This window comes from Lontra canadensis, unplaced genomic scaffold, assembly GCF_010015895.1.
Source record: "Lontra canadensis isolate GAN:19392208 unplaced genomic scaffold, GSC_riverotter_1.0 scaffold167, whole genome shotgun sequence".
NCBI lineage: Eukaryota > Metazoa > Chordata > Mammalia > Carnivora > Mustelidae > Lontra > Lontra canadensis.
This window is the reverse complement of record NW_022631161.1, coordinates 499,354-621,249: the sequence shown is the minus strand read 5'-3', so window position 1 is coordinate 621,249 and position 121,896 is coordinate 499,354. Positions and strand designations below refer to the sequence as shown.

The window sequence follows — 121,896 nt, the reverse complement described above, 5'->3', positions numbered from 1 at the left end:
CCTCAGATAACTTAAAAACCGCATTTAAGAAACATTTGGAACACTGAGAAAATACAATTAAAAAAAAAATTGGTGTCTAGTGTAAAATCTATGCTTGATGGCGAGGAGGAATGCCAAGATATAAAAGACACAGGACTGATCTACCTGCCTGTCCAGAGAAGAGTCTGCATGAAACGGACCAGCTGCGAATCCAGCTGTCAGTCCGTACAGGCTCTCCTTTACTGGCCTTTAGCGATCAACCGCATCGCTGCTCCAACTGTGGTATGCACGGAACCAGTTTAATTCTCAAAAGTGCAGTCCTAAGGTGGAAAATGCAGAATTCCATTTAACTTTCACTTTTAAAGGGGAGACATTAAGGGCGGCGCATTCGGGTTTGCTCCTGAGAGGTCCGCTGAGGGGCTTTCTATTTTCTGTCCCTGAGAAGCTTACCTATTGGCATCTGCTCCCCGGGACCACCCACACTTCCCTTCCTGGTTCCCAGATGTAATGGCCCACCGAGCACCGACCAATAGGCTCGTCCCAATTCCGCAGCGGGGCGGGACCTCGAGCCTGGGCTTCGGGGACCCGCCCCCCCGTACGTGGCCTGCGTGCGTGACGCCGCGCGGCGCGAGGCGGTTTCTCCAGCGTGTGGCGCCCCCCTGCGGCAGCGAGGGCTCAATGTGACAGCAGGACCTGGGCGCCGGCCATGGAGCCGCAAAAAGAGGCGCGAACACCCGGGGACCCCGTCGCGCGGTCGTCGGGGCCCTCAAGGTCTCGGACGCCTAAAGACGAGGAGCGGCGGGAGGGCGACACAGCGCCGGCGGAGGCTTCCCTGGACGCGGAGGCGGACGGCGCCTTCGCTGACAGCGCCTTTGCCGACGCACTGTGGGAGCTGCCGGTGGAGCCCGCCGAGCGGAGGCCCGAGTGCCGCCGCTGCAGGTGACCGCGGAACTGGGGGGCGGGGACTAAGGCCGGGGCCGCCTTCGGAGGAGGCTGCAGCGCCCCCTGCCGAGAAGGCGCCGGCTCCGCCGAGGGGAAAGCTGCCTCTAGGGTCGTGGACCTTGGGTTGGCTGGTGACCTTGGGATTACTCTGTGGAAATTGCTGTCACAGCCCTTTAGTAAGATGCCGTTGATCCAGGTTCATGAGTATTTAGCCTGACTTCCTGCGAGACCCCGAGCGTGTCGCGGGATGAGCAGGCACGCGTTCGCTGTCAGGAATCTTGAGTCTGAAAGGGGAAGCCAGGTTTAATGACAATAATACTTAAAGTAACGAATACTATTATGCCCAAGTGACGTTGTCATCGTAAAGTTTAAAAAAAAAAAAAGTAAAAGTAATTAGAGAACAGAGATAACCAGTATTATTTCTGTTACGATTGCCTTTTGAATTCTGACTTCGTTTGGATTTATTGAGCACCTACATTGTGCCAGACATCTGTATGGTGCTGGGAACGCAGGCATGGATCAAACACAAGGTCTCTGACCTCACGGGGGCACTTAGAGTCTGGTGAAGAGACAGTCTGTTAAACAGGCAACCACAGCTAACACTGAATGCTCGCAGTATGCCCAGTTGTTGCAGTGACTTTCAGGATGACCTCATGGTGCTGGGGTACTTCAGGATGTGGAGGATTGTTTTCCCTGGCTGTTTGCATCTCATACTGTTTAGATAAACTGTTCTCTTTACCTTGTGGGTGTTCAGGAGTTACTGAATGTCTCCATCTATCACCCATCTTTCTGTTGCCTTCCACAGTTTTAACCCTTAGATAGTGACTCTGCTTCCTCATCTGGGCATAGTTCTGCTGTTTGTCATCCCATCCCACACTCCTCTGACAGGGCTGTCTTGAGAGTCACCAGTAACCTCCCTGCAATGAAACCCAGTGGATCCTTTTCTGTTCACTTTTCACTAGACCTCTTGGCGGCATTCTGCATTTGAATACTGACTTTTTTTAAAAAAGATTTTATTTATTTATTTGACAGAGAGATCACAAGTAGGCAGAGAGAGAGGCAGAGAGAGAGGGGGAGGCAGGCTCCCTGCTGAGCAGAGAGCCCTATGTGGGGCTTGATCCCAGGATCCTGGGATCATGACCTGAGCTGAAGGCAGAGGCTTAACCCACTGAGTCACCCAGGTGCCCCTGAATACTGACTTCTTTTTTAAAAAATGTATTCTTTTTTTTTTTAAGATTTTTTTAAGATTTTGTTTATTTGATTTGATTTTGTTTATTTATTTGTTATAAGATTTGTTTATTTTGTTTATTTGAGAGAGAATGTGAGCGAGCGAGAGCACAAACTGGGAGAGGCAGAAAGGGAGAAGCAGACTCCCTGCTGAGCAGGGAGCCCAACAAGGTGTTCAATCCTAGGGCCCTGGGATCATGACCTGAGCCAAAGGCAGAGGTTTAAACAACCCCAGCCCCCCCCCCGCCCCCCCCCCACCCTTTTTAGAAGATTTTACTTATCTGACCAAGAGAGTAAGAGAACACAAGCAGGGGAATACTAAGTTCTTGGAACACTGTGTATCTCCGGCTTCCTGGTGGTTTATCTGACTAGTCTGTCCTAGTCTTTGCCTGTTCTACTCAAACTCTGAATGTTTGGGCTTCCTCAGTTCTTGATTCTAGATTCTCTTCTCTTAGAACCCCACACATTTTCGACAGGCGATCTTACCAGTTTTCATGGGTAAATTATCATCTCTACCCCAGTACTTCTAGCCCAGCCCTTTGTCCCGAGCCCCAGACCTGTGCATTCATTTAACCAGTGTTTATTGAATGCTTTGCAAATTCTTGGTAATGCAGTGGAGTGTGCGCCTGCCTGGGATATTCAGTCTGTTACTGGCTGCAGATTATAAACCAGCAACCAAATATGCAATTACAGAATGGAAAACGAACAACAAACCAGCAGTGAAGCAAAGGAGTGGGACGTTGTGACAGAAAATCACAGGATGGTGTCCGGAAATATTTCTGAGGTGGTAGCATTTATACTGAGATTTGAAAGATGAGAAGGATCCAGTCAGGAGAAAGGCATTCTGTGAAGGAAAAGACGGACAGCCTGGTTTCGTGTGTTTACCACTTGACTACTTGGAGTATCCTTCCTTGGACGTTTTGATCTTTTCCCAGGATTGGATTGTAAGATCTCAGAGGAAGGGATCTTGAGTGTAAGAATCTTTTTATATCTCCCAAATGTCCTATTGAGAGTAGACACTCCGTTTAGACTTTTGAGGAGGATAAGTAATTTGTGTCTGTAAGGGACTGCATATATGAACAGAAGGGGTGTGTGAGTACATTTTATTTAAACACACTCCCTAGAGGTGTTAGGAGATAACACTTAACAATGCTGCAAAGAGGTCTCAATAGGGTGCTGATAAATCCAAGGCTGAATTATCGTGCTAGCTTTGTCATGTAGTTTCTAGTTGATTCAGACCGGCTAATTATAAATGCTCTATACAGTTTTGTTTTTTTTTTTAAAGAAAATGAGTCTACTACATTTAGCAACGATTTGTAGTTTTTCTGATCTGCTCCCCCCTCCACTTAATAGACTTTATTTTTTAGAGAAGTCTTAGATTCATGGCAAAATTGAGTGGAAGGAGAGGAGACCTCCTCTGTATCCTCTGCCCCCACCTGCTTCCCCCGCTTATCAGCATCCCCTGCCAGAGTAGTACATTTGCTATATTAGATGAACATCATCATAATTCGGTGTCCACAGTTTTACATTAGGGGTTTACTCTTGGTGTTGTATATGTTTTGCTTTTGGATTACTTTATAATAATATATATCTCCACTATTATAGTATATCATGGAGTACTTTCACTGCCATAAAAATTCTCTTTGCTCTGTCTTTTTATCCCTCTTTACACCCTAATCTAATCTGCTTTCTAAAAATAAAAATGACTTGGATTTTAGCTTGTTTTCAATTATATTTAGTTAATATTTTAGGATTATGATTCATTCCAGGGTTTCTGCACTTTGCATTTTCTTTTTTTTTTTTTTAAAGATTATTTATTTATTTATTTGAAAGACAGAGATCACAAGTGGGCAGAGAGGCAGGCGGGTGAGGGGGGGAGCAGGATCCCAGCTGAGCAGAGAGCCCAATGTGGGGCTCGATCCCAGGACTCTGGGATCGTGACCTGAGCTGAAGGCAGAGGCTTTAACCCACTGAGCCACCCAGGCGCCCCTGCACTTTGCATTTTCTAGTGAAATTTTGTACCTTTAAAGCTGTTCTCACCCTTGGCATAGTATGCATTTTATTTATTCTAATAGGTTATATTACAGTTCTAGAAATATGGAGAGTATTTAGGTGTTATTAGTAATATATAAGCTAGTTGATACATCTTTATATTCTATTTCATTAAGCTTTTGGAGTTTTACTAGTTCCGTGGGTGAATATCTACATTTAGGCTTGTAATAGTTATACATTAAATTTTTTTTTAAGATTTTTATTTCTTTATTTGACAGAGATCACAAGTAGGCAGACAGGAAGGCAGAGAGAGAGAGGAGGAAGCAGGCTCCCCGCCAAGCAGAGAGCCCGATGCGGGGCTCGATCTCACGACCCTGAGATCATGACCTGAGCCAAGGCAGAGGCTCAACCCACTGAGCCACCCAGGCGCCCTAATAGTTATTAAAACAAAAATGCATTCATTGAGTTGAGTGATCAGCAAGTTATAATTATTTGGCCATTTACTTAAAACCATATTCGTTTCTCTAAACATACTACTATAATTGTCATAGCCTAGTGAGTTCCAAAAATTGGTTTTATTTAGGCAGTACAAACTCAGGTTAACTTCAGAACAGACTCTTACTAGTTGGAAATACAAGCTCTCATAAACATGAACAGGATATTTTTTAAAAGATCCCAAACTGATTTGTTGTTATTAATGTATACCTATTTCATTAGCAGTGTGTTCTGTTGAGAGAACAGGATGTACAGAGGCACAGGGTAGAGAGAGGAGTGTGTTTGGAGAATGTGGTGGAAAGGAGGGAGAGGAGAGAGCTGTAGAGGAGGAATTCAGCCTAATGTACTTGGATCCAACACACCAAGCACTGGAATATTTTTTTATTTGGGTGGTTGCCATAAGTGTGACTTCACTAGGTAACTTTTAGCTGTAATAATTTATATTCTGTTTTATTAAAAATTGCAGATGATTGGTGATACAATGTTAAAAGTCTTGACTGGGAAGACTTGGAACCTCATTCTGGTAAAGATGCTAGGATCTTAATTATATTCTCATATCTTCTAGAGATGCTGCCATGAGCCTGAGGGTGAGTCAGAAACCACTGAGAAATCACTGGTCCTTAGAATAATGGAATAATGTCAAAACATGCAGTATTTTTTAATTGAGGGAGGGAACAGCAGCAGGGGCATGTACACAGACTGACACAGATAAGCTCTGAGATAGAATTTTTTTCTCTTCAATGCTTTCTTCCCCCCAAAGTACAAAATTGTAAGGATTATTAACCACACCAGTATATTTAGCACACATTTATTAAGCACTGACCATGTGCAGGTTACCTACCAGGCCTAGGTATTTTGTCTGCAAGATTTTATTTATTTCTCCAAACAACAATTCTAGAGTTACAGTGTTAGCTTTATTTTATTTTTTATTTAAAAATATTTTTTTAAGTTTTTTATTTATTTATCTAATCTCTGCACCTCATGTGAGACTTGAACTCATGACCCTGAGATCAAGAGTTACACACTCCTCTGACTGAGCCAGCCAGGTGCCCCTATATTGTTAGGTATTAAACAATGTGGCAATGCAACACCCAAAAAACAAATAATTATATTAAAATGGGCAGAGGACCTAAATAGATATTTTTCACACAAGACTTACAAATGGCCAACACACACATGAAAAGATGATCAAACACTCATCATCAGGGAAATACAAATAAAAAACCACAATAAGATATCACTTTACAGCCTTCAGAAGGGCTAGAATCAAAAAGTCAAGAAATAGCAAGTAGGGTGAGGATATGGAGAAAAGGAACACTTGTACACTGCTGGTAGGCATGTAAATTGATGTAGGCGCTGTGGAAAACAGTATGGAAGTGCCTCAAAAAATTAAAAATAGAAATATCATGTGATCCAGTAATTCCACTACTGGATTTTTACCCAAAGGAAATGAAAACACTAATCTGAAAATATATAAGCACCCCTGTGTCTATTGCAACATTATTTCCAATAGTCAAGTTATGGAAACAATTCAAGGGTCTATCTGTAGATAAATGGACAGAGGATGTGTTTATATATATATATATATATATATATATATATATATATATAATAGAGTATTATTTGACCAAAAAAAGTGTGAGATCTTGCCATTTGCAACTGTGTGCATGGACCTAAAGGATATAATGTGAAGTGAAATAAATCAGACAAATACCACATGATGTCACTTATATGTGATATTTAAGAAACAAAACTAGTGGACAAAAAGACAAACCAAAAAACATACTCTCGATTATGGAGAACAAACTGGCAGTTGCTGGTGGTGTGGGATGGGTGAAATAGGTGAAGGGGATTAAGAAGTACAAACTTCCAGTTGTAAAATAAGTAAGTCATAGGGTTGAAAAGTACAGCATAGAAAATACAGTCAGTAATATTATGGTAATGTTGCATGGTGACAGGTGGTGATTACATTTAACGGTAGTGAGCACAGAGTCATGTATAGAACTGTTGGATCATTATGTTGCACACCTGAAACCAGTATAACACTGTATGTTAATTATACTTCATTAAAACAAGAAAATAAAAGATGAGGAGGTAGAGGTAGCAAGTAAGTAGCCGAGTTTGGTCTCTAGCTCCAGTCCACCTGGCTCCTGAGCTCAGCAGGCACTTGACCTGGCTCTGTGTTTGCTGAAGAAGCCTTATGATTTTGATGGCAGAGTAGGTCACTAGTGGAAGTGGGGCCATCCAGGCTGCAAAAGGAGCTCCGATTTTCCTACTTTTAATTAGTTAATTAATTTTTAAAGTAGGCTCCACATGCAACGTGGGGCTTGAACTTCGCAACCTTGAGATTGGGAGTCCCATGCCGTACTGACCGAGTTAGCCAGGTTTCCTGATTTCCATATTTTCAAAGCTGAAGTATGTTTACTTCAAGCTTAGTAACAAGATGCCCCAGCTTTAGTATTCTCTAGCTCCTTTTCTTTTTTTTTCTTTTTTTTTTTTTTTTAAAGATTTTATTTATTTATTTGACAGAGAGAGATCACAAGTAGATGTAGAGGCAGGCAGAGAGAGAGAGAGAGAGAGAGGGAAGCAGGCTCCCTGCTGAGCAGAAAGCCCGATGCGGGACTTGATCCCAGGACCCTGAGATCATGACCTGAGCCGAAGGCAGCGGCTTAACCCACTGAGCCACCCAGGCTCCCTCTAGCTCCTTTTCTTAAAAAAAAAAAAAAAAAAGAGAGAGAGAGAGAGAGATGTAATTTACATATAACATTATGTAGGTTTAAGCTATACAATGTGTGGATTTAATACATTTAGAAAATGTAGTACAATTAACACTGGCAGCTTGGGATGCGTAATTATTCTATCTTTTTTTCTGGTGAGAAGATTTAAGATCTAGTCTCTTAGAAAATTTGAAGTGTTCCAGGTTTCTATCTTTTAACAACATCTAGTTCCTTTGTTCCATGGCTTAACCTTTCTTTATTCTTTAGGTTTGCATATTTTAGAGAAACAACTGGTGGGGATAAAAATCAGGAGAGAGGGAAGGTGGGAAACTACGGGTGTTTAAGAAGAATGCAAGAGCCACACATCGGCAGCCAACAGATGTTTGTTTTGAACTAGTATTTTGTGTTTTTAAATTAGTTCTAACAGGTAAAAGTCCAGATGTTTTATTTAAAAAAAATGCAGATTTCTGGCTTTTGTCAGGATAGGAAGACCTAGCAGCTCAGGGACCACCTTTTGGAGCAGTAGCTGGTTGATCTGAGCACTGATCATGACGTTGGGTTGGGTGTGATCTGTTCAGGGCACCACAGCTCCTAGCTCCATTGCTTTTTCATTCTAGGTCTCATGTACAGCATTATGGCTGGTCTGCTTAAACAGCAGGGTAAATCAGCCTACAAGTATGGTAGGTACAAGTGAAAATGGTGATTCCCAAGGCAGTTAGTTTAGAATATATTAAGGGCGCCTGCGTGGCTCTGTTGGTTAACAAACTTCCTTCGGCTCAGGTCATGATCTTGGGGTCCCAGGACCAAGTCCCACATTGGGCTCCCTGCTCAGTGAGGAGTATGTTTCTCCCTCTGACCTCTCCCATCTCATGCTTTCTCTCTCTAAAATAAAATCTTTAAAAAAGTAGAATATATTAAAAATGTTGAATTGGTATCAACCCTTAGGTTTAGAAAACAGACTACTTTGGTAAATTTAAAATCAACTAGATTCTTCATGATGATCTTTAGAGTAAAAATGTAGATAATTTGAAAATTTAATTCTTTGTTTGTATCAAAAGTATCATGTTCCCAAGAGAAAAGTATTAAGTTAATTTGTTCTTTCCTGTTGGTATAGAAAATATGTTTATTCTTTGAAGTCGTTCATTTGTAATAAAAGTGGAAAGCTAACTGATTTACAAATTACTGTGCTGGCTAATCTTGTGTTCAAAGTTGAACAAAAATGATATATGTCAAGAGGGAATTTTTTTTCTTAATCTTAATTAAGTCTCCAAAGAGGAGTGACCAATTTTAAAAAAGCACATTAGAGCTTTCTAAATGTTTGATTTATTTTCCCCAAGAAAGAAAAATAAGAATTATATCATTACCCTCTGATGGATAGAAGTTTTCTTCAAAGAACATCAAAGCACATTAATTTTTAAAGTACATTTGCCCAAAATTAATAATTCATTGTTCTGTTCATGCTTATATAGAGAGAGGAAATATTCAGAAATAGTCTCTAAAATTTGGTATTATTTAAAAAGGGCCCACAGGTTACAAAGTGCTTTTACGTGTGCATTTTTATTTAATACACGACAGACAACTTTGTGATTTAAATAGTTATTCCTTTTTTATAGACTCTGAAGGTGGGGGGACTAGTGAGAGGCAGACTGCGTTAGCTTTCATACTTCTGTTACTATACCACATAATAAAGGATTGTATGACTACTGTTGTTTTCCTGCTACATATAAAAATACTTCCAGGGAGGTGTTTCTTTTTGGGTTTCGAATCCATAGATTCTGTTCTTTTCCCTTTTTCTTGGCTATTGTTAGTTATTCTGGGATGAGGGCTTTTTAATTCCTGTCTTTTTTAAGGTCGAGCTTTTATTTCTTGAATCCTTTACCTGGCTAAGTTCAGCTTCTTACTTCTGTCGGGAAGTCCTCATTTTTCAGTCACAAAGACAAATTTGAAGATGTTACTGATAGGAATTTATTTTGTTTTCCCCTGTTGAGTTTTTTGTTTGTTTACTTGTCTTCTGGTTTTCTCTACTGGAAGCCTCATGGGAAGGCTGTGGGGAAAAAGGCATCAGTGAAGTAACAAGTCTTCTAGTGTTACTCAGGGGAGAAAAATAAAAAGATAGAGAATGAGTCTCAGGACTTTGCAAAGGTTAAGAGGGATTATCCTGTGGATAAGGAATATCTGACTTGTTGCCTATGTAGACATGTTACTTGGCAGGCTGTCTTTCTTTCTTTCCTTTTTTAAAAAAATACTTGTGCTAATATAGACATAATATTTAAAATTTTAATGGTTTTTAACTGTATAACTCAGAGTCATGACATATATTCAAAATGTTGTGTAACCATCACTGCTATCTAGACACCAGACTCTTTCATCATCTTTGGCATTAACTGTATACCCACTAAATAACCACTTCCCATCTCCCATCCCCCACTGCCCAGCTCCTGGTAACCTCTCTTCTAATCTCTATTTTTATGACTTTGCTTATTTGCTTATTTCAGATCCTTCATAGAACATACAATATTTATCCTTCTGTTTCTAACATTTTACTTAGAATAATGTTTTCAAGTTCCATCCATATTGTAGCCTATTAAAATTTCTTCCCTTTCTATGGCTGAATTGTATGTGTATATCACTTTTGTTTATCCATTACTCATTTTCTTTGCTTCTCTATTACCCACTCACTTGTTGATGGACACTTGTGAATAGTACCGCTATGAACATTGCTACACCAGTATCTGTTCTAGTTACTGTTTTTAATTTTGGGGGGTATATATTCCTAAGAGTGGAATTTCTGGGTCATATGGTAGTTCTCTGTTTACCATTCTGAGGAATTTCCAAATTGTTTTCTAACTTCTTTTCAACAGAGGTCATGCGATTTCTGACATCTGGGTGTGCTCCTGATATTCCTTTCCTGGAGACCTTCCATGCTCGTATTTCAGGTAGAGAACGGAGTCCCGGCTCCAGTGTGGTTTCCAAAGCCTGGTGTATCTCTTCCTCCACTATACCCATCCCATACCCTCTTCTCCAGCTACCTGGAACTAGTCCCCTTAAAACAGGTGCTTTTTATGTTCTGCTTTATGCCTTTGTTCTGTTATTCCCTTTGTATTAAATGTTCTTCCCTCATGCCTGCTATCTGAGATGCTACTCTGTTTCAGGGTCCAGCTCAGATACTGTCTTGCCTGTCTTTAAAGTTTGAATTGTTTGTTCTTTTGACTTAAGTCTGTTTCTCCATGGTTCTACTAGCTTCTTGTGGCTTGGCCTTTTCCTGCTCCTTGTGTCTAACCATATATCCTTAATTACTGTAGACATTTTGGACTGGAGAATTTAAAAAAATGTTTTGGTTTTTACCTTTTGCTTCTTGGTCATCTCTTTCAGACTCTTAGGTTTATTTGTTTATCACCAAGTGTCTTAATGCTAGTGCTAGGCCTTCTGGGGCTAGGGAAGCTAGGTCAAATTATGTAGTATAACTTCATTAATCATTAAATGCTTATATGGGATCCACAAAAACGGATTGCTTGAAGAGTATGCATTTTGGAATTAGAACTCTGTTTTCTTAAGAAAGCTACTTAACCTTTCTAAGCCTTGCTTTCACCACCTGTAAATTAGAACAATAATACTACGAATCTTTGACAGGTTTTTGAGATTGAATGAAGGTATTTAGCATAGTGCTTGTAACTTAAAAGTGTGCAATTAACAACAAATTCTTCCTCCTTAGGGGGTGCCAGGGTGGTTCAGTCAGAGAGTCCAACTCTTGATTTCAGCTCAGGTCATGGTCTCAGGGTCCTGAGATTGAGCCTGAGGTTGTGCTCTGTGCTCAGTGTGCAGTCTGCTTGAGATTCCCCACTCTCGGCCCACCCACCCCCTACTTACGTGCATGCGCTCTTGCACTCTCTCTCAAATTACAAATCTTTAAGAAATAATTCTTCCTCTCTGCTTTTCTCATTTGTTCTTTTATTTCTTTTTCCTCCTTTCTCCTCATCTCATTTCTCCTTTCCCCTTTTCCCTATTCCCCTCTTTTTTTTCTTTTCCTCCTCCATGAAATAATCATTATTATTTATGAAATTGGTCTCTTTTGCTTTAGTTAACTTTTTCCAGGTTAGAGTAGTTTTTCTAGATTCAGAGATTAAGGGGAAGTAAATAATTTTACATGTATTGTGCTGTAGGTCACCATAAATAAATTGCCTCATGATGGAGATTTTGTCATCCTGATGCTTTCAAAAGTATTCATTTTCCAGCTACAGATAAATGTTACATTGATGACAAACACTTTTTGAATTATATCAAAATCAATGGCTTATTCCATAACATTATTATATTCTCTTAAATATTTAAGTATTGAGTATTTAAGTAAATATTTAAGTTAAACCTGATATTTTCTCTTTCATATCAAAGCAAATTCTCTGGGGTACCTGGGTGGCTCAGTTGTTAAGCATCTGCCTTCGGCTCAGGTATTGATCCCAGGGTCCTGGGATCGAGCTCCGCATCGGGCTCCCTGCTTGGTGGGGATCCTGCTTCTCTCTCTCCCTCTGCTGCTCCCCACTGTTCTCTCTTTTTTTTCTCTCTCTCTCTCAAATAAATAAATAAAATCTTAAAAAAAAAAAATCTCAGGTCTCTTGAGAATTTATACAAGATTTTTATTTGTATAAAATTTTGAGGAATACTTCCTTATTGAATCAGCTACATAAAAATTTGTATTTTAAAATACGGTTTTTAGGAATGGAAAGGAAAGGAAAGAATAAACAAAATGAAAATGTTTCCTAGTAAAATGGGCTCTTAAGTCTATGCTATGCTTTGTAAAATTTCTCTAATGAGGATAGCTGGTCCTTGGGACCACTTTAGTGTTTGATTCCTTGCTTGTCAGGATGGACATTCATGCAATTCTCTTTCCTTCGTTAGTGGATAAGAAACAGGATTCTGATACACACAGACTTTGAGGCTTACTTTGATAAATCATGTGGATATTCTTTGTTCATTAAGTTATTATTTGTTCAATACCCCATTTCCAATAAATGCATAGCTTGGGCCATAGGAAATGATTGAGAGATTGTTTCCTCTAAAATTTCTAGTGAACTGAGTGTGAGAGCAAATTTATCTAACTAATATTTAAGACAGATTATGAAAGTATAAAATAAAAGTTTGCAGAGGCAAGAGTGACTTAATTTGCTACTAAGAAAGATGTTTTGCTATTTTTTGGTAACAATTTATATTTCTGTAGGACAGGAGAAAGTGGAAAGTAAATAGTAGGACAATTGAATATAGATGATTACTTTATGATTACTGTAAGGGCCTATCAGCCAGAGCAGCCCCACCCCTGTCGAACTGCCATTTTACTTAAATTGACCTTGTTCCCCCCCCCCCCCCCCCCCCCGGGACTTATTTAAAATCAAGTCCGGGAAACCAGTCCCAGGTAACAAAGTCCAAGTACAAGGGTGGGGCAGGCCAGGTGGAGGTAGTCAATCAGTGGGGGCTCATACTGTCTCCTAGTTACCAAGGAGTAGGGGCCTTGCCTTTTGGGCACCTTTTGGGCGCCAATTCTGACCTAGGTGATAGGCTGGTTCAAATGTCTACTAGGGTAAATTGTAATTCAGTTGGTCACCTAGCATCACTGTGGAGTTTCCTGTGTGTGTTACAATCTCATTGGCCATCTGTGTGTGGCCAGGCCCAGCCACATGGCCTTTGCTCTATAAAAGTTAGTCTGGAAAGCAGGGAGGGGTCATCCTCTCTGGAGGGGTGCCCCGACCGGTCTGTTTGACGGTCGGTCTGATTCCTGATGCTTGGTGTGAAATAAAGCTTTGCTTGACCTTCGCTTTGTATCAGTCTCACTCCTTTAATCACGGACCCATTATTGGGGTACCCAATTTGGGGGGACCCAACAATTACTTAAGATTCTCAGTCTTAGTTGATCTGTCACTTTGCATTGCAATTTTAGTAGGGGCTTTATATAGCTGATGTATATAGTCCTTTCTCTGAGTGTAAGGCTTTGTTGTCCTGACATCTGGCTCCTCTTAAGCCTTCTTTAATTGTAATGAAATTTACTAACAATTTTTTTGATTATAGTTCCTATCGTTGGAACAGGCCATTGATTCCTGAATTAGTTTGATTATGTACCACAGTTAGTTAAAAAATTTAGGATGAAATTCTAGTAGCCAGACACATTTATCTATGTTTATTTGTACTTATTACATAATAATGTATGGGTTGCCCCATAAAACACACACACAGAAAAAGATTTTAAAAAGGAAGAGGCAATCATGAATTAAACCACTTAAAAATGTTTCGCTTACTGTGATGAAGTCATGCTACCATTATCCATTAGTTTGAGGCATAAGGCATGTGTTTGGTGAAGTTCATTGTTAAAGATAGTAAGATGTGAATCCACAGTTCAGCTAATCTTTATACTGTTTTTTAAAGTTACTTAGTTGTAAACTAAGAAAACAGTAGAACAGATCAATGAAACCAGGAGCTGCTTCTTTGAAAAGAACCCACAATCAAGTGGGAAGTATTTCCAGGTTGTTCCACTGTGGCTCAGTATTTGGAAATCAATCAATGTGATATAGCACATCAATAAGAGAAAGGATAAAAATCATATGATCATGTTATTAAATGAGGAAAAAGCATGTGACAAAGTACAACATCCATTCATGATAAAACCCCTCAACAAAGTAGGCTGAGAAGGAACATAACTAACAAAGGCCTTATATAAAAAACCCACAGCTAACACACTCAGTGGGGAAAGACTGAGAGCTTTTCCCCTGAGGTGAGGAACAGGTCAAGGATGTGCATTTTTACCACTGTTATTCAGCAAGTACAGGACATCCTAGCTACAACAGTCAGACAGGAGAAAGAAATTAAAGGCATCCACATTTGTGAGGAAGAAGTAAAACTTTCACTCTTTGCAGATGACATGATATTATATATAAAAAACCCCAAACACTTCACCAAAAACCTCTAGAACTGATAAATGAATTAAGTAAAGTCATAGGATACAAAATCAATGTGCAGAAATGTTGAATTTCTATATACTAATAATAAAGTGGCAGAAAGAGAAATTAAGAAAACAATCCCACTTACAATAGCACCAAAGATAATAAAATGCCTAGGAGTAAACTTAACTAAGGGGGTGAAAGACCTGTACTCTGAAAACTATAAAACATTGATGAAAGAAATTGAAGATAACAATGAAGAAATGGATTCCTTGCTCAAGAATTTGTGGGTGCCACTGTTAACACTTCATGTTAAGAGGAAGGCCTCTTTTTCGATCAGGATGTCATGTATCCTAACATATTACCATATGACATATCAGCCCAAGGAGGAAGCGTTATTCCATATAATAAATATTAGTAACGCTTAATTCAAAGTAAAGTGGTAATGACCCATTGGATCGTTTTATTTAATCCACTTTGGAAATCACAGCTGTAGACATTCCCTCTGGGGCACAGGTTTCTGGAAGGTCTCATCTAAAGAGATTCTCTTACAGAGTTACTTTCTCTCTCTCTCTTTTTTAAAAAAAATTTTTATTAACATATAATGCATTATTAGCCCCAGGGGTATAGATCTGGGAATCGCCAGGGTTACACACTTCACAGCACTCACCATAGCACATACCCTCCCCAATGTCCATAACCCCACCCCCCTCTCCCTGCCCCGACAACCCTCAGTTTGTTTTGTGAGATTAAGAGTCTCTTATGGTTTGTCTCCCTCCCGATACCATCTTGTTTCATTTATTTACTTTCTCTCTTCTAGCAGTGATTTTCTTTTCTTTCTAAGCTTAGCCTTCCTCTACTCCTAGAAGAAGTTATAAAACAAGGTAGTGATAAAAGCGACCCTCGTGGACATGAGAGTATATTTTTATATATACTTGAAGTAGTCAGACATGGTAGATGTTACCTGTTTTTATTCCCTTTAGGATGTGAAAATTTATTTAACATTGTATTTATTATATAAAAATCTAATTATAATATACATATATTTTTAAATTTTTATTTTTAATTTCTTTTCAGAAATTAATAATGAAGAGCCGTTTCTTCTTTCATTGGTTATATTGAATGTAGTTTAAGAAATTTGAAAACTGGCTTATTTTATAGAGTAAGTTTTTTAAAGTGACAGTAGAGGGCACTGTGGTATTTAGTTTTTCAAAGCTTATTTTAAAATTAGAAAGTTGTTGGCATTTTTTTGTGGCATTTTTTTGTGTAATGCAGTGTATCTATTCAACTAATCTATTGAAAAGCTATGAAACTCTTTGTTCTTTGCTTTTTCACTCCATTGGGACTATAAAAATTTTGTTGAGTACTCGGAAATTTGAGGTACACTATTTTTCTGGGTTCTACATTTGCCTTTGTATAGTGGATGAAAGAAATCTTTTAAAAATAGTAATTCTTGGGGCGCCTGGGTGGCTCAGTGGGTTAAGCCACTGCCTTCGGCTCAGGTCATGGTCTCAGGGTCCTGGGATCGAGCCCCACATCGGGCTCTCTGCTCCGCAGGGAGCCTGCTTCCCCCTCACTCTCTGCCTGCTCCTCTGCCTACTTGTGATCTCTCACTCTCTCTGTGTCAAATAAATAAATAAAATATTAAAAAAAATAAAAATAGTAATTCTTGTAAACCTACTCACTAATTTTTAAAGTTTGGCTGTGTGAGATTTTCTTGATTAAAATCAGTACTATGAGAAAAATAGCTTTCAGTGAATATAAGAGTTTAATTAAACTTCTGGAAGGTGTTTTTTGTAAGTCCTAGCATCTCTACTTCTATCATATATAATTTTATTTGCCTACAGCCTGTCAGAGATAGCATGCCCAGAGTGACAGATTACTCTCGTATTACAGCATTCACCGAGGATGCCAGTAAGTCTTAGTCTGACAGGAAACCTACATATTTATTCCTACATCCTTAACGAGAAAAGAAGAAAAAGGTTATTTGATTACATTTTCTCAGGGAAATTATTTGAAAATTCCATTTATATTTTAAGAATGTAATTAACCTTAATTGGGTTGCATAGATTTTATTTATTTATTTTTTTGGGGGGTTGTATAGATTTCAGAGAAGATAAATCCCAATGATGGAAAACAGTATTTATAGTACATTTGCAATGCATTGTAAATTTTTCTCTCTTCTACTCTTACAAAGCATTGCAAAGATAGAAGGGAGAAAAATCTCAACTCTTACTTAGGTCGTTCTATTATAAATTAGCTGAAAACTACTAGGCTTCAATGATTATATTTTTATAACCTTTGCCTCCAAATCAGGAGTTACTCCCCAGAACCTACATGAAAACCTGTGATGTGCTCAAGATCACATAGCAAGATAATGAATGACCTTGTCAGTGACATGTCTTCATAGTTATTCCCTATACCTGTACCCAACTGACCAGTTGATAGTTCTTCAGATATTAATATTTGTTCTTCAGAGCTACATAAATTCTAGAAGTAGCTTGGCTTTTATTTATTTATTTTTTTTTTAAGATTTTACCTAAAGTAATCTCTCTACCCAATGTGGGGCTTGAACTCATAACCCAGAGATAGAGTTGCATGCTTTACTGACTGAGTCAGACAGGTGCCCCTTGATTTTTTTCTTTTTTCTTCTTTTTTTTTTTTTTAAGATTTCATTTATTTGTTTATTTGGCGGAGAGAGCGAGAGAGAGAGTGAGAGAGAGCACAGGAGTGGTAGGGAGGGGCAGAGGGAGAGGGAGAAGCAGACTCCCTGCTGAGCAGGGAGTCTAAGGACACTGGGGCTCATCCCAGAACCCTGAGATCATGACCTGAGCTAAAGGCAGATGCTTAACCAGCTGAGCCAACCAGGAGCCCCAGGCACCCCATGATTTTTATTTCAAAATGAATGTTTACTATTATAAATAATCAGTTTTGATGTGTAGTTATTTGGTATCTATTTTCCTGTCGACCACAGTAGTTCATGGGAAGCAAGGAACTTCTAAATTCTTTCTGGCACAGACAGAACAAATAAGCTCCATGAGGGCAGGAATTTTTGTCTGTTTCATTGTCCCAAGCGCCTAATGTCTGGCACATAGTTAGTGTACAGTAAACATTTGAATACAGATTTGTTGAATTTATAAATTATTTAATCCATTATCAATTTAAAATATTTAAAGCTTCTGGAGTTAAATTTGGTTGTAGGGAGACTTTGTTGTTCTTTGGAAAGGGTTTTAGAAGGAGGAGAACAGGTACTCTGCTACCTACCCAGTAGTTTGGTAAAGATGATTTAACACTTGGACAGCGAGGCACCAGTGCAGTGTTGGAGACCATGACGAAAGAGGAGATTATGAGCCAAATGGCTGTTAAAGTAACAAATAAGCACACATGTATATTGTAAAGTAACTCACTAAACATAAAGTTGATCAATTGGAATGCAAAGTGTTTTAAAGAACTGTACTTTTATTAGTTTGAGCTAATTGGAATTAGAATTAGGTTAATAAAGGGGACATGCTTTAAAATAAATAGGTAATGATGTTTTATGAGCCTGTCAAAGTAGAAGCCAAAACAATTAGTTTTAGCTTAAATCATAGTTATGGTATGTACACATAAAATGTTCTTTTCTTTTTTTTAAGTAATTATTTTCTTCAGTAAATATTTTTGCTGCTTATGTGCTACCGCTTACCAGAATGATCACAAATTACAGCGAAGGGAGATATGAGATTCTGAATTTCATTTATAATATAAACTAGTCGTTCAAGTACTAGAGAAGAAATGAAGGAGAGATCAATATTTGATATGTTAAAAAGTGAAGGTATAGGATAAGAAATTGTGTGGGAGGAGGAAGGCATCCCCGAGGTAGAGACAAGAGGGAATGCAAAGTTTGCTTCCTGTATTCAGCAGTCTTTACTGATAGCTTACTGTGCTGGGTGCTGCTGTGAAAATTGAAAAGGCCAAGTCTTTGCCCTCCTGCAGCTTCCATTGTAGGAAAGGAAGGCCGCCTTCAGATAACATAATGCCGATAGTACCAGAACACCTCTCTCTTACTGATTAGGTTGAACATTCTTTTCTACTGCATTTTTACATTTTTAAAAGTAACAGCTGTATTAAGATATGATTCACATACCATGACATTCATTCTTTTGAGGTATACAAGTCAGAGGTTTTTGTTACATTAGCTGAGTCGTGCAGACATCACCAGTATCACAAAGATTTTAGCAGGGTTCTCTTTGAAGGTCTCTTTTCCAGATCTTTCTCTCAAGCTGACATCTTCTTTTAGTATCACATCCTGCTTGTTAGGCTCCACTAATTACCAGCTGATTGTCCTATTCTTTCTTTTTTTTTTTTTTAAGATTTTATTTATTTATTTGATGGAGATCACAAGTAGGCAGAGAGGCAGGCAGAGAGAGAGGGGGAAGCAGGCTCCCTGCTGAGCAGAGAGCCTGACGCAGGGCTCCATCCCAGGACCCTGAGATCACGACCTGAGCCAAAGGCAGAGGCTCAACCCACTGAGCCGCCCAAGTGCCCCTGTCCTATTATTTCTATACAGTACCCTAGCCTATACATTTCTCAACAGTCTGATCCAATTACATTCAGGCAGGGATGGTTTTTGAGGTCACCCTTTGAGGTTTGCTCTGACGGTGGCTGTTCTCCTCTTAGCTCTTTTCCTTGGTTCTTTTTGCTGATCTAGCTGGTTTATCATATAGCTTGCTGGTCTTCATTATCGGAGGAGTTATTATCGGGGTGCCTGGGCGGCTCAGTCGGTTAGGTGTCTGCCTTCAGTCAGGCCATGATCCCAGGGATCAAGCCCTGGGATCGAGCCCCACATTGGACTCCCTTCTCAGCGGGAAGCGTGCTTCTCCCTCTCTGCCAGCTACTCCTCCTGCTGTGCTCTCTCTCTCTCTCTCTCTCCCCCTCTCTCTGTTGCAAATAAATAAATAAAATCTTTTTTAAAAGGGGGCAGAGTTGTTATCTTTGAGAGCACCCTTAAACTTGAACCTGCTCATGCTCTGTTTCAAATGAATTGGGTTCCTTTGGGAAGAGCTTCAGAGCTCTCTTTTCTTAGAGTCTGCCTCCCTTGGGCAAACTCTCCTAGCTACTGTTCTGGGCACAGAGCTGAGCACTAGCTTCTGGCATGCTGCTTCTGGTGTAGAACTTCTGTCCCATGAACAATCTAGGTTGACCACTCTTGGAGCTCCAGTGTCGCCAGCCAGCCTCCTGCATGGTGGTTAAACTTCTGTTTTATAGCTGGAGGCTGTGTGGAGGAAGGCCACTGCTGTTCTCTGGGCCACCCTCACCAGGAATATAGCCTCCTCTGCTTGGAGTTGGAGGGGATGAGAAATGCTGGTGGCCTGCCTTTTTTGTGACATATGGGCTAAGCCTTATTAAGAGCTGAGAGGGAGCTCTGTTCTCTTGGCCACACCTACCTGGAGGGGAGTTTGTCGACTTGAGCCCGGGCAAGGTAGGAAATTGGTTATGGCTCTGATGCCAACAAACTGTACCAATACCAAGTTTTAGTAGATTTTCTTGAATAATGTTTCTTCCTTTGAATATATCCCTAGGACAGTTTCCAGAGACTTTCAGTGATTTTTTTGTTTGTTTTAAACTTTTAATTTTCATTCTAGTTAGCTAACATTGAGTATTCTATTAGTTTCAGGTGTTTGATACAGTGATTCAAGAATTCCATATATCACCTGGTCTTGTCATGCTTATCATAAGTGTCCTCTTTCATCCCCATCACCTATTTCCCCCATTCCCCCTACTCCACTCCTCTCTGGCAACCATTTGTCTTCTATAGTTAAGTCTGTTTCCTGGTTTGCCTCCCTCTCTCTTTTTCCCGCCTTTATTTTGTTTCTTAAATTCCACATAATAGTGAAATCACATGGTATTTTTCTTTCTCTGACTGACCTACTTTCTTTAGCATTATACTCTCTCGCTCCATCCGTGTTGTAGCAAATGGCAAGATTTCATTCTTTCTACTGCTGAGTAACATTCCGTTGTATATTCATACCACCTCTTCTTTATGCACTCACCAGTCCATGGACACTTGGGCCGCTTTCATAATTTGGCTATTGTAAATGATGCTGCTACAAACATGCGGGTGAGTGTATCCCTACGAAGTAGGTTTTTTTGTATTCCTTGGATAAATACCTAGTAGTGCGATTGGTGGGTCATAGGGTGCTTCTATTTTTCAGTGATTGTTTTTTAAAAATGCTTTTGTCAGCTTTGCTTATTTCACTGGACTTTGGGTTTGTGAAGCACTTTCCCTTCATCCTAGAAGTGGAACTCTCCAAACTACTTAATTCTAAATCTTCCTAAAGTTCAAAGATGTGTTCCCAGGAAGGAAACTATGATTCTGGGTAATTGCAATTTATTAGTTTTTTCTTTTTTGAGTAACAGTTTGGGTCAGACATGAAAACCAGAGCTACCAAAATCTGAGCAGTTCTTTGCACTATCTCAAGTATCATACTGAGGACTTTTGTACTCACTATATAGGTGAGGAACTAAAGATGTTATTTTCAGGGTTTTTTTTACCTAGTGGTTTTCTGCCTGCAGAAATCTGCAGTGTCTACATGGCTTGTTTACTTGATTGGATTTTGCAGTTCTTTGACTTTTCTGATATGTGGATGTTTCCTTCATGGGATAGTTGATATTTTTTGCATTCTTTCATAGCCTGTCATACAGCTTACAGACATTTAAGGTAATATCCATTCTTAATATATATATTTTAAAGTTTATTTATGTAATCTTTACACCCAACGTGAGGCTTGAACTCATGACTCTGAGATCAAGAGCTGCATGCTTTACTGACTGAGCCAGCCAGGTGCCCTGGTGATACTCATTTTAATTCTGAATTTTTAAATTGGCTTCATCTGTTATTAAATTACATTTTATAAGAAAAGTTTAATGACATCTGATTGTGCATTTCAGTCATATGGGGTTTCAAATACAAAATCCAAATCTTTGTACTTCATCTTCTTCATCTTTATACTCAGTGAGTTATCTTTTTTTTCTAATTGCAGCCCTTGATCTCTTTGTCAGTATACATAGTTCCATCAACCACTCTCTGCTCCTCTCTGTATTTACTTGTGTTTAGTCTTCTCGTGACCCCTGAAAGATGCTCTTCATTTCTCTTAATCTGCTTGCATTCCTGAATCGGAATCCATTGTACGGCAGAGTAATCATACTGAATCATTTCAGACGTCAATGGGAAGGGAGCATGTTGGTTTTCCTTGGGGTAACCATCTATTCTAGGTTCAGTGGTGGAAAGGGGAGATGGGATCATCTTGTATGGTATATTTCTATTCTAAGATATCATTTAGATAATTTCTTCAGCAGGAACATAGGTTTGACAGTTTCTTACAGAATGAGGTGGTAGATACAGTTGAACCAATTTACTCCCACTCTGTGGTTTATTAATGTAATAATTTCTTACCTTGGGGTATAACTCTACATAAGTTAAACTGAGAAAGGAATTGATAGCAGTCAGTTTTGTAGTAGTAACAGTATGCTGTTGGGAATTCCCTTTAATACAACATTCATTTGTGTGCTGTTGTAATGGGAGGTAACGTCTGCCTGTAATAGTGATCTGTCATGAAAATTTACTCCCATGATGTCTGGCTGCTTGATGAATTTCATATTACAAACACATATCAAATATGGGATTCAATGGTAGAAGATTCTTGTATATTTCTCTAATACATTTGGAAGGACACACAAGGAACTGGTCATTGGTTGCCGCTAGGGAAGAGAATCCCCTAGTTTGGAGGACTGAGGTGGAAATACATACTTTATTCCATTTGAATTTTGTAATGTCATTAAGTGTTACTGAAACAATAGTAAAGCACTAAGAAGTAAGTAAAACAAAAACAAATAATAGGGAAAATAAATGGATAAGACATTCTGTAGATATAATTTCTGCTAAATATAATCTGGTGGCCCATTAGGGTTTCTTTTTATGTTGGTAAGCTCTTTGTGTTGATTAATTGGCAAGTTTGATTAGAACTCTCTTCTAGGTGGTAATTATATTCTTATATTTTATCATCATTTTATTCCTTCTGATATCAGATGATTTAGAAGAGTTGCCAGGTTTCTCTTTGATATTGGATCTATTCTTGATTTGGAATGCCAGTTAGTAGAAGTGTTGCTTCAAGAATAAAAAGACCATGATGAGTATTCTTCACTTATGATAACTAAGACAGGATTTTTTGAGGTACTTTGATTTATATAGATGGTGCAGAATTTACTTGAATCTTTTTCCAAATTCACATTTCTAAAGTCTAATTGATTAAATTCATTCTTGGTGTTTCATTTAAAAGAATGCAGCTTTAGCAAATCTCTTTACATAAAGAAGAGGGATTATGTTCAAGTTTTAGGTTATTGTTTTATCACTGTATTTTAAACATTTACAGGTTTTCTTTTTTTTTTTTCCTGCCCTGTAGCCGGCCTCAGAAAGTATGTTTATGTCCATTTCTACCATTGCATCCTCTGCACATCTCTACTCATTTATACATAATTCAGCATCCAGCAGAGGTAAGATTTGTAAAATATATAATTTCAAATAGAATATTAGTATGTAAGAGGAAACACACTGATGAACATATTTATACCTTCCAGCTCTTTAACATTTCTGAAAATAAATTGATGATAAATGCTTTGTCTTTGAGAAAAAGTTTCTTTTATATATTATAGTGTCATGTCATATGCTTTAGAGACCTAAAAACTGTTATCTCATAAAACCGTATTATTTCATAAAAATGGTAATTGAATAGTATAGAAATTTAGAACACCAATGATTCTGTGTGAAGAAAAAATGAAATTTTGTGAGTGAAGAACTAAGAAAATCATTGCTTTTTAAATTTTAATCATAGCTTGTATTTCTTAATGTTTCTTGTTAAAGTAGAAATGCCAGTATTTTAGTATTATGAAATGAATGTATAAAATAAAATTTTATTCCTGTAATGAGTAGAGCAGATATGTATATATTAAGTATATATGTTGTAGATGAGGATTTTTTAATTAGTACTTTCCTGTATAGGTGAAAATTGTTCATGTACTGGTGTGTATGTATGTTTGTAATTCATGATTAACTGCAGTAATGAAAGAAGGGAGGGAAGGATTTCATTGAGAACCATAAATGATAATCATTATAAAACTACTTGATGCATGGTACAGAATGGGTTTAGATTAACTGAAGTTAAAATTCTTCTAGCATTTGGGAACTCAGGATATAATCTACTGAGTCAGACTTTTGGAGAAGGAATAATTTTTTTCTTAAATTTCTGAAGCTTTTGCCACTTTGAAATCCTTAATAAGGATTTGAAAGGTATCAGTCTGTCTTCTTCCTTTTCCAAATGATGAAACACTTATTCTTTTACTGCAAATTGTCGAATATTCCATTTGTTGGGCAGCGTTTGTTTTTTTTTTTTTTTTTTTTTTTTTTTTTTAGTGTTACATCATGCTTTTGTCAGGATTTGAACAATTGAACAATTTGGTCACTAGCATTATTTTGCTGTATTTAAATTTGCAACGCTCTGCAGCTCAGAGTTGTAAAAAATGATAGTTTATGGACCATAATAGTTTTGGATAAAACTCGACTTTTGATGATGATGAATGTTTTTTTCATTTTGCAGTATATGTGTGGCAACATCTTTGTGAATATGTCTCCTCAAGCAAGGGAAACAAAAGCAAAAAAATAGTGTAATAGTGGTTATTATTTTGTGGTTCCAGACATAAGATAGTATTTAAAATACAGGTTTTTTAAAAATTTGTGGCAATTTTAATGTTTTCAAGGGCCTCTACATTGGTAGTAGAGAAGTAAAACTGTCATTATTTGAGGTGACATGGAATTACATAAAACCTTAAATGCCTCTACCAAAAACTATAAGAACCAATAATAGAATTCAGTAAAGTTGCATGATACAAAAATAAAATACAGAAATCTGTTGTGTTTTTATACCCTAACAATGAAGTAGCAGAGGAGAAATTAAGAAAACAATCTCAGTTACAGTTACACCATAAAGAGTAAAATACCTAGTAACAAATTTAACCAAAGAAGTGAAAGACCTCTAGTATGAAAACTATAAGACATTGATGAAAGAAATTGATGGTACAAATAGAAAGATATACCATGCTCATGGATTGGAAGATTTAATGTTATTAAAATATGTATATTTGCTCAAGGCGTTCTACCAATTCAGTGCAATACCCTTTAAAATACCACTAGCATTTTTCACAGAACTAGAGCAAGTAATCCCAATATTTGTATGTTACCACCAAAGACACTGAATAGATAAAGCACTCTTGAGAAAGAAGAGCAAAAATAGAGGTATCACAATCTCACATTTCAAGATATACTTCAAAGCTGTAGTAATCAAAACAGTATTATGGTACTGGCACAGGAGTAGACATATAGATCAATAGAACAGGATAGAGAGCCCAGAAGGAAACCTATACTTATATTAATTAATTAATTTACAAACAAAGGAGGCAAGAATATACAACCGGGAAAAGAAGGTCTCTTCTGTAAATGGTGCTGGGAAAACTGGTCACCTACATTCAGAATAGTGGAATTGGACCACTTGTTTATACTATACACAGAATAAACCCAAAATGGATTAAAGTCCTAAAAGTGATATCTGAAACCACAAAGCTCCTAAAAGAACAGATAGGCAGTAAGGTCTTGGGCACTGGCCTTAGCAACGTCTTTATGAATATGTCTCCTCAAGCAAGGGAAACAAAAGCAAAAAATAGTGTAATAGTGTTGTTAGTACACCAAAATTAAAGACTTCTGTACAGTGAGAGAAACCATCAATAAAATGAAAATGCAATCTATGGAATAGGAGAAGGTATTTGTAAATGATAGATCTTATTGTTGGTTAATAAGGTTAATATGCAAAATATATAAGGAACTTACACAAGTCAACATCAAAAAACAAATAATCCAGTTGAAAATGGTCATAAGACCTGAAAGAAGACATACAGATGACCAACAGACATGAAAAGATGCTCAATGTCAGTTATCATCAGGAAAATGCAAATCAAAGCCACAATGAAATATCTCCTCCTCAAGCCTGTCAGAATGACAAGTATCAAGAAGACAAGAAATAGCAAGTGGAGAAGATGGCACCCTTGTGTACTTTTGGTGGGAATGTAAACTGGTATAACCACTATGGAAAATTATGGAGTGTCCTCAAAAAATTAAAAATAGAAATACCATTTCACCATTAATTCCATCAGAGGGTATTTACCCACAGAAAATGGAAACACTAATTTGAAAAGATACATGCATCACTATGTTTATTGCAGCATTATTTACAATAGCCAAGATATGGAAGCAGCCTAAGTGTCCATCGATAGATGAATGGATAAAGAAGAGGTGGTACACACACACACACACACACACACACACACACACGAGTATTACTCAGCCATAAAAAGAATGAGATCTTGTCATTTGTACAACATGGGTGGACCTGGAGAGTGTATTATGCTAAGTGTAATAAGGCAGAGAGAGAAGGACAAATACCATATGATTTCACTTATACGTTGAATCTGAAAAACAAAACAAATGAGCAAATAAAAAAAAAAAAAACGGAAACATACTTATAAATACAGAGAACAAACTGGTGGTTGCCAGAGGAGAAGGTGGTAGGGGGATGGGTGAAACAGCTAAAGAGGGTTAGGAGGTACACATTTCCAGTTGTAAAGTAAATAAGTCATGGGGATAAAAAGTACAGCATTGGGAATATAGTTATTAATATTGTAATAATGTGTGATGACAGAAGGTTACATACTTACTGTGGTGAGCATTGTGTAATATATAGAATTGTCAAATCATTATGTTCTTTACCTGAAACTAATAAAATATTGTATGTCAGCTATACATAATAAATATTATGTATAAATATAATATAATAATAAAATTCAATAATTAAGATTAAATTAATAATAATTTTATTTATTAAATTCAGTAATAAAAATTAGTAAAAGGTAAAAAATGTAGGTGTTTTCGTTGATTTTTGGCAGTTTTAATGCTTTCAGATATCTTATTCATTCGTTTTTCCTCTCCTTTGCTTCCTTTCTTTCTTCCTTTTTTTCATGATTAGTTCACAGTGTAGGTGATCCCTCTATAACTGTGTGTGCTACAGATGTCTTTTATACAAGTATCTACAACTATATCCATACTGTTTTTCCTTGTCATCCAAGGAGCTTTCCAGTTTTAATTTAACTCAATAATACTGGCCTTCCTTGTGCTTAATCTCAGCACATTTTTTTTTTTTAAATGAGCATTCTAATTTGACCACTCCCCCTAAAAAGTGATAGAAATCCATTTAGATAGGCTTTAGGAGGAGGCTTTGGGAAAAGAAGATTTGATGGAATAGATGATAAGGAGGTGATATGATGGAGCATTTCAAAGAGTACTTATATGTATGGAGAAAAGTAAGAATAAAATGTAATGGTTATCTCAAAAGTGTGAAAAATATCTATAAGGAAGAAATGTTCTGTGACACGATGTGGCCTTCATTTGTGTATAGCGTTTATGTAGCCATAGTGATGTAAGCACTATTTATTGACTTAACTAAAAATATGAGAATATGTGATGTTAGGGCATGATGGAAGAAAGGTAAATCCCTATTTATTATAAGAGGTTGTGCTTATACAGTGCCTTTAGTTAAGAATAAGGGCTCAGGAGCCAGACTGCTTGAATGTAAAGCCTTAATAGCTCTGTAAACTGTAACCCTAGGCAAGTTAATTAACTTCTCTGTGCTTTAGTTTCACCATTAGGAAAATGGACATGATAAAAGATATACTTCTTTACTGGTTTATTGCGAGCGGTAAATGAATCAGTTTGTCTATCCATCTCTCTATAATGTACTTAGAATTATGTATATTAGAGTCAGCTATGATGATGATGATAATAAATGGTGGTTTGTAAATAATACTTAAAATTGATAGTAAGACACACATGTTTTATACAAATATGGAGATAACTACTAGAAGAAATAGTTGAGAGAGTTAAAGTGATTGCCTTTGGGAAGTGGTAGTGGGGAGTATATCTGGGAACATTATAAATCTTTTGACACTGCACTATTTAATTCTATATATATATGTATGCTGGTAGAAGTTTGGAGCGTGGTTTAAGTGGTATGTGTCATAGTCTCATAGTGACAGTAAGGAGGGAAGAAAATAATAGGACATATTGGAGACTGTCCCAGACCTCTCCTCTTACCTCTCATCCCATTCTCCATAGGAGCTGCTCCACATCGGTTTCATTCTCCTCACAGCTCTAGCTTGCTACATGTTCTTTTTAGTTGCAAATCCCAACAAATCTGACTCTCCTCTTTTGTTTTCCAAGTTTTAGGTAGATTAATTTAACTACTCTTGGCATCTCTAGATTTACTTTTTCATATTATTTTAATGAGCACTTCAGAAACCTAGGACAAAAAAGATTAATGCAAAAATGTCCCTGAAGGATGTATTTGTGTGTGTGTTGAATACTGTTACTACCATAATTTTTGTTTCTGTTATAAACATAAGTAATGTAATTATAAACTTATTTTGGGTTACTTCAGTAAATTCGTATGAAACATCACCCTTTTGTGTGTTAATATGCTTTGTGTATTAATGTGCCATAATGGTCACATTATTTGCTGTGAGGATATATATAAACAGTGTTACATAAACTGATAAAGGTAACAGGGGTCTGTCTGTATGTAGGTGAACTGCTCAGAGAGGGCTCCTGGCACTTATTACATCAGGCTTAAAATTTCCAGTCGGGCCAGTGGAGACGAGCCAGACAGTGACTGATCACTATAGACTAAAACAACCAAGAAGAGGCAGGCTCAGGCAAACCAGCACATCAGCTGGGTACACTAGGATAAAGGATAGAATTCTTGGGACAGGAAAGGTGGTTTTTAGTGTTGAAAGCTAGGATGTTGGAAAAAAACACTGATGATAGTTAATGGAATTTACAGGAATGGTCACCAGATTTCTCTGCTCTAAGGTTATTTTATTTTCCCCCTTTCTATAACCTTTATTGTTTGGACATAGCCTGTAAATCCAACCCACATTAAGGTGAGTAGGAGACATTAGGTTCCACCTCCTGGAGTAGGGAGTACTTATGTTTACTACTTGGAATTCTTCTGCAAGGAATTTTATCTCTTCTCTCCTTTTTATTTTTTTATTTTGGGTCATAATCCAGGTACTTTGCTATTTACTTTGTTATTCAAATTGTACCATTTTGGTCATTGGGAACTCTTTAAGATTGGCTTCTGTGTCAGTTTGATGGGCCCCATGACTTTTTCTTTTTCAGCACTTCCTTCTTTTCTGGACATAAAGATGTAGGCAGTTATCTTCAAGTTGATGTACTATAAAATGTAATTATTACTGAAATATAATTTGTCAGAATAAATGATTCAGTTTAGTTAAATGCAGATTTCATTTTTCATAATCTTAACTATTATTTAAATTAATGTAATCTTATTTGATTAGTAAATCTCTAAACACACCCAAGTGAAATAAAAATGTGTACTTATGTTTAATATTGATAAATCAGAGAAACTGTGGCTCTTTTTATTAAACTGTGATTTGTAATAAAAGTCTTGTGGAAGTTATATATCATGTAATGAATCATGTTCATCATGAGTTTTAAAAGTGTGTTTGTCTAAGTGAAAATCTATGTCTTAATTAATTTTGTAATTAAAGGAAAGCAAGGTGTTGCGGACAGTTCCCCTATTAGCAGCATGCCTCCCCCAGGACAAGTGTAAAGTCAAGATTGGTCGTCGCTTCAGTGAAGAAAGGTAAATTACCTTTTAGGGAAATTGAGAATAAGTCATAGCTACACAGATCTTTAAAAAGTGGTGTCTTTCACCTTATCCATCAGACCCAGAGCATGGTACATTGGAAGAGGTAAAAAAAAATTAAGTTCTGCCTTCTTCTTCAAAATAATACAGGACAAATCAAAACATGAACAAAAACACCCTCAGAAAACACAGGCCAAAATGTAATAAACAGAGGAATTATCTCAATTCTACAAGAATATATGTTGAGCCTAAAAGGCATATATATGTACTGTTTATTTCATTTTAGAGGATTTGTATTAGATTTAGTTGTGTTTTTTCTTCTTTCTTTTCTTAAATTAACAATTATATATGATATACATTTATGTAAATGAACACATATTTATCCAATTCTAGCCCATTAAGGCTTTCCTAAGGCATGATGACTAGTACTGTATTTAGTATTCTTGTTATAGGCACATCACATTTAAAAAAATTTTTTTAAAAGATTTTATGTATTTATTTGACAGAAAGAGAGAGCACAAGCAGGGGGAGTGGCAGGCATTTCCAGGAGAAATAGACTCCCCGCTGAGCAGGGAGCCCAATATGGGACTTGATCCCAGGACCCTGGGATCATGACCTGAGCTGAAGGCAGACATTTAACCAACTCAGCCACCCAGGCTTCCCAGATCATATCTTTTTTAAAGGATGCCTTCTCTTGTCATGTTTAAAATAACTCTTTGATTGAGGCCCAGTATTTTTAGGGGCAGCAGCCCATTAGTTTGTAAGTTCACTCAAGGTTCTATAATGTTCTTGGATCTTACTTCACATACAATGTTCTTGGATCTTATTATATAACCCATTATCATAAATTTATATTAAATACTATGTATATATTTAAATTTTTCTGCAAATCTTTTATCTTTGAAGCATATTTTTTTTTGCTTTTCTGCCCATTCACAAAGCCTTCACTAATTATTTTGATCCTACCTGCACAGTTAAGTATATTTTTAGATGCAAAATTTAATTTCTTTTGAAAATACAGGAATTTGTTTTTCAGTCCACTTATGAAAATGCTAAGTAAGGCTAGTACTAGCTTCCATCCCAGGGAATTGACCAAAATTTTCTCTTCCCTTATTATTTTGGGTTCCTTTATTATTTAGTTTCAAATTATGAAAATAATATCATGTTAGAACTTTATAAAATCATTTTTTCCCTTCTTGGTAACTATTGTTTAGGAACACTTTTCTCATATAAAATTTTCTTTGCCTTGCCCTCAGAGATGAGATTTGCTCTGGGCTTGGTGTGAATTTTGCCATTTTGTTGGGAATGCACATGAGATCCAGAGCCCTTTGCATGGGGAGCGTGTGTATCATTTACATTGTGACATTTCGTTCACATAAAGTCTCTTTGTAATTTGTAGGTGGATGTAGGTATATCCAAACTTGATCCATCTGCCAGCTTGGATCCAGTTTATTTCATTGCAAAAGTGATGAGTATCTAAACTGTCTGGGTCGTTCCTGACATTTGGCTATCTAACAGCTCCACCAACGTGTTTGTGGATGAGAATCTTCTTTTAAAAAAAATTATTATTATTTTTTTCCTCACCGTAGCAAAACCGTCCCCAATGTTGTGGATGAGAATCTTGATGCGTTTTCAAATAGTTCATCCCATTTTGAATCTATTATATTAAGTAGTTTGTTTTTTTCCTTTGGAGCCTAATATGGTGCTTAGTCAGTAAACTATTATTTACTAATGGATTTTTAAACTAAAGCCAGTTGATATTGTTAATTAATTATTAATCTGGCAATTGAATGGTATTAATTTAAGTTTTTTTTTAAGAGTACATGATGTAACCATTCAGAAATGGTTAAGAGACCTACTGCTTTTGGTATCCTTTGTAAATGGAGTTTAAAAATACTTACCTTCAGGGGCGCCTGGGTGGCTCAGTGGGTTAAAGCCTCTGCCTTCGGCTCAGGTCATGATCCCAGGGTCCTGGGATCGAGCCCCACATCAGGCTCCCTGCTCAGCAGTGAGCCTGCTTCCCCCTCTCACTCTCTGCCTGCCTCTCTGCCTACTTGTGATCTCTGTCAAATAAATAAATAAAATCTTAAAAAAAAATACTTACCTTCAATTTTTTGCCTCTAGTATATAAGAAAACAATTGGGTTTTGTGTACCAACCCTATATCAGGTGACTTTCTAAATTTATTTGCTACTTACTGGAATTGTTTTGTAGCTTCCCTAGAACTTTCTATTGAAGTAGTACTATCACCTGCAAATGATCTTTATGCCTTTTATTTCTTTTTCTTGCTTTATTGCAATAACTGGGAACCTCAGTACAATGTATATTAGGAGTGGTGAAAACCAACATTTCACTTTGATCCCAATCTCAAGGGACATTGTAAAATAAGATCTTGATGTACATTTTTGTAGATGCCATTAATCAGTTTGAAGATGCCATTTATTGTCTTTAATAGACTCTCTAACTTGTTTCCTTCCTTTCAAGATTGTTTTGTTGCTTGCAGACAGAGGCTGTCTGACTCTTTCTTACATCTCCAGTACCAAAATGCTTTGATGTGTATTTTTGAAGGAACTACAATAAGAATAGTTAAACTTCTTTTTTCCCCTCACAAGCTAACAGAGGATTTTCTTTTTAAATTTTTAGAGATCCTGAACTTTCAACTGTTTGTCGGAAGTCTGATACATTAATATTATATCCAGGGGCCGAAGCTGCTAATTTGGAAGAATTTATATTAGAGTCTCCTATTTATCCTTCCACAATCATCATCATCGATGGTACATGGAGCCAGGCTAAGGACATTTTCTATAAGAATTCTTTGTTCCGACTCCCCAAACAGGTAAACTAGTATTTTAACGTAGAATAAACACAAATGTATAATTATGTATGTTGTATATATTTTCTGTGAGGAGCTACACATACGTTTTTTATGTATGGATTTGGTAATATTTATGTGTGTGAATGCATGTACATAGATATGTATATGTGTGTATGTGTGTTTGCTATGTATATGTAGAAAATTTGAAGCCTGTTCATCTTTTTCAATTCCTGCCACCAAACTTTATCTTAATTTAGGCATTTGGTTATAGTAAGAGTATCTCAGACATTTAATCGGTGAAGTCTAAGGATTAATTATTTCTATATCTATTAATGTTTTTGTGAAGTGTTATATTTAAATACTTCTGTATGGTAACTAAATTACCTCTTCTTATTAGGAATGACTTAATTTTTATGAAATACTATTTTGTCATTTATTATTATAATTAGATTATCCTTCAATTTGTTGATGATGGAATGTTTCCCATAGTGAGCCATTCTTGTATTCATTGAATGAACCCCACTTGATCATTTTATATTCTCCTTTTGATATTTTGCTCAAATTTTATCTGAGGCCATTGAATTATAATTTATGTATTTTTTATACTTCTATTATCAGGTTTGAGTACTAAGATAGTCTTAACTTCACCAAATGAATAGTAGAGATTTTAGTATTTCCTATGGCCTGGAATAGTTCAACTAATATTGGAATTCTTGCTTTTTAAAAATTAGAATGAACTCATTGGTGAAACCACCTGTTCCTGGTCTTTTTAAAAATGATAACTTTTAAACCCTTCTTTCAAGCTCTTATGGAAATTATTCAAGCTTTCTCTTTCTGTTTGGTTCAGTTTTTAAATAACTTTTTTTTAATAACTTTTATCTTTTTGGGGTAATTATTCCTTTCCCTTGAGTTAACAAATTGGTTGCCATATACCTGAATATATTCTTAAATACTTAATTTATTCTGAATTATGTCTTTTGTCCTTTCTAATCACTCTCGCACACACTCTTTTCCCTATGAGCATACTCAAAAGATGTTTCTCTTTTATTTAGCTTTTAGAAGTATTAGCCTTTAGATTGTTTTAATGGCTATTGTACTTCATTTTTTCCTTAATCTGTGATTTTTATCTTGATCAGTTTCTTTCACCACTTTCAGCTCGTTTTTCTGTTTTTGTAAGATTTTACGGTGTATTTTCTTCCTTTAGTAAGATTAGTGAGTTCCTTCTTTAATAATAAAAGGAGAGAAGACTGTAATATTTCTTCTTTTTCTGGGTTTGTTAATGGTAAGAAACCCGAATTGGAAATGAGGTCCATCAGACAATGGATGGGTTTGATTGGACCTCCTTAGGGGTCCCAGACTACATTTGACTTATGTGTCCCTTCAGGTTTTTTTTTTTTTTTTAATAGTTAACATATAATGTATTATTTGTTTCGGGGTACAGGTCTGTGATTCATCAGTCTTATACAATGCACAGCACTCCCCATAGCACATACTCTTTACCTGTCCATCATCCAGCCACACCATCCTACCCCCCGCTTTGTAATATTTCTTCTTAATGTTACTTTCATTGTAGCTTATAGTTTTGGGTTGATGTATTCTTATATCTATACCACTGATATGATTTGTAATTAGTTTTGATTTCTTTCTACCCATGGATTATTGATGACTTCTTTTATTTTTTTAAGATTTTATTTATTTATTTTTGAGAGAGAGTGAGCAAGTAAACACGCACAAGCAGTGGGGAGGGGCAGAGGGAGAAGCAGACTCCCCACTGAGCAGGGAGCCCAGATGTGGGACTCAATCCCAGGATCCTGGGATCATGACTTGAGTCGAAGCAACCTATTGAGCAACCCACTTGCCCTATCAATGACTCTTAATTCTCAGGTGTTATAAGATTTTTGTCTCTGTTTTATTTTTATTTCTTATTTTGTTATATTGTGATAAAAGAACACTGCCTGCAATATTTTGAATATGTTTATGATTTTTGTGTGGGTAAGTCAGTGGCAAATTTTTGTATCTGTTTTGTGACTATAAAAAATTCACATTCTCAAATTTTTCCTTGCACTTTTATTTTTGTCATACATGAGGTATTTGATTCTGAAAAAGGTATTTGAAAAGCTTCTGTTCATGTCTTTTAAATGAAGTTGGCTCTGCATTTCTAGTAGCTTTTGTGTTATATATTTATCTGTTCTGTTGTGTGTATAGCAACACATGCACTTGGTGACGAATAACAGTGGAGTCATGATTCTGAGATTCTAATCTCAAACTCTTTGTAGTTTTCATTCCCTTTGATTAAAATGCGGATACGGTTTTTAGATGAGACTCATCTACGCAAAACAGATGTAAAAAACAGCTGATGTGTTGAGTGCTTTGAATGAGCCAGTCATAATTCCAAGTGGTTTATGTGTCTTAACTTGCTTAAGTCTTTCCCAAAGTATTATTACTGTGTTAGGTAACACACGAAGAGGCTGAGACACAGACGTGTTCAGTAGCTTGCTTTAGATCACACAACTATTTCAGAGCAGAGCTGCGTCTTTAACCAATCTAGTTTTGAGCCAACGCTGTTGTCTTAACCAGAGCAGCGTACTGAAAGGGAAGCTTCCATCAAGGACATTTACCGAGAATAGCTTCCGTAGGTTTATCTGGCTTTGTGAATATGCCGTGATCCACAAGAACCAACTCCTAAAAGGCAGGATACTGTTAGGTTGCTCTACATTTTAGACAAAATTTATGTTGACATTACAATTAGATATTGTCCAACATACAAAGAAAGTTTATGGAAGTCTTATGTCTATAGGTTTGGTGCAAATATTTGAATTCTTTTTTCTTGCTTATGCTGTGTCTGCATCTTTCATTTTGTGGTAACTACATGAGTACCATAGCAATGAATTACAAAGTCATATTACAAAGATTAAAAGACACTTTAAAATAAATAATTTACCAAATTCATTTTCTTCTTTAAATTGAGTAGCAGTTAAGGACATAGGTAAATGAAATAATTTTCCCATTCTACTGTACCATATATTTTTTATCACTTTTTCCTTTTCTCGTTTTTCTAAGCTAGAAGCAAATATAAGTAGATATTTGTTGAGCCTGGAAATGGGCCTATTACGACCATCAAATGAAATAAAGTGCTTAAAAGAAACATTAGCTAGATTTGACTGCATGACAGAAAATATCACCATAAGCTAAAGTGAAAGGCAGACTGCTTTCTGGAAATCTGTGAATCAGATAAAGGCTTTGTAAACTTAGAGTTCTTAGAAATGAATAAGGTAAAGGTGAAAAATCTCCAAAAAATGGGCCATTAGAAAATAAATATATTTATAAAATACCTTGGTAATTATATAACAATGTGATACTAAGTTGTCAACTTTTATGTTGAAAGAGCTTCAAACTTTCAGAAAAATTTCAAGAATCATAACAAAGGTCCCTTGAATGCCCTGAAGTTTTACCATTATTCATTAATTGCCTTATCAGTCTCTCTGTGTGTATTTTATGCTTTTCTGAACCTCTTCAGAGTTACGGAATAGGTATCCAAATTTACTTTTTGAAATTGAAATGTTGCTAGCTCTAGCAAGAGCTCTAGCAAAAGTGTCTGTTCCTAAATATTTTTTCCTAAATTTTTTTTTTTTGCCTGAGATAAAAAAAATAGTGATTTAAAGCCCAACACAATTTATAAAAACTCATATATCCTGAGATAGTTTCATCTTAATATCCATGGGAATATGGGTCATTTTAGGAATAATAATATGTATGCTTTTTTAGAGTGTCATACAATACATAGCCCAAATATATGAGTGTGGGTTGGTTAGACAAACCAACCCACTTTCTGGAAGTTGTTGCAAAAACCAGTGAAATCTGTATATTTACTCTTTCTTTTAAAAAAAAAAGTTTTATATGTATACATACACTTACATATTCATAGATAGCTAAGTTGAGGTGAGGAGAGAATTGATTTTTGAATATAACAACGCTTACCTTTAGACATCTATAAAATGATGTTGATAATTGTAGTGATTTTATAGTAAGTTCTGAACTACCTCTTACAGTTCACTTTTTGTTACTTTTGTAACCCTAAAAAGATATGCTTATTTTTAATATATTCTCCCATTATTGAAAAACTTCCCATTCGTATATAATGATTTTTATTTAATTAGTAACTATTCCCCAGCTTTTCTGGAAAGAATTTTTGTTTTATTATGCAATAAACTTTCCTAAGGGCCCGGCTTTAATAAGTAAGTGTACAGTGAAGTTATAAGTAACATGAATTGTGCACGGGTAATTAACGACAGAGCTTCAACTCAAACTTGAACAAAAAAGAAAGTATACAGGTCATGTCACTAGGAAGCTGAGAACCAGTAGGACTGGCTTCTGTCTTGCCTAGGATCTGGTTCTCAAGCAGCTCTCTCTGTTTTTGAGGATTGCTGCCCTCTGCATTGGGTTTGATTTTTTACTTCCTCTGTTCTACTGGAAAAAAAAATCTGTAGGAAGCAGCAGATTAGCCTCTTACTGGCTTAATTTATCTTTTTTTTTTTTTTTAAGATTTTATTTATTTGACAGACAGAGGTCACAAGTAGGCAGAGAGGCAGGCAGAGAGAGAGGAGGAAGCAGGCTCCCTGTTGAGCCAAGAGCCTGACATGGGGCTCCATCCCAGGACCCTGGGATCATAACCCGAGCCAAAGGCAGAGGCTTTAACCCACTAAGCCACCCAGGCGCCTGTGGCTTAATTTATCTTAACAGAAAGATGATTTCTCCTTCCAAGGGCAGAATCCTAGATTGTCCCATTGTTGGGAGTGGGAGGATGGTGGTACAACTAATGACAGCAGGACCACATGAATCTGGAAATTTCTCCAAGGACGTGAGGTGTTGTTATCAGGACTATTTAAAAGCAGGGATGGGCAGACCAAGAACCCATAGATAACCAGACCACTATGTATCAGTTGTTTACTTGTAAAAGCATGTTTGTTTATATATTTCTTGGCTCATTCAAAATTAGTGCCGTAGAGCAGTATTTTAATATAACTCTCTCTTACGGTTTTGTTCACCAAGGGAAAGACGGAAATGTACAATGAAAATGCAGTAATTGTCTAAATCTTCAAATGTATAAATAATGTATAAATTAATTAGATTTTATTTCTAAGTGTAATTTGTCAGTTTTCTCATCTCATCAGTGCACATATACTCACACACCTGCTTTTTGCATAAATTTATCTTAGCTGTTAGTCTTGGTTTAGCTGCTCCATTCATTTTCTATAGTGGCATAAACATTTTGCTGCAAATACATAAGAAAAAAATGGCAGAAAGAAAAAAATCAACATTAAAACCCAAGGTATTGCTTTCTTTACAGAAAAAAATATATAGTCTTTTTTTCCTAAATAAGAGAATAACCATTTGTAAACTTTGTACTTAACTGATGAATAAAAGAATTGTAATACAAACCCGTTAAATTGGCCTCTTCTTAATCTGGATTTCTAATATATCCAGACCATTTGGCAGTGAATCTCTTCCCTCAGAATAATTTTACACAGGAGACTCTTGATGTTGGCTAGTAATAACTTCAAGATGAATATGGAAGTGTTTGTAGAGGCTCCCACCTTTCTTCATAAACTTATTTCCAGTGAGTTATTTGCATATCCTTGCTCTATTGCCTTTAAAACTTCCACTAAAGCTGCATTTCTCACTTGATAAGCCAAACACTGTTGGGAGAACCCAGGGACTAAAACATTTTCATGAAAGCTGTTTCTTGTGTCTACATAGACCTATTATGGACTGGATTATGTTACATATCTAATCTTTTGCCTAATTCAAATTCATCATTATCCTCTAAATTTTTTTTTTTTTAAGATTTTTATTTATTTATTTGACAGAGATCACAAGTAGGCAGAGAGGCAGGCAGAGAGAGAGAGGAGGAAGCAGGCTCCCTGCCGAGCAGAGAGCCCGATGTGGGGCTCGATCCCAGGACCCTGGGATCATGACCTGAGCTGAAGGCAGAGGCTTTAACCCACTGAGCCACCCAGGCGCCCCGATTATCCTCTAAATTTTTAACTGATATAAAAGATTGTATTAGTTTCAGCTGTACACATAATGCTTTGATATTTGTGTTTATTGTAAAAGGACCTAAGTCTAACATCTGTCAAGTATTTTCTTTCTTGTGTTGAGAACCTTTTTTTTTTTTTTTAAAGATTTTATTTGTTTATTTGACAGAGAGAGAGAGACCATGAGTAGGCAGAGAGGCAGGCAGAGAGACGGGGAGGCAGGCTCCCTGCCAAACAGAGAGCCCGATGCGGGGCTCGATCCCAGGACCCCGAGATCATGACCTGAGCTGAAGGCAGAGGCCCAACCCACTGAGCCACCCACGCACCCTGAGAACTTTTAAGATCTATTCTCTTAGCAGCTTTGACATGTACAGTATGGTATTATTAACCATATTTGCCATGCTCTGTATTACATCTCTGTGACTTACCTGCTGGAGGCTTGTACCTTTTGCCCCACTTCACCCATTTCGCTTCCCCTCCATCCTCCACCTCTGGCAACCACTGATCTTTTCTCTGTGTCTAAGAGCTCATTTGTTTATTTATTTATTTTTTTAGATTCAACCTGTGAGTGAGGTTATACGGTGTTTGTCTGTCTCTGTCTGACTTATTTCACCTTGTATAATGCCCTCAAGTTTATCCATGTTGTTGCAAATGACAAGATTTCCTTTTTTAAGTGGCTGAATAATGTATACTGTGTGTGTCTGTTTATGTGTGTGTCATTTTCTTTATGTGTTCATCCATCTGTGGGCCCTCAGATTGTTTCCATATCTTGGCTACTGTCAATAATACTGTCATGAACATGGGAGTGCAGATGCCTTTTCAAGTTTAGTGTTTTTGTTTTCTTCAGATTATCTTTTAATTCTCTCCAGAATTTCATGTTTGTTTACTTCTATTACCAGCATTGGGTGTTGGCTTATTTTTTTTAATACCCTTTTCCTTTTCAAAAGAAACTTGTTTGTTTTGTTTTGGTTTTTATTTCATTGAGTAATTTGTAAAAGATTCTGGAAAACTAGCGCACAATACAGCCTCTTTGAGATACAGAGTCTGAATAGCGTATTTTACTTATTGTTTGTTAAGTGACTTCTGTACTGTGTCTTTCAATAAATATGCTTTAAATTAGTGACACAACGAAGTAAGTATTTCATGTCATGGAACTTCCAGATCTTTGGGGCATAGTAAGAACAGTTGAATGTTAAATGCAGAATGCCAGGGGTTTATAATGCATCGATGATCTTTTTTGATCTTCACATATCTTTCATGTTTTTGTTTGTTTGTTTGTTTTTCGATAGACTGTATCTGTACCTCTGGATCTCTTCTGGCTCATGTGTTGGAGTGTTGTGTTCTCCTCATGGGTGATGAGGCTTATCTCCAAGTTGTAGATGGCATTGTATTTATATATGGAACTTGAGTTAACTTGCTTCTGTTGGGTATATCATTCCAGGTAGTAGAACGTAAATTGATAGGAATTATGACTTACTATATGTGAAAGGATAATTTAAAGAAAGTTACCAGAAATCTCTACATGAGGGGAGGCTGCCTGGCTCAGTCGAGCGAACATATGACTCTTGAAATCAGGGTCGTGAGTTCATGCTCTGTGTTGCGCCTAGAGTTTACTTAAAAAGAAAAATAAAAAAGAAATATGTGCATGAAATTCATCGCTTCCCTATTTCCATCTGTTCCTCATTGAGTTCTTAACTGTGAACTTACTTGCCTTCCTGGGAGAAATTCTCAAATCCTTTGGCAGGTAATAATATAATTTTTGAACCAGAAGGATTCTTGTTTTTTAAAAAGATTTTATTTATTTATTTAGCAGAGAGAGAGACAGCAAAAGAGGGAACACAAGCAGGTGGAGTGGGAGAGGGAGAAGCAGGCTCTCCACTGAGTAGGGGGGAATCCTGTGTGAGACTCGATCCCACTGCTGAAGGCAGACGCTTAATGACTGAGACACCCAGGTGCCCCTGAACCAGAAGGAATCTTTTTTAAAGATTTTATTTATTTATTTGACAGACAGAGATCACAAGTAGGCAGAGAGGCAGGCAGAGAGAGAGGGGGAGGCAGACTTCCTGCTGGGCTCGATCCCAGGACCCTGGAATCATGACCTGAGCCGAAGGCAGAGGCTTTAATGCACTGAGCCACCCAGGTGCCCCCCAGAAGGAATCTTAAAGATTAATAAATTCTTAGCATTTCAGAAGGCAGGAAGCTAAAGGCCAGTAATAAATGACTCTCCTGAAGTCACAGCCAGTTATGGGGAGACCCAGGGGTAGAATCTGCTTCTCCTGCATTCTAATTCAGCATTTTAGGCTATTCCTAGAATTTGCTAATTAAAAAAAAAAATTGTGTTGAATTTACTTTAACAATAACCTAAATTTATGATTTTATATCACAAATCATTTGTCTAATGTAGTGCCTGAAATGTAAGGCATTATTATTCTCAAGTGGAATAAGTTAGGTAGAGGTATACAACAGCAGACTGTGGAAGGAGGTGCTCTGCCTTCCTTGTCAGAGTGTGGTTCATGGACCAGCAGCATTGGCATCATGCAGAATATCAAGTACCACTTTAGAATTACTCAGGATCGATATTTTAACAAAACATCTGGGTAATTCTTCTATACATTAAAGTTTGAGAAGCACTGCTGCACTAGGTATTTTAAAATCGACATGTAATTCACAACCTTTAAAGGCAAGCCTTTGTAGTGTACAGGTCAGTGGATTTTAGTATATATACAAAGTTGTATAACTGTCACCATTATCATATTCCACAATATTTTCATGTTTTTCAGTTCCTTTCCCCCCAAAAGCTCTGTACCCATTGTTAGTCCCCTTTTTCCTTCCCCCATTCATAAATGCAGGTGACCCACTGCTCTGTTTGTTGTCTCTGTAGATTTACTTACTGGGATATTTTCTATAGACAGAATTATACAGTAGGTAGCCTTTGTGTCAGGCTTCTGTGACTGAACCACGGATATTTCAGAGTTGACCTGTGTTGTAGCACATGTCAGTATTCCACTCTTTTTTATGGCTGAGTAATATTCCAGTATATGCATATACGACATTTTGTTTGTTTCCACTTTTTGGCTCTTGTGATGATGCTTTTTTTTTAAAAAAAATATTTTTATTTATTTATTTGATAGAGCGAGAGAGAGCAGAAGTAGGTAGAGCAGCAGGCAGAGGGAGAGGGAGAAGCAGGCTCCCTGCTTAGCAGGGAGCCTGATGTGGGGCTCAATCCCAGCATCCTGGGATCATGACCCGAGTCGAAGGCAGAGGCTTAAACCACTGAGCCACCCAGGCACCCCAGATGAGGCTGTTATAAATATTTGTCTGTAGGTTTTTGCGTGTCTGCCTTTTTTCAGTTCTTTTGGGTACATACCTGAGAGTAGAATTGTTGGGTCATTTAGTAACTGTTTGAACTTTTTGAGGAACTGCCAAAGTATTTCACAAGGCAGATGCACTATTTTATATTTCTTCTAGTGTTGCTTGAATGTCTGAATGATTCAATTTCTCCATTTCTGGGCTAACCTTACTTATGTCTTTGTGTGTGTGTGTACACGTGCGTGCACACACACACTTGCACACATGTGTGTGTGTTTCACTAGTGACTAATGATGTTGAGCATCATCTTTTTATGTGCTAATTGGTCATTTGTATATCTTTTTTGGAGAAATAGCTTTCAAGTGCTTTGCTGATCTTTAAATTAGCTATTTTGCTTTTTTTCTTTTTAAGATTTATTTATTTGTTTGAGAGAGAAGGAGAGAGAGAGGGTGCACTAGTGGAGGGTAGAGGCACAGGGAGAAGTAGACTTCCTGATGAGCAAGGAGCCCTATGGGAGGCTTGATCCCAGGACCCTGGGATCATGACCTGAGCTGAATGCAGGCACTTAACAGACTGAGCCACCCAATTGCCCCTTGTTATTTTGTTTTTCTTATGATTGAGTTGTAAAGCATTTTTTAAATATTCGTAGAATGCCCCAAATTAGATATATTACTTGCAAGTACTTCCTCTTTTCCCTGGGGCATTCTTCTACTTTCCTGATTGTGTTCTGTGATGCAAAAAAGTTTTTAATTTTGGTGAAGTCCAACTTATCTGTTTTTTTCTTTTGTTTCTTGAGTACTAGTTGTTTAAATGCTTACAGAAAAAGAAGCAAGTTAAAAAAAGATTGGAGGCCCTAAGTATAAAAGTCAAAGAAGATTTCAGATTTGGGAGAAGGGCTTATGAATCTCTGGACACCAAATGCTAGAAATATTTTCAGAAGCTTAGAAGCTGTTACTCTGTTCTTCATTAATTTAATTTCCCAAACTTTCCTGTATTAGTTATTATGTGTCACTTTTCTAAATACAAATATTGACTCATTTAATTGTCATGATAATTTAATATGATTTCCATTTAGTAGAAGCAAAAACTGAGACACAGAGATGTTAAGTAACTTGCCTGAGATCACACAGCTAGCATGCAAGGGCCTGGTAAAGAATTCTGACATATGTGTTTAAAGTTTCTATGTCAAATACAATGTTGATATTAAGGGGATGAAAGAATTAATCTATAATCTTAATTACAGAGAAGGATCTAGAGGCTCCTTTCTGAGAGTGTGTGGAGGAAGAAGTGTTAGGGCCAGTTTGGAAAATGGGAGCAGTTGGGGTAAGCATCCAATATTAGACCAATATGTTTTTCAGTCACTAGTATAATTTATCTCTGGAAATTAATTAAATAGACTTTATTTTTGTGATTTTAAATTAGACTTGCCTATATGATCTTTTACATATATTTATATACCTTTCTTAAGGGAGATTAGAAAGAGTTACACATATTTTCTCATATCTAGGTGGTAATTATCATGTAACAGGTGTTGAATGTCAGTGAGATATTGAAAAATTTTATTATGGCCCACATGTTGTTCATACTTTTTGGACAACTCAATCCACAAAAAGACAAAATTTCATGAGTCAAAGAGTCTACCTTTAAAGGAGGAGAGGGAAACTGATGATTCTTGATAGGTGTGGTAATACATACAATACTATTAACTGTTGAAAGAAATTGGCGGTTAAAGCAATAGTTAGGGACTTCTGGGTGGCTTAGTTAGTTAAGCATCTGGCTTCCACTCAGGTCATGATCCCAGGGTCCCGGGATCAAGTTCCACCTAGGACTTCTTGCTACGTGAGGAGCCTGCTTCTCCCTCTGCCTGCTTCACTTCTTGCTTTCTTTCTCTCTCTTTCTCTCTCTCTTTCATTCTCTCTGACAAATAAATGAATAAAATCTTAAAAAAAATAAATAAAGCGGTAGTTAATAATTCCCTTTGCCTCCCTTCCAGGTAACCCCCTAACTGCATTTCCCTCCTTGCAACTTTTTAGAGTTAAAAGTATCTTGCGTTTCCTTCCAAAAAAAAAATTTTTTTTTTTGGTGCTCATAAACTGTGTAACAGTCTATACTCAACTTCCAAGGTATGTGCACCATTCACGTGTCCTTTCACTGAGGCACCAGTGCTCTGTGCTCAGAAAGACCTGAGCGAGCAGAAACACGAAAATATTCACAGAGCGTTGTTTCCCAAGGCTAGGATATAAATTCTGAGCTCTAAGTCTCCTATATAGGGCTCATAACTGGGAAATTCCCAAAGATGGTAACCATCATCAGCCAATCTGTGGTATTTTGTTACAGCACCCTGAGCTAAGACACACCTCTGTGAGTTAACAGGGAGAAATGCCCTCATGAAAAGGCAAACGGGAATGTGATGCACATTACATTGTTATTCAGAAAAGCTTTTTCAGCTTTTTACTCCAGTAGTTCTTTTTGCCCATTTCTTCTTTTGTTACCTGTGCTTTTGGTATCACATCCATGAAATTTTTGCCACATCTAATGTCGTGAAGCTGTTCCCCTTGTTTTCTTAGGAGGCTTTTAGCTTTGGGTCTTATTTACGTCTTGAATCCGTTTTGATTTCTTTTTCGTGTATGGTGTAAAATACGGGTCCAACTTTAGCTTTTCCAGTACTATTTGTTGGAGATTGGCCATTCCCCATCTTCCTGATCATCTTTGTCTCATTGTTTTCTGACATATTTAAATGATTTTTTTCTCATGCATGTTTTATTTTTTTCCTCAGTTTCATTTCTGCTTTTTATTTATTTTTTTTTAAAGATTTTTTTTTTTAATTTATTTGACAGATCACAAGTAGGCAGAGAGGCAGGCAGAGAGAGAGAGGAGGAGGAGGCAGGCTCCCTGCTGAGCAGAGAGCCCCATGCGGGACTCAAGCAGGCTCCTCACGTAGCAAGAAGTCCCAGGTGGAACTTGATCCCAGGATCCTGAGATCATGACCTGAGCCGAAGCAGAGGCTTTAACCACTGAGCCACCCAGGCGCCCCATCATTTCTGCTTTTTAGAATATAATACTATTTTTATTCTTTTTTTAAAATAATAGTTTTAGTATTTTTTCTCCTAATTTTTTTCTTTTATCGTCCTATTATTTCAAAAAGTACGTGTTTAATATCCTTGAAAAGACAGAAAAGTTGTGGTCTAATTTTTTTTTCTCCAGAATAAGTCTTCTAATGTGTTCTCTTTGTCAATTGTTTATATGTTTGCTCATTTATTCACTTATTCATTGGTTCACTAACTCATTTGTGCAACATGTATCTGTTGAAATGCTTTCTCTACTCCACAGTCTACTCTGATTGTTTTTGGTTTTGTTAGTGGACTAGAGTAGACCTGATCTATGTCTTCATGGAGCTAATAGTTTACAGAGATTGACAATAATCTATTAGGTAACCACAAACATTTAATAATAATTGTGGTGTTCCTGCCCAACACCCCCCATCCCTTTTTGGTGTAGGGTTTACTGCATTGGTCTTGGTCTAGAATTTCTTACAGTTTCTTTGCTTGGGATATGGGTATTCTCATAAGGGCATTTTCTTTAGATAAACATAGTACAGTCTTAATTTACCTGGGAACACTATCTTGAAACTTAGCTTACAGCTTTGGGGATTAAGTAGAAAAAAGAAGCAGGGTTATTACCTTTCTTCATAAAATATTATTACATCGGAGATGGTTTACTTGATAATTTGGACATCTTAACACTTAAGATATAGTATGTGGTATAGGATGGAAGTCACTAGAAGCAGCAAATGCCCTTGAAAATGTGTATCTAACTTAGAAAACTTTTTATTTAAAATGAATATATCATGATAATCAATTGAAGAATATACAAAGTATCATTTTATTTTGTATTAATGGAAAAATACCATTGCTGGGGGTTACCTGTAAACTAAAAAATAATAGGTAATATGATATCTTAAATATTTATAGGTGTAAACACAGCAGTTACATTTTCCTTATGAATTGTTACATTGGCAGAATTTTCATTGTAAAGTCATTTATCAGGAACGGCAAAAACAGTCAGTAATAACAGAAATTGAAATTTTTGTTTCTCAGGCATTTCTTTTTAGAAATATATATAGTGGGGTGCCTGGGTGGCTCAGTGGGTTAAGCCTCTGCCTTTGGCTCAGGTCATGGTCTCAGGGTCCTGGGATCCAGCCCGCATCAGGCTCTCCTCTCAGCAGGGAGCCTGCTTCCCCACCCCTCACCCCGCCTCCCCCACCTCTCTCTCTGCCTACTTGTGGTCTCTCTCTCTCTCTCTCTGTCAAATAAATAAAAATTTAAAAAAACTTAAAAAAAGAAAGAAATATATATAGCAAGATAACTTTCTGTAACGATTTGTTATGGTATCTTCCTTAGATACTAAAAGAGAGTGTGATGTGCTAGTTCATTTGCCATCTGCCCTTGTTTTTCTTTGTTTGCATTTTTCTTTTTGTGCTGTGTTGGCGTATAGCAGGTACACAGTCTCCAGTGGCAGTTTGTTGAATTGTCCTTTATCATTTGCATTATCTTGCACGCATGATAATTCTTCCGATGTGTCTGACTTGTGAACCCATTGTCAGCACAGTTTCCTTGTTTGGATCATTGTGGTGAATAGATGCATAATCATCGTGTCCTGGCATCATCCTTTTCCTGTTTAAATTCTGGTTTGTAACTCTTATGGAATGAACTGTGCATGTTTAAAGTGTACAGTTTGCTAAGTTTTAACACATGTTTGCACCTGTGCAACCATCATCAGGGTGAAGATAGTAAACATGTGTCCATCACTTAACAAATTTTCTCGAGCTTTGTCATTTTTTTTTTTTTTAAGATTTTATTTATTTATTTGACAGAGAGAGACACGGTGAGAGAGGGAACACAAGCCGGGGAAGTGGGAGAGGGAGAAGCAGGTTCCCCACTGAGCAGGGAGCCTGATGCTGGGGTTGATCCCAGGACCCTGGGATCATGACCTGAGCTGAAGGCAGATGCTTAACAACTGAGCCACCCAGGCGCCCCAAGCTTTTGTCATTCTTCATTCCCCTCTTCTGTCCTGAGACAACCGGTGATCTATCTGCTACTATCAATTAGTTTGCATTTCCTAGAATCTTATATGAATATAATTACACATTAGTACCTTTTTTTTTTGGTATGACTTCTTTCACTTGGCCTAATCATTTTGCAGTTTATTCTTTTTGGAGTGTATCCAAAGTTCATTCTTTTTTATTACGCCGTGCACTTTGTTTATGTGGGCATCTGTTGATGACCTTTCTGTTGTTTTCAGGTTTGGGCTATTACGAATAATGTAGCTGGTGCATCATTACAAATCTTTGTATGGAGGTATGCTTTCTCTTTGAGTGGTTTCCCCTAGGAATGGGATGCTTGGATTCATGTAATAGGTGTACGCTAGACTTAAAAAAATTGGGGGGTGGTGGTGGTCAGTTTTGGAAAACTATCAAACTGCTTTCCGAAATGGTTTTACCATTTTGCATCCCTTCAGTAGTTTATGAGATCCAGTTTCTTCATGTCCTTGATAACACTTGATATGGGCAGTCTTTGATGTTTTAGCCATTATAATAATTGTATAGGGATATCTTTTGTGGCTTTGTTTTGCATTTACCTGATGATTAATGATGCCTAATGTCTTTTCACCTGCTTATTTGTGGTCTGTCTTTGGTAAAGTGTACATCAGATCTTTTGCCCATTTTAAAATTGGCTCCTCTGTTTTCTTAATGAGTCTGGGAGTTCTTCTCCCCGCCCCCCCTCCCCCACCTTCTACCACTTCAGGCCTTTGGGTCTGAGGGTTCTTTATGTATTCTGGGTACAAGTCCTTTATTATGTATGTGATTTGCAAATATTTCCTTCTAGTCTGTGGCTTGTCTTTTCATCTGCTTAGCAGAGAGTCTCTTTGGAAGTGCAGAATTTCTTAATTTTGATGAAATCCAATTAATGCATTTTAAAATACATATGGTTGATTTTTAAGGTAAGGAATCTACCAGAGAAATCAGCCTATTTTACCTTTATGCATGAAGAATGGAAAGAGATAAAGTTTCCAAAATTTTTATGGCTAACAAAGCTGTGCTCTGGGTATTTAAATCTTCAGAAATAGAAATGAGAGGTAAAATTGTATTACCAGGGCAATCACTTATCAATCAAGACAACCAATTAAAAAAAAAAAAACAGATTTGTTCAGTAAAGGCTTTAGTCCCAGGACATGCTAGGACTCTTTGGCTCCAGATGACTTGAGAGACTCCTTCATTACAAATAAGCAGTTGAAGGATGGTTTTATCACAGAAAATAGAACATAGAACAGGGTGATGATTACATTTGTAGCTTCACAGCCTCTATACTAGACTTGTATCCTTGTGAATGCTTTCAGTTGTGTGTTATCAGGACAGGTCCTCGGACTCTGAATGTTTTGCCCTCTGCAGAATGAGCCTGAACATCTCTTTTTACCTTGCTGAGATTCCTTTCACTGGCAAGGACTAGCTAGGAGGGCTTGTGTTCTCCAAGATAAACCAGAAATTCCATTAGTTACTCGGTCCTTGGAGGAAAGAGCAAGGCTGAGAAATTTAAATATGGAACTAGGGTTTTTTTTTTTGTATGTGACATATTTTGGATCTTTTGTTTGTGACATATGTATGATAACTTATGTAACCATTCATTTTACTGGACATTTAAGGTATGAGTACTAAATTTTAGTGAACATCTTTGAACATAGTAGCTTTTTGAACATGTGAGAATTTTTATTAGACTCTTAGAAGTGGATTTGGGGTCAGAAAGTATGTACATTTTATATTTTGGATGATACTGGCAGAGCAATCTCCACTAATAGTCCAGGAAAGTGTCTATGGCCCCATACTCTGAGCAGTCCTGGGTATTATGTCATCATTTTACCTTTTGCTAATGTGATGGTATAAAGCGGTATTGATTATTATTTCAAATGTCTTTTTAATTGAATCACCTATTCTTGCTGTAATTCCAGATTTAATATAGACACTAATTGTATGCATTCAAAGATGTTCATTATAATCCTAAATAAGGCAATAGATTTTGATTCTGTATTCTTTGTGACATAATTCCATCCTAATATGTATGTAAAATTATCTAATATAAATGTTACATTTTAAGGCAAAATGTTTTTTCTCTTTAGCTCTTTTATTTCATTTGATTGAATTTCAAATGTGCATCAATAGATGGGATTATGATGATGATAAATATAGCAGAGATTATTATTACTATTATTATTTTTTATTTTTTTAAATTTTTGGTACATAACTTTCTGGGAACCTCAAATTTATTTTTAATGGGATTTTTGTCTTCATAATGACAGTGCATGAGGTTTACTCAACTTTTTAAAAAAGATTTACTTATTTGAGAGAGAGAGTGGGCATGTGTGTGAGTGGGAGAGGAGCTGAGGGAGAGGGAAAAAGAGAATCTCAAGCAGACTCCCTGCTGAGTGTGGAGCCTGAAACAGGGCTCGATCCCACAACGCTGAGACCATAACCTGAGCCAAAATCTAGAGTTGAATGCTCAACCAACTGAGCCACCCAGGCACCCCTATAACACTCAACTTTTAAACCACATGTAGAGGTGTTCACCATCTCCTTTAGATAGTTAGCTAGAGATTTGGTGGTCCTGACACTTTCCTTGAAAATTCTGATAAGCTTCAGAGGACCAGATCATACTTGGTATTCTCAAAGTATTTTATAGCCGGACTCAAGTGCTGCTGAGTTTTTACTTGGTGGAATTGGAATCCTTCTAACTTCTTAACAGTGATGAGTATTCCCACTAGATTATGGTTTATAAGTAATGTTTTATGAAGGCTGTTTATTTTTCTTTAGTTACTGTGATGTACAGTGTCCATTTCTCTCATAATTTATGTCTTTATCTTTTGAAAAGGAGAAATGTTGTCAACATTCTTTGAACTTATGAAAACACATTTATAATCCTTACCAATTATGTAGCAATTAGTTTTCAAAGTTATTCAAAATTTATCTCGTATATTTCCCAGGAAAAAAACTTTTAGGCAATATTGTTCCCACTATGTTGTAAGAATACTGACTGAGGTTTTATCATTTTGGCCAGTGAAAATTAGTAACCACATTTTTGGTGAAAAAAAAAAGGAGTTTTATGATGTACTGTTTTTACTATAATAAATTTAAAGATATTTTTGATGAAAGCAAAGATAAATTAGTAATAAAAACTGGTGTCCATTATAGTATGATAAAATATACAGATGCACCCAAAGGATATAGTCTCATGTCACATATCTAGAAAGATCATATAGTAACGCAAATATCTATTTATATGGCATAAACGATATAAACAAATTTTTGACGACTTATAAGCTTAGAGCATCTGGTCCTTTGATGTCATTAACAACTTTGCATGCAATCCAGATCTCGGGATCCATATGGCAATCAATTGTGCGTACACCAAAGAAGATGTCTCAGAAACTATTACGGACTTACGAGTTCTAGTAGATTTTATGTCTACTGTGAATAATGTGTTGATTACCATATAAAGTAACAGGCATACTTTTCCCAAATGGATGCTTGTAGAGGTGATTGTGATTGAAAACACTATAGTTCTTGGTTTTACGCTCTCCAGTGATCAGAAACATTTTAAATTATAAACAATATGTTCTCCACATATGAAAAAGATCCATCGAGATAATTATGTTGAAGAAAAATAATGATAAATGTTTAAATATAGCTATGAGTTTGACAGTAAATCCTCAGTCTCACCTGAAAGTGTTTTTTGTTTTGTTTTGTTTTGTTTTGTTTTTGTTTTGGTCTATTAGAAATCTGGGTACTCTTACCAGTGTATGATTTATTATTTGATCTTTATTTGAGTATAAATGGGTTACAGTTGTCATATATTCATATGGTTTATATTTTAGCTGTGCATTCCCATAGATGAACCTACTTATATTTCATCCATCCTATTAATATTTTTTGAGTCCCTACTTTGTTTTAGGTAGTGTTCAATACAAAGGATATATTTAAAAAACTCTTTTTGCCTTTGAATGTTTGATAACTGATATTTCAAGTAGCACATTTGCAGCTTTTCACTATTTATAACTTCATCAAGTTAAATAATTATATTTTCATGAATTATTTTCTCAAGAGATCCACTGGATACAGTGATACATATTGATAAAGCATAAGGTAAGAGAAGGTATATTGTTATGTGATCATATAGACAAATTCTTAGAATATGTTTCATGGCAAATTGCTCCAAACAGAAATAATAAAAGGGAGATAATTATAAATCATTAATAAGAACTTAAGATTATAGTGAACCATCGCAGTTTAATTTTGAGTTTAGCTTGTGTTAAAAATAAATATTCCTAATGAAGTCATTTTGATCTCTTGATGATCTGAATTTGTAATCCACTTTATGGATAATTAGGGTACACTTAAAGAACTTGTCTAGCTTATGTTGACAGGTCTCAGACACAGTTTACAGCCCGTTGTCATACTTAATCAGATAGAGTATATCACTTTTGTTTAAACTAACATGGTATACTGCCATAAATGCATACCAGCATATAGCATTTTCCCCAGTTACATAAAAGGTGTGACTTTAGGCAAGATAATGAACTTTACACAGAGAATTGTATCATATGCATTTTGGTCTCTGTTTCAGCTTGATTCTCAGTGAAAATCAAATTGTTGAAAACTGAACTGGATTGTATAATCGAAAATTAGCTTTTCCCCAAATTTGATTGTTTTATGCTACTATTTATGTGTTTAAACATATCTATGTGTTTAAACATAAACTATTTATGTGTTTAAACATGATTTAACATTTGACAATGTTAGATTGTTGGACATACTTATGATGCAATGTGTGTTCTCTGGCATTTGGACTCCTCCCCTCCCTTTTATTCAGTGTTTAGAATTTTAAGAGCGGTCATAGGTTGTTGATAATGTGGTTCTCAAAAAAATGCAGGCATGAGATGTGGTGAACACTGGGTGTTACACGCAACTAATGAATTATTGAACACTGTATCAAAAACTAATGATGTATGTTGGCTAATTGAATTTAAATTAGAAAAACCAAAAAATACAGGCAAAATATCTTAGAAAATATATAAGCTTGTATTATAAGGTATGATAATCTTTAATATAAATAATTATAGATTTAATTTTATTTGCATTTTATATTTTATAATATAGTTAAATCCTGGGGGAAATGTAAGATATATGTGAAAAAATACTTGGGTAGTGATAATGATTTTGAGATCCTTTGAGTATTTTTTCCATCACTGGTTTTTGCTTATAATCTGTTAACTCTGTTATCCAGTCCATCTTAATAAGGCAAAATACTTTATCTTTTTATATGTCAGAATTATGACTATGCTTCCTGGGTGGATAAAAGTTTTTCTTTTCTGCAAACTGAGGTATCCTTTTTTTCAGTTCATTGCTGCAATTTGCCCTCCTTATCTTCATAGTAATACCATGCCTGCTAAGCTTGCACAAAGTTTTACAGCATTATTTTATTTACAGTTATTTGTTTAGAGATGTTCCTATGACAATAAGTAACTTAAATTTGCTTTTAATGTATTTTAAGTGAAAACATTTCTAAGGTCTGTAGGTTAAAAAGTATAAGAATGTTCATATTAACAGAATTTACAAAAGGCTCAATTCTCATCAGCAACAGAATAAATTGTAGCATATTCATTGGAATATTCCACAGTGATAAAAATTAAACAATGAGTAACAGGGTGAATGAATTTTATAAACATAATATTGATATAAGAACTGGCAGAACTATGGTTTTAGAGGTCAAGGTAGAGATCAGTTTCTTTTGTGGTGGTAGGAGGGAAAAATGGAAGGAAAGGGGCATGTGAGGTTTCTGGATTCTGGTTATGCTCTGTTTCTTGATTTGGGTAATGGTGTGTTCACTTTGCAAAGATTCATTTATGATTTGGGCCAATGTCTCTGTATATCAAACTTTATACAATACAATACTTTATACAATATAGTAAACTTGAAGAAGAAGTTTGTATATACAGTTGATTCTTGATATTTGTGATAGTTAGGTTTTATAAAATAGCTTTGAACACTGAGTTATTGAATACTGAGCCATTGGACATAGGGAAAATATAGGATTAGTTTTCTACAAGCCTCTAGTCACAACAGTTTTTCAGTCAGTCAATGTATAACCTTGTTTTATGTGTGTTTTTGTTTACAGACACCTTATTTAATACATACCTTGATTGATGAACTGAACTCACGGCCAACAGCACTATATAACTCATGCCTGAATGAAGCTTATCTAGCACACATATTATCTCTATAGGGCACATCACAGCCTTCTTGTGCTTAGCAACACTAGAGAGCACTTTATTACTATGCTGGGGGCCATTTTAAACGGTGAAGTCACCAAAAGAAAGCAGAAAAATACACAAAATGTGGCACTTAATACGCTTGAGAAAAGGATACTTGTAAGCAGTATGAAAGTAGAGAAATACGGTGAAGCATCACTGTGTTCTACCTCAGCTGGGGTAATGTGTGCTTTGGGCAACTGCATTTTCCGTTTTTCTATGCATGAGCATGTTTGCAAAGGATAGTGAACCCTAGAGTACTGATCTTTACTTAAAAATTAATTTTAGCAACCAGATGAATTTACAAATACAGAATCTATAAAAAATAAGGATTGACTCTACGTGATTCCTGCTGTTACCTGAGTAAATATTTTTAGGTCAAGTATGCAAGAGAGCTAAGAATAACTTTTTGTCTCCTTGAACTAAATATTTTTAATGGCAATTTGTGTGATTAAAATTAGAACAATTCTGGGGCCTGGGTGGCTCAGTTGGTTAAGTGTCTGCCTTTGGCTCAGGTTATCATCCTGGAGTCCCTGGATCGAGTCCCACATCAGGCTCCCTGCTTGGCAGGGAGTCTGCTTCTCCCTCTGACCCTCCCTCTTCTCATGCACTCTCTCTCACATTCGGTCTCTCTCAAATAAATAAAATCTTTTATAAAAAAATAAAATTAGAACAATTACTTTTTTGCATCAGATGACTAGTTTTCATAATAATCCTAATTTTTGATGACAAGCTTTATTAGATTTAAAATTTTACCTTCTGATTTTATGCTGCTCAGGAGTTCATTGTAACATTGCAGGTTTGTTTTTGCCCAGTCGCAAATGACCATTAAATTACTATTTTCAAGTAATGTAATGTGTATTTTTCAGAATAAATTTTTATCAAGGTTAACCTTTAGGAGACTTTAAATATATCGTATACAAGGCTGAGGTTAAGAATTAATTTTCAAATAGTAATTTTACTCTGAAGTTATTTGCGATGATGCATATTTCAAAAAGTAATTATTTTTGGTACATTTGGTTTCACACACTGAACCTTTTAACCTCTTTTAAGTTTTTCATAGGAATAGAAGCTGTGTCATTTTAGATCAGGTCAGGCCAGTGGCTTGTACAGCTTAGTATACTGTTTTTTGACAATGATGTGATCTCTCATTCCAGTTATCTATTGCTGTATGTACACTAAGCAATTCACATAGTAGGCTCAAGACTGCTATTCTTAGTAACATGCTTGAAAGAGTGGTTAGCCTCTGGGAATGTGAATGGTAAATAGTTTCCTACACAGATATAAAAGTTTCCATAAATGATAGTGACTGTGCTTAAACTCTATGCAAGCGATGTGGTATTTGGTGACTGTGTGCTGTTCTCTGGGGGTCTGAAATTTGGTATGTTCCAGGCAGAAGGTGCCTACATACCTGACTTCCAGTAAAGACCTTGGGCACTGTGTCTGTAATGAGCTTCTCTGGTGGACAGCAATTCACACAGGTGGCCATAGCTCGGTGCTGGAGGACTGAAGTGTGTCCTTTGTGACTTCACTGGGAGAGGAGTTTACAAAGCTTGTGGTTGGTTTCCTCGGTGCTCCCCTCTGTATCTTTTCACCTGGCTGATTTTTCTTTATATTATTTTGCTGTAATAAATCTCAGTTGAGTTCTGTGAGTCCTAGTAAATCACTGAACCTGTGGGTGGTTTTGGGGGACATACAAATCCTACAAAATTTGATATCTTATAAACAACCACCATTGTATTGCATCTCACACTTTTGTTGTTGAGGAATTCAGTCATGGTTTGACTTGGTGTTGGCAGAGGTCACTTGGTAGTTTTCATCTAATGTGTACACTGGACTGGAGGGTCTGTGAGCTTTCTGCAAATATCTAGATGGCACTTTGGCAGTGATGGATGAAAGGCTGTGTTCAGCTAGGATTGATGACTGGAGTGCCTATATGTGAACTCTGCCATTAGCCCTGACATGCCAATTAAGAAATCACACTACACTGAGTAGGCGGATCATTCATTCATTTATTTTAGACTTCTGAAGTAAAACAACAACAACAACAACAACAAAACACACACACACACACAAAAAAAAAACCCATAGGTTTTTTTTTAAAGGTTTATTTCTTTGAGAGAGAGAAAGAAAGATGGAGAGAACCTCAAATAGACTCCCTTCTGAGCACAGGGCCTAGTGTGGGCTCAATTCCACAATCCTGAGATCATGACCTGAGCCAGAGACTCAGATGCTCAACTGATTGTGCCACCCAGCCTGTGTTTTTTTAAAAAAGATCTATCTATTTATTTATTTAAGAGAGAGAGGGACAGCATGGATGAGTGGGAGAGGCAAAGGGAAAGTGAGGGAGAATCTCAAGCTGATTCCGTGCTGAATGTGGAGCCTGACATGGGGCTTGATCCCAAGACCCTGAGATTATGACCTGAGCCAAAACCAAGAGTTGGAAGCTTAACCAGCTGCGCCACCCAGGCACCCAAAGATAGCCTGTGTTTTTATTCTTAGCTAGGATACTTGAAGTAATATATTTTGTGTATCACCACATATTTTATGAAGTTGTTAATTCCTTTTATGTTTCCCAGACCACCTTCTCCAAGTTAGGGAATTTCTTTGTGTTCTGCTGAATAATTCTGTATTAGTGTTATCTATACCCTATGTGATGTTATTAACATGTAATATATTCTCTTGACTCTTGTATTTATAAGCAGAGTATGTTTTTATTATATCCTCTTTAGAGAAAAACTCTTTTAGTTGATTTTATCCTATTCCTTCCCAGATTCATTTTTTTTATTTGAAAATGAAAAATCTGACCTGCGTGCAGTATGATAGGCTCAGATGCACCATAATGTTTATTCTCTAGAAGAACTATGGAAGCATGAATTCCCTTTGCAGAAAATATTATTGCTTTTTATGACTAGAAATTATTCTTACTTAATATGGAAAATTGCTCAACCTGTGATGAGAAATGTTTCAGGTTTGTCATTCCAAAAGACCTCATGGAGCCTTTTTTAATGGATAACATTGAAACATTCTTGCACGGTCTCCATAGTTATTATGTATTTTAGCTCATAGTTTGATATTTTCACATATGAGTTCCTTGAGAACTCCCAAGTGAATGTTATTCAATTCTAATTTATTTATTTACTTAATTATTATTATTATTATTTTTAAAAAGATTTTATTTATTTGAGAGGGAGAGAGAGAGCGAGCAAGTGAAAGCAGAAGAGCAGGGGGAGGGAGAAGCAGACTCCCCAGTGAACAGGAAGCCTGATGCGGGGCTTGATGCCAGGATGCTGGGATCATGACCCGAGCTGAAGGCAGGCGCCCAGCCGATGGAGCCACCCAGGTGCCCTCAATTCTAATTTATTTTTAATGATCATGTTTATTTTTCAGTATTAATAATAAATGATATCTCTATGGGATATTAATGCAATTTAGAAAATAATTTAGCTTGTATTGTGTCATATCATTTTAGCAAATTGTAAGGTTGTTTGAAAGTATTATTAGTGGTCCAATGTCATAGATAAGTAAGCTGAGGCTTAGGGTGTTTTACTAAGCTTGAAAATGTAAGAACTGAGATGGGAATGGAGGTCTTATGACTGCAAGTCCCAATGCTTGTGTTTGCTGTCCTTGTGAGCCCATTCAATTTTAGGAGCATCAGTGCTTCCAATCTTAGTCTTAGTGTTTGGATTTTTTGGGGGGAGGGGATCATCTTGATCAGGATAGGGTAGATATTAGGCACTTTACTTTTATCAGCTTTGGACAGTTGATGTTTTGAGCTTGATATTTGGATACTTAGGGTGAGACCTGAACATATATGGTTGCATATAGAGTGCTTTCCCTCACTGAGAATGGCTGTGTGTAGATGACTGAATTTCAGCCTTGATTTCTGATTTAGCATTCCCATTTTCCCCAGGGGGATATCCCTACCTCCTAATTCTTGCTCTTAGAAATTGGATCACAAAAGCTCCGCCCAGTGGTTGGAATCTTAATCCAAAGAAGGATCATGATGGTGCCCCTCTGATTCTTCTGACCTGTCTGAATCAGTAGGTGGAGGGCTTTTGGCTACTTACCCACCACTCCAGTGCCTCTAAAGCCGGGTCCTTTACACTGTAGGTCTACTCTGCTGGGGCTTGCTCATAACCCACCTTCTTCCTCTTACTCATTAGCATATATTGAAATTGATGCCATAATAAGGGTTTTCAGATTCTTTCAATCCAAGTATGCTTGTTCCTTAGAAGAATGCTAAACTACTAATTAGATGTAGAATTTTTGGACTTACCATGTATTCATAGTATCTTCTCAGATGTTCTCATGAAAATGAAATTGAGAATTTGGAATCTCTTTAAAGTAATAATTTTTAGTCTGGAGTTGAAAGCACGGATTTATTAGAGCCTGAGGTGTACATTTGTGGGTCATTTCTAGGTAGAAGCTAAGTCAAACCAGGCTATGGTTAATGTTATCTAGAATGAGAAAATAGGGTAAAAGGAAAAGACTATTTGAGGTTGGGCCTTGAGGAGTATTTAATGGCCAGGGGAGCAGTTTGGAACCACAAAAGAAACAGACAAGGTATAGACAGATAGAAGGAACTCCACTGGTGTGGAGTCTGGTATCTTGGAACAAAGGAAGAAAAGTGTTACTAGAGTCAGATGCTCCTGGGAGATGGTTTAAGATGAGAACTGAGAAATATGCATTAGCTTTAGTGACCTGATGCTCATAGATGGTTTTAGTAAGAGTCTTTACTATTAGAGTGATGGGATGGAAATCAGGTAACATAGCTTAAGGGGCAAGTGGAGGGTGAAGAAATGAATCCTGTTAGTGGAGAAAACTATGTTAAATAGTTTGGGAAGAAGGGAAGTGGGATAGAAAGTGGATGGAATTGTGAAGTTACTAGGTGTTCAATTGATTACTTTTTTCAATAGGAGATATTTAATAATTATAAGCCAGTAGGAAGTATTTCATTGAGGGAGAAGTAAAGTGTGTCGTAGAGAGAAAGGATGTTTGATATTTGATAGTACATAATGTTTCCAAGGATTTTGCAAGTTTTCTGTTTTGTTTTGTTTTTGTATCATAGGCTTTCATTTCTCTAGGATAAATACCTAGGAGTAGAATTTCTATGTGTTTTGTTTAACTTTATAAGAAATGACTAAACATTTACCCAAAGTGATTATACCATTTTATTTCCTCTTCAACATTATTGAGGTTTTGCCTGTTCCACATGCTTGACAATACTCAGTGTTTTCAATTTTATTTATTCTTATTTTTTTTAAAGATTTTATTTATTTATTTGACAGAGATCACAAGTAGGCAGAGAGGCAGGCAGAGAGAGAGGGGGAAGCAGGCTCCCTGCTGAGGGCCCCATCCCAGGACCCTGAGATCATGACCCGAGCTGAAAGCAGAGGCTTAATCCACTGAGCCACCCAGGCGCCCCAGTGTTTTCAATTTTAGCCAGTGTAATGGCAAAGTAATGGTATCTCTTTGTGGTTTTGATTTACATTTCCCTGAAATTAATGATTTTAAGCATCTTATTGTGTTCTTATTTGCCACCTCTATTTCTTATTTAGTGTAGTCCATCCTTTCCTATTGGGGGGGATTATTTATTTTATTATAGAGTTGCAGTAGTTTTAAATATTTTGCAGACAGGGTTTTTTTTTTTTAATAATATTTTATTTATTTATTTGACAGAGAGAGAGTAGGCAGAGCAGCAGGCAGAGAGAGAGAGGGAAGCAGGCTCCCTGCTGAGCAGAGAGCCCGATGTGGGACTCGATTCCAGGACCCTGAGATCATGACCTAAGCCGAAGGCAGAGGCTTAACCCACTGAGCCACCCAGGCGCCCCTGTCTTTGCATTTCTTAATGCTGATTTTGAAGAGTAGAAACTTTTAATTTTAATCAAATCCAATGTATCAGCCTTTTTTCGTAGTTAATGTGTTTTATATACTAAGAAATGTTTTTCGGTATACCAAGAGGCTACAAAGATTTTTCTTGTACTTTTTCTTTTCTAAGTTATATGATTTTAGATGAGTGATATATTTTGAGCTGATATTTATGATCCGAGTTAATTTTTTTTTCTGGTTGGTGTGAAGAAAGAGTCAAATATTATTAAAAAAATGATACCTAGTTCTAGCACCTATTTGTGGAAAAGTGTTGTCATTCTTTTGTTGAATTACTGTGACTCATTTGTTGAAAATGCTTTGACCGTGTTTATATCAGTCTGTTTCTGGACTATCTGTTCTCTTCCATTTATGTTTGTGTCTGTCTTTAACATTAATACAGTACCGCTTTGATTATTGTGGTTTTGTAGTTAGTCTTGAAATCAGAGATTATAAACCCCTCAACTCTATTCCCTTCTTCTTTTCCTTTCCCTTCCTTTTTGTTTTCATTTTTATTTCCCTTTCCTTTCTTTCTTAAAATTGTTTTGGATTTCCTTTGCATTTCTGTATACATTTTATTTATTTTTTATTAAATTTTTAACTTAACATATAATGTATTATTTGCCTCACGGGGACAGGTATGTGAATCGTCAGGTTTACACACTTCACAGCACTCACCATAGCACATATCTTCCCCAATGTCCATAACCCAACCACCCTTCATTTTTTATTTTCTAACAAAAGCCTATTGGGCTTGGATTGGGATTGTATAGAATCCAAGTGGGGATAGGTGGAAAAAGTGAAATGGCCTTTTCCAATCAGATTTAAATTTTAGAAGCTTCATTCTTCTGACACAGTGCTGTAGTGGGCTGGAAGAGAGCAGGATTAAAGACAGAACAATATATAGTCCTGGTGGTAGATGATGAAACTAGAAAAAAGGCAATGCTGGTACACTATAGATAAGTAAATTCTTTTGAAATCTGTATTGGTTTTCTGTTGCTACCCTAACAAATTACTATGAATCTAGTAGCTGAAAACAATTCAAAGTTAATATTTTATAGTTCTGAAGATTAGAGGTCTGGAACAGTTCCTAGACAAAAATCAAGGTGTCAGTCTACCATGTTTCTTTCTCGAATTCCCTCCCAAAGTGCTTTCTTTTAGGACACTTTGTCATTTTGCCTTTATGATTGATGGTCAGTTTTAAGTTGATTTCTGTATAAGGGTGATGTAATTACAGATGTAATTTCTGTATAAAGGTGATGTATAAGGGTTGAGATTCAGTTTTCTCCCCCTATGAATATCCACCATTTGTGCCACCACCATTTGTTGGAAAGATTACCTTTTTTTTTTCCTGTTGAATTACTTAAGTATCTTTAGAAAAAAAATCAATGAAATCTGTACGTGTAGGTCAATTTCTCGATGCTATATTTAGTTCCATTGATCTGTGCCTTCCCTTATTCTCATAATACACCATCCTTAATACTGTGGTTTTATGCAGTAAATCTGGTACTGTAAATCATTCAGCTTTTGTTCTTTTTAAAAATTGATTTGAGTAAAATTGATTTGTATTTTCATGTAAATTTTAGAATCTTCTTGTCAGTTTGTTACAAAATTGCCTGCTGTATTAGTTTGGATTACACTAAATCGGCAGATAAAAAAATCTGTAGATCAATTTTGAGAGAATTGACATCTTAGCAGAAATGAGTCTTCCAGTTCACGAACATGAATGTGATGTATCTTGCTATTTTTTTTTCTTTCTAAATTTGTTTTAGCAGGTTTGTGGCTTTTGTGTTCAGGTCTTACACATATTTTGCTGTATGTATCTATAAATATTTCATGTTTTTGATGCTATTATGACACTGTATTTTGTGGATTTTTTAAAAAGATTTTATTTATTTATTTGACAGAGAGAGAGTGCAAGTAGGGGAGCAGCAGGCAGAGGGAGAGGGAGAAGCAGGCTCTCTATTGAGCAGGGAGCCCAATGTAGGCCTTGATCTTAGGACGCTTGGGCTCATGTCTTGAGCCAAAGGCAGCTGCTTAATGGACTGAACCACTCATGCACCTCTGTATTTTGTTGAATTAATTTTCAAATTGCTGCAAATGTATAAAAATATAATTTAATTTTGCATATTGACCTTGTTTCTCACAGACTTTTCTAAATTTAATTATTATTGGCAGTAAGTTTTTAATAAATTTCTTATGTTTTAAAAAATGAACACGATCACATGGAAGTCATTTTTTGATGGTGCAACAGTAGAAGACATTGTTATTTTTATTGCGGAAATTGTTAGAAAATTAAGAGGAAAACACTAAAAAGAATTTTCCCCCAAATGAAACATTTTCATTTAAGCCTCAATACAGTTGCTCATAGGATAGAAGACTTTCCCCATAATATCGAAGATCAGTTGATCCCAATTTTGATAAATTGCAGATATTTTTATTTAGCTTTAGATTTCCTGTGATAAAGAAAACATAACACAATTAATACTTTGGGTAAAAAATACTTTGGGTGAGCTCAAATGTAGAAAGAAAGGTTATCAATTTGTAATCTAAAAATTGAACTCAGAGCATAGATTTTTTTGAATCTTTAAAATCTGTCAGGAATTTAAATATGAAAAAAGCTTATTTCGCGTGCACAGTGCCCTAGTTATGGAAAGTAAACAATTCAGATTTTTTGGAATTTTTCAAGCAAGAAATGTGTATCTTTACTGTTTTATTACATCATATTATACATATTGAAAACACTTGTACCTTGGTTTTTTAAAGTAGTCTCTCTAAACGATGTCATGGATACAACTGTTAAAAATAATTTTGTATAGGGTACCTGGGGGTGGCTCAGTCGGTGACTCTTGATTTTGGCTCAGGTTCTGATCTCTGGTCATGAGATCAAGCCCTGCTTCAGGCTCTGCACTGAGCGTGAATCTTGCTTAAGAGTCTCTCACTCTCCCTGCCCCGCCCCCCACTCATGTGTTTTCTCCCTCTCTCTTTCTAAAAAAAGAAAAAGAAAAGAAAAAAAAATTCTGTATATATGTATAAATGCTATGAATTATCACTGACTTATGGAACTATTGAAAGAAATCAAGGACACTGAATTTAGTCATTTTGTGCTATTTGCCAACATTTGTTGGTTGCATGGTAGAAGAATTTTATAAAGAATTTACTATATATTTTTTAAAGATTTTATGTATTTGAAAGAGAGAGAGTATGAGGGAGGAAGAGGGAGCAGCAAGCTCCCCCTGAGCAGGGAGCAGGGAGCACCATGCAGGGGTCCATCCCAGGATCCCGGGATCATGACCTGAGCCTAAGACAAACACTTAACTGACTGAACCACCCAGGTGGCCTCAAGAGGTTACTATATTCTAAACTCCAAGTCAGAATGTTTGTGAAATGTTCCAAAATCATAAACAAACAAACAAACAAAAAAAATGCCATTACAATTTAAGTTTATACATTATTATGCTATTTCATAAGAATTAGATAAATTTAAAGCTCAAGGAAAGGAAATAACAAGAAAAAATTGAAGAATGCTTTGTTGACATTAGAAATTTAAAGTTACTTTTCAATTTATGCAATATGCCCCTGAATTTGACATTAATAAACTGAGTTAATACAAGATTTAGTGAGTTTACTCACTAGACAGTCATATTTTTTAAATTGATATGCTTTTACTTCTGAGTTAAAACAAAGATTTAAAAAAGATGAACCATTTTTGTCATTGTGGATGCAAATATTGAAGGAATGTATTTTTGTGGTACATGAATGTGTTGTTTGAAAACCTTGAAGTATGTTTGGAGGAACTTAGTTATGTGAACTACTTTTTAAACTCTATTTGTAAAATCTAAATACCAATTAAAAGTTCATAATTAAAATTTATCCTCCTAATTAAGATGATATAAAATAAACAATGAATTTCAAATTGGACGTAGTTTTAAGAAAAGAATACAAAACCTCTTAATTTTTATAGTGATTACATTTTTTTTTAGATTTTTAATTAACATGTAATATATTATTTGTTTCAGTGGTACAGGTCTGTGATTCATCAGTCTTAATAATCCCCAGTGGTCATTACAACACATACCCTTCCCAATGTCCATCACCCAGCTGATTACATGTTAAAATAGTATTTTATTTTGGATCTTTGTGGTTAAATATATTATTAAAATTAATTTTACCTTTTTCATTTTGCTTTTTAAAATGTGACTATTAGAAAATTTAACATTAGGGCTCCTGGGTGGCTCAGTGGGTTAAGCTGCTGCCTTCGGCTCAGGTCATGATCTCAGAGTCCTGGGATCGAACCCCGCATCGGGCTCTCTGCTCAGCAGGGAGCCTGCTTCCTCCTCTCTCTCTGCCTGCTTGTGATCTCTCTCTGTCAAATAAATAAATAAATAAATCTTTAAAAAAAAAAAAAGAAAATTTAACATTAGATATGTAGGTTGGAGTATATTTTCATTAGCCCTGAGCTAGATCATTTTGTTATCTTGCCTGTAGGAAGTTTTGTGAGTGTTTTCTGGATGCTTGAGGTTAAGAGAGGTTTGAGTTAAGGGCGGTTTTGTCTGAATTCAGTCACTGGTAAATTCTTAATAATCCTGGTTGCATCAGCTACTCTCTTAGTAATATATTTTATTATTAGTAAGTAATGGATTTTCTTTATTAAGTATGAATACTGTGATCCAGTGAATCTTACTGGGTTGCTAGCATATGTGGAAGTATGTACTAACATGAAATGAATTTGTGTTTGTATATACTAATTCCTGTAACTTCCAGTGAGTCCTATTAGGGTACTGGTGGTGTTTAAAGCCTCCAATTGCTTGCATTCTTTCCGAGGAGTACATTATTCAGAGATGTTTTGCATAGCCACAGTTGAGAGTTGGCTGAGAGGCCGTATATGCACTGTAGACTTTCTTGCAACAGCTGTCACAGTTGGCAAAGGTAATGCTGGAGAAGTACTGCATTAAATTGGCCCAGTGGACATAATTAATTCAGAGAAAGAAGAGTTGTTTGCATAGCAGGCATGCTTGGCACAGTTTGGCAGCTGGTATGATTATGTGCCTCAATTAGAAGGCATGGTGGGTAAAACCGCCTCTGTTTATGAAGTGGTGTGGATTGTGTAGTGGGAACAGACGGCTAAAAAATACTTGACCTTCTAGTACCTTGCCATCCTAATAATGAAAATAAATTTTTTTGAAGAATCAGGAAAATTTTTCTAAATTTGGAAAGCATCCTGAATACAAATGAATTGTGCCAAATTTAGTCAGGAGAAAGAAGGCATATTTTAACATCTCTTTCATATAGCAGTTACTCATGAAATCTCATTCTTGATACAAATTGTTACACAAATGTATAAGAATTTCTGATTCTGCAGAATTTCACACACAGCCCTCTGTGTATTTTTGCTCTATTCATTTACCTCCTTAATAATGACCTATGCACATTTTAAAAACTACTTCCTACCTGTGCATTTATTTGACTTCTGAATTAGAGAGAGTAAATAGGCCACAAAACTTGTGAAATGAGGCTTTTGTACTTTGGTGACTTGCTTTGATTTATATCCTCAGGATTGCATTCTACCAATTTTCAAAGATATGTAGAAATTTAAATGAATTAATTCAAAATCTAAGAACTTTAGAATTTACAAAATGTAAATTACTGAAGAATATATACAAGACTATCTGCTTAAAACTTTATTGTATGTAGTGCAATGAAATGTGTAGGAGGATAGGCCCTAAGGCATAATACGTGCGACCCCAGGTCCTGATGTCACATTGTCTGGCTTTATATCAGGCTTTCTAAGTTCCTTGCTGTCTGACATGGCAAGTTACTTCTCTGCTCTTAGATTCCTCATCTGGAAACTGGAAGTAATTATAACATTTATTTGGTAGATGGTTGTGAGATTTAATTAACATTATAGATGCAAAGCCTTTAGCAGAGCTCCTAGCTTTTAGTGAGTACCTGCCAAAGAGTATTTTATTGCTTATGTACATAATGAAATTTAATTCCTTTTCTTGGATAACTGGGACCTGACTATTTTAATCATTTTTTCTTAATGAATCGATTGTACTTTACGTGGCGTTATTACTAAATAGCAACAAAATGAGATACCTATTCCTGATCCTGAAGAATAAGATAAGATAAAAAGAATAAGATACTTCATTCTTTTCTGAAAAATTGTGTTTTCTAAGGGATACATGTTAATCTTCAAAAGCAGTGACTTAATCACTTTCTTGCATCATGGTAATAAGATAAAAATAATAAAAAGAATAAGATACTTCATTCTTTTCTGAAAAATTGTGTTTTCTAAGGGATACATGTTAATCTTCAAAAGCAGTGACTTAATCACTTTCTTGCATCACGGTAATTAAATAATTGTTAAAAAGACTATATCATCATTTTTTTTAGAATTTAATTTTTAGTAAAAATAATATATTGATATGGCTACAAATTCAAAAGATATGGAAGAGCATACATTGAGAAGTCTTCCTCTCACTTCTATGTACTATTTACCCAGTTCCCTTTCCCAGAAGTGACAAGTATGTCAGGATTCTTACATATTCTTCCAGATTTATTTTCTTGATGTACAACTAAATACATATATCCCCCCTTTCTTAGATATGTGGTAAATGCTTGCTGATGTGTTCCTTGCCTTTTTCATTTGGCAACGTATTTTAGGCAATATTCTGTATCTGTCTTTCTGTTTATTTTTTCCCTTAATTTTCAGCAATAGCTTTGTAGAGATCCTGTGTTGGTTTCTTTTTGTTTGTTTGTTTTTGTTTTTGTTTACCCATCCTTATATGAAGTGAATTTTTCTTGGTCTGTTACTTGCAGGAAGCACCTGTGAGGGAAGGGCCAGAGTCCTGGGAGGAATTTTCTTTGTTATTTTGGGTTTGTCCAAGATTTCACTGAAAGTGCATTTGCAGAAGAACCAGTGGTCTTGGATTCATATCAAAGTTCGAAACTTCTGCACTTTAAAAGTCACTGTTAAGAGAAGGAAAAAACACGCCACAGAGTGAGAAAATGTTTGCAAAGAATAGATTTGAGAAAGAACTTGTATTTGGCATATATAAAGACATCTAAAACTGAATAATAAAAAAAGCAAACATCTCAATTACAAAATGGGCACGAGTTTTAAACACTTTACCAAAAAGATAGCTGAATGGCAGATATGCACATAAAAAGATGCTTAACCTCATCAGTCACTAGAAAAATGCAAATAAAACCAAAATGAGGTACTGTGATACACCTATTAGAATGGCTAAAATTCTACACCATGTTTGGCAAAGCTTAGAGTCACTGAGATTCATGCAGTCCTACTGGCACCAACTACAAAATAATGCACCCACTTTGTAAACATAGTGTGTCAGTTTCTTAAAAAACTGAAAGCTACATCTAATATATAATCTAGCCATTCTACTCCTAGGTATTTACCCATGAGAAATGAAAATAAATGCCTGCATAAAAATTATATATGAAAGTTCATAGTAGCTTTATTAATAATAGCCCCAAACTAGGAGCAACGCAGATGTCTGTCAACAGGTGCATGGATAAACTAAGTGTGGCATATCCATCTCATGGAAAACTCACGCACTGTAAAAAGCAGTAAAACTACCCGTAGTCATTGCTACCTGGATGAATCTGAAATTATTCTGAGTGAAAGAAAGCAGATAAATACGAGGACATACTATATGATTCCATTTATATAACACTCTAGGAAATTGAGATTGAATGTATACTGTCATAAAGGAGACCCTTGCAAACCTGGATGGGATAGATGGAGTCAGGAGTCAGGGAGGGACAAGAAGAGATTGCAAAGGCTTGAGAGGGTCATGGTTATTAGTTCATAATCTCGATGGTGGTGATGGTTTCACGTATATATACATATATACATATGTCAAAGGTTTTAAAATTGTATTATTTAAATACATGTAATTTATTCTCTGTCAGTTTTAACCTCAAAGAACAAAAAAAATAAGTGAAATGGTTAAAAGTCCACATTGCTTCAGTGATCACCATTACAGTCCCAGAGCTCAAAATTCTTGCCAGGTGTGCCCAGGTGCAGATGATCCTGCCAAGAGAGTCACATTACAGTGTGTCCAAGTTCAGCCATTACCCTTAGGGCCCAGCCTTTTATACACAAAGGGCTAGAGCAGTATACTGTTGTGGGTATGTGCAGGGACCTGTCTCACGTGGCTGGGTGTGCTCCATCTGTCTCAGCGTTGAGCAGTATGTACTGTGGATGGTATAGATCTGTACACTTGGATGTGAACACAGTCTTAATTGATCGTCCTCAGCCTTCCTGGAGAGTCAAAACCTGGTCCATGCACATGGCTGAATTTAGTGCCAGGTACCCAGGACAAGAGTCAAATTAATAGGAACTCTCTGTGAATCATTTAAACAGGCCCCTGGATCAGCTTTATTAAGGTTCATGCCTGCATCACATATTCTCACAGAAACTTTTAGATCACATGTTGTCACAGATTTTAAGTTAAAGAGCTACCTAGGAGGTTGAGTAAATGGCAGATCCAGGACTTGAAAGCCCTTGTTTTTCCCACCCAACCATGAAGCCATTCCAACCTGTCAGAAGAAGTTTTTGCTAATAACAACATTTTCAAATTGGTCTTCCCTAACTTTTTCCTTTTGGAGGGACATTCAGAATAGATCACCACTTTTTAAAAATATATAAACACTATATTTTTTCTATTGTTAATTTGTATTTTTTGATTAATATTAACTTCTTCCCTAAATTTTCACCCTTACGAAAGTATTAGAATCAGGAAATGATTATATTTTCTTACTGATACTATGCTAAAAAATTTAAGTCTAATAATTATTCTACTTCTAAAAATCCTCAACTAGCTTTTTTTTTTTTTACATTTCTTATTACCTTTTAAAAAATTATTATTCCTTTTTTCCCTGATGCCTTTTATTCCAGGGATTTATTCACCCCATAACTTTATATAGCTTTTTTAAGTTGAACTTTTTATTTTAATTTTTATTTTTAATACAGCAGATTCACATATAGTAATAAAAAATAATTAAGAGAAACATACATCTTTTTACATCTTGTAATTTCAGTATAAGCTGAAAATAGCTAAAATAATATTGGATAGATACAGAACTTATAATACACAGTGTCGTCTCTTGCCACTAGCCCTTTGAACTCTGTGTCCACTAATAATAGATTCTTTGTGGTCCCCTGACTTCTGTGTGAATTTTCTCACCTCACAGTTTTACACATTTCCTGTGTCTAGAAGCCACATCCCCAATACATTCCTCTAATTAACGTATATTTGTCCTATAGGTCCTACTTTCAGCTCTTTTTTCTCTAATTGACTCCCTTGACATGTGTCTGCAAGATGAGGCTTTTTGTCCAGGTATTTCCATAGCAACCTGCAGTGAGGTCCACAAGTTCTCCTGTCCCTGGGACCTAGTGCATGCTATCATAATTGCCCATTTATTTGTCCGTGTTTTCCTACCCTGCATGATAATCGAAGAGCATATTGTCTGGTGTTCCACCCTTGTATTCCCAATAACTGTTAACTCCTTAAGGGCATGTCCTTCTGTTGCCTAGTGTCCAGAATGGTGTCTGTCATGTACAGGAGCTGAGTTGTTATTAAAGGATGGATGAAAAATAATGGAGCAGAGCTGCATAGACAAGGATATTTTAGTTGAATAGTTATTTCACTGGATAAACACAGTCTATAATAAAACAGAAGCTAGACTAGAATGTGTAGTGGTGGCTGTTTGGATCTGGTGTACTAGGGAAACCTTAGTTTTTAAAACGTTATTTTAGGGGCTCCTGGGTGGCTTAGTTGGTTAAGTGTCTGACTCTTGATTTCGGCTCAGGTCATGATCTCAAGATTGTGGGATTGCGCCCTGCTCCAGGCTGCACGCTGGGTGGGGAGCCTTCTTAAGATTCTCTCTCTCTCTTCTGCTCTCCCTCTGTCCCTTCCCCTACTTGCATGCTCTCTCTCTCTCTCTCTCAGAAATAAATAAATAAAAGGCTATTTTAACTGCCCAGAGAAATGATATAGAAAGTGTTAGAGGATATTTGAAGAAATAAATTTTTCTGAAACGAAGAGCCTACCCACATGATTTTATAAAACTTTCAATTGCTTAGAGATGAGTGGTGAGATATGTTAGGAACCAAGCTCTTTTCATTTAGCTAAAGTAATAGAGTGCCCTTTTAGATAAAGTAACAGAGTGCCTTACACTACAATAAATTTAAATATGTACTTGATGTTTTTGTATGAGTATGCTAATAATTTAGTTCTACTTCAATTACACTGAGCTCTTTTTTTTTTTAGATTTTATTTATTTATTTGACAGACAGAGATCACAAGTAGGCAGAGAGGCAGGCAGAGAGAGAGAGGAGGAAGCAGGCTCCCCGCGGAGCAGAGAGCCCGATGCGGGGCTCGATTCCAGGACCCCGGGATCATGACCCGAGCTGAAGGCAGAGGCTTTAACCCACTGAGCCACCCAGGCGCCCCTACACTGAGCTCTTGTAAGAAGGAACTGTTTTCTAGTGTTATTGATGTTCCTAGACATTGATTTCCGAAAAAGGGTAGGAGAGTAATAGTATGACACATAATTAATATCTGTAGACCTCCTCTTAAGGACAACAACATACCTATTTTATATTATTTCTTGAAATAGACAAAAAGAATGAAGAAACTAATATTTTTCTGGTTCTGTGGGTGAGTTTTTGAAATGTATGCAAAAGGAACTTCATGTCAGATATGTATATAAATATGCAATTCTATTAGTGCAGTTTCAGGTGTACATTCCTCTAAAATTTTAGAACTTCTGGAAAAATTTTATTGACGGTATTCTAGATCTGGCAAAACAGAAATAGAGCATGTTTATTAGTTTTTGTGTTTCTCTTTGCCTGTTCCTTTCTTATTGGGTAACTGCAAAGGTGTATTTACAGAAAAAGAACCCTTATAAATTACAAAAATCTGATACCTAATCTTGAACTATACTATTTTCTTTCTTCTACTCATTAGGTACAAAACTACAAATATTTGTCAAACTCAGCACCAGCATCTTCAAGTATCATTTTTGTCATCTGTTGATTTTTCTGTCTCTTTCCTGTGAAAAGCTTTTGAAGAAGTTTTATCCTCTAAGACCAGTAGTGTTAGATTTTCCTTCATTTTCTAAAAGAAATATTGAAGTTCTGGAAAAATATGAGTTTCAACTAATACTGGTAGTCATTAGAAATAAATAGTATTTTCAAATTGGTAATAATCTTTTAAAACATGTCATTTTTTATATAAGAACTTTCAGAAACTGAAATTTCATTCTTTCAAGTAAACAATGAAGATTTAAAAAATAGATCACAGTATTTAGAGTCATTGGAATCTGTGGTAAAAAGGGAAGCAAGTAGAGTTTTTGTTTCATATTCTTGTAAAATTCATGTCATTTAATATTTAACTAGTTGTTCTTTCTATGTACATTTGAACATATGAGAAACAAACGGTAGTTTGCATGTTAAATGTTTTGCTGCAGACATAAAGTGATTATTCCAAAGAATACGTATACTGGAATGCATTCAAAATCTAATATATAACATTGAAACTAAAACTATGAGATTAATTCTCTTGCACAGTTACTAAGGAGGTAATATGATCACATCATTTGCATGTAGTATGTTTTGCTGATGGCATGTGAGCGTTAAGGTGATTGAAATGATTTTCGGTATGCTGTTGTAAGCCATATAAAAGTACTAAAAATCATTCTTGTTTTTAGTTTTTAAGGAAAATCCTCAAACAAAATACCTACTTAAAATAGGGAGCCTAAGGTTTTGGTTCATATGGAAGTTTAACTGTGACTTTCGTTGGTTATTTTAGTGTCCAGCAGTTTTAGACTAGCCTATGTGAGAAAAGACCGTGACATGTATGTGAAGAACACTACTTTTTTTAATGTTGCAGAGAACTAATTAACTGGAGCATTTTGTTTTCAAATTATGAGTACTCTGAAAGAAGTGTAGTGCCATTTGAATGCATTGTAGTACATGATTATTTGCTAGTAGTGTGAGTTTGTAGATGTCTAAAATCCCAGCAGATATATACAAATTGAAATAATATGTGAATGGAAAAAAAAACCTGACATACATTTTAAAAGAGGAAATAAGGAAAAATAATAGCAATTTAGTTGTGTCTAGAATGCAATGAAAAAACCCATTCCATTTGAAAATTAGGCAGCATGCTTTAATGAGATTTTTAAAAATTCCAAAGAGAATCCCAACTGTTACCATTTGATTAAGATAAATGTTTCTGAGCTCATTAATTTTTTAACACAGGTTGTTTCTGATGTTGGGGAATCTAAAATTCTGTTTGTTACAAGACATGTCCTAATTTTAAAAAGATATTAAATATGGGAGGAAATGTATGTCTAAAAATCAGTGAAATACACGATTATTGTTCACAAGCAGAAGGTAAAAGAACTTGTCCAGAGTTATAAAAAGTGATTAACACTCTGGATGTGAATTAAGCTCTAGTCCGAGTTTAGAATTCTTTCTTTTAACCAGTAAAATATGGGGCCCCACTTGTAGACATGTTTGTATCTCAGTGCATAAGATAAACAAAAATGACAACCAGACCCCCTGCTTCATGGCATTCCACTGAATAAATGTAGTGTGGTTTATGTAATCATTTCCCTATAGCTTTATATTTAGTTTGTGTCCAGCTCTAGTAAACATCCTAATGCATTGTGTACACGAGTATTTATCTGTGGTAGGTAACTAGACGTGAAATGGCCAGGTCAAAGAGTATTCGTGGTCTAAAATCCGATGGGAGCTCTAAAGTTGCCTTGCATGGCTGTGCTGATAAGTTGGAGGATTTGTTTTTCCACTTCCACTGAAATGGTGATTGAATCCTACCTAAACTGACTGTAGAAAATAATTTCCTAGTGTTTGCATTTGCATTTCCTAATTTACTTTGGAGAGTGAGCATCATTTATCATTATTATTATTGTTATTATTAGTTTTAAAAGAGGGGAGTCCTTGGGATTTAGGTTGTAGACAGTAATGGCTCTGTTGCCTGGGGATCAGGCTATGGAGAAGGGTTCTAATATGGGGGGGAGTAGTCTAGACTCATCAGCATTGATGAATTATCCTGAAGATTGCCCTAAATCTAGGTCTCACTGATCTTTTTATGGTTACTTCTGAGTTTGGTCCTTGTGGATCCGCAGTAGTTTTCTCCAGCAGTTCCGGGATAGGTCAACTTCATTTCTGTCAGTCAGCGCATTCACTTTTTAGCTAATGTCTATTTTAGCAATTTCTCATCAACTGATATTTTCTTGGTCTTTAAAAAATTGTGCTAAAATTCTTTAAAACTCCAGAAATTTTTTTTCTTGCACAATTGAAACTCTGTACCCATTAAACAGTAGCTTCCCATTCCCCTTCTCCCTCATCCCTAGGCAACCCCTATTCTGCCTTCTGTCTCCGTGAATTTGACTACTGTAAGTACCTCATATAAGTAGAATCATACAGTATCTGTGTTTTTGTGACTGGCTTATTTTACTTAGCATAATATCTCCAAGTTTCATCCATGGTATAGCATATTCTGTGTTGTAGCATCGATGTTTTTGCTTTTCTTTCCTTTATAAGGCTAAATAGTATCCCATTATTTATCTACCACATTTTGTTTATCTCTTGATGGACACAGGTTGTTTCTACCTCTTGGCTATTGTGAATAATGCTGCTGTGCACATGAGTACACAGATAGTTTTTCAAAACCTGCTTTCAATTCTTTTGGGTGTGTATACACAAATGGAATTGGTAGATAGGATAGTGTTAAAACTTGTACATGGAATTATAGTCCTCAAATGCAATCTTTACAAAGTCGTGAATGTAAAAACATTGCTATGTCCCTTTCCACGGAATAGGTTCTGTACCATACAAAGTGAAAATCATTTTGCATTTTCTTACCATCTTCTGAATAGAACTTTATAATTAAAATATATTTTAATATATTTTATATGTTTAATATATCTTAACATATTTAAAATATATTCAAAGGCTAAACATGGACAGATTCAGTCAAGCATTTTTCCCACTTTTAATCATGCTAGTATAAAATTTTTAATTTAGCCAAAGAACTGAAATGTATTTGGGTTTTCCTAAGTTTTCTTTACTATATTTCCTTCACTATATTTCCAAAGTGCATACACACACACACACACACACACACACACACATACACACACACACCCCTCTACACATCTACGCAGGTTCGCAAAAGTATTTTTTATAAGCCAATGTCTTTGATTTTTAACTAAACTGGAAAAAGCTGTTAATTTTGAATATGCTCAGAGCATGTAATTTGTGACCTAAGCGTGGAGAAAAATCTGTATATGTCTGTCTTTGAAGGTTCAAATACTTGTAAATTCTGATCCTTGGCAATAAGCAAGTCTGTATTTTATTAATCCAAAACTATTTACCTACTTTCTTTGCAAATTTACCTACTTTCTTTTTAAGGTTCATGATAATATTTATTTCCTCTAACTGGTGATGTTTTCCTTCTGACTTGAAAGATTTAAGACCCCCCCTTTTAATAATGTTGAAAAAGTAGCTAAAACATCATGTTAGATTTGAGTATTTTTGTTTTAGTATTAATTTTCTTTTTAAGAGAAGGAGTCTGTGCAGGCAAGGAGGGGAGGGAGAGGGATAGAAGGAGGGATAGAAGGAGGGGAAGAGAGAAAATCCTAAGCAGGCTCCTTGCTCAGTGCAGAGCCTGAAGCTGGGGTCTATCTTGAAACCCTGAGAGGATCACCTGAGCCGAGATCAAGAGTCAGATGCTTAATTGACTGAGCCTAATGTTAATATTTTAAATTAACATTTATGGAGCTCTTTGTGTTTTTGCTAAATGTATAATTAATTTTTTTGCATAAAGATTCTTCATCGACCCTCTGCCTTTTTGCCTGTTTTTATAGCACAATTCATTTTGAAAATGTGCTTCATCATTTTATACAGTTGATAATTATTATAGGCTGTAGAATTATCCCTAAGCTATATTATAAGTAGGAAAAAAGCCCCCAAAAAACAAATTAAACAACAGTGTATCTAGTGTAACGCCGTTTATGTAAAAATGGAGGTGGGTGACCGGGAGACCATATGAAAGCGAGCATCTGTGCATTTGCTTTACACACAGAGTATCTCAGGAAGCATTGTCAAAATAAATACAAAGTTAACATTAAAAGAAAGCCAGTACAAGGTAAACAATCTTCAGCTTCAGAGAACAGTGCCAGTAGATGGATTTAGTTTTTGACATTGAAGTAGTTAATTTTCCTTCTGAATTTTTAAAGTTTTGTAGCATGACAGCATATGTAATGACAGTTAAAAAAAAAATCTGTGGCTTTTTTTAGTCTTACTTCTTTCACTGATTTTTATGTCATCCTTTTTAAACCTCTTTTTTGGAAACAATTTACAGAAAATTTACAAAGAAATTGTGGAGAATTCCTGTATACCCTTCAGCCAGCTTTCCCTAACGTTAATGTCTTATATAACCTGGTGCATTTGTCAAAACTAATGAAATGATACTGCTACAGTATTATTAACCATAGTACAGACATTTTTCACATATCACCAGTTTCTCCCGCCATGCCCTTTTTCCATTCCAGGATCCAGCCTAGCACGCCACGTTTCAATCTTTAACACTTTTGTAGCCACTGGCTTTCATGGTCACAGGTAATTCGATTAATTGGTAGTTTTTGTTTTCGTGAGATTGACGCTTTTGAAGAGTCCTGGTCAAGCATGCTTGATTTGGGGTTATCTGATGTCTTCTCAGAGTTATACCATCATTATGGATTTTGATACCACAACAAAGGTGGAGTCCCTTTCTGTTTTATATCAAGGCATACTTGTCAGTGACGGTGTTAACCTAGATCACTTGCTTATTTATGGTGGTGTCTGCCATCTTTCTCACCTGTCAAGTCACTCTTTTTCCATTTCTTTTATTTATTTATTTGTTTGTTTGTTTGTTTATTTATTTATTTATTTGACAGAGAGAGAGAGAGACAGTGAGAGAGGCAGACACAAGCAGGGGGAGTGGGAGAGGGAGAAGCAGGTTCTCCGCTGAGCAGGGAGCCCGATGTGGGACTTGATCCCAGTATGCTGCCATCATGACCTGAACCAAAGGCAGATGCGTAAGGGCTGAGCCACCCAGTTGTCCCTCTTTTTCCATTTCTGTTGCCTGCTCATTGGAAGTGAATCACTGAGTGCAGTTTAGGTTCAAGGGGAGGGAAATTAAGCTCTGCCTCCTGGAAAGAATATCTAAATACGTTATTTGGTATATTCTGTAGGACAGTATCTACAAGTCTTCCCTTCTCTCTCATTTTGTTGATATGTTTGTTTAGTCATTTATATATATTAGTATTGACTCGGATATTTGTTTTATTTTTTGGGTTAAAATCCATTTCTATCCTTATTTGTTTTGTTGCTCACAGTGTTTCAGCTTTGGCCATTATGAGTTCTTTCTTGTTAGTTCCTGTGTCTTTTGACATGGCTCATTCCCTCTTTTTTTCCTCTCTGTCTTTTCTTAGGAACTTCCTTACTTTCTGTCACTAGAAGGTACTTTCCTTCCCCAGTCCTAAAATTTCTCTAGCTCAGCCCTTTCTCCTAGGATCCCTGGCTCTTGCTGTTGATAAATTGTATTAAGGAACCATGCCATGGTCTATAGGTATGCTTGCTGCTACTGGGGTGTCGGTTTTCTGGGCCCTCTCAGTTAACAGCCCCAGAAAAGATATCTATGTATACTAACTCATGTCTATGCACTTCTCTCATTATTTCTGGATGTAGCTGTCTGCATATGTATTAAAGCAGATGAATTCCTAGCGCTGTCTCTAACTCTAATCCCGCACCATGAGATTCATTCCTGCCTTTTCCCCTTACTCATATATAAATTCTTTCTCTGACCTTGAGAAGCCTGGCTCCCATTATCTACATTTCATTTATTTGTTCAAAAAGTACATAGGCAGAATAGTTTCATGATTATTGACTTTTTTCCTCATAAGAAATACATTTACCAACCAGAGTACTATGTTTCTCTGCAGTTCTTTTTTGTCTTTAACCTAATGGTATCAAGTTAAAATACCATTTTCCAAAGTTACTTTGGTCAGCTCCATTTTTTCCATCATCCTCAGGGAGATTATTTTACATCGCTGCTAATCATTAATTTTTGAAATTATGATGCTGTATAAAATAATGATGTATGGTTTGTTAATCTGAAATATGGGCAGAAAAGTATATAAGAAACCTTTTGTCACTCTTTTTTTATTTTTAAAGATTTTATTTATTTATTTGACAGAAAGAAAGAGGTCACAAGTAGGCAGAGAGGCAGGCGTGGGGTGGGGGCAGCAGGCTCCCCGCTAAGCAGAGAGCCTGATATGGGACTTGATTCCAGGACCCTGAGACCATGACCTGAGCTGAAGATACAGGCTTAAACCACTGAGCCACCCAGGGACCCCCTTTTGTTGCTCTTATTACAAATACTATTTTAACATGGATCCATTGTGAGATTTCCATGGATACTTGTTTTGTTTTTATGAGTAATTATTTTAAAAATGGAATTATTTTCTCATTCATAACATGTCTTATACATTTAGAAGTCCAGATGTAACCAAAAGTCTGAAAGGTATTACCAATTAATAATTATTTTTTCTAAAACAGGAAAATAGTATTACTCTCAGATGGAGTTATTATTTGCTATACTTTAGAGAACATTAAGGATGAAGAAATCTGTTCTGTTTATTTGTCCACTTCACCTTGTTTAGTCCTAGCTAGCCTGTCGTGAGTGATGGAGTATAATAGCTGAGGACTGAGGGCAAGGCAGATGAGTTAGGAGAATAATGAAGAAAGACACTGTTGCATTTGTACGTGTTTTTAATTAATGGGAAGTTGTTTCCCAGTTCAGCTAGGTAATTTGTTTACCATCATTGTTCTATAGTTTTGAACATCTCCCAGTTTTCCTGTTAAGGATTTATTTAAAAAATGAATGAAATGTCAGGAAGTCACGGGAGTTGTGATTTCACCAATCTCTTACCCAAATTCAGATGCGTTTTTTCCTGTTTTTGTGTTCATGCACAGTAGCCTCGTCAAAAGCAAATAAAAATTTGGACATAAAATGTAAACTCTGGTGTATCATTGAATGCAGCACTGCTATGGGAAGCAGTTCTGTCTTTTCTTGAAATTGAGCACTTTTACTTAAGTTCTTTTTCTGTCATGCTAAATTGTTTGTAAGCAAATCCCCTTGCTGGGGTTACATTTTAATATTTACTGAGTGGTTTTCAAGGGGTCCAGATTCCTTGGCCTTTTCTTACTTTTTATAGTAAGTCCCATAACAGAGACAAAATATATCTGGAGTCATGTAGTATTTTATGATTCTGAGCACTTCTGAAGAGCTCTGCTATCATATAAATTTTTTTCATAACTGTCACTAAGTATCCCAGTATAGAAACCACTTCTCTATTTTTCTTAAGTGTTAGGCATTTTTGTGTCAGTTGGTGAGTTCCTATTCCAGGGTTCTTTCCTCAGTGGTGAGAAAAAAGTATAGAAAAAATTATAAGGCAAGGCTCCTGTCTCTCCTGGGAAGGGGCTGTGACTGGTTGGCTTGTCTGCTTGTTTGCTTGTACATGTATTTATAAAGCAGAAGTTTTATTCAACATTTCTTATGTACCAGGTCCTTTGTTAGGCATCATAAACACAAGATGAGGAGAGAGCAAGTTATCTTTTCTTAAGGAGCACAGCTGAGTTGGAAGAGACAAGTACATAAATATAATTACAATGCAGTGCTCCAAGAACAATGGTAGTAGGTATTTTGGGAGAAGAGGAATAATATATATCCCAGCAGGGGAAATAATGATGGAATGTTTCTTATAGGAGTGATGTTACCCACCTAAAGAAGGTATCAGGAGTTACCCAGGAGAAGAGCGGCAGGAAGAAGGATATTGCTAGGAAGAGGGGAAAGTGAGGATAGAGTGTCAGAGAAGAGAAAGAGCATCGTGCATTATAAGGAACCATAGGCAGATCAGGGTCCTTGGAAAATGAGGTACACATAACAAAATGGCAAGAAAAGATGCCAGAGATTAGGATAGGGCCTGGATTGGGGAGGACTTTTTAATGCCATTTTGGGATTAATGCCTGGCACTATATACTGGAAAGATCCTTTCCATTGTTTATAGTGTTAAAATACACATAATAGCATTTACTATCTTAACCGTTTTTAAGTATATGTTTTTAGGGTGTTCAACCTTTTAATTTTAGGTGGCAGCAGATGATTTCATTTTAAAATACTGCAAAGCTCTGTGGTTACCTTAGAACCAAATATCCTCTTTATCATATAAAAGTTTACACAGTGTATCAGTTATATACTACCACAATAAGCCTGTGTAACAAACAACCACAAATATCTTGGGGGCATACAAAGGTAAGTTTGTTGCTCACAGGGTGAGCTGTGTGTATGCTGGGCAGCTCTGCTGGTCATGGCTGGCCATACTCTTAGTCGGCATACACTGGCCCATGGATAGTAGGTTCCTGATGTGATTAAGCTTTTCTCCATTTGCTTCTCACCCTCCTGGGGACCATCTCAAGTATATTCTCATGATGATGGCAGATATAGAAGAGGAAACAAGCAAGTACTCAAGTGCTCAGTCTAGTGCTATGTATTCCCTATTATGGAGGAAAGACCCTTCTATGTACTCTTCTCAATACTCTGTCAGTTGTGAGATTTTCTTTTCTCAGTGGAGGGAGCAGACACATACTCAGCCCACTGTGTCTGCCAGGAGCCACTACCTCTCATCCTTTTAGGTGACTTTGATGTTTTAGATGCCGTCAACACAATATGGAAAGCAGAAACTATCAGGTAATTATCAGGTAAAAGGTTGATAGTGGCATGTAATGGATAGACGGTATTTGTTATATATGATACAAAGTATCCTATGAATTAAAGGAATAACACCCAATATTATAAAAATAGGGGTGCATAGGGTCACCTGGGTGGCTTGATTGGTTGAGCATCTGACTCTTGGTTTTGGCTCGGGTCATGATTTCAGGGCCATGAGATCCAGCCCTGTGTGGGGCTCCGTGCTCAAAGTGGAGCCTGCTTGGGATTCTCTCTCCTCCTCTGCCCTTCCCTCTACACACCCACTCTCCTCAGCTCTCTCTCCCTCTCAAAAAAAAGAAGGGGTACACATATGTGTGTGCACACACATAGCAGGTTATACTTAGGTAAGAAACAAAAAAACAAAAAACCAAGCTTACGCACATTAAATACCAAATAGGAACAGTCACTCACCTAGTTAGGGGCAGAATAGAGACTATTGTTGAGGTGTCTTTAAAAAAATTTTTTTTTAAGATTTTTATTTATTTATTTGACAGAGATCACAAGTAGACAGAGAGGCAGGCAGAGAGAGAGAGGGGAAAGCAGGCTCCCCGCCAAGCAGAGAGCCAGACGCAGGGCTCAACCCCAGGACCCCGAGATCACAACCCGAGCCGAAGGCAGAGGCTTAACCCACTGAGCCACCCAGGCACCCCGAGGTGTCTTAAAAATTTTTAAACTTCTCTATTTTACTTGCAGCTTTAATCAACTTTCTGACTTTTAAAATTACAAATTGCTCAACATAGATGCACAACTTTGAACATTAGCAGCATTAATAATATTAACTCTTTCCACTTATAAAGCATTTCACATTTCACAGAATGCTTTTGCCATACGCATTTTCATTTGATCTTATGACTCTAGCAGGCACAACAGATTAAGGACAGTGAGAAGTTTTATGGCTCGGCCAGAGTCACAAAGACGTACTTAGGGATCCTAGGATTAGAGCTGCTTATTCCCAACTTTCTACTTCACATGGATATCTTTCCAAAAACATTCACAAACTTATTATTTCAAGATAATATCAGGTTGTGAGCATGCTAAGAGGTATAAGATAGCCTGTCTTCATGGTGCAACAGGCAAGTAGTAAATCGAGATTCCTCTAGTAGCGTGGGGTTCAGAATGAGGTCATTTTTAATAATGATCACCTTTGTTCCACTGGTTCCTTCTCCTGCCTAGTATTGTCTGACCACAGTCACCAGCAAATCATTCACCATTGGTGGTAGCTGAAAATCCCTGAGTAGTGTCCTAACTGAGCTCCCCAAATAGTTTGATCAGCTACCCATAATTATTCCCTTCTTATAATTCTCAAGTTCTATTTCTGGATCAAGCTTGTGCCATTTTTTCCTTTTAGATATATCTGTATAAATCTCTCTTTCTCTCTATTTTTTCCCCTTCAGGGATCTCTTAAGTCTCCTATATACATGTATTTCTGTTGGGACTTTCCAAAACTTTCTTTTAATTAAAAAAGTGCATATATTGACTTTTCTTCATTTGTAAAATGGATAATAAAGTTCTCAGCCTCATTGGAGTGAAAGTAAAGGATATAGGGGAGCTTTTTAAACTGATACACTAAGTAGAAGAAAGAAGAAATACAAAATACTCACAATGAGAAACTATTTTATACCCACTAGATTGACACGTATTTCAAAACATATGATAATATCAAATGTTGGTGATGATATGGAGCAAATGGAACTTTTATTCTCTGCTGAAGGGTGTATAAGGTAGAACTACTTTGGAGCACATTTGTTATTGTTTAATGCAGAAAGAATAACCCAACACTTTGTTATCAGCTTTACTCCTACATGTGTATGCTGGGGAAGCTTCTATACTAGGACATATGGATTTTATTATTTTTTTTATAATAGCAAATAACTTTTTTTTTTTTTTAGCAAATAACTTTAAATAACTCCTATGTTTCAATGAATACATAAATTGTGACAGATCTGCAAACAGGGTTGCTGTCAGACAGAAAGGAGAGTGAGAGAATGGCAGCTGTAGGAATCAATATGGATGAATCCCTGAATTAGAATGTTCTTTTTTTTTTAAAGATTTTATTTATTTATTTGACAGACAGAGATCACAAGTAGGCAGAAAGGCAGGCAGAGAGAGAGGAGGAAGCAGGGTCCCTGCTGAGCAAGAGCCCGATGCGGGGCTTGATCCCAGGACCCTGGGATCATGACCTGAGCTGAAGGCAGAGGCTTTAACCCACTGAGCCACCCAGGCTCCCCTGAATTAGAATATTCTTAAAAAGACGAGTCACAGAAGAAAAATTACCTTTTCTATAAAGCTTGAAAGTAGGCAAAGTTGAGCAATGTCTTATTTAGGATACCTAAAAATAAGAGAATGATAAAAAATTTAGAGTAGTGGAGGTCAAGTTGGTTAGGAGAACTTCTGCTCTTTTACTGTGAACATTTTTAAGTGAGATGGTTGTGGGATCTTTCTCTGTATCCATCAGTCTGTCTGTCTGTATTTCGGTGACTGTGTGGCACATACTGAGAGCAGGGTCCTGGGAGTGTCAGTCATTTCAGTTTTACTACGTTTCTTAAAGATTAATTAGAAGATTCAGGGATATTAATTTCAGTCTTATACTTCATAACTCAGATATTATTTCCTCTTACAGATATTAAAAATTTCATAATTACATATTAAAATTAAGATATTGGAAGAATAAATACTATATAGTAAATAGTCATTGTCTCTGGGTAGTGAAATTACAGGGTACCTTCACTTTTTTTATTATGCATTTCTAAATCTCATACATCTATTATAATGAACATGTTATTTTTTATATTTAGAAAAGACATTGATGATTGTAGAAAGTAAGCCCAAATGCAAAATTTTTCTGATGTGTTGCAAATAAACATGGTGAGCTTGAGTTACATGCTATCCTATTAAACTCTAATGTCAGACTAAATACTAAAGATACTTGTTATTGAAAGTCATTAGACCCAGTATTTTATTTTCAGACTTTCAGATAAGCATCATCATCTTTCATCAGAATTTTAATGCATCCAAATTTGGGTTAGTGTTTTCTATACTGGTATAATGTATAGCTAAATTTAGGACTAATGATGACTTTTGAGTACTCAAAAGACTATTAATATATGTTCTGTTGTTACAGATAGAGTACTTTAGTATCCATTCCTATGTAGTATTATTAAACAATTCCAAAAACCACTCACACTGAGTAAAAGTTTAAGTTGTACAACAGAAGTTTGCATGACGCTTTTTCACTTTTAGAATTTTTAAAAATAACCTATAACCAAGTGAAAATGTGTTACTTTGAAAATTAGGGTAAAGAATATAAACATTGTAATTTTAAAGGAGTAGAATCTAAATTCTGTGGCTATTTATGGTAGAATAAATATATGTGAGTGTGCGTGCATATATATGTGATTAGACAAATACAACAGTTGTAGAAAAAGTTTTTCTGACATCTGTTTTCCTTCTTTGACTGTACAATTAAAAAATTACGTGACATTTATTCCCTTTAGAATTTTTTTCTCCAAATGAGTGCTCTAAAAATGTCACTTTGAATTAAAGCAAAATGTTTGGAAGAGATAATTTATTTATGCTCTTGATGTAGATTTCAATAACATACTGAGTTTACTCTGGTTGAATTTTTCCTTTATCCCAAAAGGGGATAAAATTATTTAGATTTAGATTTTAGATTCCTAAAATTATTTAGATTTTGCATTATAGAAAACGGTATTAGAATGCATAGAAGAAAGTGATCCTTTTAATATTCCAAGAAGAAGATTGGATAAGCACTACATATTTTATAACTAAAACAGTTCATATTTGGTTCATAAAATCTAAGCACTTTCTAGAAATTTCTCAGCTTAAATGGAGGTGTATTCCTTTTTTTTTTTTTTTACAGTAAGAACACTTGGCTGGATTGCTAGTTCGTGTAGGATTTATGTGTCATCAGTAGTCTCTCCTTGCCTTATAAACTTACTAAATTCCTTCAAAAGATATAAACTATATATATATAGTTTATATATATATATATATAACTGATAATATTTGCTTCCCAATTCCAGCTTTCCTATGTAAAAGTTAATAATTGGCTAAAGTAGTTGTTCATCAACTTCATAAGTTTAAATCAGACACAAATCCCTAATCTCTTTATATGGATGTTTATTGTCTATTTCTCATTTCCACATCTGATTCACTAGTAAATTCGCAAACCCTTCTTAATCTATGCATTCACTTCTGGGTTTGAATAGACAGCTAGACCTTGTTTTTTTTTTTCTAATGATGATGATCAGTGTTCTTAATTCACCCCTATTTATTAAATATTAGCCAGTGGGAAGGGCGTAGTTCTTGACATTAAAATATAGTGGTAAGACAAGTAGTCCATGTTCTAATGGAGCTTCCATTGTGGGTAAACAAATAGCAGCTGGAATCAGTAAATAATTGCAGATTAAAGTATTAAATTCTGTGGAAGGGTGCTTTAAAATGGGGATTTGATTGAAAACTGGAGATTCCTGAAGACCTCTCTAGCATTTGAGAAGTAAAGGACAAGTAGTAGTTAGGCAAGCAAAGAGAAGGGTAGAGAAGTTTCCGTACTTGGTCTGGGTGGTATATAGTGACAGAGATGGGAGAGGGTAGTGTTGATGACATGGGTGATTTATAGCCCATGTGAAGGATTTTACTTGTGGCCAGCTAAGGTTTTTAATTGGAGTAATAATGTGTTCCGCTAGTTTTTTAAAGAATCGCTTACTTGACCTTCACATAGAGAATGACTTACAGGAAGACTAAAGTGGAAGCAAGATGTCCAGATTGCCATCTGCAGAGATTCAGGCTAGAAATGATGGTGACTTGGAAGTGAGTGCTATCATTGGAGAGAAGGTTATTTAAAAATTAAAAGTCATGCTAGCAGTGGCACAGACTTTGTGTGTCTGTCACCCTGGCTTAGAATGTTGACCTTGTCTAGTAGAAAAAGAACTAATTACTGTAGATGGAGTTGGGTTCTAGATATTGCCAGTAAATTAAATATACACAAACAGCCTTTATATGGATTAAAGAAGTGATGGGAATCTTAATAAGATAATAGTAAGTTAAACTATAAGAGAAGCTTTCATTAAGCGGATGGTGAAAAACAACATAACAATAAACCACAATTTGTTAAATATTGCATATCATCATAGCGATACATTTTTTGTAACTAATGCTTTCCACAAAGACAAGTGGAATTAACATGCCATTGTTTTGATTAACCATCTAATAAAATTTTCTTTTAAATCACTTGGAAAGATGAATGATGGGCTTTGGGAAAATTCAGTTTTAATTTGGAATCAGAATTCTTTTCTTACTGAATAGTGAGGAAATCCCTCACTATTTGGTAAGAATACTCCACTTCCTGTTCTTTTCCCCTATTCTTCTCATTCTCCCTTGCGGTTATCATGGTTCCACCACTTTTTGGGTGGGGATTCTTCAGCTTTATACGTGTTGCTGAACATGAATTCATTTGTCAAACTCAGTATCTAACACTTATGGACGTATTTTTCAAACTACAATGTTGATAGAATTATGCCATCTTGTCTTGATACTATATCATTAATGGCTATCACACAGTACTCTATGGTGTCCAGATTGTGTTGGGATGAATTCATTGAAGAAATACAAGTTCGCTTTTTGGATTTCACTAGCTCTCTGAAATAGTCTAAGAGAATTTATTAACAGAACAAGTATAGGCATCATGGCACATCTCAGGATGTTGACGACACTTGCATGGACAGCAGTCTTCATAAAATTAAATTCCACAATGTCACACGCTAGACCAGATTGTATTCCTCCCTAGCACTTTTTTCAGCTCTCAGACAGGAGAGTTATTGCCTATTTGAGTTTCAGAAACTAATTTATCAATCGGCAGGTCTTTATATCCCTAGCACTCTGTTAGGCTGACAGGAAGATAGTGATTCAGGGTCACCATTTGCCTGCTTATCGGTCTTTAAATAAAAGTGAAATAATAATATGTCTATGTGTGTATCTATTTGATTTTGCCTCTGCAACTTTTTCCACTTTGCCTGTTCAGTGATGAATGGAAACATATGTGAGGTTTAATCTGGGTTCTCACAGTGTTTACCCAAGTGATGGGAGATAATGGGAATCCAAGAATTTTAGAACTTGAAAGACTTTAAGAGAGAGATTTAAATCAATTATTTTATTTATTAGGGAAGTGAGACCCTGAAAAGTAAGTAACCTCCCTGAGGTCGCACAGCTAATTACTAACAGCTATTCTCTGTTTTCTAGTTTGATTTTAGTGTTTTGTATAGCAAAGAAGACTTCTAATAATAAGGGATGAGCATTTATTGAACTAATGCTTATTGTGAGAATTTTTAATAACATGTTTTATTTTCAAATGTTCACAGAACATGTTTACAGTCAAGAAATACTTAATGCTCATAAAGCCACCATTTAAATCAAGAAATAGAATGTTGTTGGCACCCGAGAAGGCGTGGTCCCCCATTCTACCACATGTCACTACCTCCTTCACTACCTTCTTTCTTTCTTTTTTTTTTTTTTAAGATTTTATTTTTATTTATTTATTTATTTGACAGACAGAGATCACAGGTAGACAGAGAGGCAGGCAGAGAGAGAGGGGGAAGCAGGCTTCCTGCTGAGCAGAGAGCCTGACGTGGGGCTCAATCCCAGGACCCCGAGATCATGACCTGAGCCGAAGGCAGAGGGTTTAACCCACTGAGCCACCCAGGTGCCCCACTACCTTCTTTCTTACCTCCAGAAGTAACAGAAGTAAATCCTGACCTTTATTATAATTATTTCTTTGTTTTGTATTTATATATATACGTATTCCTAAATGTTATAGTTTTGCCTAATTTTTGAACTGTTTAGAAGCCAAACCATACGATGTATGCTCTCTTGTATATTGTCTTTCTTCACTACTATATATTTAAAGACTCATCCGTGTTACTGTTCATACCCATACTTTGCTCATTTTCGTTGCTGTACAAAATCCCATTATGTGGATATATTACTGTGTGTTCTGTTGTTGGTAGACATTGGAGTTGTTTTCAGCTTGGAGCTGTTATGATCAGAGCTGCTGTGAATGTTCTTGTGCACAGGGCATGATGCACGTATGCGAGAGTCCCACCCAGTATATACCTAGAAATGAACTAGATGGATCATGGCTTAAGCATAATTTCAGTTTTACTAGATTGAACCAAATTGTTATAAAGTGATTGTAACTGTTTATGTTCCCACCAGCAATGTATGGCTGTTGATCTCTCTAACATTTGGTAATGTCAGTGTTCTAAATTTTTTGCCCATCTGATGAGTGTGTAGTAGCTTCTCATTTTGTTTTAATTCTTGTGTTTATTTATGTGGTTTAACACACTTTTATTATATTTATTGGCCATTAGATGTTCTCTTCGTTGAATTGTGTAATAACATCTCTTAGCCATTTTTCTTTCAGCTTTTTGACTTTTTCTTATTGGTTTCTAGGAGTTCTTATGTATTCTGGATCTGAGCCATTTGGCAGTTGTATATATTGCGAATATATTGTCTTTTCTCTCTTTTTATACTGTGTCTTGGTAAATGGAATTTTATATTTTAATGTCGTTGAATTTCTCCATCCTTCTTTTTCATGGTTAGTGTTTTTTTGTGTTACAATATTCATTCTTACCTCTCCCTCATATTCTCTTATGTTCTTCTAAAAGTTTGCAGTTCCATCTTTTACATTTGTATTTAATCTACCTGTAATTGATTTTTCTGTTTTGTGTGAGCTATAGGTCTAATTTCACTTTTTTCTCCCATATGGCTGCCTGGATTATTGCACATTTATTGTCCCAGCACCACTCACTGAAGATGCCAGAATAAAACTCACTGTGCTGGGGTGCCCCCTCTGTCATCTTCCACCTGTGCACCTATGTGAGAATCTCGGTCTAGGCTTTCAGTTCCTTTCCATTATTTTATACGTCTCTGTGCCCCTCTACCCTCTTAATTAATGTTGCTTTACACTCGGTCTTACTGATAGAGCAAGTTCTTCTACTGTGTTCTTCCAGCCTATCTTGGTTCTTCCCCCCCCTTGCATTAACGTATACTTTCAGAATCAGCTTTACAAAATCACACTTTACGAAAAACCTCTTCAGATTTCTACTGAGAGTCCATTCACTCGTAAGTCAGATTTTGAGAATTAACATCTCTCCAGTATTTGGTTTTCCATCCTGTGAATGCTGTGTATGTCTCCTTTTAGTTAGTTTTTGCCATGTTGCTCAATAAAATATAGACTGTAATTGAGACAGTGTTCTATAGATATTTAAAATTCTACATATTTGGTCCAGTGGTACACAAAAAGTTAAATAATTAGTTATAAATATACCCAGGTCTTAGAAGTTCTGATACTCGGCAACCCGTCATTTCTTACTATTTAGGTATCTTGTACTCTGTATTGTTCACAGGAACATAGCAACCTGTTGTTAACCAACTCTTTTTAATGTCTGTCTGCACTGTAATGAAGTCAATTAAACATCACACATAAGTCACACACATGAAGAGGTATAGGAAGATGAGAAAATAGCAGAAAGCATTAGGCAGATAAAACAATCTTGCAAGTTCATGCAAGAAATGAACACTTTTTTAAAAAAGTGATTTTCAAACATCTTTAAATTATTGGTCTATCTTTTATTTATATAGTATTGTGTGGGAATATTTTAAAGAAATATCTAAAGATATGGGTACAAGATCTAATTATTTTGCTGATGATGGCACTTTTAATGATGCTCAGATCACATACTTCAAAGTTGAAAGAGTAAAAACCAAGTTGTTTTTTGTTTGTTTGTTTTTTAAATGGGATTCTTACTAGGAATATTTTATTTACGTGGCAAAGTGACTTGTTCTTTTCCAGCATTCAGTGAAACCTCTCTTTTCTTCTTCTTCTTTCTCCTGTCTCTAAGACTGCTTTTTCTCTATCTACTCCCTAGCTTTTCTTCTTCCATCCTGTAGAAGTTGACTTCTGGCTCTGTCCTAACTCACAACTCATTCTACACCGTTGGCCAGCTGTTCATCTGGCTGTATTGCAGTAAATGGGAGAGCTTCAAGCCTGTTCATTCAACTATGGAGAAAGCTTTTTGACTCACCACCACATCAGTAAAACCACCCTCCTCACCCTCTTGGCCTGTAGGGACTGCTTACTGTAGGGTGACGTTGCTAAACACTTCGTAGAGACTAGCTCCTTAAAGCACAGTCGTCCCCTGAGGTTGTTAAAGTTTTAGGCTCTGAGAGTTGGAAAAACTTGTCGGAGGTCATACAACTATTATGTAGATTTAAATTTAGGTGTGTCTAAATCCCCATCCCATGCTTTTAGTTGTGCCTTCCACCCTGCAATTCATACACACTATTTTAATTCGAAGTTACAGACGAAATAAATATTTTTAATCAATAAAATGCACCATTTTGCTCACTAAATTTAAAAATGTAAGTCTTGTGTGACAAACCAACTTATGAAGCAATAGTCTAATATGTGCTTTATTTCACACCTCAGCTAATTTATGACTCATTTTTCTTTTCTCTTTTTTTTTTTTTAAGATTTTATTTATTTATTTGACAGAGAGAGATCACAAGTAGGCAGAGAGACAGGCAGAGAGAGACAAGAAGCAGAGAGAGAGCAGAGAGAGAGCCCGATGCAGGGCTCGATCCCAGGACCCTGAGATCATGACCTGAGCCGAAGGCAGAGGCCTAACCCACTGAGCCACCCAGGCACCCCTATGACTCATTTTTCTATAGCCCTTTATGAAGCCATGACGGCTTTTGAAATGGATAGAACTGCTAATTGTTAAATGAAGTTTATCTTTGGTGAAAAATGTTTGACTAGCAAGGTATTCTAAAATTGATTATTGTTTAGGTAAGACTAGTTCGTCAGTTTCTCATATCCTAAGTTTCTGATTTAAGTTTCTTAATAAAGGATATAAACTGATAGAAACCTGATATGAAAGAATGCATATCTGTAAGTGTATTTAAGTTGGACATTTTGAGTTTCAGTGAATATCACAAAAGTTAGTTTCTATAGCATGTGTTCAGCAGAGACTTGTCTTTAGTAACTGTTGTTGGAAAAAATAGGAATCAGGACAGCAGAAAATAATGCAAAGACTTATAATCTATAGTGACATTCTTTCTTAACATTGTTGCGTAGCATAAAATTCTATTAATTTACTGAAATCACTCTAAGATTATCTCCAGTTATCTTTTTTTTTTTTTTTAAGATTTTTTTTTTTTAATTTATTTGTCAGAGAGAGCACAAGCCAGAGGAGTGGCAGGCTGAGGGAGAAGCAGGCTCCCTGCTGGGCAAGGAGCCTGATGCAGGGCTCCATCCCAGGACCCTGAGATCATGACCTGAGCTGAAGGCAGACGCTTAACCGACTGAGTCACCCAGGTGTCCCCATCACCAATAATCTTAAGGAATTTTTTGTTTTCATGACCCCACTAATTTTTTTTTAAAGAAGATGCTTAACATTTCAAATAAAATTTTGTTTTACTTAATTATGAGAGATTATTATATTTCAGTATTGTTTTAAACTTTAGGATAATTCTGTGAATTCAGAAATTTTAAAAGAATAATCATGCCTAAGAATAAGGAGATCTAAAGATTACTTCCAACTCTATGATTCCATGAATCTTTGTGTTTGTTCTGGATATATTTACATACACACAGTTTCCAGTGACTTCAGATATGACTAAACTGGGAGTTTTGTGAAAGACAGTGGTAGATTAAATATTTTTATTGACAAGATGAACCGGTCATCAAGATATTTGGCTAAATATTTCACTCAAGAGAATTTTAATTTTTTATCATTATTTAGAGTTGCTTAAAATTGAAATTTCTAAGTGCTTAATTTTTAGGCTTATAAATTGTGTATTTGCATTTTTTAACCTTAAAGTTTTTGCATTTTGAAGAATCAACACAGAACTTTATTTCTCATTTTAATGTATAACAAAGTGCTAAAATTTAAGCCACATCTGTTATACAGTGTTGTTTAGTTTAGTTTTATTTTGTTTGTAATTTTGGAAATAGGTTTTCCCATAGAATTTCTGTTGTGCAATAATGTTTCTCAGGCCAACTGAGAAAAAAAAAATAACTTGACCAATCATCTGTTTAGGAAATAGCACTAATATTACCATTTCATCTGTAGCTAATGCCCATTTCAGTTTTATTTTCATCAAATTTTCTGAGTTTCAATATTAGTCCTGGAATTCAATGAGCACTGGGTATTTTATGCAGCTGATGAATTATTGAACACTACATCTGAAACTAGTGATGTACTATATGTTGGCTAATTGAATTTAAATTTTAAAAAAAGTAAAGAATTTTACAGGCTTCAGCATGTGGCAGGGTTGGAACAAGGCATGGACGCTGATATTTATGAGTAACTTTCACGCTTGTATAGGAGAAGACCCTTCCTTTTATATCATTATTCTCAAACCATGATCGGAAGAACCCTAAAGTTCTTGAGGGGTGCCTCAGTCTTGCTTTCCACAGGAATAGCTTTGTTTTTATTTGTTTCATGTGTTGAGGTTTGCCTTAACCTTTAATTATTAGCTTGGTGATGGAGTTCTGCTCTTGAATAGGACTTTATGGGTTCATGTGTCTGCTCCACCATGCCTGATTTTAGAACCTTGAGTTAGTTACTGCACCCTCTGTGCTTTCGTTTTGTGCTCAGTACAATGGAGATCATAACAGGCCTGACTTCATAGGCTTTCTGTGAGTATGGAAAGTGACAATACATGCGTAGTATCTAGAAGGGCACTTACTGTCCAGTGAGTGCGTGAAAGTTTGAACGTAAGTGGCTAAGTCTGTGTTAGAACTTGCAACTGTCTGATGCCAAAGTTAGACTCTTACCACTATGAAATCACACTGTTGAATTAAGCCGAGGGAATGAAAGGAATGAAGGGGATTGAAAGATTGAGGAGAGGAGAAAAGATTCAGTGCCTCTCTCTCAGAGGTTCGCTTGCATTGCAGGCTCAGATGATGAATCTTGCTGCTGAAGGAGAAAGGCTACTGAAGCAAGGAGGGTTTTTTGTGTGTCCTCCAGTGGTGAAGACTTCAGGATGCTACTGAAAGGGAGCTTATTTTGGCCTCTTCTAGACTAGAGTTGTTTCAGGAAACAACTGTAAAGTAGACTGCTTTTCCTAGAAACCTGTAACAAGGAGACTGATTAAGTGATTAGAAAGTCTTGTGATTCTTAATAATTGAGAAACACAATAGTTTTATATAGTAATGAAACTAGGCTTAAAATGCCTGAGTACAGATAACAAGTAGTCACCATCAAATTATAAAAATATAACATTTGTGGGGCCTGGAGATACGAATTAAAATTTTAATTTTGGGGGTGCCTGGATGGCTCAGTCATTGAGCGGCTGCCTTTGGCTCGGGTTGTGATCCCAGGGTCCTGGGATCGAGCCCTACATCGGGCTCCCTGCATAGTAGGAAGCCTGTTACTCCCTCTCCCACTTGCCCTGCTTGTGTTCCCTCTCTCATTGTGTTTCTCTCTGTCAAATAAATAAAATCTAAAAATAAAAAAAATTTTAATTAAAAAGTAAAATTTTAATTTTGAGGTCTTAATTTATTTTGTTTGGCAAAAGAACTAACCAATTTATGTTATAGAAAATTATTTTAAAAATGCTTGTGTTGTATTATGCAGAGAAGCCAGAGCATGTTCTTTCCTTGGATATTTACTTATTTTGTGGCCTAAAAGCTATTACTAAACTACGTACATGTACATGTACATGCCACATCACCCAGGTTTTTAATGACATGTCCCTTGTGACACAAACAGCTAAAGATGTGCTAGGAAGGAGACATTTGAAAACACCCTTTTTAAAGGGATCTAACAGTGGTTGTCGTCATCAGACTGTTACCTAGTATTCTTGTATGTTAAATATACATTTAAGGTTTAATGGGAAAGAAGAAAGAAAGGCCTTGTAACAAAAGAGTTTCCAGGATTTCAAATTTTAGCCAGTTCAGAGAATCAATGGAAAAGATCTAATGCTAACCTTAGAAATAAGATCTGCAAGAGCTGGCTGTTTCTAAAATGGGAGTTGTATTATAGGTTCACAATCCATACCAGTAGGATTCTAAGCCAACCATTGATTTTCCTTTTCCTATAGGAGAAGTTATGTCAAGAGCAGTCAAACAACTTAAATCCAAAGAGATCAGCCTTCTAAAAATATCAAAATTACTGAAGCATTCTTTGGAAATTGCATTCCTATATAATAATTATATATCAGTATTATAGCAATTATATGATACATTATATTCTGATATATAATTATAGTTAATACTATATATTATATATAATCTTAGGATTGATTGCTAAAAGATAGGTTTCAATAACATCAGGTCCATCGATGTGATTTTTATAGGTGAGGAGGCAATGAGCATTGAAATGATTTGAATGAGATTAATTGATTAGCTTTTGTCAGGTTGGATATAATAATCCTGGTCTTTCAATAGAGCCTCATACTTTAGTAACATATTAATTTTTTCTATTCTTAATTGGTTATTTTTGCCTTGGATTTTCTTGAACTTTTAAGACAAGGCACTTTCTGACAAGTTATTTATTATGATGCCTGTGACTTCTCAGGAAGATGAATCAACAGGATTTCTTTTTGTTCCTGCTCATTTACTCACTGAATCAAGACTGATGAAGGTGATACAGCACAAAAGCTTAATAGACCCTGTGAGAAGATCCCATTCACATGCTTTTAATAACATGTATGTAGATAATAAGACAGATCTTAGTTATTTATGCTTTTAGTAGATCTGGTTACTGGATAAATCCTGGAGAGATGATTATGAAGGACATTCTGAAGTCTTCTAACATTGGTAAATTCCAAATTCTGAGATTTTAAACAGCAGTGGGAGCCACAGAAGAAAGTAAAATTCCTCACTGAAATAACAAACTTTTTTTATTTTTAAAATATTATTTTATTTTATTTTTTTACCAACTTCTTTTTAAAAAATCAAATCTGTTCCAAGGGTGCCTTGGGTGGCACCCTTGGGTACACAGTTGGTTAAGCCTCAGACTCTTTTCAGCTCATGTTGGGATCTCAGTGTTGTGAGATTGGGCCCTCCATCGGGCTCTGTGATCAGTGTGGAGTCAGCTTAAGATTCTCTCTCCCTCTGCCCCTCCCTCCTGCTCTCTCCTCTCTCTCAAATAAATCTTTAAAAAAAAAAAGAAATCAAATATTTTCCAATAAACAAAATTCACTGTGAATTGTGCATGTTTCCCGAAGTTTTAGTTGTCATCAGATATTTATTACCAATTTCTCCAGGGATGGACTTGAGTGCTGAAAGCAGTCGCTGGCTGTACTCTGTTTTCTGGTTGACCTGATGACATAGCAAAGCTGTTAGTAATTACAGTTAATCAGCACCATGAATTATGCTTACAGTTATGTAATCATAACTTTCTTTTTATCGTTACACATTTCTGAACTGTTTTCCTCCATCTCTTTCCCTCTCTGCATCTATTTTCCATCTTTTACATTGATAGAAATGTAGAGTAATTTTAATATGATCATTTCTAAAACATTAAGTATGCTTTAAAGGATTTATCCCAAAATAAAATACATTCTACAGTAAATCTTTTATTATGCCCACTTTGCTTTTCTCCCTTCCTCTCTCCCCTTTCTTCCACCTTTTGCCCTGCCTCCTTCCTCTTTCTGAGGATAGAAGGGATACAAATTGTAGAGAATTATTTGAATAAAATGCATTCAGAATAGAAGAACCATATTTCTCACTATGGGGGTGGGGATGCATAAGAAACAAAGGAAGAGAGATGGCTGGGTTTAGTTGGTGAAGTGTCTGCCCTCAGCTCAGGTCATGATCCCTGGGTTCTGGGGTTGAGTCCTGCATTGGGCTCCCTGCTCAGCAGAGCGTCTGCTTCTCCCTCTCTCTGCAGCTCCCCCATTTGTGTTCTCTCTCTCTGACAAATAAATAAATAAAATCTTAAAAAAAAAAAAAAAAAAGATAAGGAAGAAGAGGACTGAGGGATAAGGTTCCATGAATGAGAGAGTTTTAATGCTTTAAAGAAATGAGAGACTCATGGAACTTCAGGGATGTTAGAAAATGAGAGAGAACACCTGATTTTATTAAGTTGCTGTGTGTTAACACTTAGACACCATTACTTCATTCCACATGCTTACATATTTTATGAGTAAAAACTGAGATACTCATCTACCTACGCATCTTGAAATGTGATTCTGTAGAGTGTGGGCTAGGAATATGGTTTTATGAGTGTAAGATTACTTGGGTTTCATTTAATTAAAATAGGTATCAAAAGGCCAGAATGTTGACATTTGATTTTCTGTTGCCTTTCTCATGTCTGACTCTGTCAGTTTTCAGGTCTCACTCAGCTAAAATGTGTGTGTGTGTGTGTGTCTGTGTGTCTGTGTGTGTGTGTGTGTATGTTTACTTGCCCGCACACAGACATATACCTGTCAATTTATATTAAGAAATAATGGAAGACTAAATCATAAAATAAAATAAAAAACCCCAACTCTCAGTTCTCCAAAGTGATTAAATTATTTGCACTTCCTCTGCAATATATGAGTTTCCTTTGCTTCATATTCTCTCCATTTGGTGGTGGTAGTCTTTTTGATTTCAACTGTTCTCTACGGAGTGTGAAATGTTATCTCATTGTGATTTTAATTTGCGTTCAGTCATGTTAAGCACTTTTACATGTACCTATTTGCCTTTCTTATGTTTTCTTTTGTGAGGTGTCTTTTCATGCTTGTGCCCATTGGGAAAGGGTTATTAGTCTTTGTACTTATGATGTGTAGGAATTTGCATGTATTCGGCATATATTTTCAATGTCATATATATGTATAACTGTCCTCTTTTGCTATTTAACAATAATAATATCCAAAGGATATTATGTATGGAAGATATTGATACATTTAATATTTCTTTTTTTTTTTTTTACAGTTTTATTTATTTATTTCAGGGAAAGAGATAGAGAAAGTGTGAGTGGGGTGGGAGAGAGGGGCAAAAGGAGAGGGAGAAAGAGAATCTCCAGCAGACACCCTGCTGAGCATGGAGCCGGACCTGGGGCTTGATCTCATGATCCTGAGGGCAGGACCTGAGCTGAAATCAAGAGTTGGACGTTTATCTGACTGAGCCATTGACTGTGCCCCAATACATTTAACACTTCTAAGCCAGCAATTTTGGAAGGAAATTAGTATTTAAAACACAGACTTTATAATTTTCAATTTAAAACAAAAATTACATCCTGTTATTCTGTTTTCATTTCAGGTGCAGTTAAAAACTAGCATTTCTAGTCAGTATGTAATTCGGACACAACCAACTAATAGGTGCCTTTCTACACTGGAATGTGCAGCTGCTGCTCTTTCCATTTTGGAGAAAAATAATTACATACAAGAGGTATGTCTTTGGAAGGTTATATAGTTTATGAAAGGAAGCAGTTTTGGTTAGATTTTATCTAGAAAATTTAGGAATGCATAACTTGTTAAATTTGCAGCTCAGGTGTCAAATTGAATGTTTCTGGTGATAGAAATTTATAACCTTCTTTCCCTCTCTGGTGTTTTTCTGTGTTAGTTTAGCATCCAGATTGCATTATTTAAATATTCATTCTAAGCTGTGCAAACAGCATTTGTAATAAGCTAAATTGCTTTTAAGTAGCACAGCATTAAATACAGGGGGTTTGGTTAGATTTTTCTTTTATTATTTTATATTTGTCTTTTAGCATTTTGTGTTTCTCGTACACAGCTTTTTTCTTTCTAATTAAAAGAGTATTTTAGAGCAGCCCCCCCCACCTTTTTTTTTTGCATTGGTGCTTTTATTTGAGAAGTTGTACCAACTTTTTGTTTCTCTTCATCACTACTTGCTTGGGGTATAGAAAAGATAATTTTCTGAGAAAAAAATGCCTGCAGAATATAAAAAGGCTATAACCTACAATCATCATTTTATTTAATTTCCATGAAAGCCTGATGATTTTGTATGTAATTAATAATCATCAGTAAAGAATGATGTTCATTGAGCTCACAAACATCTCAGTCTTTTGGAACATGTTTTGCACTTCAGGCAAAAGAAAAAAGAACAGCAAAATAAGACTTAAATTGTTAGAGTTTTTTAATCACTGAAGATTTTTGATAAAACTCAAGAAGAAAAGTCAGAGGATAATGACCATAACTAGGTGGAGTTTTATAACTCCTCTTTCACACACACACACACACACACACACACACACACAGTACTCATCCCTATCTTCTCTCTCTTTCTCTCTCTCATTATGCGCTCTGGGTACTATTACAAGAGTGTGCCTTAGCCGTGAAGGAAATTTCAGTAATGGACAAAAGCTCAGGTCAGAGTAACTGGATTGGTTACCAAGAGAAAGAAAGGGTTAAAGAATGCCAGAAGCAAGCCTTGACTTGCCTTTTCCCTCTCCCCTACCCTAAGCCATGGGAAATGTCAGAGTTGGAGGCTTTTCTTCTTATGAAAGAAGTAGGCTTTCATGAGTAGGCTTTTTTGCGTGTGTATCTTTGTAAGTAGAATTTGTTTTGGGTCTAGGCAATTTTTCTTTCTCTGTTCTCTTTTCTTTGAGGAAGAAAAAAATTTCTTGAGGGACTGTACATCTTTCTCCCAAATGAGCGGAGTGTTTCTGACTTTTCTCCCTCTGCTCTAACCTTATCACCTGTTCCCATGTAACTAACTATCAACAAAGCACTTTATATACCCCTATACTTGTTTTTCTGTTTTGTGTATATGTTCTTGAGCAAAAATAATATATTCTTTTTAGGCATCTTAAAAGAAAGATGAAACTGAGCACTGTTATTTAAACTTGCTTTCTGTACAGTCTCTGTATTTTCCTTTTTGTTGATTTAAAACTCTGCAACCAGCTGACATCAGACCAAGGACCCATTAAAAGCTCCAATCTTGAGGGAAAAATGTAATATTCTTTGGCTGTGGATTTGGAACTTTATTTCCTCTCCTTCTTTGGTGTTCTGAAAAGAATTGTCCATGGGCCTACATCTCTTATTTCTACATTGGAATTGGATCTTTTACTTCAGTTCTGAACAGAAGCTTTATTGTTGTTGGTGGTGATTTAATAATGTCCTTGTAATGCGATGGGGCTAGGGGTTTTGATAGTTTTTGTACTGCTACTGCTAGTGCGGCTACTGCTCCTTCCTTCCCAGCTTCATAAGATACATGATTCTGGTATTAGTTAATGCACCATTCCAGCAGGAAGCTTGTCTTATGCTCTGAGTATAATATCCAACAACAGGCAAAATTCAGGATACAGAATGGCGACAGGATCCCTCCTATCTTCAGATTTTGTTATTGTTGTCTGTGGGTCAAATGGCATGCGAAATCCCAAAGTAATAGTGAGATCCTATAGTTCTCTTTCTGTTTGCTTTGATCGTCAGAAGTAGTCATACTTCAGTAGCCAGGAGAGGAAAAATGGTGTTTGACAATCAGATGCGTGAGTTGGGAGGTGCTGATAAGATTCTTGGCTAGAGCATGAGCAGAAGAAATGCATAATGGAACATCCCAAGTTGCTTATTATTACAGCTGGCAAAAAATTAGCTTTCTCAGTGGGGGAATCCCAAGTCTAGCCTGTTCAAATCTAGCTACAGTTTTTAAAAAAATGCATTAGTTCATTCTTCTGAGAAATGTAGTTACTATCTGTTCTGAACATAGGTGCTTTCTCTCTTTCCTGAGGGGGAAAGCCATGACACATGTTTCCCCAGTAACCTTTTATTAGGGGCCCCCTAATGAAATGTTAAGATAGTGGGGCAGAGTAGTAATTTTTCAGCTGGCTTTATTCTGTGTGGGTAGGTAGGGCTCCTCAAAATGAAGAACTTGGCATAGAAGAGCATTCTTAGTCTGCTGGCTCATCCTCGCTCTTTATTCCTGAGCAGCTTTTCAAACACAGTGGCTCAGGGTGAGCTTTGAAGCAGGCTTGAACGAAACCTCCATCACTTATCATCATCACTTTGCCCATGAGCAATTCACATAATCCCCTTGCACTTGTTTACTTCCCTATAATGTACCCAAGATAGTTACCTCTTAGTACTGTTGTGAGAATTGAGTGGAAAAATATATGTTAATTGCGTGACACAAGGAACTCAAGAAGAATTAATCCCCTTGTTCTTCCTTGTCCCCGATTCTTGCCAATAAATTAACCAAAAATTTGAGCTGCAAATTGGTGGTTTTCATTCAGCTACTGTAATACTTACCAGGGCTTTTCACACCTTGGAGGTCTTGAGCTTAGGGATCTTTTTTATAGTAAAACATTTTCTACTTCTGAAGTTTTACCTCATGAGCCTGTATAGCTAGATGGGGTAAAGCTTCGTGCACAGCCTAAGTGCCTTAGCCCTGCTCGACAGCAGTAGCTGGTCAGTCATGGCCCCTTGAGAACTGTCACTTTATACCAGAGGACAAAAGGTTTTATAAAACACTGATTCCTGTCCCCCACCCCCCAAGTAAACTTTTAGAAATGAACTTATTTTGAAAGTGGAGGATTTGGGATTTCCATTGTTCCTCTGAACCAGTCTGTTTCTCCTGTAGCTTCGCATTGCCTGGGGTATAATGTTTGTTTATACAGAAGCCTTGTTACTTACTGCCATGTGGTGTGCTAAACACATTAGATGCATCCCCTTAGCGTAACCTAATAATGACCCTGTAAGGTTGACATTATTTCCCTCCTTTTACAGATGGAGAAAATGGCAAGGAGAAGTTATATGACTTACCTGGGGACACATAGCTAGTGATGATTACACCAGTCAGGATAGGCTAGATGTGACTATAAAATCAGAACAGCATCACACCACAGAGGTTGATGCGTGTGTCACACTGTCTGTGCTGGGGGATCCCTGGGGGCTTGTGCTTGCTACAGTCCCTTAGGGGCCTAGGCTGGTGGAGGCACCATTTAGATATGTCATTCTCCTCTCATCAAGGAAGGCGTAAAGGGAGCTGGTGAATCATACATTCTTTTAAAGCTTCTGTCCAGAGGTGATACCAGTATTTATGCTCACATTTCATTAACCAAAGCAAGTGATATGGCTACATCTAATTTCAAGGATGGAGGACTGGTGTATTTGTGAACCGCCCTACTGAGTACCACACAGATGGAGTGGGGATCTAATCTAGATCTATCTCCACAACTCCTTCTCTTAGTTACCTCAGGAAACAGGTAGAATCTTCTTCTCAGGAGGTAAACATTGGGGGCCTTTACCAATAGGAATATTAGGGTTCTGTCCATCAAGAATCTGATAAATACCATAAATAGCAACAGAACCTTCAGTTGTCTCAGTCTGTGTCGTCCTCGGTTTGTTTTCTAGGGATGGTGTTTCAGGATCCCGTCAGTCTGAGCTGACTTTGTAAAGAAATATATAGTCATTTCTACATTCCCTCTCTTATTTGAACAACTTGAAGAAAATCATGATAGTATATATTAGGGGCTTTCTACACTAATGGCGTGCAGAGTTTCTCCAAGAAGTCTGTCTCTTTCCCATTGGTGTACGTCAGGGATTACATGGGGTTGCCTGTGACAGAGTGGCTCCTACAGTGCTTGGACCACGTATGTATGCTTCTTTTCCTCCTGGGTAGAAGGGATGGTGAGGTGAGCAGCCCAGGGCTGGGCATCACTTAGGTCTCTCTGTCCATCATTGAATGGATGTATTTGACTTTAACCTTTGTGTTTATTGCCTAGGAGTCACATGATAGTTATCCCACCCCCACAGTCCTGTTCCAGGCAAGAGAAAAGTGCAGGAGCCTCTGCCTGTCGAGTCTGTCCCGTTTTAAAGAGTGTCTCTGGAAGCCCCACGCAGAACCCCCCCCCCCCCGCCACGCCCCACACACATATCATTACACGGAGTGTTGGTAGCCAGTTAGCATTACCAGCTGGGTACATTGCTACCTGGAATAACATTTTGGATTTTTTTTTATAAGAAAAGAATAAATATGGAGAGGGAAATGCTGGTGGCTTGTTGCAGTGTCTGAGTTCACTGTCAAAGTAGAGAGCTGATGTTAAGCTCTTTGCTGCCACTCTCTGTGGATGAGGGATGATACATTTTTACATAGACGTTGTGACATTTTGGTAGATAAATTTATCCGTTTTTTTTCTTTGTTCCTTTTATTTCTAAAAAAGAGTTTGCTTACTCAAGTTTGCTATTGTTACTTGGGAGATTTCGATCAGGGATCTCAGGCCCAAGGAAAGACTCTGACTCAAAATATGTTTTAAACATGTGACAGAGTGGGATTTTTTTCTTTTTTCTTTTTCTTTAATTTTTGAACTTGAAAAACTTGAGGTATGGCTTATACTCTACTTGTGTTTTAACCGCCATCATTCTTTGTTATCATATGGGTTTCCCCCTACCCCCGTACATGTTTATGTTATATGACTAGCCCTGTCGGTATTTGGATTTAGATATTAAGATACCTGGTGACGTTGTGTTTGGAGCAGCAACGTCCAAACATATATAGTTAGAATTATTTTCAAATGTACCAAATACCAGGGTATTTAACTTGCTGTGGTCCCCAGACCAATGTGAGAGAATTAGTAAACCTCTTACCCATTGCTGCTCTCATCCAATTGTTCTCAGGCAGTAGGAAACATACATCAGTCTGTGATTGAAGCTGAATTAAGGGAATTAAGGGGCACCTGGGTGGCTCAGTCGGTTGATTTTTGGCTCGGGTCCTGATCTCAGGGTCATGGGATCAAGCCCCAGATCTGGCTCCCTGCTTAGTGGGGAGTCTGCTTGTCTCCCCCTCTCTCTGTTCTTACCCCTCTCATCCTCTCCTCTCTCTTTATCTCAAATAAATAAATAAAATCTTAAAGAAACAATTGATTTGTATCTAAAGGTCTCTTTTACTGTTACATATTAAATTATAATGCAACAGTTTTTAGAGATATTTGAATATGTTAATGTATAAAACTGAATTTGGACTTCATCATCTCTATGCTTGTGTCTTTTTTTTTTTTTTTTTCAAGATTTTATTTATTTATTTGACAGAGCGAGATCACAAGTAGGCAGCGAGACAGGCAGGGGTGGCGGGGGCAGGGGGGTGGGGAGCAGACTCCCCGCTGAGCAGAGAGCCCGATGTGAGACTCAATCCCAGGACCTTGAGATCAGGACCTGAGCTGAAGGCAGAGGCTTAACCCCCTGAGCCAAAGTGCTCCTCTGCTTGTGTCTTTTTACCAGAATTCCTTAGCACTATGTAAGGTATGAATTAAAAGAAATTTATATTTGGAAATCATCACATATTTAGTAGAGTGTCTATTACTTTTTGTAGTCAAAAGCCAATGATAGTAAAAAGAAACATAATAATCCCTGTTTATGAAGAAAAGACTAGATACAATATTGTGATTTGTTACAGACACTAATTTAGTATCTTTTTTTTTTTTATCTTTACAGACTTTGCTTCGTCCTCTTCAAGCTTTATGCTCTTTCCAGCTTCAGCACGGTGCTCAAATTCGCCTCAGCAAGGAACACCTTCTGAAGAATGGATTATATCTTAAGCCAATGCCAAAGAACAAACGCAAACTCAGGAAAATGGAACTGTTAATGAACAGTGTTAAAATTTAGTACAGTTGTTTCATGGTGCTAGTTATGATGTCTTCCACTAATAAGACCAGGTTAAGTTTTCAGAAAATTGAAGTCCGTGGGTTTTTGACTATCTGAATAATGAGATTGGCATACTAAACTTGCCCAGAAGAAGGAAGTAAACCAAATAACCATAAAAAAGCAAATAAAAAAAAAAATTCACTGACTCCATAAAAAGCAAGGTTTCATAGTGTATTTGTTTTAAAAAATGTGCCTCTAAAACATTTTTTCAGATCCATTGTTTGAAATGTGATTAGTTGTTGAGTGAGGTTAGAAGTTCTTTTTTATAAAATGGAAAGAAATTATTGCACGTGATCGGGGCAGTAGTCTTTTCATTAATTTATAGATAGGTGTAGATCTGTAATAGAGGGCGCTCACATCAATATGCAATCCTGTACAGAAACTTTATAGTTTGTAATAAGTAACAAAAATAATGGTCATCAGGTAGTTGAGATTGAATTAATTTATTTCATAGAATACTATAACAGAATAAGGAAACTAAATATATTTTTTAGGGGCTAAATTTAAATTCAGCAATTTTGATTTAAGTGTTCTACTAATTGCCTGAATTTTTTGGTATTAGAGTACAATTGGAGTATAAAATTATATTAGCTTCAGATGTTCACCATAATAATTCAGTCTTTATATACATTGCAAAATAATCACCACACAGTAAGTCCAGTCAACATCCCTACATATTTATGAAATTTTTTTCTTATAATGAGAACTTTTAAGATATACTTTTTTAGCATCTTTCCAATATGCAATATTTGCAGTTTTGCAGAATTATTAACTATAGTCACCATGTTTTATTTTACATCCCCATGACTTATTTATTTTACAAGTGGTAGTTTCTTCCTTTTGCCCACCATTCACCCTCTGCCTCCAGCAACTGCTCTATACTCTATATCTATGAGCTTGTTTTTTTGTGTTTTTTTTTTTTTAATGATTCCACATAAAAAGGATATCAAATAATACTTATCTTTCTCTTTGTGACTTATTTCACTGAGCATTATGCCTTCCAGGTCCATCCATGTTGTCAGAAATGACAAGATTTCAGTCTTTTTTTTAATGGCTGACTAATAATCCATTTCAGTTATCCTTTGATGGCTGTTTAGGTTATTACCATATCTTGGCTGTTGTAAATAATGCTATAGTGAACATAAAGGTATATCTTTTCAAGTTAATCTTTTTGTTTTGTTTGGCTAAATATCCAGAAATGGAAATACTAGACCATATGATAGTTCTATTTTTTACTTCCTGAGGATCCTCCGTATTGTTTCCCATAGTGGCTGCACCACTTCACATTCCTGCCAACAGTGCACGAGGGTTCCCCCTTCTCCACATTTTCCATGTCAGCCCTTGTTATTTCTTGTCTTTTTAATACTAGGCATTCTGACAAGTGTGAGATAATATCTCTTTGTGGTTTTGATTTGTATTTCCCTGATGATGAGTGATAGCAAGCGTCTTCTCATGCACCTGTTGGCCCTCTCTATGTCTTTAGAAAAATGTTGATTCAGATCCTCTGTACATTTTCCCCCATTTTTAAATCAAATTGTTTGTGGGTTTTGTTTTTTTTTCTATTGAATTATATGAGTTCTTTATATATTTTTGTTATTAACCCTTATCTGATATCTGATTTGCAAATATTTTCTCCCATTCCATAGGTTGCCTTTTCATTTTGTTGATGGTTTCCTCTGTTGTACAGAAACTTTTTAGTTTGATGTAGTCCCACTGGTTTATTTTTACTTCTGTTACTTGTGCTTTTGGTGCCTGATTTAAAAAATCATTGTTAAGATTGATGTCAAAGAACTTACCACCTTTTTTTTTCTAGTTTTATGGGTTTCATTTCTTGTATTCAAGTCTTTAATCCATTTGGAATTAGTTTTTGCGTGTGGTATAAGACGGTGGTCCAGTTTCATTCTTTTGCATGTGGCTGAAGCTTTTCCCAGCATCATTTGTTGAAGAAACTGTCCTTTCCCCACTGTATATTCTTGGCTCCTTTGTCAGAAATCATAAATCAATTGGTCATGCATGTGTGGGTTTATTTGGGAGCCCTGTTCTGTTCCATGGATATATTTGTGTGTTTTTATGCCAATACCATACTGTTTTGATAACTATAGCTTTGCAATGTACTCTGAAATCAGGGAGCGTGATGCCTCCCTCCCTCTTTGTTTTTCTTTCTAAAGGTTGCTTTGGCTCTTTGGGGTCTTTTATGGCTCCTTATAAATTGCAAGATTTTTTGTTCTCTATCTATGAAAAAATGCCGTTGGAATGTTGATACAGATGTCAATGACTCTGAAGATTGTTTTGGATAGTAGCCCAAATTCTGAAAGAGGTGCATGTAATTTTGGCATAGCATGCATTTTTATTTGTAATCACTCTGGGTAAGGTTAGATTTTTTCAACTAAAAAAAGGTTTATTGACTGTGATTAGTTGTGTTGAAATTTTCACATGGAAATAACTGAAATAGCATATAATACAACTATACTTTCAGGAACATATTTTTCTAACTAAGGCTATTTAAATCTTTTTTGGTGGCAAGAACTTTTAATTTCAGAGATTAAATTTTCCCTACCCTCTTGGGAAAATATTTACTAACATCTTATATAGTATTAGAGGCATGTATGTAATATATATTTATATCTAACTTAAAATCTACTGCAGTTGGAGTCACATATTGACAAGAAGAGGGGCTTTGCTTTGTTCTTTTTTTATGACTTCTAGAGTGTGCTGTATCAAGTGTTAAGTTGTAAGGAAGAACTAAACTTGTGATATAAAAATAAGCTTGTTATGTATGTGTCTGTATGTGTGATATATGAATGGTTATTTCTGACTGTTTTCATACTTTTTTTTAAGTTGTTAACCTGGATTAGACTCTTCTTAAAAGTTTTAATGCTAGTCATAATGAGAATGCTGATGAATGTTTGGGGAAACTATGCAGAAAATATTTTAAAATACTGAACAAAAGTTAGATTTCTTTTTATCTTGTATTACTGAATTTTTGGGTTTAAACACAAGTTAGCTCATTTATAATCTAAGACACCTACTATTGAATGACTTCCTAGGTATGATAGAAAAGAAATAGTAATAATAATGTGTAATGGTTTCCTAAAAAATGAGTTAAAATCATCTTACAGTAATATTTTCAGGTTAAAAATAAAATTTTACAAATTTTTTTACCCATTTTTATTGCCTCTTTAAAAAAGAAATCACTGTATAAGACACCATATAAATCTTTAAATTGTACTTTAATTTATATTGATTTTTTTAAGAATGATTACTACCTTTATCTATTAACTACAGCATTTTAGGGTAATTTTTGAACCCTTACAAAAGCTTAGAATTTAGTATTTTTCAAAACTTATAAAAAACTTTTAAAGAAAGTATATATAGTTTTCCAAGTTATTTTTCTGACCTCTTATTTTATTAATTTTTTATCTTTACTGACCTCTTGACAAGGTGATTTCACTTAATCTTTTCTGGTATTCACTGCTTCTTTAGTCACTTGCTCTCATTAGGCAGTTTTAAGAACTATAATTGATAGTTTTAGTTACTAAAAATACTCAAAATAGGTAGAATTATATGATTTTAACTGAAAATTTTATCTGGCTTTTAAAAGTTTTTTTTTTTCTTTTTTTTAATTGTAGTTGTCTTTTTAATTCAGATGCTTTATATTTGCTTGATTTGCCTGGAGTAGTTTCAGTTTTTGTGGATTTATAGCTAATAGTAGTGTTTACTTGCACCCTCCCACTGCACTTTGATGTTGCGTAGATTGTTTCATGAATTGTTATTTGAACCATGTTACTCAGAGGACAGGATTTCTTTATACACAAGATGTCATGCATTTCATCAGCCCCAAGTGTTGGGTTGTAAATCATCATGTAATGAGTGGTGTTATTTTCAGAGTTTCTGGCCTATGTGAGTATAAAGCATTGAGAACTATAGTGTATGAAGCCAGTCACAGTGCTTGGCAGATTTCTGTAGGTTGGATTACAAGATTTTTTATGTGGAACATGAGAGTTATTTTAAGAAAAATTACGTTCCCCTGTTTTAAGATTCACACCCAACTTTCCATGACCATTACAATGTTAGGGTTTTCCCCCAAGATTTTAGAAGAAGCAAGCTCCTTGCTACTACCATTGTTAATGAATTATATGAAAGAACACTTCTACACAACTTCTCCAGTTTGCTCATCACATATTCCCATTTTCTGCCCTAAATTGGCTCTTTAAAACATGTGATTGTGTAGACAGTCCTTTCCATTGAATGCTGATGAATTTCGGGGAAGTAAATTGTTGACCCTTGGATAAAATTGTCATTGGTATAGAAGTAAATGTTTTTGATGCCCTAAGTAAAAACAAAACAAAGCAAAACAAAACAAAGCTAGATTTGTCTTGGTGAACTCACAAGTTTTATGTAGTGAGCCTTTTACTATGTAGATTTATTCCTTAAATATAGGTATGAATGTATATCCTCATAGATTTGTAAATAATATTATGGTTGAGATGTAATGAAACTTCGCATTTAATTACATCCCATAGCATAGAATGAATCACTGCCTCTTAGTTTTCTCAATCTAAATTTTTATCTACTGGATTTGCTTAGCATATTCTCCTTCCTTTTTCTTTTTCTTTCAGCCTTATTGAGGTATCATTGACAAATGAAATGCACAATATGATTTGATGCACATATGCATTGTAAAAAGATTCTCCCCGTCAAGTTAGTTAATTGACATATCCACTACCTTACATAGTAACCTTTTGTGTGTGTGTGTGTGTGTGTGTGTGTGTGTGTGATAACATTTAAGTTCTATCCCTTGGCGGATTTCAGTTATACTGTTCAGTGATCAGCTATAACCATGTTCTCCCTTTTTCCTCATACTTCCTTCTTCCTGGGCTCTTCCTCTCCCTTCCTCCTCACTCTCATGATCCTCTCTCCTTTTCTACTATCCTTATCCTATCTACTAGTTTTTTTATGTGTACAAATTATTTATGTATCCTTGTATAAGTTGTTTTCTTATAAAAGATCCTGTAGTGGTCTTAATAGATTATAGTTTTGTATTTAAAATTTGTGCAGGAAATCAGGCAGTGCTCTGTGATTTACTCTGTTCTGATGATTTGCCTCCCTTATTCCCTTACTCTACTAAAAAAAAAAAAAAGCACACTATAGAAAGATGTTATTATTAATTAGTCTTTAATTTTTTCACTTGAATCAACAAATATGAATTTTTTAAAGAAACTTTTTAATATAGGAATTTTTTAAAAACTGAAGTAGATATCCTTTGATTAAGAAACTAGTTTTGTTACTTAAAGATATGTTAAGAAATTAAAACATTCTTCTTTATTTAGTTATTTTAATTGAGATATAAATGATGTATAACATTAAATGCTTTCAGGTGTACAATGTAATGATTTGGTAGATAGTTGTGGACACCATGAAGTGATTAGGGCAATAAGCCTAGTTATCATATGAAGTTATACATTTTTTAAAAGATTATATTTATTTATTTGACAGAGATCACAAGTAGGCAGAGAAACAGGCAGAGAGAGAGAAAGAGAGGAGGAAGCAGGCTCCCTGCAGAGCAGAGAGCCGGATGCGGGGCTCCATCCCAGGACCCTGGGATCATGACCTGAGTCGAAGGCAGAGGCTTTAACCCACTGAGCCACCCAGGCTCCCTATACATTTTTTTATTCTTGTGATGAGAACTTTAAGATTTACTCTCTTGGTGACATTCAGATATGCAATGCAGTGTTTTTTACTGTAGTCACTATGCTGTAGATTACATTTCCATGACTTATTTATTTAATAACTGAACGTTTCTATCTCTTGAAGCCTGTTACCTATTTTGCCTACTTCTCCCCCTCCCCCTCTCTGGCAACCACCATTCTGTTCTGTGTTTGTTTTGTTTTGTGTGTTTGTATTTTAGATTCCTTATATAAGTGATATCATGCAATATTTATCTGTCTTTGTTTGGCTTATTTCATTTAGTATATTACCTTCAAGGTCCACTTATGTTCTTGCAAATGACAAGATTTTGTTCTTTTTTTTTTAATGACTGAGTAGTACTCCATTGTATAAATATACCATGCCTTCTTTATCCACTGGTCCATTGATGGGCACCTGGGTTGTTTCCATATCCTGGCTATTGTAAATAATGCTGCAGTGAACATAGAGGTGCATGATCTTTTCAACTTAGTGTTTTTGTTTTGTGCAGATAAATACCCAGAAGTGGAATTTCTGGATTGTGTGGTAGTTCTACTTTTAATTTTTTTGAGGAATTTCGAAACATTTTTAAAAGTACATCTGCTTCAGGATTCTTTTGCATGCTAATAGCATTTACTCATTTCTGTCTATAAATATGTTATTTACAAGGTGAAAAATCTCCTATTAGATTTTTATATGTAATTTTATAGGAAACGTTAGTTGATATGAAAAAGGCAATAATTTGCAATATCATAAGATTTTATAACTATAATTGCCAGTCATTTGGGCTTTATTAAATAGTTTTACTTCCAGCATTGCTTCTTTCTTAATAAAATCAATGAAGAAATTTTTAAATGTACATGAGAAACCTTGATTTTGGATCTAAAATGTAAGTTTCCCTTTTTTTCCGTTTCTGGAGCAGCTGACGTTATAGAAATGAAAGCAATGTTTTAACAGCATATTTTAAGACTTACTTGTTTTGTAATTCTCAGAACTCTCATAAATTTGAATTCTGTGTGGCAAATTCTATATGACAAATACTTTCACCAATGACATATATAGTCTCTTGTAAAAGAAAAATATTCATTTAGTGAATAAGGTAAAAGTAAAGATAACTTGAAATAATGAGTATCTTTAAGGTAAAATACGTTAGTAAATTGACTGTTACTTTGATTTATGAAGTGTTTATTCATTAACTTAAAGTAGGAAAAATGGATCATGCCGTCATTTTTTGATTTTTCACTTGTGCTAATGGATTTCATTACTTTGAAAAGTATTAGTACTTATTTTAGCTTAGAGTTTGTTAATATCTTTAGGGATGGGGTGTAATAATAGTTTTTACTTAGAACTAGACATTTGTGATTTATAATTAATATTCAGTTAATTATTAACAATGTTAAACTTAATTTCCATTTTAAAAGAAATAGTTAAATTACTAATGACTTAATAGTTATTTTCAATAATGGTTTTACTATTTTTTATTCATAACAAAAGTTATTTGAAATGTTTTTGAAAATATAATTGCTGTATTTTATTTTCTTGGTGATTCTCAATAATATCATTATTAAAATATCATTAATATTTAATTTGAAATACATGAATTATTCCTAGTATTTAGCGTTGAACAACAGAGTCTGTTGGATAATATATCTTCATGCATCTACCATTATTTTGAATAACAGACGTGATGATGTTAGTAGTGAAATATGCTTGGGCATCCATTACAGGTTTTAGTAGTATATAGTAAAAGTGTCTGTAAGTTCTATCTTTTATGCCTGTTAGTAGATAGATCTTTGTTTACTTAGTATTTCTCAGTGATCAGTCCATTAAACCACTTATTTAGTAGATATTTTTATTTAGCCTTTACTCTTTGTCAGGCCCTATGTTAAGTACTAGAGCAATGTGGAAGAGAGTCTATGTCTGAGAAGTTGAAGTGCTGGTAGGTGGAGACAGACCACAATAAGATAATTTCAGTTATTAATAACTGTTATAGTAGAGAGTCCTAGAGTAGAGTGTGATGAGATTTTAGTCATAGTTGGGAAAGGCCTTGCTGGAGGAGGTGACATTTCAGTTTTGGGCTAAGTGACGAGAAGGAAGCAGCATGTAAATAACTCCTTTTTTTTTTTTTTTTAAAGTTTTAATTCCTGTATAGTTAACATACAGTATTATATTAGTTTCAGGTATACAGTATAGTGATTTAGCAGTTCTGTATGTTACTCAGTGCTCATCCTGTTAAGTATACTCTTAATCCCCTTCACCATTTCATCCCTCCCTCCACCCACCTCCCCTCTGGTAACCATCTCTTTGTTCTCTGTGCATAGTTAAGAGCCTGTTTTTTGGTTTGTCTCTTTATTCTTTGTTTTGTTTCTTAAATTCTAGATATAAGTGAGAGCATAGGGTACTGTTTTTTTTTTCTGACTGACTTATTTTATTTAGTATTACACAGTCTAGATCTGTCCACATTGTTACAAATGGCAAGTTTTCATTCTCTTAATGGCTGAATATTATTCCATTGTATACATGTACTATATCTCCTTATTCATTCGTCAACTGATGGACACTTAGGTTGCTTCCATAATTTGGCTATTGTAAATAATGCTGCAGTAAACGTAGGGGGGCAAATAACTTTCTGAATTAGTGTTTTCCTGTTCTTTGGTTAAATACCCAAAGTGTGATTAGTGGATCATAAGGTAGTTCTATTTTTAGCTTTTTGAAGAACTTCCATACTGTTTTCCACAGTGGCTGCACCTGTTTCCATCCCCACCAACAGTATATGAGGGTTCCTTTTTCTCCATTTCCTTACCAACACTTGTTGTTTCTTGTGTTTTTAATTTTAGCCATTCTGACAGTTGTGAGGTGATAACTCATTGTGGTTTTGATTTGCGTTTCCCTGATGATAAGGGATGTTCAACATCTTTTCGTGTGTCTTTTGGTCATCTGGATGTCTTTGGAGAAATATCTTCTGCCTATTTTTTAATTGGATTTTTTTTTGGTAACGAGTCGTATAAATTCTTTATATATTTTATGCTAACCTCTGAAGGAATTTTTTAAAAAATTTTTTATTAACATATAATGCATTATTTGCCCCAGGGGTACAGATCTGTGAGTCATCAGGCTTACATATGTCATAGCACATGCCCTCCCCAATGTCCATAACCCAACCACCCTCTCCATTACCCCTCCCCCTGGCACCCTCAGTTGTTTTGTGAGCTTAAGAGTCTCTTATGGTTTATCTCCCTCCTAATCCCATCTTGTTTCATTTTTTCCTTCCCTAACCCCCAAACTCCCCACTTTGCCTCTCACATTCCTCATATCAGGGAGATCACATGAGAATTGTCTTTCTCTGAGTGACTTGTTTCCCTCAGCATAATATCCTCTAGTTCCATCCACGTTGTCACAAATGGCAAGATTTCATTTCTTTTGATGGCTGCATAGTATTCCATTGTATATATATATATATACCACACCTTCTTATCCATTCATATGTTGATGGACATCTAGGTTCTTTCCATAGTTTGGTTATTGTGGACATTGCTGCTATAAACATTCGGGTGCACATGCCCCTTTGCATCAGTACAATTGTATCTTTAGGGTAAATACCCAGTAGTGCAATTGCTGGGTCATAGGGTAGCTCTATTTTAAACTTTTTGAGGAACCTCCATGCTGTTTCCGAGTGCCTGCACCAACCTCCATTCCCAGCAACAGTGTAGCAGGGTTCCCTTTCTCTGCATACTCGCCAGCATCTGTTGTTTCCTGACTTGTTAATTTTAGCCATTCTGACTGGTGTGAAGTGGTAACTCACTGTAGTTTTGATTTGTATTTCCCTGGTGGCAAGTGATGTGGAGCACTTTTTCATGTGTCTGTTGGCCATTTGTATGTCTTCTTTGAAGAAATGTCTGTTCACGTCTTCTGCCCATTTCTTGATTGGATTATTTGTTCTTTGGGTGTTGAGTTTGATAAGTTCTTTATATATCTTGGATACTAGCCCTGTATTTGATATATCGTTTGCAAATATCTTCTCCCATTCTGTCAGTTGTCTTTTGGTTTTGTTGACTGTTTCCTTTGCTGTGCAAAAGCTTTTGATCTTGATGAAGTCCCAGTAGTTCATTTTTGCCCTTGTTTCCCTTGCCTTTGGCAATGTTTCTAGGAAGAAGTTGCTGTGGCTGAGGTTGAAGAGATTGCTGCCTGTGATCTTCTCAAGGATTTTGATGGATTCCTTTCTCACACTGAAGTCTTTCATCCATTTGGAGTCTATCCATTTTTGTAGGAAAAATAAGAAAATGGTCCAGTTTCATTTTTCTGTATGGGGCTGTCCAGTTTTCCCAACACCATTTGTTGAAGAGTCTTTTTTCCATTGGACATTCTTTCCTGCTTTGTTGAAGATTAGTTGACCATAGAGTTGAGGGTCTATTTCTGGGCTCTCTATTCTGTTCCATTGATCTATGTGTCTGTTTTTGCGCCAGACAGCTTTGTAATAGAGCTTGAAGTCTGGAATTGTGATGCCACCAACTTTGCCTTTATTTTTCAAGATTCCTCTGGCTATTTGAGGTCTTTTCTGGTTCCATATAAATTTTAGGATTATTTGTTCCATTTCTTTGAAAAAGATGGATGGTACTTTGATAGGAATTGCATTAAATGTGTAGATTGCTTTAGGTAGCATAGACATTTTCACAATATTTATTCTTCCAATCCAGGAGCATGGAACATTTTTCCATTTCTTTGTGTCTTCCTCAATTTTTTTCATGAGTACTTTATAGTTTTCTGAGTACAGATTCTATGCCTCTTTGGTTAGGTTTATTCCTAGGTATCTTATGGTTTTGGGTGCAGCTGTAAAGGGGATTGACTCCTTAATTTCTCTTTCTTCTGTCTTGTTGTTGGTGTATAGAAATGCAACTGATTTCTGTGCATTGATTTTATATGCTGACACTTTACTGAATTCCTGTATGAGTTCTAGCAGACTTGGAGTGGAGTCTTTTGGGTTTTCCACATAAAGTATCATAGCACCTGCAAAGAGTGAGAGTTTGACTTCTTCTTTGCCAATTTGGATGCCTTTAATTTCTTTTTGTTGTCTGATTGCTGAGGCTAGGACTTCTAGTACTATGTTGAATAGCACTGGTGATAATGGACATCCCTGCCGTGTTCCTGATCTTAGCAGAAAAGCTCTGTTTTTCTGCAATGAGGATGATATTCGCTGCAGGTTTTTCATAGATAGCTTTCATGACATTGAGGTATGTACTCTCTATCCCTACACTTGCAAGAGTTTTGATCAAGAAAGGATGCTGTACTTTGGTCAAATGCTTTTCAGCATCTATTGAGAGTATCATATGGTTCTTGTTCTTTCTTTTATTAATGTATTGTATCACATTGATTGATTTGCAGATGTTGAACCAACCTTGCAGCCCAGGAATAAATCCCACTTGGTCGTGGTGAATAATCCTTTTAATGTACTGTTGGATCCTATTGGCTAGTATTTTGGTGAGAATTTTTTAATCTGTGTTCATCAAGGATATGGGTCTGTAATTCTCTTTTTTGATGGGATCCTTGTCTGGTTTTGGGATCAAGGTAATGCTGGCATCATAAAATGAGTTTGGAACTTTTCCTTCCATTTTTATTTTTTGGAAGAGTTTCAGGAGACTATATATTATTTCTTCTGTAAATGTTTGGTAGAATTCCCCTTCAAAGCCATCTGGCCCTGGGCTCTTGTTTGTTAGGAGATTTTTGATGACTGCTTCAATCTCCTTACTGGCTATGGGTCTGTTCAGGTTTTCTATTTCTTCCTGTTCAGTTTTGGTAGTTTATATGTCTCTAGGAATGCACCCATTTCTTCCAGATTGTCAAATTTGTTGGTGTAGAGTTGCTCATAGTATGTTCTTATAATTGTTTGTATTTCTTTGGTGTTGGTTGTGATCTCTCCTTGTTCATTCATGATTTTATTTATTTGAGTCGTTTCTCTTTTCTTTTTGATAAGTCTGGCCAGGGGTTTATTAATCTTATTAATTCTTTCAAAGAACCAGCTCCTAGCTTCATTGATTTGTTCTACTGTTATTTTTTGGTTTCTATTTCATTGATTTCTGCTCTGATCTTTATGATTTTCTTCTCCTGCTGGGTTTAGGCTTTCTTTGCTATTCTTTCTCCAGCTCCTTGAGGTGTAGGGTTAGGTTGTGTATTTGAGACCTTTCTTGTTTCTTGAGAAAGACTTGTACCACTATATATTTTCCTCTCAGGACTGCCTTTGCTGTGTCCCACAGATTTTGAACAGTTGTGCTTTTATTATCATTTGTTTCCATGAATTTTCAATTCTTCTTTAATTTCCTGGTTGACCCATTCATTCTTCAGTAGGGTGCTCTTTAGCCTCCATGTATTTGGGTTCTTTCCAAATTTCCCCTTGTAATTGAGTTCTAGTTTCAGAGCATTGTGGTCTGAAAATATGCAGAGAATGACCAGTTGAGACCAGATTTGTAACCCAGGATGTGATCTGTTCTGGAGAATGTTCCATGTGCATTAGTAAAGAATGTGTATTTTGTTGCTTTGGGAATGTTCTAAATATATCTGTGATGTCCATCTGGTCCGGTGTGTCATTTAAGGCCTTTCTTTCCTTGTTGATCTTTTGCTTGGATGATCTGTCCATTTCAGTGAGGGGGGTGTTAAAGTCCCGTACTATTATTGTTTTATTGTCAATGTGTTTCTTTGATTTTGTTATTAAGTGGTTTATATAGTTGGCTGCTCCCATGTTAGGGGCATAGGTATTTAAAATTGTTAGATCTTGTTGGACAGACCTCTTAAGTATGATACAGTGTTCTTCCTCATCTCTTATTATAGTCTTTGGCTTAAAATATAATTTATCTGATATAAGGATTGCCACCCCAGCTTTCTTTTGATGCCCATTAGCATGGTAAATTGCTTTCCACTCCCTCACTTTAAATCTGGAGGTGTCTTTGGTTCTAAAATGAGTTTCTTGTAGACAGCACATTGATGAGTTTTGTTTTTTTATCCATTCTGATACTCTTTGTCTTTTGATTGGGGCATTTAGCCCATTTACATTCAGGGTAACTATTAAAAAATATGAATTTATATTGAATTTGTATGAATATGTATCGCCTATAAGGTGACCGTTACTGTATATTGTCACTATTCCTTTCTAGTCTACTACTTTTAGGCTCTCCCTTTGCTTAAAGGACCCCTTTCAATATTTTCTGTAGGGCTGGTTTGGTGTTTACGAATTCTTTTAGTTTTTATTTGTCCTGGAAGCTTTTTATCTCTCCTTCTATTTTCATGATAGCCTAGCTGGATATAGTATTCTTGGCTGCATGTTTTTCTCGTTTAGTGCTCTGAATATAGCATGTCAGTTCTTTCTGGACTGCCAGGTCTCTGTGGATAAGTCTGATGCCAATCTAATATTTTTACCATTGTATGTTACAGACTTCTTGTCCCAGGCTGCTTTCAGGATTTTCTCTTTGTCACTAAGACTTGTAAGTTTTACTATTAGATGATGGGATATGGACTTATTTTTATTGATTTTGAGGGGGGGTTTTGTGTACCTCCTGGCTTTTGATGCTTGTTCCCTTTGCCATATTAGGAAATTCTCTACAATAATTCTCTCCAATATACCTTCTGCCCCTCCCTTTTTCTTCTTTTGGGATGCCAATTATTCTAATATTGTTTTGTCTTATGGTAACTTACCTCTCGAATTCTCCCCTCATGGTCCAGTAGTTTTTCGTCTCTCTCTCTCTCTTTTTTTTTTTCTTTTTTTAAGATTTTGTTTATTTATTTGACAGAGATCACATTAGGCAGGGAGGCAGGCAGAGAAAGAGGGGGAAGCAGGCTACCCACTGAGCAGATTTGATCCCAGGACCCTGAGATCATGACCTGAGCTGAAGGCAGAGGCTTAACCCACTGAGCCAACCAGGTGCCCCTGTCTGTCTCTCTTTTGCTCAGCTTCTTTATTCTCCATCATTTGGTCTTCTATATCACTAATTCTCTCTTCTGCCTCATTTATCCTAGCAATAAGAGACTCCATTTTTTATTGTACCTCATTAATAGCTTTTTTAATTTCAGCTTGGTTAGATTTTAGTTCTTTTATTTCTTCAGAAAGGGCTTTTATTTCTCCAGACAGTGTTTCTCTAATATCTTCCATGCCTTTTTCGAGCCCAGCTAGCGCCTTGGGAATCATCATTCTGATCTTTAGTTCTGACATATTACCAATGTCTGTATTGATTAGGTCCCTAGCCTTTCATACTGCCTCTTCTTATTTTTGTGGTGAGTTTTTCTGCCTTGTTATTTTATCCAGATAAGAACATATGAACGAGAGAATAAAATACTAAAAGGGTGGCAAAGACCCCAGAAAAATGTATACTAACCAAATCAGAAGAGACGCCAAATGGGAGGAGAAGAAAGGGGTAAAAAGACGTTTAAAAGAAATTTAAAAAAAAAAATATATATATATAGAAATAAATATATATATATATATATATATATATATATTTAAAATTTTTTTAAAAATGGAATTGATAAGATAAATTGGTTGGAAAAAGAAAGAAAAAGAAAGTGGAGAGAATTTGCTCAGGCTGGAGACTAGAACAAAGCCCTGTGCTAGATTTAGGGTATATTTTGATCTATTAGAAGAAATTGTATCCCAAAAATTTTTTAGGAGAAAAAACTCTATATGTATACAAAAAATAAAGTTAGATACAATGAAGTATAAAATATGACTACAATAATGAAGGTTTAAAAAGTTTTTTTTTAGGAAGGTATTGTTAAGATAAACTAGTTAAAAAATGTTAAAAGAGGAAAGAGGAAAAGTTTTCAAAAATTAGAAGAAGAAAAAATAAAATTAAAAAAATTAATTAACTTTGCAAGACTAAAGAATCACGGGGAGAAAGCCATGAATTCCATGCTTTGCTTTCCCCTCCTCTGGAATTCTGCTGTACTCATTGATCAGTGAGCTTGGTCTTAGTTGGATGTTCTTGCTGATTTTCTGGGGAGGGGCCTGTTGTATTGATTCTCAAATGTGTTTACCCAAGGCAGAATTGCGCTGCCCTTGCCAGGGGCCGGGCTAAGTAATCTGCTCGGGTTTGCTCTTGGGAGCTTTTGTTCCCTGAACTCTTTCTGTAGAGCTCTGGAGGACTAGAATGAAAATGGCGGCCTCCCAATCTCCAGCCCATAGGAGCTGAGAGCTCAGGGCTCCACTCCTCAGTGCTCCCTGGGAGAAAAGCAGTCACTCCCTCCCTTCTCTCTGGTTTCCTGCTGTGCTCCAAGCTCACCTGGCCTGTGACTGAGCATTTCTGTCTCTGGCACACAGCCCCGTTTGGAGCCTCCAAACCCAGCAGATTCCTGCCTCCAGAGAAGGAAGGTGAGTCTCCCCGGATCTGCCACTTCTGGTGTCGCTGCTCAAAGAGCAGTGGTCTGACTGTGCCATGGATCACAGTTTAAGGTAACTCCAAGCTGAGAGCTCACTCCTTGGCTCTGTCTCTGTAGTTGGCTTCCTCACTCTAATACCTACAAGCTCTGCAAAACTCAGACACCCCGATCCTTCTATGACCCCGCGGGACCTGAGACCACACTGTCCCTGTGAGGGCTCCACACCCGCTTAGCTTCTGGAGCCATGTCCCTCAGTGGAGCTGACTTCTAAAAGTTCCGATTTTGTGCTCTGCTGCTCCACTGCTTGTGGGGAGCCAGCCCCTCCCCCTGCGGTCTATCTTCCTATTGCTTTGGATTCACTTCTCTGCACGTCCTACCTTTCAGAAAGTGGTAGATTTTCTGTTTCTAGAATTGTTGCTCTTCTTCTCTTCGATCTCCTGTTGGTTTGTAGGTGTTCAGAATGGTTTGATAACTATCTAGTTGAACTCCTGTGACTTGATGTCATCTCAGTCTGCTACTCCTCCGCCATTTTGACTCCTCCTCCTGAAAGAATTTTTTAAGAGGATTTTATTTATTTATTTTTTTAAGTAATCTCTACACCTGTTTTGGGGCTGAACCTCACAATCTTGAGATCAAGAGTGCATGTTCTACTGACAGCCAGCCAGGTTCCCCAAAGAATTTTTGAGAGAAATAATAGTTCAGTGGGTTCAAAGGAGAGGACTGTTTTTTTGGAGAGATACAGGGTATTAAGGATAGCTATCTGGGTCGATTGGTGAACTTGTTTGAAAGAATTAAAAAAGGGACAATTTTTTATCGAATTGCATTTTTCCCCCCTGAAGAAGGTGGCAAAGTTATCAACTGAGCACGAAGGGAGATACTCACATAGACCTGTATATGGAGGGAGAAGACGTGAAATACTTATCTAGAGAATGGACTTACCAGGGGGAGGGAATAGGGTTGTTTGGCATTGTGGTGTGCCCCTTTCAGATACAGGAGTATGAATTTGAAGTTGATATGGTCAGCATGGTTGTGTGATTTGTGTTTGTGTATGCACACGCCCCATTCTGCTGTGGTGCATAATCCTAGAGTGAGCACTGCATTGAATTGGGGTGTTATTAGATGAGCTCAAGGGAAGGAGAGAGGATAAGCCAATGGACTATAATGCTAGACCATAGAATCTAGGCTGGATAAGGAGGGGAGAAGGACATCTGGACCATGGATACTTGAAAATTGGTATGGTCATTGATTGGAGGTCTTAAAGAATCAAGAGGCTATAGAATTGTATGGAAAAGTTTTGGGATATGTAAGTCGCCAATGATAAGACTAGTGGTGGAATGTAGGTGCTAAATTCATCAATGAGTGAAGGGAAGTGAGTGGAGGTTAATAGTAATGTCAACAAGGAGAGTAAAGTGGGGCACCTGGGTGGCTCAATCCATTAAGCAACTGCCTCCAGCTCAGGTCATGATCCTAGGGTCTCAATCCCAGGATCAAGCCCTGCATTGGGCTCCCTGTTCAGCGGGGGAAGTCTGCTTCTCCCTCTCCCTCCGCCATTCACCAGCACCACCACCCCTGACTTGTGTGTGCTCGCTCTTTCTCTCAAATAGATAAATAAAATATTTTAAAAAACAAGGAGTGTAAGGGGTAATAAGGTCTAATAATTGCAGATGGGTACTGGTTTTTGATGAAGGAGAGAACAAGAGAGTTGGATGGATAGTGACAGTGGCCATCAAAGAGGAAACGAGGAAAGTGATGGGAAAAGCAGCCTCCACTTCATAGGGGTTGCAGGTGAAGTGGTGTCCCAAGGGGACAGCAAGTTGTAGTTATGGTGAGGGAAACATTCAGAGGATAGCAGAGGCTACTGATAATTAGGTTGATTGTCTCATTTATTATATAAATGAGGATAATTCCATCTCTTGAATGGGATACTGGGATATAGTAAAGAGATAAAGTAGTGTGCAAACTAATATGTAGTCACCCTGTTGATGACTGAAAGTGAATTTTAAAAGCTACAGTGGAGGGGCGCCTGGGTGGCTCAGTGGGTTAAAGCCTCTGCCTTCGGCTCAGGTCATTATCTCAGGGTCCTGGGATCGAGCCCCACATCGGACTCTCTGCTCAGCAGGGAGCCTGCTTCCCCCCACCTCTCTTTCTGCCTGCCTCTCTGCCTACTTGTGATCTCTGTCAAATAAATAAAATCTTTAAAATAAAAATAAGCTACAGTGGAAAGATTTGTTCATAGTGTGTGTGTGTGTGTGTGTGTGTGTGTGTGTGTGTGTTTTCCAAACCACCAAACAGTTAACTTAATTCTCTGTGGCACTGGCCTAGTTCCATAAATTTAACTCAGTTCTGATAGTACCTGGAATTAGCTAGCTTCAGATCCCACAGACTAAGGTCTTGGTCCTCTAGGACCTCCCCTCCCCAACCCCCACTTCAGACACCAATCTCAACCAACCAACTGTAGATTGGAATTTCCTATGACCTTCTCCTTAGGTTTGATTAATTTCCTAGAACACCTCACAGAACTCAGGGAAATAATTTACTTACTAAATCCTCAGTTTATCATAAAAGAATATAACTCAGAAACAGGTAGATGGAAGAGATGCATAGTGCAGGGTATGTGGGAAAAGGCTCTAAGCTTTCATACTGTCCCCATATCTCCAACCTTGGAAGCTCTCCCAATCCTCTCCTTTTGGATGTTTATGCAGGCTTCGTTACATAGGTGTGATCAATTAATTCAGTGGCTGTTGGTTATTGATGTAGCCTTCAGCTCCTCTCCCTTCCCTGGTCTTTCTTTTACTGGCTTATTTCATATAGCATAAGGCCCCCAGACTCATTCATGTTGTTGCAAATGGAAGGATTTTATTTTTTATGTCTAAATAATATTTCATTGTGCATATGTATCCATATACGTACTCATACACACCACATTTTCTTTGTCTATTCATCCATTGAAGAACATTTAGGTTGTTTCCATATCTTGGCTGCTGTGAATAATGCTACAATAACATGCAGCTATCACTTTGACATTCCAATTTCAATTCCTTTGGATATATCCACAGGAGTGGGATTGCTGGGTCACGTAGTGGTTCAGTTTTTAGGTTTCTGAGGAACTGCCATGCTGTTTTCCATAATGGCTATAACATTTTACATTCCTACCTGCAGTGTAGAAGGGTTAACTTCTCACCATCCTTAACTGTATTTGTTCTCTATTGTTGTCTTGATGATAGCCATTCTAACAAGTGTGTTGTCAGTATCTTATAGTGGTTTTGATCTGTGTTCCCTAATGATTAGTGATCACTAGTGAAGCAAGACCCAACTGTATGCATTTTTTAAGAAGCCTTGGACATGATTAATACAAAGACAAGTTTAAAATTAAAAGGATGGGAAAATGTATACCATGTAGACCTTGGCTTTCTTCATTTTCTAATTCACCTTATTTATCATTCACTCAGCAAATATATATTTAACACCTACTAAGTGTCAGGCAATGTCTCAAGGACAATGATATACATTAAAAATGCAGCTATTTGAATTTCCCAATGTTTTGGATTTTATTTTATTTTTTTAAAGATTTTATTTATTTATTTAACAGAGATCACAAGTAGGCAGAGAGGCGGGCAGAGAGAGAGGAGGAAGCAGGCTCCCTGGTTTTCAGGGAGCCCGATGCAGAGCTCGATCCCAGGACCTGATCATGACCTGAGCCGAAGGCAGAGGCTTAACCACTGAGCCGCCCAGGTACCCCCAGTGTTTTGGATTTTAGATGGTGATAGGACATTTATAGGATATAAATGCTTTTACCTAAAAAAAAGAAAAGGCTTGTTCTTAAAAGAAAAAAGCCAACTTGTACAACCAACTATCCAGTTAGTTCTCTTTTTGTAGTTACAAATGTCTACCAGAAAAAGAAATACTTTTAATCACAGTGGCAGGCATCAGTAGTTCTTAGTAAATTTTTTTTTAAAGATTTTATTTATTTATCTGACAGACAGAGCTCACAACTAGGCAGAGAGGCAGGCAGAGAGAGGGGGGAAGCATGCTCCCTGCTGAGCAGAGAGCCTGACATGGGGCTTGATCTCAGGACCCTGAGATCATGACCTGAGCCAAAGGCAGAGGCTTAACCCTCTGAGCTACCCAGGTGCCCCCTTAGTAAATTCTTTAATACTTTCTGGATCTCTATAAGGAAGGACACAACAACAGTAGATATTTTACATATCTTGCTTGATTAAAATATTTGTTTCAGTCCTTGTGATCTAGTCATTAATTCCTTAATTTATCACTTTAGAAACCATGTCACATCCACTTCCTGTTTGAATGGAGAATAAGATGCTGATTTTTCCTCCTGAGCCCAGGATGTTGCTCTCAACGTGTGGTGTGCATGTCTGTCAGAAGTGAATAAAAGCTTCATTAGATGTTTCTTATAAAGAAAATTAATTTTCCTTTCTTAACCTACTTCGCTTTATTATCATCGGAGTGTAATTCAGAAAAGGAACTATAATAAATGTTGACAGGGCCTTCCTGTAGGGAGGTTGTTCCAGATAACTTGCTGATTGCTACAGGAAAAAGCCTTGCCTAGTGCATAATTCAGGTAAGATAGTAGCAAGGGATCGGATTGACCAATGATTTCAGTGAGGAAATCATGTTGGAACCAAAATATTCTATGTAAAATGTATGATATTCTTAATGCTCATGTTTAATATTTAATAAATGCAGTCCTGAAGGATAGTCTTTGAACCACAAGTTCAGCTACCTGACTGGCATTTCTGTATGCCACAATTAGAGCTGTCAAAACAATCTCTTTTAAAATAGAACCAGAAGGAGCTTGAGTGCTTGTTATCTGGGGTTGTACCAGCCTTACTTGATGTGCATACAAAGATTCTGCCAAAAGGTGAGGCTAAAAAATATTTTCTGGTTATAAGAACTGCTCTATACGTAACATACACCAAAGGAAGTGACACATTTTTCAAGGCTAATGGGGAGATCTTTTTCTTTAATTATTTAGATATTTATGAATAGGAAGGCATAGCAAAAAAAAAAAAATCTACAAAAAAACATGTAGGTAAACATTTCTCAAATATATTGATAGAATATGGAAAAGAAAATAGGGTGATGTAGGAAGAATCCTAAAATAATTATCGGTTAATAAGCATTCCTATGTCAAACAGAATTGCTTTCAATCTTTTCAGTTAAGACTGCCTAAAGTAAGTCATTGAAGTAAGATAAGAAATGGCTCTTAGATCTCTCATCTTTTCTTTCAGCAAAATGTTTTCTCAGATGATTAAAATATGAATCTGAGTTTCCTAATTCACAAGTAAAATTCTCACTGTGCCTTGTTAGGATCCCTCCAATCAACCATACAGAATTCAAGTATTTTAGAAGATACATTTCTTGTACCCGCTTCTTGTTCCTCTTTAAGCTTATTTGCCCATTTATTTGAAAAAAAAAAAAAGTAGGAAAGTTCTCTGTCTCTTTCTCTCTTTTTTATTCTTAAGGTGACTATGCCGGATTTTATTATAAGCCAGGCTTGTGATTGTCAGACTTTAAAATTTCAATAGAAATTCTGCAACAGAGTCTGTGGCATCACATACATGATGTCAGGTGGATCTTCTCACTCCTGTTAGGTAGGAAATGAATGACAAAGTCTATATCGTAATATCACGGATTCTGCTCTCAAACTGTCTGACTTGCTCAACCATCAGGTTGTGCAAAGAGAAACATTGGTTCCTGCAAGTTGTGGAATTTATTTTCTTTTTAAAAGCTAGTATTTATTTATTTTAGAAAGAGAGAGCAAGCAAGTGGGGGGGGAACGTAGAAGAAGAGGGGGGAGAGAAAATCTCAAGCAGACTCTGCTGAGCACAGAGCTGGACACAGGGCTTGATCTCATGGACCTTGAGATCATGGCCTGAGCGGAAATCAAGAGTTGGACACTT

The 121,896-nt window shown here is 36.3% G+C and overlaps 1 protein-coding gene across 2 annotated transcripts; it reads left to right on the top strand.

Moving 5' to 3' along the window:
• Positions 1-595: 595 nt before the first annotated feature.
• Positions 596-101,084, top strand: DTWD2 (DTW domain containing 2). 2 transcript variants are annotated; one of them, XM_032845608.1, is made up of 6 exons: positions 596-918; positions 22,711-22,801; positions 28,976-29,070; positions 31,716-31,908; positions 94,599-94,727; positions 100,724-101,084. In XM_032845608.1, the coding sequence occupies exons 1-6, from the start codon at positions 686-688 to the stop codon at positions 100,892-100,894; spliced, it is 912 nt and encodes a 303-aa protein (XP_032701499.1). In that variant the 5' UTR covers positions 596-685; the 3' UTR covers positions 100,895-101,084. The 2 variants fall into 2 exon arrangements, with proteins under 2 accessions (XP_032701499.1, XP_032701500.1); XM_032845609.1 differs by lacking the exon at positions 94,599-94,727.
• Positions 101,085-121,896: the final 20,812 nt, after the last annotated feature.

Coding starts and splice junctions, on each gene's coding strand:
- DTWD2 (XM_032845608.1), top strand. CDS start 686: ATGGAGCCGCAAAAAGAGGCGCGAACACCCGGGGACCCCGTCGCGCGG. Junction 919..22,710: donor CCCGAGTGCCGCCGCTGCAG/GTGACCGCGGAA, acceptor CCTGCCCTGTAG/CCGGCCTCAGAAAGTATGTT. Junction 29,071..31,715: donor CGTCGCTTCAGTGAAGAAAG/GTAAATTACCTT, acceptor TTAAATTTTTAG/AGATCCTGAACTTTCAACTG.